General features: G+C 40.9%; 10 protein-coding genes across 17 annotated transcripts in view; 7 read left to right on the plus strand and 3 right to left on the minus strand.

Moving 5' to 3' along the window:
• Nucleotides 1-480: 480 nt before the first annotated feature.
• On the plus strand, nt 481-3,952 carry hey2 (hes-related family bHLH transcription factor with YRPW motif 2). Its single transcript, XM_026998968.2, has 5 exons — nt 481-804; nt 1,242-1,320; nt 1,423-1,506; nt 1,707-1,788; nt 2,367-3,952. Exons 1-5 carry the CDS (start codon nt 722-724, stop codon nt 3,029-3,031), a joined length of 993 nt encoding a protein of 330 aa, XP_026854769.1. The 5' UTR covers nt 481-721; the 3' UTR covers nt 3,032-3,952.
• Nucleotides 3,953-5,775: 1,823 nt separating this feature from the next.
• pex7 (peroxisomal biogenesis factor 7) lies at nt 5,776-26,982 on the plus strand. Of its 5 annotated transcripts, none has more exons than XM_035524595.1 (11): nt 5,776-6,207; nt 6,506-6,563; nt 7,830-8,037; nt 8,155-8,232; nt 8,689-8,797; nt 13,572-13,678; nt 14,034-14,147; nt 16,325-16,380; nt 21,777-21,876; nt 25,616-25,726; nt 26,467-26,982. In XM_035524595.1, exons 1-10 carry the CDS (start codon nt 6,102-6,104, stop codon nt 25,694-25,696), a joined length of 1,017 nt encoding a protein of 338 aa, XP_035380488.1. In that variant the 5' UTR covers nt 5,776-6,101; the 3' UTR covers nt 25,697-25,726; nt 26,467-26,982. The 5 variants fall into 5 exon arrangements, with proteins under 5 accessions (XP_035380488.1, XP_035380490.1, XP_035380487.1 ...); XM_035524597.1 differs by having other exon boundaries at nt 26,558-26,982; XM_035524594.1 differs by having other exon boundaries at nt 25,616-25,720.
• Nucleotides 26,983-27,572: 590 nt separating this feature from the next.
• Nucleotides 27,573-30,575, plus strand: LOC113570038 (solute carrier family 35 member D3). Its single transcript, XM_026998225.2, has 2 exons — nt 27,573-28,410; nt 28,865-30,575. The coding sequence occupies exons 1-2, from the start codon at nt 27,975-27,977 to the stop codon at nt 29,677-29,679; spliced, it is 1,251 nt and encodes a 416-aa protein (XP_026854026.2). The 5' UTR covers nt 27,573-27,974; the 3' UTR covers nt 29,680-30,575.
• Nucleotides 30,576-35,903: 5,328 nt separating this feature from the next.
• Nucleotides 35,904-38,544, plus strand: pbk (PDZ binding kinase). Its single transcript, XM_026999417.2, has 7 exons — nt 35,904-36,236; nt 36,616-36,709; nt 36,828-36,961; nt 37,083-37,252; nt 37,435-37,564; nt 37,654-37,827; nt 38,048-38,544. The coding sequence occupies exons 1-7, from the start codon at nt 36,167-36,169 to the stop codon at nt 38,281-38,283; spliced, it is 1,008 nt and encodes a 335-aa protein (XP_026855218.1). The 5' UTR covers nt 35,904-36,166; the 3' UTR covers nt 38,284-38,544.
• Nucleotides 38,545-38,660: 116 nt separating this feature from the next.
• Nucleotides 38,661-44,637, minus strand: esco2 (establishment of sister chromatid cohesion N-acetyltransferase 2). The gene is made up of 11 exons (XM_026999357.2): nt 44,526-44,637; nt 43,841-43,904; nt 42,849-43,758; nt 42,682-42,766; nt 41,025-41,061; nt 40,736-40,880; nt 40,516-40,647; nt 40,331-40,420; nt 40,078-40,221; nt 39,652-39,836; nt 38,661-39,271 (listed from the first exon to the last, which is right to left on the minus strand). The coding sequence occupies exons 2-11, from the start codon at nt 43,891-43,893 to the stop codon at nt 39,139-39,141; spliced, it is 1,914 nt and encodes a 637-aa protein (XP_026855158.2). The 5' UTR covers nt 43,894-43,904; nt 44,526-44,637; the 3' UTR covers nt 38,661-39,138.
• Nucleotides 44,638-46,832: 2,195 nt separating this feature from the next.
• Nucleotides 46,833-50,564, plus strand: ccdc25 (coiled-coil domain containing 25). Its single transcript, XM_026998094.2, has 9 exons — nt 46,833-47,044; nt 47,786-47,833; nt 47,919-47,958; nt 48,399-48,450; nt 48,537-48,612; nt 48,700-48,803; nt 48,972-49,174; nt 49,334-49,379; nt 49,515-50,564. The coding sequence occupies exons 1-9, from the start codon at nt 46,993-46,995 to the stop codon at nt 49,542-49,544; spliced, it is 651 nt and encodes a 216-aa protein (XP_026853895.2). The 5' UTR covers nt 46,833-46,992; the 3' UTR covers nt 49,545-50,564.
• Nucleotides 50,565-60,629: 10,065 nt separating this feature from the next.
• Nucleotides 60,630-70,896, minus strand: scara3 (scavenger receptor class A, member 3). Of its 2 annotated transcripts, none has more exons than XM_026999761.2 (7): nt 70,562-70,896; nt 66,258-66,293; nt 65,889-65,933; nt 65,231-65,350; nt 63,690-63,770; nt 62,349-63,392; nt 60,630-62,247 (listed from the first exon to the last, which is right to left on the minus strand). In XM_026999761.2, the coding sequence occupies exons 1-7, from the start codon at nt 70,566-70,568 to the stop codon at nt 61,817-61,819; spliced, it is 1,764 nt and encodes a 587-aa protein (XP_026855562.2). In that variant the 5' UTR covers nt 70,569-70,896; the 3' UTR covers nt 60,630-61,816. The 2 variants fall into 2 exon arrangements, with proteins under 2 accessions (XP_026855562.2, XP_026855571.2); XM_026999770.2 differs by lacking the exon at nt 70,562-70,896 and adding an exon at nt 69,075-69,175.
• An 8,202-nt stretch (nt 70,897-79,098) lies between these two features.
• On the plus strand, nt 79,099-84,481 carry clu (clusterin). Its single transcript, XM_026998321.2, has 9 exons — nt 79,099-79,222; nt 80,711-80,840; nt 81,709-81,857; nt 81,972-82,142; nt 82,415-82,787; nt 82,960-83,100; nt 83,292-83,518; nt 83,925-84,100; nt 84,209-84,481. Exons 2-9 carry the CDS (start codon nt 80,753-80,755, stop codon nt 84,210-84,212), a joined length of 1,329 nt encoding a protein of 442 aa, XP_026854122.2. The 5' UTR covers nt 79,099-79,222; nt 80,711-80,752; the 3' UTR covers nt 84,213-84,481.
• Nucleotides 84,482-84,611: 130 nt separating this feature from the next.
• reps1 (RALBP1 associated Eps domain containing 1) lies at nt 84,612-97,552 on the minus strand. 3 transcript variants are annotated; one of them, XM_035524158.1, is made up of 20 exons: nt 96,786-97,552; nt 95,409-95,532; nt 94,471-94,664; nt 93,953-94,109; nt 93,220-93,332; nt 92,638-92,800; nt 92,167-92,230; nt 91,673-91,827; nt 91,415-91,536; nt 90,431-90,511; nt 89,997-90,084; nt 89,289-89,384; nt 89,092-89,164; nt 88,695-88,825; nt 88,508-88,575; nt 88,154-88,327; nt 87,396-87,485; nt 86,994-87,142; nt 86,784-86,889; nt 84,612-86,481 (listed from the first exon to the last, which is right to left on the minus strand). In XM_035524158.1, exons 1-20 carry the CDS (start codon nt 96,936-96,938, stop codon nt 86,413-86,415), a joined length of 2,370 nt encoding a protein of 789 aa, XP_035380051.1. In that variant the 5' UTR covers nt 96,939-97,552; the 3' UTR covers nt 84,612-86,412. The 3 variants fall into 3 exon arrangements, with proteins under 3 accessions (XP_035380051.1, XP_035380050.1, XP_035380052.1); XM_035524157.1 differs by having other exon boundaries at nt 93,220-93,335; XM_035524159.1 differs by lacking the exon at nt 90,431-90,511 and having other exon boundaries at nt 93,220-93,335.
• Nucleotides 97,553-100,157: 2,605 nt separating this feature from the next.
• bcl11bb (BAF chromatin remodeling complex subunit BCL11B b) overlaps nt 100,158-109,163 on the plus strand; it is a 25,755-nt gene continuing 16,749 nt past the window's right edge. Inside the window, exons 1-2 of the mRNA XM_026998082.2 lie at nt 100,158-100,980; nt 107,202-107,564. Coding sequence (XP_026853883.2) covers nt 100,917-100,980; nt 107,202-107,564 — 427 coding nt within the window. The 5' untranslated portion in view covers nt 100,158-100,916. The remainder of the gene's footprint in view (nt 100,981-107,201; nt 107,565-109,163) is intronic.

Below are 109,163 nucleotides of genomic sequence, written 5' to 3' on the forward strand. Positions count from 1 at the left end.
AAATCACGAACAATCGTAAAATAACTGCATTTTCCGTTTTTAATGTTTTTATTTAATGTAATTCATAAGATATGTTTAAAGGGTGTTTAATAGATGAGGCAAAGTACATTTTATGCACAACTAAGTTTCCAGATGAGAATGCAGAGTAATTATTTTAAACAACGTAAAAGCATTTTGCAGATGTGCGTACTTTAAAAAAAAATGAGCATGAACGCCACATAACGCCGCATTGTACAGTCCAGACCTGCGCGCTTTTGAGTTTTTTTTTCTTCATGCTGAATCGCTTTTCTTTGTGTGTGTGTGTGTGTGTGTGTGTGTGTGTGTGTGTGTGTGTGTGTGTGTGTGTGTGTGTGTGTGTGTGTGTGTGTGTGTGTGTGCGCGTGCGTGTGTGCGTGCGTGTGCGTGTGTGTGTGTGTGTCGCACGGTTTAAGGCAGCCGTGGGTGTTACGCACAAGCGCTGAAGCCGGGCAGAGTCAATTATCTGGGGAACTTGGCCAGCCCTCTGAACGAAGCCTGAGACTTCAGTCCGGTGGCTCGGGGCGCGCTTTTTCTGCTGTGGGTGTTCCTCAGTGGGAGGTGGGCGTCAACGCTCCTCTGCATCTGCGACTGAGGCTCCGAAGGTTCGTGGGAAAGAAGTTCAGAGGGATTTGGAAAGTCACAAGCGAGGACTACCTGTGCGCACACGCTTCTCCGAGGACACGCTCCCAGCATTTCAAGCATCATGAAGCGGCCTTGTGAGGATACTACTTCTGATAGTGATATGGATGAAACCATTGACGTGGGTAGCGAGAATAATTATTCGGGGTAAGTTTGTAAAACTGCTTATCTTTAAAATGCAACATATCCATTAAGCTATATTCAAACTTGGTGCTAATTATCTTCTCAATGCTCGATGGAACGTACTGGTATGCGTTTTGTTATTTTGACATAAAAGAACAAACCTTTGTTGTGGAGTTGAAAAAAATCGCTTGTTTTAGTTTAATGGTGAATTGTTTTAGTTTAATGGTTCGTTGTTGCATGTTTATTGTTTATTTCGAATAGAGACAAATTTACGTGTAAAACGTTTGGCCTCTGACATAACTCCATTTGCTAAATATCAATTTGCAATTGGTAATGACAGCTAGGATTTGATTCTTAACAGTTACAATTGATTATAATTCATTTGACATTGAATAACAACGAAGAGGACTAATGTGGTTAAATTACTGTAATTAATTGATTTTCAATACACGTGCATCCAGGCAAAGCAGCGGGTCGTTTATAAGATGTGGATCCCCCACTACCACTTCACAGGTTATGGCCCGAAAGAAACGAAGAGGGGTAAGTTAAATACAACAAACATACTCCTTTACCCTTTACAAATTTTGAGAGATCTGTAAAAGAACTGCACGTCAGTTAATATCACTGTTTATATTATCCCAGATCATTGAGAAGAGACGAAGGGATAGAATAAATAACAGTTTATCAGAGTTACGTCGCCTGGTGCCAACGGCATTTGAAAAACAGGTTAGTTTATATGAAAACAATTATCTCGTTGCCAGTAGATCTATTAAACATAATAATCAACAAGAATAACAGCAATACTAGGTCTACATATACAAGATGATACAACACACATGAGTAAAAGAAAGGATAAAATGGAACGTAATTTTAAGGAGAGAAAGAAAACAATAAATAATGAAACACCATCCTGTACTGTTTCTTAGGGATCTGCTAAACTAGAGAAAGCTGAAATACTGCAGATGACAGTGGATCACCTAAAGATGCTCCAGGCCACAGGAGGAAAAGGTAAGGCTTTAATTGGCTTCTCCTTCTTTTCTCTTTCCCTCTCTCTCTCTCTCTCTCTCTCTCTCTCTCTCTCTCTCTCTCTCTCTCTCTCTCTCTCTCTCTCTCTTTCTGTCTCTCTCTCTCTCTCTCTGTTGTGAAATGTGAGCAAGGAGCTCCTTTTTGACTAGAGTAAAGGAGTGGAAGTCAATGCTAATGGCAGGATTGAACTCGTGGGAAAGCGTTGGCAGGACAAAAGAAACACTTGACCCTGGGATTGTGTTTGCTTCCATAAATCCGTGGGAGGGGAGTGGGCCACATTCACAGCCGCCCTGTTGGGGGTTTGTTTGGGCTTTCCAGCAAGTGTAAGAATCGGTGCACTAGGGAGAAAAAACAAACATACAAACAGCCCAGCGCAATCCTGGCTTGTTTGTGGTTAGATCCCCCGGCCCAGTGGGGATGTGCTGGGCAGAGCAGCACTCATCCCTTACTCATCAGGATGTGCATCAGCTGTTGTATTCATTAAAGTCTCTGATAGAAGAGCTGTATTTATAGGCATTTGGTATTCATGTTTTAGGTGTTCTCACACTCTCTCTCTCCAGGGTATTTTGATGTTCATTCCCTGGCAATGGACTTCATGAGCATTGGCTTTCGAGAGTGCCTGACTGAAGTGGCCCGGTACTTGAGCACGGTGGAGGGTCTGGACTCCAGCGACCCACTCCGCGCACGCCTGGTCTCACATCTCAGCAGCTGCGCCTCCCAGAGGGAGGCGGCTGCTATGACCTCATCCGTGGCCCACCACCAGCAGGCCCTCCACCCGCAGCACTGGGCGCTACACCCGCTGCCTGCTGCCTTCCTGCAGCAGAGTGGCCTGCCCTCCACAGACGGTGCCTCTGGCAGGCTGGCGGAGGTGCCACAGCGGGGCTCGGCGCTGCTCACTGCCTCCTTCACGCCTGCAGACTCTGCACTGAGGGCGCCCCCTACGGGCAACGTGGCGCCCTGCATGCCCCCGCTCTCCACCTCGCTCCTGTCACTGTCGGCCACCGTGCACGCCGCCGCCGCCGCCGCGGCTCACACCTTCCCGCTCTCCTTCCCGGGCGGATTCCAATTGTTTGGCCCAAGCGCCACGGCCTCTTCTGTGGCCTCCTCAGCTGTGAGCCCCTCCATATCCACCTCCTCCACTTCCCAGCAGAGCAGTTCCAGCTCCAGCAGCAGTAGCAGCAGCAAGCCATACCGCCCATGGGGGACTGAAGTGGGAGTGTTTTAAGGGTCGGACCCAGTGTGCCCTTTTACACTTTTACAAGTCTATTAAACTTTATGGACAGAGGACAGACTTCAAAAACTATGGACAATTTTTGGCCACTGTTATGGCATTTTGGACACTTCTACACAATCAGCTATACAAGTGCCTGCATGTATATCACAAATGGAACTTCTTAGGAAGGAGAAGTGTGGATCATGTTTGTGCTCGTCATAGCCAGTGGATGTGAGGATGATCGATTGGTCTTTTTAGTGAAATGACCACATCACTATCATTATATCAGCTTCCTTTTGTCTGGTTTGTTTTGTCTCCCTGTCTTGTACCAAGGAGAAATGCCATGATCTTTCTGTCTCAAGCTAACCTTGCTTTGCACCAAGGAATATGTCTGACAGTGTCCACAGGAAAGTGTGACTAAAACATTGCATTTGAGAATTAAATGCTTAACCTGTGGAGCCTGTGTAATTTCTAATTTTCAATTACTCACAAGTATCATGTCATTTATTTTGACTAAACCAGAAAAATCTCAGAGAAACCAAAGGTTTTGAAGATAATCAATTCCTGATCATATGAGGTGTGAATGTTATAATCTATGAACTAACGACTCAATCTGTAAATATGTATATGTGTAAGAGTGTAACTAGAGTTTATACTGAAGCTAGATAAAGCGGTTTATTGGTATAATGATGCACTTCAATCACTACTGTTTGGAGGGACGGGATTCTCTCCACGTATGAAAAACACAACGTACCTGCAAATTTGCATTACAGCACTCATTGTTTGCTCATGCTGTATTTCAGATTTGCCAGTAAATGACACTACTGTATCTTTTAAAAAACCCGTGCCTGCCCTGTAATATGTAACGATTTTCTATGCAAAAGGGAAAAAAATGCAGATTTCAAAAATTAAATTCAGTGCTTTTTATTCGAACTCTGAACCCCTGTCCCATCATTTCTCCCCTTCTCATCACAATTGGAGAGGGGAATTGTTTTTTGAAACACACCCCAAGTTGCAGAAAGAAAACAGTTAAGAAGAGTGAAGGGAAAAGAACAGTAAGCTCTAATGTGGTTTTAAATAACGCAAAAGAAACCAACAAACGGGGAAGAAACAAATGCAATTATGTGTGCCACTTTGGAATTTAGAGAGTTGTAAATCAGCCTCTTAATGCAAGGCCCTTCCCCATTCTCTTACAGTATGTTCCAGCCACACGAATCCGCCTCATTCATTACTGCTGGGAAGAGAAAAACTAATGAATAAATGAGGGAAATAAATATATAATTCTAAATACAAATCTCTGTAAAGGAACATAGTTGACTAAATGTATTTACATTTATTTACTCTAGTATTTGAAACGAAATTAAAGTGATATTAATACTTTTTATTTGGGTTCGCTTATTTTGATGATGCTTTTGCTACACCTGTCATCAGGTAACTTAATCAGTTCATAAGAATTAAGAAGCCTAGCATTCTGAAGAGAAAGAGCAACACGACTGCAACCGTTCTGACTGGTGTGAACTGACGACCTCAGCACTGCAGCTCACAAAGCATGAAAGCGAAGCAGCGCTGGTCACTCCTCCCCAAGACGTTTTTCTGTGCCACCCTAATCCACTGCTATTATACTGCGGTCTGTTGGACAGGTTTACATTAGTAAATCACTGTCACACTATTAAATCCCTTCCTTAAATTCCTAAAAGAAAAAGTATCAGCATTTCCAAGTGAATAGGGATTAGGGCAAACAGCGGCTGCTGCCCACCGCTATGCATGGGAACAGCACAGGGCCATAAATCCACTGGTTATCTGCTTTAGAGCGGCTAGTTCTCATGCCGGGCCCCAGCCTTTGAAGTGGCCATCGTATATCAAGGGCACACATGATCTCCCCATAACGTCATGCCATCATGCCAAAACCACTGCCATGAAAATGGGAGTCTTGCAGTGTTCTTTACACAACGCTACATATATTTTGTATATTCACAATAGCATCGAGTCGCAACAAAACTGTACAAATTCTATACATGTAAAGATGATTCCAGGCAGAAAATGTGGTGTAATACCACATATGTGGTATGTGTAGTAGACAGTGTAGTGCACAAGCACAAGTGTTTGTGGTGTGTGGTTGATCACATGTGATTGATGTGGTGTGTATGTATGGTTGTGCTTATATATATATATATATATATATATATATATATATATATATATATATATATATATATATATATATATATATATATATATATATATAATTGTTTTTTTTTCCTTAGAACCCTGGAAATTGAAATACGTATTTTTGAGAACCTGTGATAATTTTGTCAATTTGGTAATTTAAATAACTTTCTCGTACTCCGACCGTCACTGAAAATTTGAACAATGTCGCCATCGAGCGGTTTAAATGCTATTCATGCATTGCTGCTAAATTAAAGTCTGACACTCTGTAGGGACGCGTCACTAAGAAACACACGAAAACATATACTGTGTAATAACAGCTAGCCAAGTAAAGGCCATTAAAACACTGTACAGGGACAAACATTGGTACATATATGTGTTTTTAAAACATGAGTTATCTACATGAGTTATCCATCAACAACCGTATAATCAAAAATCTATTACAAATTAAACCGACGCTATTTGATAAAAGCAACATGCCCAAAATATAAAACTCAGATAACGAGGTTTCGCTGACAAATTCTCTCAACCAATGAGAGAGTTTAATAGTTGTACCTTAATGGTCAAATGGACCAATAGTCGCTCTTTTTCTTTTTTCTATTGATCAAAACAAGGAAGTAGGTTACACGTGAACTACTTCGTGATAAAGCGTATTATTCGCAAGTTTAGAAAGGTGCATGTGTCATACACCTTTAGTAGTATCATGACATAATTGATTTAGTACAATCTGGGCAATTTGATCCAAGAATTTTTGCAAGCTAGCGCAACTGGAAATGTATACTAGCTAGCTAGCCAAATAGCTAACAGTAAATAGATGAGTCGTGTGTCTATGAACTAATATCTAACCGCTATAACACTCGGAATTAAGGGGTAACGCGGTATTCTTAGTAGCTGTCTTAGCTGACTGGGACGGAGTATGAAGTCGTTCAAGTGTTCTGCGCGACATGGTTATGCAGTAGAAATCTCCCCCTTTTTCCCCAATAGACTTGCATGCGCAACTTCTCAGTATTATGGCATAGCAGGTAAGTTTTATATATATATATATATATATATATATATATATATATATATATATATATATATATATATATATATATATATGAGCGAGAGAGAGAGGGAGAACTGCAGTGAAGTACACAAGGTTTCCAAAGAAACGGCGGAAATAACGCGCACTTCTTATTTGCAGCTGATAAACGGCTTATATATTTGTACTTAGTATTTAAATCAGGGAGAGAATGTGCAGGGCATGAAGACTCTGGAAATGGAAATGAGAACAAACGTATTAATGTTGGTTTGTTGTGGGATTTTTCTTCATATTAGGTTGTGGAACACTGCTTGTGCTGGAACAGAGGGAACCTGATATTCTGCTCTTAAACAGGTAAAGCTTATTTACCTCAGCTGACCTAACAGTCCAAAGAAGTATGATGTATGTATATTAATACCTTTGAGAATGAAGTTAAAATACTAATATAATATACAAATATAGTATAGCCTGAACATACCAAAGCATACCAACAGCTGGCAAGACTGGAGAATTATATGGAGTTGGGAACTGGAGTTGTTTTATGACTTAATGTGATTCTGACATGCCTTGCTCTATATTAAAACATCAACACACCACTGAACCAAAAGATGGGTAATTGTTAAAGCTTATTCTGCATTTTATGACCAATTTTTTGACCAAATAATTTAGGGGACTTTGCATATTGCAACTTTTTGAAATATCATTATTGCTGTAAGGCTTATATTGCATAAACAATACACAAACAATATACACCATCCACCATAACTTTCAAATCACCTGCCTAATATTTTTGGTCCTCTCTTAAGCTGTCAAAACAGCTCTGACCTGTCAAGGCATGGACTCCACAAGATCTCTGAAGGTGTCTTGTGTTATCTGGCACCAAGACGGTAGTAGAAGATTCTTTAAGCCCTGTAAGTTGTGAGGTGGGGTCTCCATGGATCGGACTTGATTTGTCTGAGATCTGGGATACTTGACCTCTTTGTCATGTTCCTCAGACATGAATAATTTTTGCACTGTGGCAGGGTGCATTATTCTGCAAGAAGAGTCCAGTGCCATTAGGGAATACTCTTGCCATTAAGGGGTGTTCTTGGTCTGCAACAATGTTTAGGTAGGTGCTAAGTGTTATAGTAGCATCTATGTTAATGCCAGGACTCAAGGTCCCCTGCCGGACATTGTCCAGAGCATCACACTGCCTCCGCCAGCTTGTCTTCTTCCCATAGTGTACCCAGGTTCCATCGCTTCCCCAGGGTAGCAAATTTTTCAGGACTTTGTGATACAGTAGCTCTTCTGTGGGATCAAACCAAACGGGTTAGCCTTCGATTCCCATGTGCGTCAGTTTTTCATCCTTAGGCCACTTTTGGCAGGTACTAATGACTGCATAGTATGAGCTCCCCCTGAGACCTGCCATTATGGAGACAACACGAGCCGTCATCGGGCATCCAAATGCGGCCCTCGTCGGAGTTGCTCTGATTCTCGTGCTTGCCCATTTTTCCTGTTCCCCCGACGCATCACCCTCGAGAACTAGTGGGTCACTTGCAACCCGACACGTCCCACCCCTTGGCAGGGACAGCTGTGAGAAGACGATCAGTGTCATTCGCCTCACCTGTCCTTGATTCCCAGTGTTGCGCCTGGATCAGTGTGTCGTGCAGATCTGACGTGTCTCCTCCCCGTGGTCAGCCTCGACTGGAATGACGGACTCTTTGACGTGACGTGGAGCGAGAGCAATGAACACGTGGCGGTGACTGGAGGCGGGGATGGCTCACTGCAGATCTGGGACACAGCCAACCCTCGCGGTCCTTTACGAGTCCTGAAAGGGCACACGCAAGAGGTGAGCCTGAAGTCGAGTCGTAGACTCGAGGAACTGTGCCACTGCCGCACATCCTTTCTTCATCACCGCTGTCGTGGGCGTAGCGGTTCTTCATGGTTTGGTTACCTGTGCTTCCAGGTGTATGCCGTGGATTGGAGCCAGACACGGGGGGAGAACCTGCTGGTGTCAGGGTCCTGGGACCACACAGCCAGGGTGGTAAGCAGGCACTTGTTCTAAAGGTTCAGATAAAACTAAGATCTCAGTTGTTGATTAGAGTAGGTCTAACTAAAACGTAGGTAAGACTAAAAAGTTGTTTGTTGTAAAGTCTTAGCTCGTTGAATCTTTGGAATTTTGCTTGATTTTTTTGGTGGTACTAGAGGGATATTTTACATTTTCAGCCTGTTTTAATTACATGAACTTTGGGGTTTTGTTTTTTTTTTGGGGGGGGGGGGGGATGTAAGGAGCAGAAACAGCGTGCATATACACATCCACTGGGCAGCGGCCAGATTTAATTAAAAACAAACTGAAATTCCACCTCAGATTAAACTTCAAACCCCTGCTTATCCCATAATGCACAATTATGTTCAGAGGCCTCAGTCGAAAGATATACACATGCCCTGCAGCATTTGGGCTGCCCCGAATACATCTGGAGTTAAACCTGCTTTCCTGCAGTGGGATCCTGAGAGCTGTCAGTCTGTGGCCACACTCCAGGGCCATGAGGGAGTTCTCTACAGCACCGTCTGGTCCCCCCACATCCCAGCCTGTTTCGCCTCGACGTCAGGTATCAGCACTGCACCATACAGCCATATATCTTGTATACGTGTTAGGCATACTACATGCTTAATGCATGTTGTATGCTTAATGCATAGTGGTTTAGCCATCTAGAAATCAGACTGGAGAAAGATGCTAATTTTAAGATAGATGAGGTTTTGTTTGAAGTAGCTCACCTAGTAGAGAAAGTGGATTAAGGGGTTTGCAACAACAAGGTCATGGGTTTATAATCTTGACCCATATCTTGACATGCCTGGTTCAGAGTGGCTAATGTTTGTAATGTGCCCAGTATGAAGTTACAATATGAAGTCAATTTAAAACCTATTTATGTACTAAAAAACTTTTTTGGATGTCATATTTAGATGATACTACTAAAAGATGAGACCTTACATTGGGGGAGCAGATTTTTCAGAAGTGTCCAAAAACATTTTGGACATGTAAACAGCACAACTAGTTTCACAAAATTGTGTTTTTGCCTGTAGCAGTACTGTAATTTACCACAAGAGGTCAGTGTTGACTTATCACCTTGTTTCTGTCATTAATTTACAAATTCAGTCTGGTGGGGAAAAAAATCTTTTACAGTTTAGGATACTTTTTTCATATTGTGCCAGTTCTAAAGAATGCTTCCAAATGAAACAGGTCTTCCAGTACATCTCTTATTATATCCAGGCTTATGTTTTTAGTGCTTAAAGTGAAAAAAAATGTTCCCTTTAAGCAGTCCAAAGAAAGTGAGTGACTTGAGTAAATTAATGTGTGTGTTCATGTGTGACAGCAGGCAAGAGTATGTGTGCATGCGCATATATCCATGTACATGCGTGCATCTGCATGTGAAAGAGGAAAAGAGCAAGACCCTCATATGTTTGTGTGAGAGTGTGAAAGATACCACTTGTGTGTGTGCACGTGCGCTTGCACGTACTTGTACCTCCTAACCATCACTTTGCCTGCTGTCCTTTCAGCACCAGGCTCTGATAAGATCTGTACAGAGTTCATCAGCTCCCAGCTGCTCCTGTACAGATCTTATCAGCTCACCCAGAGAGCCTGGAGCTTGTGTTCTCCGTTAACTCCAGCTCGTGCTGAGCCTGCTATTACCAGTGCTGCAGCACTCCTAATTAAAGCAAGCACCCAAAACAGCCCCATTGTACTCTAGTGCTTCGGAAATGAAACCCTGAGCGACGATCACTGAAGTGTATCTGGTGGTGAAGCTGTAATTCAGCTTTGATTTATACCAACAGCAGACTATTTAGGACAAGAGATAAAAGGTTAGAAAGCAAAAGCTGTTTAATCGCTTTGCTTCGACTTTCCTTTAAACAGACCACGAAGTATGGGATTTTGCGGTTTTGTCCCAGCGTATGCCCTCTTGCTAGCATACTGTGAATCGGACAAGTAATTATGCAATTATTGGTTCGCTTGTATTTCTGAAACTGGCCAGTCAGAGCCTCGGGGGTTAGACTGTGACATTAACACATTAACGCGTTCGCGTCCATTTAAGCACAAGGGCCATCTCAGTCTTGCTTGCTGCCTCTGAATCAGCCGGGCCTTCCAGAGGGAGACTCGGTCCCAGCAGCGCTGCGGCGCGATGATGGAGAACCCGGTTCTTCGCTATTAAACGGTGACACCCAAGGCGCAAGCACGCATGTAATGAGAAGTGGCTGAAAATCGATAGTGTGCCCCGACGCTAAAGGCACGCTGAATATGATCACAAGGGGGAGGGGGGGGGGGCGGGGCGGGGGGGTGTAATCATTCGTGAAATGCAGCCTCAGCACAATGGTCGACGCCACGAACGTGCAGATCAGCCTATCACAAAAACGCCGCGCGTCCAACAGAGACGAGAGTTTCACTGGGGTTTCCTAGGCAGTACTCCCCGTGTTCAAGGGTTAGTATTCATTCCAGGAGTTTAAGTGTCTTTTCGGTATTTGCTAAAGTTATTGCATAACCATGCAGCTAAACTGGTTTATTGATGGGGTTCATATTGTAAACCGCTGGAGAAGTGCGTTCTGCTTATGCTGAGAGAAAATATCACTTATTAATATTGATCCGCACATCCGTTCTCCGCATAATTTCTTAAATGGTTTAAATACATCTTGCTACTCAGAATTATGTTACTGCCAGGGACATATTTAATCCAGTATACACAGTAAACAGAAGTACTAATGTCCTACAAACTAGTTCATAATTAGTTAAATTAACCTCAATTGATGCCTAAAAAAGGGAAAGCCTGAAAACACTACAAACGATGTGCTGGTCATGAAACAAGAACTCGCATATATTGTGTATTTATAATGTGGTTCTCCTGGTATGTATTTTATCAGAAATAACCAGTGTCTGAGGTTAAAGGAATAGCATGGCATGAAAATACATTTGCGCAATTTCTGTCTTTAGCAAATGTTGTCGATCAACCAAAAATGTTTGCCAACTAACATTTCCCTTATTGCACTTTATTGATTTGTTCCCTTTATTCAGATGGTTTACACTGCATCTGGATTTTAAGTAATTTATGTAACACAGACTTGCTGATGTGGTGTAGAACAGAGTATGCCTTACTGTATTTTTTAAAAGTTTACAGAACTTTAACCTGTAATCAGTAACCATGACTTGGGATCACTTTCACATAGAACTTAAATTGGTGTAGTTGCATCCAAGACAAAAAGAGGTGGGGTTGTTTGAATCCATAACAGAAACAATCTATTTGTCAATCTAGCCATTTTAAAGGTTACATATCCAAAGTTAAAGGACACTGGATACATTCGCAAAAATTATAAGTAGGTCCCCTGGCTTTATATTTATTTTAAATTTAATTCATAAAAAGAGAAGAAAATGACATTGGGAGAGAAGATGAATTTTCCTCAAGGGTGTGCCCTCCGTCCCATAGCCACAGTGAGGAAAGAGTATTAAGTGTTTTCCTGAGCTTATCGTTGGGGGTGCTTCCTTACCATCTCCAACCCCCAGGCACCACAGTGCAGTGCCACACTGACCACTGAGTGCTAATACCATGTACTGCCAGGCCCTTTGAAGAGCCTCTGACAGAAACAGCAACAGCACTGCATGATTCAATCTTATCTTGGGTCGTCCCCCCCTCCATCAAAACCTCGCGCTCTGTAGATACTGACCCCAGCCTCCTCTAGCAGCCAGGCTTTAAAGGAAAACACTGTGTGCCAGCAGTCTCCACAAGAGATCCATTTTACTGCAATTAAAGTCCCAGCACAGCTACAATGCCCGCAGTGAGTTGCGAATTAAAAGCGCTTATTAAACAGCACGTCGAGGTCAACACAGCCCCACCCATAAAATACCAATGCCAGTAATCTCTCCCCATAACACTAGAAATGTTCCCCTCTCCGTCTCCTAGCCTTGGTCTTGCTCACCCCAGCTCCACTCATGGTGTCTGAGTCTCTGTGGATTTGGGCTGCATTGGTCACACTTCTCAGTGATCTCTTTCGAATGATGCCACTGTGTTAGTGGATCAAGGAAAGGAGAACTCCCGACCATAAAATGTCCCAGGGGTGCTTCAGACCACACATGATCAATTTCCTAGACATCAGTGGAAACTGTAAGGGTGTCAAATAAATGGATAAATAAAAAATGATTCATGCGAATGCATCAGCGGACTGTACGATGGACCGTATGCATCAATGTCATGTTCAAATATTGTGATGAATTGGTATTTCAGCTGAGCTGTCCTGAGTTTTGGTTTTTATATGTTAAAAATATATGTTGCGTATAGGATAATGCTGTAAAAATCAGGACATTATAGTACTGTGAAAACTGGAAGAGTCACCAAGCCATATAAAGGCTTTTTATATCGATACTGTACCGTATCGTCAACAAGCCAATGCTTTACTCCCCTAAAGTGTTCCAGAGCTACGGAACTAATTGACAGGAGCATGACATGGTCGTAAAAAGCTCATGAGATGCAATTAAGGAAAGTGAGGCCATTTGTGTGAGTGATGAACTATTGAGTTGTCAATACGCAAAGCATATTTTGCTATTTTGATTTCTGGACCTAACTTTACAAACTAGAGATTTGTCTCCTGTGTAGAGGGTGTATGGTTGTCATACTCACCTATACACCAATGCCACTGCTATTGTAAGTGGGGAAACGCAAATATGAAGTCATAGAGGGGCTGTATGATTCTTTAATGCTTTAGAATTAACTTCATTGCAGAGGAAGGTATTGTGTGTCAAGTGTAGGGTGTGCTTCAGGAAGGCACTGATGCACAGTATTGTCTTGAACTGAGCATGCAGGTGATGGGACTAGTATTTTAATGGCTTTTCTTGAGTGAGCTCTTGGCCGTTTTTCACTGGGATATGAATGTTGCTGATGTTGCAGGTCTCCATGGTTGTGTGCACCGGGCAATGAATGGCTGGACCAAGTCACTTGCTGCTGACTGCAGGAGGTTAAATGTAGTGTTAAATTACACAGCCTTAGGAGTGGATGCCCTCCTTTTAGGTTTTTCTGTTTGTGAAAGAAACTGGCAGCAGGACATGAGAGAGAGAGAGAGAGAGGGAGAGAGAGAGAAAACGAGGGAAAGAGTGAGAGGTGGAGAGAGTGAGAAACGAACTCCTTATTGAAATTCTGTGTAGCTCGGGTTGCTGGCACAAGGCTAATCGCTGATTCATTCCCTTGGCAGTGCTGGGTCCCCCTATTCCAGGTCCGTTCACAGGCAAGTGGTCCTGGAAACAAGCCTCATGGCTCACAAGGTTGTGCGGATTGCGCAGAGCGCAAACGTTCCAAGAAGGACACTGTGCCTACGCAAGCACTTAGGTTCCGAATGTGTATGTGTTGCTAGGAGACGGGATGCTGCGAGTGTGGGACGTGAAGGCGGGTTCCTGTCAATTGGCAATCCCAGCCCACAAGGCAGAGATCCTCAGCTGTGATTGGTGCAAATATGACCAGGTAACTCTGTGACTGATTCTGTTTGAGACTTGCTGCTCATTAGTGGCCACTGGAGAAAATTAATAAGAAAACTGAATCATAGCTGTATAAGCAGTATAATTCAGTTGTTTGTTCTCTGCACACAAATGAAATTAAAGCACTCCCTGACCATGCATTGTAGCAAAATTTAGCAAAAAGTAGCACATGGATAAAACAAATATGAGTTTGTGGATTTGTCATGAAATTCTTTTTAACAGTAAAATATAAATTCAACACAGCTGGCATATTCAGATGAATCTGTCCTTTATTAGCTGAAACTCTGGAAACAAGCGGGCCTGTTGTCCACTGTGGCCGTGTGTCCCATTTCTCCTCGCAGAGTATTGTGGTCACGGGAGCCATCGACTGCAGCCTGTGCGTGTGGGACGTGCGCAGCGCTGGCCAGCCAGTAGCCCAGCTGCTCGGACACTCCTACGCCGTTCGGAGGGTGAAGGCAAGTTCAGACACGTGCCGCTCCCCTTCGCTATCCTCGTGGGACACAGTGGCCTCGCTGTGCCTTGCCTCTCAGGAAGCCCTTCCGGTCTCGGATACGTCCAAAAGACTCAGTGTAGTCAAATGACTTTAAACTTCAATGAGCAATAATTAAAATCACTCAGTAGGTACCATATATTGCTGTTCTTGTGCAGCACATCACCCGTTTCAGGCACAAAGCCCCCCTCCCTTTAAGGAGTATGCTCTATTGCAGGAAATGGTGCTGATCAAAGTCTTGGGTCGAGCGAAGCTGACAAACATCGTTTCGATTGGCGATGAGATCTCACGCGTATATGAAGTTGTGGCCTCCCTTTTATTTTCCCTGTATTGTGACCGTTATGGATTTCCTTTAGATCTCAGCCTAATTGAGTTGGCGGGCTGGCCTGTCCATTTGGCAAGCGGTCAGCAGGACCGCACAGCACTCGGCGTACCCTGCCTCCGCACTGCTTGTGACTTGGCAGAGGACAGAATGCACAGCCACATGCAGGTGCCTCCGCCCCAGGCGCATAAAACCGATGCAGTGGAACATGCACCTCACTTGTTGCAGAGGAAACTGTCGTCAGAGCATCTCCAACACAAGCAACACAGACGCATCTTAAGAGTCAGGCGATGTCGGCGACACACAGACTTGAAGTGGTTTTTGCAGTGCAATGGATATACGATTATATGCTGCACTGACGGTGAGAGAGAGAGAGACAAAGTGGTTTTTAACTTGCATTAAATTTAGTTGTCCCAGCACTATTTGTGGTCAGCCCAAAGACCAGTATCAAAGACCCCCCCCCCCCCCCCCCCCCCCCCAATCAGGATGACAGACGCAGGCTCATCCATTCATGATACTCATCAATATTGCATAGGTCAGTTTTAGTCTTTGCTCATGTTCAATAAATTAGCTCATCCCACAGCATGCTTTCGTAAAAACAAAACCCTGCCAGCTTTGCTGCCAGTGACATAACGTATTTCTTTTTCCATGACCCTCAGTCCAAACAATGAACTCTGGACTTGTGTAATACCAAATGCGGCCATCAGCCTTATGAAATCAAACTGTAAATTGATTTAGTTAGTTTAGTTGCCATTACCACAGAATTATCTGGACTCCTGCATGAATGGCTTTTAAATTGCCATCTGCACCCAAGTCAACATAATAGACACAGTCATATTTCTATAGTTCTTGGTATATTAAACATACAAGTTAAAAATGGTACGAAAGTGTGTGAACCTCTAGGAAAATTACTCTTAATGACTTATTTAAAAAAGGAGTGCTGTTCTCCTGTCCTAGCACCTGGATGGCTTGCAGTCATTGAGGGACCAGTGAATTTTTATTTGGACAATATATAGTGGCTGTCTGCGATGTCAATCTTAAAACTGTGATTGGGTCATGCTCCGATGAAGAGAATCCAAAATGACCCAGAATGCAAGAGTAAATCAAGAAGAAAAAAAATAGCCCAGACAAAAGAAATTCGGTGTTTTAGTGTGGCCAAGCCACAGCCCTGACCCCAATCCTGTTGAGCGCTGGCATGATCTGATGCAGGCCAGCGACACACCCAAAAGACAAAGAAGTTTGTAGAAGAATAGACCGAAATACCTCCTGTTCACTATATATGTTCTTCTCATCTACAGCAGGGCACACCAGGCATTGGAAAATGAATAATTATTCTTGAAAGGGGATAAAATGTGTTGGTGAAATAATTACTAAATTGAGCTTCCTGTTAGTGATCCTAATAAAACTCTTAATAAGAAAACAGCTTAATGAATAGACTCCTGCTGCTTTCAGTGGGGTTTGTTTTAAACGTCTTGGTGTGTTATTTTAGCCTGCAAACAGGTACAGAATTCAGCTGTCCATTCTTGCAGAAACCACTAATTAGCAGTTGTGGGAAAGCACTGGAAAGTGTCTTTAATTAAGAACAAGACGATCAACTCAAAAAAGCAAATGCTTTTTAATCATTGATTTTAAAGCATTTACTACAATGAATGAAAAATGATTTTTCTCTGGTAACAAAATGTGAGTCATAACATTCATTGCCAATCACAACACTCATTTATGTAGAGTATTCATGAAGGAATACTACTGTTGTGTGTTTGCTGCAGGTCTGCTGTAAGTCATTTCTCCTCTGTTTTGTGTTTTGTTTTAATGTTTTATAGTTCTCCCCGTTTTACAAGACAGTGCTGGCTTCATGCTCATATGACTTCACAGTCAGGTAAGACCAATATCGTAAAGCAAACGGCAAGTTCCCTTCAGGCTCCATATATACTTAGAGTTCTGATGATACTCTTTCTAAATATGTATTTTTTCTTTTACAATGTAGTTCATGTCTCATTTTTTTTCTTGATTACTTGAGTGTTTCTCTTCTTTCGTGGGTGTTCGTTCCATTCCCAAATACAATTACCAAAAAAAAAAAAAAAAAGGATCCTCTTTATCTACCCACACCGATTCTCAGAGTAAACTGAAGAAAATGCAGACAGCAGTGGAGATAAGGAGATGGGATTTTCATATGGAAATAAAACTCCCGTCTCCTTAATAAAACTCCCGTCTCCCGTCTCCTTAGGCCTTGTCCTCGACTTTCTTCTTAACTCTCCGGAAGCAGTGGACCATGATCTCTGATGATGGCTTTTCTGACATTTTCCTGCTCAGCCCATGTATAGGCGAGTTATGCTTGGTGCCCATACTACAGTGTGTGGTTAAGTAAGGCAGCCATGTCCTGGGAAGGTGGACATGTCGATGCTCTTCCCTGTCCAGTGGGGTTTGTAAAATGCATTGGTCTAATTTCAGGGTTGACTGGTTTATTTCCTTTGTATAGGGCTTCATGTTTATAATTCTTGTGAAGCTAATCTTTGCAGAGATTAAAGAAGATAATCCTAAAAACAGCTGTCAGGGATTGTACTCCAGAATTCACAACTGCAAAGCTCCAGTTAATCCTCGCTTGCATAGAGATCAGTTCTGATTACAGATCATTTTGTGGCCTGTGGTTTTTATACGTTTACTGCGTTTGGTCACTGCGGTTAGGTAAGGAATTATAATAATTTGCTTAACCTACTGCTGTTTGTACTATAATTTTAAACTAATGTGGTTTTTTTGTAATGCTCTTGGTTTGTGATGATGGCTAATTGTGGGATAGTTCTTGGTTTTGGGCTAGTCTGTCATTATTAGCTGAAAGACATTTATTTTCATGTCATGTGACAGCTGGGTGTACATCTGAGTGAGCGTACCAAGGTTTTTTGGGTTTGTGTTAGCACTTGCCATGCTTGCCAGACGTTCTTGACCCATTATGATCCCCGCCTTTCCACATCTCCCAGAACAAACCAGTGATGGTGGTGGCTTCCAAGGTTGAGAGAGGATAGACCGGATAGACAGTAATTCCTTTAGAAAGAAGCTTCTGAACTCAAGTGCATATGCACTGCTTTTTGCATGCTTTTGGATACATAATTAATCAGAAAAGCTCACACCAGTAGCAGTTTTGCAGAATTCAAGAGAATGCTTCAGATTCTGCAGCCTAGAAATGCAACTTGACAACTAGCAAAATGTATTTCTGCGTTCTTGCTTCAACTATGTATTCATACGTCCTGTACAGTTTTTGTTGTTCGTCTCATGGTCTGCAATACTACTGCATGTTGGTGGGGAATTTTAATGCTGTGCAGCCCTGCTTAGGAAGATTTGGCGCTGATTGGCTAAGTGCCCTCCACTTGCTCTAGTTAAGTTTTTAACAGTAAAATAAAGTGGACGAGTATGCAAACAATAAACTCCTCTTCATATGAAAAACTAAAACTTAAAGCAGATGTTCGCTCACTCCAACCAATAATGCCGGGGTGCCGTTTTTGCACACCGCCTCTTCTGGAGAATTTGCAGCTGGTAAACCGTGTGTGCAGGAATGAGATGACACCCTGCAATGATGCTCTCAGGTGGGCATCGTGTTGATGATGGGTATTTAGAATAACACGGCTTTCTTTTGTTTTGAAGTTTCCATTAATTTCCTAGCATTACTGAGAGATGCCGCCTGAAACCTAACTTTGAACATAAATAACTGTTTAAACATTTAATGCATATCTTTGTTTAATTATCATACAATTAATATACTATTATATTTATTACTTAATATTATGCAAGTATAACAAGCATAATGACAATTTTGGTATATTGACTATAATAATTACTAGAATCATTTGTATAATTATGATATAATAGTTAATTCATTTAGTTTCGGTTTAATGCCTTATGTTCCATCCATAAGCCTTGCAGTTATTAGTGTGTGTAGGTGTAGAAGAGTTACTCTGGGATCAGTGCGAGGCTCGTACTGCCAGGCCTCTCTGACAGAGGGCACAGTCCGTTTCTTCCTCACTACACTGCTCATGCCCAAGGGCCCATCTGACTTGCTGCCCAGCGTGAAGTTATTATGTGAAATCCAAGTTCCAGTTATTTGCTCTGGCACAAACACTTCAGCAAGGGCTTACCGGCAGAGGACCTTTCCTAGGAAAAACAAGGACGGGCTGACGCAGCCAACGGCAGCGTATAGTAATTATTCAAGGTAGGATGGTCGTTGTACGTCTAGATGTTGTTTTGCTGACTGCAGAATTGGAGGAAATAGCTATCAGAAAGGTTGTGTTTTCTAAGGCTATGGCTGAGTGCCTCTAGAATCACTGTCAGGAAGATATAAATGTTAGTCCAATTCATCAGGCTGTTTTTTTCTCCCCATAAAAGTGAAAGCGATGGTTATTTCCCTGATGCTGAGTAGTTAAATGCTAGCACAGAAGCATCTTCAATCGACTATCCCTATCGAGAGTGTAGTTCGTTCCCAAATGGAGCTTAATCTCTACCCGGAAAACTGGCCCTTGAGTCTCTGAACTGAGGCCAAAAATGCAGCTCTATACTCAATTATTGCAATGACGGTCCTTTAAAGTAGCATAATTTGGCCATGGCGCAGTAGTGATTGCCACAGGGCCCACATAACAGGTACGTTTTGTTTTGTTTGTTTGTTTTTTTTGTGATCCTAACTAGTTAGGTTTGTTGTCATTAGTGTTTCCTCATATGCACTTAAGTAAATGTGTATGGACTCCCTATCCATGCCAACGGAAGCTCACTAAAAATAAGTTGTTGTTGTTTTCTTGCATTGTGAACTTTAATATATTGGAAGTGCTTTTACACACTAAAACGTACTTAGTAAGTTACAGCAGTTTCCATAAGTTAATGCAGTAAAACTTGCTCAGTAAGAAAAGTGCCAGGTGCTTGGTGGATCCGTAATTCCCTGTCCTGCTTCTGGAGTACCACTGCACTGTATACTCAAGACATGTTTGTTAAAGTTCATTCCAGTTTAAAGGAATATTTCATTCTGCTTTTCTTTAAACATTCAGATCCATGTAAAATAGTCTTACAGATGTGTTTGTTTTTTTTGTTTTTTTTTTTGTTTTTTTCCTTTTGTCAAATGCTTGGTTTTTTGCAGACACAGACAGAACCAAAACAACCTCCCACAAACTTTCACGGGGCGTAGAATCAAGGTCAAAAAAGACATTTAGGAACTCCAATTCAGTTAATCTAGGGATGTAACAGTTGGACTATTAGTTCCATTTTATAGTGAGGCCAGACAAAGAAAACAACACTTGAATATTTTATAATTTGTCTGGAATTATTTACCTGCTCTGTGCTCAGCTGAATGTTGTAGGTAGTGATGTTTCATTTAAACACTTTCAACATATTCTCCAAAACTTGCTTGGAGCATTTAGCATCCAGTTGCCCCAACAGTTGATCAGTAGCCCCCAGTTCAAATACATAAAGATTTGCTTCATATGACATTTTTCACTTCTTGTCAGACATGTTTGTTCATGAAACGGTATAATGTCTCACTTCAAGAAGCTGATCCTGTAACCAAGGAAACTGCTGCTGTAACTAATAGGTTGAGGGACTCTCAGCATAGGAATACAGGTAACTGAAGCTACTCTGCTAGCTGTCACGGTAATAAATAAATATTAATATTTTATCATTAAATTACTATTAATATGCTTACTATGAATTCACAAATTATTCACCTTAGGATGTGATGTTAGGACCTGGATCAGTGCAGGGGTATTTTAGGACCTGGATCGGAATTCAGTTCTCCAAATTCCCATGCCCACTAGCTAGACTTGTAAAAGTGTTGTGCAGTAACCTCTTATGTTCTACAAGATTGAATCAAAGTATAGACTGTAAGTCTTAAATAACATTACACTACTGTATCTTTCCTCGGCTTTCCACATCCAACGCTTTATTTATTTATTTAGTTATTTATTTATTTAGTTATTTATTTATTTAGTTATATATATATATATATATATAAGCTGTTTATCAGAGTAGGATGTGTTTATGTTCTCTAAAAAGGAAGGTGTACTTTTGCGCGATAATGGTTACAAAGATTTTATCCAAAACTTTCCGAAGTGAAAGAAAAATCCAAGATAAAGTATATCCTTCTTTAGGAAGAAGGATATACTTGAACTTTGTAATCTTCTCGCCATGTCATATGACCACAGTTTCACTCCAACACCGTAACTGCCTCTACACTCAAACTCCACTTGCGAATCATGAATCGGCTTTCTGTTTTCCTGGAAATTTCTTCTGCTTAATACGGAAGGTGCTGGTGTTTAAGCAAGCTGGCCATTGTACTTTGCTGGGAGGTTGGGCAATTTTTACATTTTGTAACCCGTTGTCCAGTCCCGGCTGAAAGGTGATTAACGGAAGTGATTTTCACCCGGGTACGTGAACGGGTGAAAATCTTTTGTTCTTCTGCTGTGAAGTGAATTGAGTGTGTTTGGCCAGCCTCTATTATTTTACACGGATGACGTGTATGTGAGCGTGAGAGGCACCTGCTGTCATACACACCGCACTGTTTACTTACACAAGTCTGCCCTGGCCTCTTTCAAAACCATGAGCCCACCATGTTTACCAGAGATAAAGTGTCCTATTCTGATCATAATAAGCCGCCAGTACTTCCAGTTGCTATCTAGGGGGTTAATGGAAACTAGACTGTTTATATAGGATTAGTTGCAGAGCGTGAATTACATGTTCCATCACATTACTGGAGGGTTAATGAGGAAAGGATATTGGTTCTTCTGTGCTGTCCACACCACTGGGTCAAGAAGGCATTCTGTTTTTTTTCCAGTCCTTATATAATTGCACAATTGGTTCACTGTTTAGCACAAAATCTATGCATTGAATAATAGTGGTTTGACTTTTTTTTGCCTAATGAATAGTCATCTGTAAGCACAGTCTCTTGATGCATCCCCACTTTTTGTTCTCAAGCCTAAACCTGCATCCACAATATAGCCCATAATTTACACCAGCAGCTTTTCTTAACAGGCGGCCATTCTTGCGGCCACCACCGTCACAGGGCGTGCTTAACTAATACGCTTTGATCCTGCTGGACGGGCCAATGCCAGCATTAATGCTCGCCTAATGTTTTCCTGTGGCCGGGCAGCGTTTTCAGGGAGGTGATTTAACTGGGTTTGCAGAATGGATGAGGCTGAGCAGAGCAAGCCAGGGCTGCGTCAGGGCTTTGAGCTGCTGCGCCGTCAGGGAGGAGGACAAACAGCCGCTCAATTAGCATGATTGCCCCATGCCACTCTGCACCCGCAGGTTCTGGGATTACTCCAGGAGCCCGGCGCTGCTCGACACCGTGGAACACCACTCAGAGTTCGTGTGCGGCCTGGATTTCAACCTGCACATCCCCAACCAGGTAAAGTGCCCTACTGGTCCCCAGAGCAACCTGGTGGAAGCAGACTGAGTGTTCGGGAAAACAACTACACCTGTGGCAACTGTTGGTTTACAGCAATAATCTCATTCTCAGTTAATAATATATATATATATATATATTTATTTTATTTATTTATTTATTTATTTCCCCCCCCCCCCCCTTCTCAAATTTGTGCTGCATAGTTGTCATTGCTGGTCATTTGGATGTCCGCTATCATTTGCTGGTCGAGTTCACCCATGACTGAATTCGGTTTCATTTTAACTACTTGCACACCATGCTTGGCCAGAACTACTCAAGTCGACCTTTTTTTTTTCAGTTCGCTGTTGAAAGCAAAGGATCGTTTTTTCAGACCTGCGTCACTGTTTCCATCACACTGAATCTCCCCGCCTAGAAATAACAAAGCCTGACAAGTGATTATACTTAGTGTGACATTCTGATTGGCGTTCCTGGAAAAAGTTGGTCACTCTCACACATGTTCACACACAAACACACAGCCCAGTCCCTTGATAAGTCTTCAGTGTATCTGGCTGGCAGCAGGCGTGTCAAGCCCAAGCTATGGCATCCTGCAGAAAGAGCAGTCTAGGCCACAGGGGGCAGGGCCAGGGCATAGGGGGCCGGACTCTGGGGAGAAGGCCCCGCCTTACTCCAGCACTCACACTGATTGAGAGGAAGCTTTGGGGGTGTGACCGCTCAATGAGCTGCTCATGGGGGGCGGGGTACGCATTTCAAAAATAGCGCAGTCTCCATGATATCACCCGTTTTCAGACTGGCAATAAATTTCAAATTGCATGCACATTTACCGCTGTTTACCTTTATTGTGGAATTTTGAACATGTTGGAATTGCACTGAGTACTAAACATTGCTGCTGTAAGTCTGTAGAATACAAAACACTAAGATAAAAAAAACATTGGCCAAAAAGGCAGTTATGTTCATATAATATGATTAGGTTTTATATTCCCAATATGCGCTCATCATAATCTTTGTTTTGAAAGTATACACCCAGCTGGCTTTGAGCATAAAGAGCAATCTCTTCTAAGTATTTGATTGCATATATTTTCTTGAAGAGACTAACAAAAGCCTTTTGCAACACTAACTGAGCTGTTATTTTGCAAAACTGGGTCCACATCAGTGATACGCATGTGTTAACACTCAATTAGAACTGGGGCCATTTCAGTGGAATATGAATTCATTTAGTGGCAGCCTATGCAAGCTGGCTGTTGGCTCTCTGTAGCATCACAGCGTAGATGCAGAATGAACACAACCAAAGGATGAAGATGCATGATGGCTTGGAAGGTATTTGGGTGAGGGTTTCTTACTTATTGTTAGGTCCACGTTTAGGCTGTTGGCAGCCCACGCATAATGTGGGCTGTTCAGTACAGACAAGGTGTAGTGGAAATGGCTTTCCCTGTAGTGGAAATGGCTACGCGCACACAGACCTGTCCTTGGCTACTATGCTCTTCCTTTCTCCCTCTTTCAATGCCACGGAGTTATGCCTCTTAGTATGATCACACACGCAAACACGCTCCTACGTCCATATTCTTGTTCCTGCTGATATTACACTATTGCAATTTTGTACAGAATGCACATTCTAACATTCTTTGCAACCAGCAAGGGCAGCAATATTGGTTCCTCCAACTTTGTTGGCCCTTAACACTTAAACATGCACAAATGCATGCGCGCAAACACACACGCCCAACACTTCACCCTCCAGCTCACCACTGAACTGTTACACCAGGCTGTTTAGCTCTCTTATATTATTCTGTGATGGATCGCTTTTTTCTCTGATTATGCACTGCACTCAACAGCTGCGTAGCGGCACGCGTTGTAATAATATCCGAGCAGCCCCCCCTAACGAGGAGCAAACCCCACCCCTCACCCCCACCTTGCGTCAGCACCAGCTGCAGGTAGGTACATCGCACGCAGACAATGGGACTACAGAACAGGAGCTGGGCTCCCTGAAAGGGATCCCACACAACACCGTGTTCCCTGCAGTAGTCTTGCTTTCAGCCTGCTCTAACAAACCATGTGGAGTCACAAATGGAATCCGGATGTCCCACCGCCCCCCTCTCACCTGCTGGCCACCCGTCCACACCCACAGGCTCGGGTCATTACTCTCGTCATCTCGCACTCCTCCCTCTGTGCTACTGGCATCTCCATGGTGCTCTGTCTTCCTTGCGTAGTAAAGTAATTAATGGAAGCCGCTTTACCTTACAGTGGATGAGTCATGGGCTAGTGGCTTGGCAGCGGTGTTCACTGGTGGCTCTTTTTTTTTTTTTTACTCGGGCATAATGAGTACCATTCCTTTCTCAGGCAAAGGAGACAGAACAGCAGTGAAAGTGCTGTCAGCCATATCCCTTTTGTCTTCAGTGCACTGACTACCCTACTTCTCTGACTACCCAATTCTACACTGTAGCTACACTGTATCCCTGACATTTCAACATTTCATTTGCATATGTGAACAAATTTTGAGCATTTGGTTGAAACGGAGATTTGTACAAGTGGAGGGTTAATTGTGTGGGGTTTTTTTTTTCTTTTCATTTAGTATTAAAGTAATATACAGTGAGTGGTGATATTTTTTTAATTCAGTGAGCATCTCTCTCCTTTATAGCAGAAGCTACAACAGTACAATCAAGGTTAAAAAATGCATATTTCCATGAACAAAAAAAGGCATTTATTTTCCGGTCTTCTTAATGACTTGTTGCTCTTGTTGCTGTCAGCAATGGGAACATGAAACAAAGAAGTATTGAGATGGTGGTGTGATGTCCTCAGAATATATGAGTAGTGTTCATCTGCAGCTTCCCATTGAAAATTCAGATTCTTTGATGTTGCTTCAAAAGAAATGGCCTAAACAAATTTTGGGCTTTGTTCACTGATGTAATCCGACATGCGGCATATTAAGACAAACACATTATTGTGCATTTCATCCAGCAAAGGTTTTCCCTGGTTTACTGCATGACAGCCCAGAGCCCTTTAAAGCAAAGGGAAGCTGAGATTTAATTTTTGTGGTCCTTAATCCATAAAACAGCCATGCTTACTTCTGCAGCATTGCTGGTCTGAGAAAAATCTACCTCAGTCTCTCTGTGAACATTTATTTAATTTTCAAGTTACTGCATGAGCTTTACATGAACATCTATATACTTCAAAGACATCAATCTAGCCAGGGTGCATCCAAGTTTAAACTAGAATTCAAATTTAAACCCTAATTGCGCCATACGTCACCCATGGCCAGGAATCACCGAGAAGATCAGACATTTTGAGTGTTTGGTTTCCCCTTCTTCGATCATGTTGCGGCACTCGTGCACCTTTTAGAATATTTTGGTTCATAAACCGAAATACCTTATTGGGATAATTTCTTTCATTAATTCACTGGCCCTGTCGAGACTTTTTTGCTCTTTCTGTTGTTTGTTTTATTTTCTATATAATTAATTTGAGCTTGTGTTTATTTTGCCCATATCATTTTTTAATTATTTTTTTAATATAGATTAATCAGAGAAAAATTCACCAATACAACCATATAACTGAAAAATTTGTCAGATTTCCCCTCTCGGTCCCTGCGAGAGTTCATCATGCATGGCTTTAGGATGGTTAACAAGTTTTCACGGTGATGTAAGCATCTAATTGACCAGCACTGGGTTTCTTCTCACTAAGCAGCTTTTAATACAAAATGTATCATAATTAATTCAGTAGTCTAATACGAGGTCTGGTGGTGGTTTTTCCACAGGTGGTCGACTGTTCTTGGGATGAGACGGTAAAGATCTACACTCCTCCATGCTTGGCTGCTCTTCAGACAGGCACGTCATAGAGAGAAGATAATTACCTCACTGTGGTAAGGGTAGGTGGGAGGATTTGTTTCAATTACCGACCCAGAGTTCACCGAGACCCCACTGCAGTCTTCCTAATGATGTTTTTAAAGGCGGGCCCAATGAGAACTCAACCGGAATCTGCATAGCGATGTAATTTCTTTCCAGTTAGTGAATCCCAAAAATGTTCGCCACCACAGTGTCCAAAACTCTTTTTCAAGTGAGAAAGACTTAAGAAAAACTGCTGTTGGTGTTTGATCTTAAGTGTATGGGATGACAACTGAGTGCCTTCATGGTACTAAATGCATAACCATGGAGTTCAAAACAAATTATCTAAAATGTTAATTAGTTTACTACTCCATAACTTAGGATATAACGATTTGAATGTCTCGGGAGGGGGGTACTTTTCCTACCAGCAAGCGTGCATTTGGCTTCTGTCACATTCTGAATGCAAATCCTGATTCCACAATTCTTTATCCAGTATTATGATAATTTAATAAAGATATGCTACCTCCTCCACACAGACTATAAAAAGCCTAAATGAAATGTGATTAAAACCAATATATAAAGTTTAAATTCTCTCTCTCTCTTGCTCTGTGTGTGTGTGTGTGTGTGTGTGTGTGTGTGTGTGTGTGTGTGTGTGTGTGTGTGTGTGTGTGTGTGTGTGTGTGTGTGTGTGTTTTTATATATATATATATATACACACACACACACACACACACACACACACACACACATTTATATATATATATAAAAATTTCCATCTGTCCAGTGAGAAAGTATTGAGTCAGTGTCACTTGATTGGTGAAAATGAAAGTGACAACAGGTTCACTACGACCACCAAAAAGGGCCTGGTTTTGCAGGTGGCAACAGACAGTGCAAGGAAGAACAGGAAGGGCACTGCCTGAGCTTTACGAAAAGAAACAGAGCTCCTCTGGGACATTATGTATCAGTGCATCCAACACTGCCAAGCAGCTCCACAGACTGTCCAGGAGTTCACTGATGCCCTGATCCCCCAGGACGTTGTCCAGCATCTCCTCATGAGCCCAGACACTGTCAGGGGTGCATACAGGCATGTGGGGGCCAAACACACTACTGAGTCAAATTGAGTTGCTGTGATGAAATTCCCAAAAAGTGCATCAGCCTGTGTTTTCAGTGTTTACTTCGATTTTCGGTGTGATGTTGAATCCAGCCCTCAATGGGTTAATGATTTTGGTTTCCATTGTCAGTTGCTATCATTTTCTCAACAAAGTACACATTTCATATCAGTAAAGATTTTCAACTTGAATATTTTGTTAATTGTGATTTGTTGCATGATGTTCATGAATATCTGATTTTTTTACAGCAGAATGCATATAGTGTGCAAAAAGAGAGAGAGAGATGTGTGAAAAATCTTTTTTGTGTAAATGTGTATACATACACTGGCATAGAAGAGTTGCACAAAAGGACACACACTATTAGGAAGAGATCGTAAAAATATTATTAATTAATACTAATAATAATAATAATAATAATAATAATAATAAATACAGGGCTTTTGCCCTGCTTCTTGCAGTGGGGCCCCAGAATTTTGCACTTCACCACTGTGTGTGTGTGTAAATACTTTTAGACCATGCTTTATTTATTACCTTTTACTGGGCTAATACACTGCTAAATCAAAAACATCGAAAATGGAATTGATCAAAACATTTAATAAGCCCAAGCATCAGTTTCAGATAAGCTGATACAAGTCTGTTTTTTAAGATATAGACTAAAAGCTGCTTTGGGGGGGGGGGGGGGACGGACCCATCACATTAAGAGGATTGGCTGCAATGGAGTCCCATGCAATCAGCTTATAGAGTACAGTCATAGATACTATTGGAGCAGCGGCCAATGTCGCATTCATTTGAGTAACTCCAGCGCAGACTTCAGCGTCCCCATTACGCAGGGGAGGGTTTGCCGGGGAATGTTCTTCATAGTTCCGTTTGGGTTCAGAATGTGATATAAACGGAACGGCAGGAAATCCCCGTCTTCATTCATCCATCCAGTTGTTTCATTGTTATTGATACCAAGGACATTTACATTTGGATGTGTCAAGAGTGGCTTTCCGTGTACAGCATTTCGTGTTTTCTATCGGACCTTCAGTAGTGAGGTCTTAAGAAGTGATTTTTTTTTTTCGGTAACTTGGACATAAAGAGACGTTTCCCCACCGAAGGGGACAGAAAATCCAGTGGCATCCTTCACGGATATTAACAGAATTTTAGTCGGATTTGTTACGCGTGAAATAAATTTAGAGAAACCATGGAAGTTTGCAAGGGACGACTGCTGGGCATTTCAGTGGCTATCGCTCACGGGATTTTCTCGGGATCACTGAATATTCTCCTGAAATTTCTAATAACGACTTATCATTTCACATACCTCACCTTGATTCAGTGCCTGACCAGTGGCACTGCGGCGATTACACTGGAGGTTTTGAGAAGACTGGGTAAAGTAGATATACCCCCTTTTAGCTTTCACTTGGCCAAAGTTTTCGCGAGTGTATGCATTTTATCGACATTACAATCTACGCTCACCCTATGGTCATTAAGAGGACTGAGTTTGCCTATGTATGTTGTTTTTAAACGATGTCTGCCTCTGGTTACGCTGGGAATCGGGGTTTGTGTTTTGAGGAATGGAATTCCGTCTGTTGGGGTTGTGGTGGCAGTTCTCATCACAACGGGAGGCGCAGCTTTAGCAGGTAAAAATATTCTTGTCAGCTGTAAAAATCTACTAGTGTGTTTAATAGTCTTGGCATCTGCAAAACCTAGCATTTGTTTTGCACTTGGATTTTAATTTTATTTATATGTGTCAGTTTTCTTTGACACAAAATAGCTACGTCCATAGCTACCAGATTCACCGTATGGGCTACCTAAATAACAGAAGCTTTAATAAATTAAATCAGCTTGAGGTTAGAGTTAACTTTTTCCAGCTGAAGGTCTTTCAATATACCTGCACACAAAGATGTAGATTTAAATGGCTCCTGTATTCAACACATTAAGTTATATTAGTCTATATTATGTTAATATGAAATATGAAGTTTAAGCTATATTGCAGTATAGACGCAACACAATGTTGTGCAGCTATTTGTCACATTTAGTATATGTCTTTTATTTATTCATTTTGTTTTGATATTCTACATTTTATGTCCACAGGTGCAGGAGACCTCACAGGTGACCCCTTTGGCTACGTGACTGGTGTTTTAGCTGTAATTATCCATGCCTCCTACCTTGTGCTCATCCAGAAGACTGGTGCTGATAGTGAATACGGGCCCCTAACAGCTCAATACACCATCGCTGTAGTGGCCTCCCCTATCCTGCTAATTTGCTCCTTTGTGAGCATGGACGCCATTGACATGTGGACATATGAGGGCTGGAAGAATCCCTTCATCACTGGTATCTTCTGCTCTTGCATTTTCATTGGCTGTGCTATGAACTTCACCACGCTGCACTGCACCTATATCAATTCAGCAGTGACCACAAGCTTTGTGGGGGTTGTGAAAAGCATCGCTACCATTACTGTAGGCATGTTGGCCTTTAGTGATGTCGAACCCACCAAACTGTTTGTGGCAGGGGTGGTTGTCAACACTATTGGCTCCATTACCTACTGCATAGTAAAGTACTATGAGACAAAGATCAAGCTCAACTACCAGAATATGGATGAAGCAGCCAAGGATGTTGGACCACCAGGAGAGTCATATGTGGAGCCACCTTCCAAACCTGATGGAGACCTGAACAGTATTCCCAATGGCAACCTTACCGGTGTGCTTCATGCCAATGGCCTTGAGCCTGAGCATGAGACCAAAGTTGCAGAGTCTATAGAATTAGAAAGATCAGCATTTCCATCAGACAGTGAACCTAAGAAGCAGTCTTTAAGTGAGAATTATGTTGGTGTGTGGAGATCAATTCGCACCTTAAAGTTCCTCAGAAAAGACACTTTACTTGACAACATGGAGGTACAGAGTCCTTGATGAGGGGTCTCCTGTGTAAGAGGTGCATGCCAGGTTAAAGTATTGTCATAGACTGACAGTATGAACAAGAGAAATGTTTGCCTTTTGCTCGCTTTTTTAAAAGTGGTTTTAATGAAAGTATTTTTTTAAAAATGTTAGTTTGTTTGTATATTGGCTGAAAACTGGCTTTCTTTAAAGATGTGCTGATTCATCAATTTGTTTCCAGAATCTTATGTGGCAACTAACTGATCCAGACTAATGAAAAAATATATATAATTTAGAAAACAACAATTTATTAATTCTGATTTCATGTAATACATATGGTCCATATGTAAAGCAGATATAAATCAGGTGATGTATTGGACTTGCATTGGATCTGAATTCCTTTTTATTTTTACGATTCTGTTGCATGTAGTGTCTATTTCAAGATTTTTCCTGTTTAAAATGTGATATCAAAAAATTCATTGTCATTTGAATGTAAAGTTGTGCAAAGTAATAAAACATTTTCAATGGAGAAGCTGGAGTGGCTCATGTCAGCTTTAATTGTATGCTCTTGGCATAAGATACTGATAAACTATCCTGGGTTGCCCTGTCACTGATAAATACTTTTTATTTGCCAATAGATGATAGTGATACGGTTTACATAACAGGGAAACGATGCACTTTAAAAGATCCACCCTGGGGCGAAAAAGACATTAAGTTATGCTTTATTTTGAAGTCAGTATCATTACTGCATGTATTACCTCAGTTTGCACAGCTGAGGGGTTCCAGCCAACAAACACTAGAAAATTACGTCTGTCTGGGACCATGAGCACTGCAAGCCTTTCCAAAATGACAAACCTCTCTCTGTAGAAATGTAAAATGTTCTGTGCAAAGGCATGTCTTCATGATTAAATGTGTGTTTATCTGAATGTCAATGCTTTCAAGCCTCTCTTTAATCCTCGCTTTTATATGAGCGCACACAGTACATTTGCCTATCTGGTGTGCCTGTGGGCAGTGAGACACAAGCACTAAACACAGACCTAGTCCGCATTTTAGCTATACGAAAACCCATCCCAGGTCCCTGTAAATGGCTTTAATTTGGGAAACGGGGAACAACAAATCCTCAACCTTATAACAGGCTAAGGAAAAAGCCTGAAGAGGGCAAAAATGTCCATTTTAGAGGTCAAGAGAGAAAAGAATATAACTATCAATATAACTTCCATCCTGTAGAGAGGAGTATGGTGCACTATATAAATAAAAATAAAATGTGTATTTACCTCAGTAGGAGCTGATGTTACATAGGGGTACATTCATCAGTCAAATTTCATATAGCAATTATATGATTTAAATCTCACTGAAAACCAGAGTGAAATCAACCTGTCTCTATTAATGGCATCTTTGCTTTGAAGCCCTGCATTATTTCCTCCCTGAATGTGACTTTTCACCTGGATGAGTGAACACCAATACAGACAATTCACCTCCTTCAGAGCTTCCACCTTCCCCATTATCTTTGCAGTAACAGTGTGCTTATTTTCACATTACAAATGTGCAATTGCCTTATCTGACAGGGTAGCTGTCACCACATCCTTCATTTCAAGCTTCAACTTTCTTCTGTAATTCTCTCATTCTCATTCTTCTCTAATTTAATCCCAGTTTTTTGTTGAAATTATGCAGTAATACCATTATTCAACATCGCAATTAAATGCACAACTTACTCCGTATAAGTCCTGTTTCAAAATTTCAAATATGAAAGCAGAAAAAGAAAAAATAAGACAAGTGTTTTCTACCTTATAAAGATTTCTATCATGCTTTCATTCATTTAGTAATTGGTATGTAATCTAGGGATCTAATTTGTAATCCTGTAGTGGCACTTCCGCAGTCTTTGAGCTGCCTCATGCCTTGATATGTCTCTGGCCTGGTCAGGAATACATCGCTGAGTTTAGTGACAGACAACATGATACATCCTCATCCTTGGTTTGTCATCCGTTTAACGCCTGACTACACAGCACCGGTCCGGAAAAAGTTATATAAAAATCATATTTCATTTAAAGGCTGTATGATTGACTCATCTTTTAAAAGTGCAGTGTCATTTTCAGAGTTGTGAATGGGTAAGGCAAATTCTGAAATGTCTGGTCAGGTCTGAGCATAAAATAAGGAATTTAGGTCACTGATTTCTTTTCCCATTGTATATTTATCTGCATTGGTAGTCAGATTTCCTTTGCCAGAACAGTCATCAAGTTTATGGCCATGCTTTGCAAGCCTGCATTATCATGAATGCTTTTCAACCTACAGAAATTGGTCACCCTTTGTGATATGATTATACACCAGTATAACTCTTCCTACAGATTTTGGTATACATTCACAAGACTAGTCACATTCACAATACTTGGTACCTATCAACAAGACTAGTCAATGACCCTTTGCACACACATTGGTGTCTGCGGTACTTGCTAAACTCCAAAGAAGGCTGCAATTTTGAGCTTGGTCTCTTCTGAAGTAAGAGAAACTTACCTCACCTTTTAGCATCAAGGAAAACACAGGTGCACCATTTAGAGAAATTTGTAGAACGGGTCAGAATACCCATAGAAAAACAGGTGTACCAACAGGCATAAAGATAAGAAAGATTATTAGCCTACACACAATGGCTCAGGGACATACTAGTGTAGATGAGGAGACCTTCATGAAGGCCTGGGCTACCAATGTAAAGAAAATCCTATGTTGTATGCACCTCAAGAGATTAGACCTAGAAGCTAGCAATGTGTACATATTACATTGGCTCTTTTCACAGTGATATGAATGACATTGAGAGTAAACTTCAGCACCATCTCCCAAAAAAAACCCTGAGCAAAGCTAAAGACATGTACAGCAGTCCAACTTCAGATAAATCCTGTAATAATCTCGGACTTCCTGTGCCTATTCACCGACAAGATTTAGATCCTCAAAATAATACTATATCAGTACTAGAGGACGTAGATGGGGAGGATGCTAATGGCCATTGCCAACACTAGACTCCTCAGTGGGGAGGTGCAGCACCGCGCCCACCAGCTCCTCTGGCTAATGATAACAGTGCTGCACAGCATCTTATGGGTGAAATGCCACAGTCCACCAGAGTGGTTGGGTCAGCGCACGCCAGCACATCAGTGCTTGTGCTACAACTCAGAATAGTGATACAGGACCAAATAGACAGAGGGCTGATAGAAGCGGTCAAGCATTAGCAGCAGCTATTGCACAGACAACCGAATGGACGATGCAGGAGTTTCAGTCAAAGTTAGACCAGCTACAGGCTGCTCCTTTAGTATTAACTAAAAAGTGCAACCTAATATCCAACCAATATCCATCCAATAGTCAACCTGATCATGTAATGTCAGTGTCAAGCAGTGCTGAGGGTAAGAAATGTGTGCGCTCCTGTGGGAAACGCCCGATACATTAATAGTAGTATTAAGAGAGATGGACAGTGTGATGGCAGGACCACAGTTAGCACTGCACAAAAGCAAAGCAGGTCCATCCCAACAATTCATGTGGTTAGTCACCCAAGTGGTGAAGAGCCAACTGTCAGTTATGTGCAGACATAAGAGTTTCTTGTGAAAGGACCAGTTCAGCCATGATGCAATTGTGTCTTCTTTAGGATGCAAGCGTTTCAGCTTTAGATAAGAAATATCTGGCATAGTGTAATCACTTCAGTTTTGAAGGAATTGGAACTTAAACTGCCAGGAGCTTTGAGTACGGGAGCACTCCTGTAGTCCCTGTGCTAAAATGAGCCAGCCAGTACGGTCTTAGATAGACTTACACAAAGCCTCCTTGATCTGTGTGGTTGTAGCCCTGCTAGATGGTAGAATATTCCAGACTGGCAACAGAATAACATGAAAGCATTTGAATCATATGCAGAAAATAAGTTTCAGTTGTTTCATGAATTTTCTGGTATAGATGACACAACATACAATAATGCAATTTTAATTTGCTTTTGAACAGTGTTCAACATGCTCTCATGTGTGGCAGCACATCACATCTATCAGACAGCACTTTTGACAGGTTTGTAAACTTGGTGGCTGGTATGGAAAACTGGATCAAAACACATGACATTGCAGCAGTATTACAGTGTCAGTCAGATGTTTTCTCAGCTCAGAATGCGTGAAGCAAACCATGGCTTCATAATCTTGAGAAAATCTGCATTTCCTACCATAGAATAGGACACAGTGCTGAACAACTGTGGTCCTTATACAAAGACCATCCACTACCTTATTTCCTTAGATGTAGGAATTTGTGTTAATAAATTACAGATCAGAGATGTAGCTCATGAAATACTTTTAAAAGACAAATCTGATAACCTCTCACATCTAAAGACAATTTGTCATTAGAGTTTTTAGTCACAGATTATGATTTTGCAAAGACTGCGGTGCAAGACTGTAACTAGATTCCTTTTGAGAATATTTCCCATCATGCTGCTGTTGACAATTTACAAGAGAAACTGCTGAACAATGGAGCAGAAACAGAAGAAGCTATAAGCCCCGGTTGTCACCTTTTTTTCTTTCTTCAGTTTGTCATGCCACTGATTGGGCCCTAAAGCAGTTTGCAGTGGATAGTAGGCCATTTTGAGCACTGCCATAGCCTATACTTTATATACACTGCCTGGATAAAAAAAAAAAGTCACCATCTGGATTTAACTAAGCAAATAGGTAAGAGCCTCCCATTGGATAATTGCTGCATGGGTGATTATGTTTCAGATGGCAACAAGTTAATTAACCCTAACTGATGCAGTGAGTAGCTTCTCATTTGTTAAACAACCATGTTGACCATCCTGTGGTCATGGAAAAGATGTTGCTCTGTTTCAGAAGGGTCAAATTATTGGCATGCATCAAGCAGAGAAAACATCTAAGGAGATTGCTGAAACTACTAAAATCTGGTTAAGAACTGTCCAACAGTGGAAGGACAGTGGGGAAACATCATCTTCGAGGAAGGAATGTGGTCGGAAAAAAATCTTGAGTGATCGTGATCAGCGATCACTTAAATGTGTGGTGAAATCAAGTCATAGAAAAACAAAAGTAGAATGCAGGGATATGTTTAATAGTGAAAGTAAGAGCATTTCCACATGCACAATGTGAAGGGAACTCAAGGGATTGGAACTAAACAGCTGTGTAGTCTTAAGAAAACCACTTGTCAGTGAGGCTAACCGGCAAAAACGGTTTCAATTTGCTAGGGAGCATAAAGATTGGACTCTGGAGCAATGGAAGAAGGTCATGTGGTCTGATGAGTCCAAATTTACCCTGTTCGAGAGTGATGGGTGCATCAGGGTAAGAAGAGAGGCGGCTGAAGTGATGCGCTCATCATGTCTAGTGCCTACCGTACAAGCCTGTGGGGGCAGTGCTATGATCTGGGGTTGCTGCAGTTGGTCAGGTCTAGGTTCAGCAATATTATGTGCCCAAAGAATGAGGTCATCTGACTACCTGAATATACTGAACAACCATGTTATTTCATTAATGGATTTTTTTTCTTCCCTGATGGCACAGGCATAATCCAACATTTTCACACATGGATTGGCCACCAAAGTCCAGATCTGAACCCCATTGAGAGTCTTTGGGATGTGCTGGAGTAGACTTTGCGCAGTGGTCCAAATCTCCCATAATCAATACAAGATCGGCGCGGGGGGGGAAATTAATGCAACTCTGGACAGAAGTAAATGTTGTGACATTGCAGAAGCTTGTGGCAACGATGCCACAGCGAATGCGTACCGTAATCAAAGCTAAAGGTGGTCCAACGAAATATTAGTGTGACTTTTTTTTTTTTTTTTTTTTTTTTTTTTTTGGCCAGGCAGTGTATAAAAAAAACTTCCCAAGCAGGCAGAGTTCCTGTTATGATAAACCCCCACCTAGTGGACACTGGTAGACTGCTCTTAACAAAAGCGTTACCCTCGGCCAGTGGGTACTCTTCAGACAGTGGTTTGAAATTTGCCTATATTGACGAATATCAATGTATTGCAAATGCTGTTTGAAATGCAGAAAAAGTACACAAAATTAAAGTGTACAAAGAATTCTACCTCTCTTTTTTTATTGTAAAACTTGTAAATGCCAGAACCTATATCTTAAATTTCTCTTTTGTGTACGAAAAAGGACAAATCTGCAAATTTCAAGAACAAATTTTCATTGAAGGACACGAATTTGTGACACACTGCACGTCAATGTTTCGAAACTCTTTATATGAAATTTGTCGCGTTGGGGTTTCCGTAGCTCCGCAAGGCTAGTCCAACCGGCAATTTTGAAAGACGCATTTTTAAAAAGGTTGCGTGAGCGGTGGTAGAACATAGGTTTGTAGCTAGCTAACAGCTAAGATAGGTAGTTGTTTATTTACTCCGACTAAATTAGCTAAATTAAAAATCACAGTTTGTGTGATTGTAAAAAATTGAATCTGCTAAGTGAATATATTTATCAAATAGGTTTTTAACCTTTCTCAAATACGGGCCAACAACAACAACAACGCATTCGCCAGCAACAGCTTCCTTCGTCTTACCATCGTTTCATTTTTAGACGACCAGATGGAGAGCAGCAGAAAAATACCGGACGTTTTCAAAACTCCGTGCAAACCAGCTAAAACGAAGAGTCCAAGTAGGTTATCGTCACCTTGAGTTGAGAACTGTGAACAATATTAGCACTATTCTTTATTTTTAAAGATAGCGAGTCATCTGTGTGGCTTGGGACCAAATCTGGCCGATCGACAAAAACATTACAGTTGTATCGTGTTTTATTGGCGATCCAATCACTACCATGTCGCGGTGGTTCACGTTTCGATCCAAAACATTTTGATGTAATTCAATTCGGTGAGCTTTACCAAAAGTGCTTAACTAGTCCAGCTTGTGTTTGAAAACATAACGTGTTAGGTTATGCGTTAGATATTAAAATTGACAGGATGATTCCAAAGGTAATTTATCTTTATTTTATCCGTTTTGCTTTGAATGAACCCTAATGAAACGCCTTTTCTTTGCAGTTAGTGCCTGTGTTACTCCAGTCACTATCCCTGCCTCTCCGTTTATGAAGAAGCTCGGGTGTGGAACTGGAGTGAACGTGTATCTCATGAATAGGTACAGTACAATGTCAAGATCTGCCAGGTCTTTTTATATGAATCAATCCTATGCTCTTGTTTATTACTTAGCCAGGTTAACCATATGTAGCCTCTGACTATATAAAATTCACTTTCAGAAGTGGAAAACAGATTCATTCGCCTTGGGCCATAAAGAAAATCAACAATAAGTGTGCAAAGACGAACGTCTATGAGAAGCGACTGTCTGAAGAGGCGAAGGTTTTAAAAGATCTACAGCATCCCAACATTGTTGGTAATTATACTTTTGGCTTACTGTTGCCATTTAATTTAGGCAGTACCCAACTGTCCATGAAGTTTAAACTGTTAAAAAAATTTAAAAAGGTACAAAAAAGGTTGTGCCTTCTGAACAACAGGCTTCAGAGCCTTTACCACAGCCAAGGATGGCTCTAAATGCTTGGCTATGGAGTATGGTGGAGAGCAGTCCCTCAATGACCAGATTGAGAAGAGGAGAGCGGAGGGATTACAGGCATTCCCAGCTGTCATCATTGAGAAAGTGGCCCTTCACGTAGCCCGTGGCTTACAGGTACAGTAGTTTCATCTCCCCTCCCTGTCTTGCTTTTTGTTTTATTGGTTTCCTCCAAGTGCTCAATTTATGTTTGCATCATTCATTTAAAAATATTTGCATATTTGTCATATTTTAGCAATACATAAAACAGGAAGAAAAGTAACTGCAGCTAATAGTGAATACTATTGCTGTCTTCTCAGTACCTGCACAGCGAGAAAAGGCTTTTACATGGAGACATGAAGTCATGTAACATAGTCATTAAGGGAGACTTTGAAACCATCAAAATATGTGACATTGGCGTGTGTCTTCAGCTGGATGAGAATATGCAGGGTAAGCAAAGGGTTCTGGTTACTTGCAGTATTTTGAATCTCTTGATTATCTTCTAAGTACAGTCTGTAATCCCCCCCCCACCTCTTTAGTGACTGATCCAAAGGCTCACTACATTGGAACAGAGCCATGGAACCCCAAAGAGGCCCTGGAGGAAGGGATTATTACGGACAAAGCCGATATCTTTGCATATGGACTCACTCTATGGGAGATGATGACTTTGTCTGTTCCCCACCTGGAGATGCTGGACAGTGAGACTGATAATGGTAAAATAAACATTTCATTGTCTATAATACCCCATTTATTTGCAATTACTAAACACATGCAGGGTTCTTGACTTGAGTGTGGGCGTAAGAGTAAGGAAAATGCTAATATGTACTGGCATAGTAAAGGACCAGAAAATGAATTGATCAGTTATTAATTGGTTTCTGCATTCTATAAAATAATCTAAGATTATTGACTGATATCTGGTCTTTTCTTCCCAAGATGATTCTTTTGATGAGGATGACTTTGACGAAGATGCATATTTTGAAAGACTGGGCACCCGGCCTCCACTAGACACGTCCACACTTGGCGGTGCCTACCAGAGGATGGTGGAGCTTTTCTGTCTCTGCACAGAAGAGGATCCTACTAAAAGACCTTCAGCTGCACACATTGTTCAAGTTCTGGAGTTCAACAGCCAGCTCGATGACAAAAGCAGTGGAGCTATAGAGATAGATTAATGTTTAATTGCTGAAGCAGGAGCAGCAGTAATTGTGGACTCTTTCCCCCCCCCCGTGTAGTCTGTATTTTTGTATTGTGATTTCTTTATTTGCTTTTGCTTTTTTTTGTCAACTTGTGTGTATTGTTGCATTTAAATTAACTGCTACAGTAGTAACATCATTCATTGTGCCAAACTGGACAGTAACATTTCCACTAGTTATCACAACTTGCACTATCTTGATTTGTCTGACTCAATATTTGATTAAATCTTAACCCATTAAGTTCTCTTATTTTCAATTAAGATTTCCTCTGCATTAACTTAGTCCAAAACAAACTTAAGATGAAATTCAAATAGTTTCTTAGAAAGGAATTTATTTGCTTTAGTTTGCAATACCCACTGTGACTGGATAGGAACAAGGACTCAAAGCACAAAAATATTTTAAATATATACAATGCATAAACACTGCCTTTAAAGCATTTGTTCCAGTCAGGAAAGAGTTCAGATTAAACAAACAAACACAAACAGTCATTAACATGCAAGCAGATTAAACTAAATATTAAACATTCAAAAATCAGTTAATAAATGTATGGAGTAATTACAGCCAGGGTAATTTTTACAGCAGCAGGTTTTCTTCCAACTAATTTGTAAGAAAATTAACACTTATTAAATCTTTGCCCACAAACTCAGGGGAAAGACTTGCCACATCCCTAGACTTACTTTTGTTGTAGACTGACTAGACTTAATATGCACCAAGAAAACCAACCTAAAATACTGAACATAATCATTTTTGAAAAAGTAGCAAGTTGCTGCTCTGTCTAAAAAGCATCTGAAAATGCTAACATACATTAAAATCACTTGTATGAAACTCCAAAACTTAGCCAATGAAGTTGTACACCAAAAATGTTGGTGTTCCACAATACTTTGTTGCAAACAGCTTTCCATCTGGGGTGGGGTCAGAGAAAGCGATTTCTTCTTTGGTCAGGTGGCTTCCATACATGAATGAATTCCTATATAAAAACAAAACCAGTTACAGAAGGGTGCTTTCCTGCTGATTCTTTAACTAAAACAAACAAATGTAAAGGGGGGGGGGGATTTTTTCCAGGATTTTTCATTTAGGTGGAAAACAAGACAAGACCATCTTGCAAGGTCCACAACCTTGCAAAATAAACAAGCAAGCACACAGCACCTCTCTACCCATACATGGGCACTATAAACCTCTAACACTGGTTAAAGATTTTGTCCCATGTTTAAAAACACACACACACACACACACACACTTCTCATATCAAACATACATGACAAGCTGAAGAGGGATGTTCCTAAGGACAAATAGAAGTGAAAAACCTCACACACAGGCTGTCCAAACTCAACATTAGTGAGCACACACCTCACTGTGTCTAGAAGGCGTGTAGCGATGCCCTTCCTTCTCATCAGGCTGAAGACCCAGATGCGACTCACTCCACAGATGGCCTTCTTGGGCTCAGTGGAGCAGCACCAGGCACGGTGGTGCTCCATGAAGTCTTCCTTAGTCATATCCTTTGGTTTCACAGGCTGTTCCAGAACTCTGAAAGCCTGGTCAAAAATAAAAAGTAACCAGCCTTTTAGTGACTTGGTTTAGAAACAACCAAAACTAATAAAAGATAGCTACTTAAGACACAGAACAGTAGTATTCTCCACAGGAACTGATTTCAAAATCTATGAAAATTCTCACATATTGAACTCACTTTTCATACAAAGCAGGCATCAATCCATGAAAACCCAGCATCTTACATGTAATTTATTAACTTTAAAAGACTTAGAGGAACATGCCCACCTGTCTTATGGACTCAGCCACCAGGCAGCCAACCACCATCTTGTCACTGTTGATGAACAAATAGGTTTTGGCAGCGCTGGGGCTACTGAGAGAGACCTGCTGGAAGCCCAGCTCACTATCTGCAATGTGCCTCACATCTTCAGCCTGAAACAGCATATCAATGGTCACGTACCAATGCAAAATTAACCCAACCCACAGAAAAAGTGACCTTCAATACAGAAATATGAAATAATGAGGAATGACCATGACAAACCTTTTTAATTGCATACTTAGGATCCTCAGGAAGAACAAGGATGATTTTCCCATCCCAGAATTCTGCTACAACTCTCTCCTTCTTCCAGCCCTGCATAGAGTGGAGTGATGAGGGAAAAATTCAGAAATAAAACGCATACGAAGTGGGAGCAACAGTGGGAAGGTCACCCGAACACAGTTCCTCACCACAAACTTGATGGTGTCCAAGAAGCGCTGGTGAAATTGTGTGTGCTGGAAGTTGTCGTCGGGGCTGTCTGCGCTGTACAGCATACCACAGGAGCTGCACGTAGTGGCACCGAACTGCTTCTGCCCAGCATCCTGTGCAAAAAGCGATAGCCTATCAGTCTGTACAGCAACCACAGAGGACAGAGTCGGATTCATGTACTTTACAGACTGTGTTACTCACAATAATGAGCTGATCCTCATGCTGTTTCTTCAACTCCTTCCGCCTGTGGGCACTCCTCTCTTTGGCCAAGAACGCTGGGGTGTCTCTGAGGGAAGATGGCGTGCTGCAGTGCACCAGTGAAGGAAGGCTACCTTTCTTCTGTAACCTTAAACAGTAAAAATAAATAAATACATTTGTGTAGTCGTTTCATCTTTTTTAATGCTGGACTGCTCAGGATCAGTCAAGTGTAGAGAAATTCAGTTGTCTAGTATTAGGTTCAGACCATGTCCAAAAAATGTACACATTTTACCTTTTGGTCCCAAAGATGGGGTACACATCTGAATTCTCTGAAAAATACAAAAAGGAGGGGTGTGTGGAAATAAATAAAATAATTATGCATTACGTACACACAGTTATGTGCAAAATAAGTGTTTAAAACAACTGAGAAAGCTCAATCCTCATAATAACATTTATGTCCATATACAGAAAGGCACTAAGAGCACTGCACATTCAATTCCAAATGAAAACATGAATATAAATTTTTAAACTGAAAACGAAGAAAAATGAATAATGGGCTGTTCAAAATAGCAGTGTCTTCATTTTCATTTGCAAACTTAAATATTTAGAGTATAAACTGAAAGTTTATAGATTTAGCTTTTCTGTTGATCACTGAACTAATATTTAGTTGTATAACCTTTATTTCTGATAACTGCTTAACATCTGTGTGGCATAGAGTCAACTAACATCTAACATCTACGAAGATATTCCAGCCCAAGCTGACTGGACTACATTCCAGTTCTTCTGCATTCTTGGGTTTTACATCAAAAACAGCATTTTTGATGTCACTTCAAATTCTCGATTGGACTGAGGTCCGGGGATTGGGCTGGCCACTTTATAACATCAATGTTGTTGGTCCGGAACCAGGATGTTGCCTGCTTGCTGGTGTGTTTGGGGTCCTGCTTAAACACCCATTCCAAGGGCATTTCTTCTTCAGCATATGGCAACATGACCTCTTCCAGTATTTTTGGTATATTCAAACTGGTCCATGGTACCTGGTATGCGATAAATGAGTCTGACTCCAAAGTATGAGAAACCTCCCCAAACCATTACGCTTGCACCTCCATGTTTTACAGTCTTCACAGTGTACTGTGGCTTGAATTCAGTGTTTATGGGCAGCCTTTAGACACAATAGGAACAATGTTGTGCCACTTCTCTTTAGGCCAGTCAATGTGTTCTTTGGCAAAATGTAACCTTTAACATGTCTTTTTTTCAGCAATGGTACTTTACGAGGGTTTCGTGCAGATAGATTGGCTTCACGTAGGCATCTTTTGATTGTTGCAGTACTCACAGGTAACTGAGGATCTTCTTTGATTTCCCTGGAGCTGATCATTAGATGCTTCTTTGCCATTCTTGTTATTCTATGATGTATGTGGATGGTAGTATTTCTTTTCTTACCATGTGTTTCGGGTTTTGTTTGCCATTTTAAAGCATTTGAGATCATTTTAGCTGAGTAGCCGATTATTTTCTGCACTTTATGCTTTCCCATCTCCAATCAACTTCTTGTTCAGTTATTTCTCCTTCTGTACAATGTCTGGAACAACCCATTTTACTCACTGGTTAAAACCAGCAGGTACATTTGCTGCCCTCCTTCTTTAAATAAGGGCCATAATTGACATCTGTCTCTTTATAGAATGAATGACCTCACTAATTGAACTCGACACTGCTATTAATTTGAACAAGCCCCTTTCATTAAATGCGTCAAGTACACCCAATTAGCAGAGTGCATGTCATGACTCTTGATTTGGTTGGTTGCCCATTACTCGGCTACACCTAGTCATGAATTTTCCCCCCCATGTTGTATTATCTTTTCTGCCAAAATCAGTAATTAAATACATTAGTGATGTTAGACTGCTATTATTTTGCACATAACTGTGTGTGTGTGTGTATTAAATAGTTCAGCTATTTACCATTGTCTGGATAGCTGTCCTGGCTTGAGGAGCTAATTTCACTCAGGTTGCACAGTGTATTGGAAGCAGAACTTTTGGACAAGCCCTGCAGAATTATTTGAGATATTAAAACAAAACATTAATTTTGAAAAGTAACTAAAATAAATGATAAAATGTACCAAACTTACCTGGTTACCAGTACTGGAGCTACAAGATTTGACAGGAGTCACCAATTTCCTTACAATTACTCTCAATTCTTTTGCAATGCCATTGGTTTCAGAGAGAGAAGTAGGGTTTAATGGCATCTGTTCAGTGCACTCAACAGCATGATGGTCTTCAACTCGAGGTGGCAAATGAGGAATTGGTCTTGATTTGTTCTTGAAGACAGCATGTCGCACTGGAGAACGATCCTTCATCTTCACAGGTGTTTCTGTCTCTGCTTTTTGGGTGGTAGGCTTTTGCATGCTTGTAGGTTGTTTGGGTTTCGTTTTCTGTATACGTGTTTTGTACATTGAAGTGGGCTTTTTTCCAGTGCCAAAGAAGGCAGCACCCACAATGATCCTGGGCTTGCTTTTGAACTTTAAACTGCCACACATAAAAGAGGAATGCTGTTGTGTGCCAACCATCTTTAAGGAGGGATCCACTTGGGTTCTGGAAGAACTGCTCCTCTGTGTCTTGGATGAAAAGTAGCCTTTTAAGGCAGTGTTCTTGCCACTTGCATTAAGCTTACTTTTAGGCTTCTTAGATTTGATGGGCCTCTTTGCAGTAAGAGAAAGACTGGGCTGATCACTGCTGGGTTTTAATGGAAGAGATTTGGTTTCTTTCAACAGCTTTCTTTCTAGGGGTGTGAGATAAAGTTGCTTCTGTTTGTTGTAAAATGATCCTGCAACCACTGTGGCTTTGAAAGGTGAGGCTTTTTTAGGAGGAGGGGATTCCAGTGCAGAGGTCCTTGGAATCTTTTTGGGTGTACTGGGAGACAGAGATGGGGCACGGGTCTTTTCAGGTGATTTAAATGGGGACTGAAAATTCTCCTTTTGTCGAGGTGATGTTCTTCTTGTATAATTCTCCTGTCTCATCGCTTTCTTCTTAGCCGGGTTACTGGGAGGAAATGTTACACCATGATTGGAAATGTAAAATACATTAACGAATGCACAATAACGCACTACTTACTTCTACATACCTTCCACAATCAGAGGAAGAGTGCTTCCTTTTCTTTATTCTAGAATTTGACATCCTTATATGATCTGAAATGAGAGAGAAAATTAGCTACCTGGGCATGCAATATAGCTAGGTACCGCTTTACAGCCAGCTTGTTCTTGGAAAAAACTTTCTAGTTAGCTAGCCAACCAACTTCATTGATTATCTTTCGAAAAACTGGTCGAGGCGGTAACGCAAACATCTAGCTAGGTATGCTAGCTAGTTAGATAAAAGTGTGAATTACAGAGATTGGTTATTCTATGTCAAATTAACTAGCTAAAATATATAACGATTTTTAACTTCTTAGTGGTTACATCTAGCTGGACAAGTAACTAACTTAGCTAACCTAGACAGCTACGTCAGCTCAGTTAGCCATTTATTTATGTACTTTTTATTTTCCATGTACACACTGATCATTTCCTCAGTTAGGTATGGAAAAACAGATTGATTGAGATTCTATATATATATACACGAAAATAAACGGAACTGTTGAGCTATGAATAAGTTAGGTAGCGAACTACATGGCTAGGAAATTATTATTACCAGAGCGCTAACTAGCTGACTAGCACTGGTCTTGGCAGTTAGGCGCGCGAATGTTAATCAAACATTATTCAGACGTGACGACAACAAAACACAGAAATAATTCTTACTAAAAGTAAAGCACCCACCCGAATAACCCTCTGTATAATTTCGTTAGCTCTTTTTGGGCGACGAGAACTATTAAGAATCCCGGACCTGTTCCAGCTCCTCTTACTCGTGTCTTATCACTTTGTTTTGAACTGCGCGCCAAATGCAACTTTTTCAGAGGCGCCTGGGGGTCGCGGAAATGACGTTTCATTACGTCGACTGATATTTGTTCACTTCCTGCGTTACTTTGGCCAGTATGTCCGAAATTGTACCCTGAATACAACATTCGTAATACGTCTCTAACATACAAAAGTTCTCTGGAATGACAGCCATTTTGTAGTTCTCACATTCTTTGTACCCATAGTGCACCGTGAATGAACAAATGATGTTCACTGATTATGACAGAAGGTACCCTAATGCATAGTGGTGTTCTATGGCAGACGCTAGTGCTGTATTCATTAGTATTGCCAATATAGTAGAAATATTGACTGGTTCGGCACCGCAATTTTAGGTGAGCCCGAAAGTAACGGCTACAGAAAGTTAATGTAATGAGAGCCACAATAAACGAAGCAGTGCTCAAGAAATAAAGCACTGCAGTATGTATCGTTCTATATAGAACTATATAGTCTTGCATAGAATATATGCAAGACTAAAATGCCATTTCTTTTTTACACATAGTAGTAGTTGTGGTCCTCCAAAACTATCATTGTCGGTGGGTTTTAAAGCATCTTTGTCTGACCCGATTATATCTCTATTAGATATACAGATTTTGTGCAAAATAGTACCAGAAGCAATTATGTAGGCTTCACCTCCAGTGCTTTAAAGAAGAGTGCCATCTTGTTTTCAGGATGCCAAATTATCTCTTGATGACAGAACGAGCTTTGGTATGGCAGTAATTAAATCTCGTTCTAAATACAGGTTCTTTATAGGGGTAATGTTTGCAACAGGCCTAGAAGTCCATGGGTAGCCACTGTCCACAAGAATACAAAGGCCTTGCACTGGATACAGCTGCTGTATAAAGATGGCGCTTTTCTTCAGGACACTAACATCATGGACAGAGCCGGGGCAAAGAAATGTATTAATCTTCCCTGGTGATCATAGACAGCCTGAAGTTGAATTGAATGGAAAAGCTTTCTTTTAAGGTAGCATTGTGAATCTGCAGGAGGTGGTTTTATTCTAATTTGGCACCCATCAATGCTGCCCACTACTCCAGAGAAGGCCTGAAACCCTACAAACTGCAAATCCATGTCTAGTGGTCTCAAATTCAGTATGGTTGGGTAGAATTATATGGTTTATAATTCTGAGCAACTTCTTTGTACATCAGTGGACTATGTAATGGACAGGTGTGCATCTCCTTGATACAACTTAATATGACAGCACCTCAAGGACTTGACCTAATCCATAATCATGTTGTGTGTGCATCATAATAAAGAAGTTGGGCAGGGATGGTCTGTGTAGACATCAATCAGTTTTTAGCTCACTTTCTTCATCCAAATGCATTCTAAGATGTGACTATGTCATTAAGGATGCAGTATCGTGTTTTGGGTTCCATCTGAAGTGATAATGATGGTGTAAAAATGAAAATGATACTGAGTATGGCATTTTAGAATTACTGTGCTCTTACAATTCCGCAAGATATCTTAATCTCTGGTTGGCCTTCATTCAGTGAAGAGCAGCACAGAAAAGCAGTATTGTGCAGTATATAGTTAGTGCATGCACTTGAGGTATCTAAAATATAAATATAGTTTGTTCTGTTATGTCAACAGTAATTGATCAAGCTGTTAATGAGCTGGATTAGCTGCATTCATGTTGAAATTATAAATTATCTGAAATCGCGTTATGGCAGTGGGTCCCGATGAGCAGGATTAAGATCTACTGCTAACGTTAGACAAACGTTTCGATATCTAAGCATCATGTATTTACCAGCCAGTGTCAATGTGTCAACAAAACACATCTCATTCGTGTTAAAGATCGTTTCCGTTTGTATTTGAGAAGCAGCACTTGAACATTAAGCATCAAAATAACCAAGGGAAACATCGTTTTCTGAGAAGAAACCAGTTATCCTCGATAGATAGGTTAACAGGTAGGTGACTTGGCTAGGTTAAGATCGCGAAGAAAACGTTGATTGCGAACAATTCCAATGCCCACAATGGAAAGATAACACACACACAATTCAGTTTTAATCATTTCACTCGATGTTTAAACATTTATATTATAGCTTGAATCTTCCAATATCTACAATACTTGCGAACAGTAAACATGGACGTGAGTGCTTGATTTGTTTATGCGACAGAAAGAACAAACCGGCGCGGTTTTATGACGCATGTTTGACGTTGGGTCGGAAAAGTCGTTCCAGCTTGTTTCCTATCAGATCACTAGTGAATGAGTTCACGAAAGAGCCGTTTCATAACCTATGAGACCTAGCACGTTCACTAACAAAGTAATAGGATGGTCAATGCGTACCGCTAAAATTGATTTTTTGTAATCAAATCTGTTTTCTTAAAATTTATGTGTATTTTCCCAGAGTCGGAAAATATGGTTTTCTACTTCACAAGCGCCGGTAAGCAATGTTGCATTTCAAACTGAAGAACCAACGTTAACATTAGCAGCTAGCTAGGTAGAGGCGCAGTAAGAATATTTTAATGTATTCCGCGACATACTCTTTATAGCTAGCCAACTTGCTAAATGTCTTGAAAATCTATATCTAAGGTTATCTTCCTTACCCTGTCGTTTACAGTCTGGACGCTAGCTAGCTATGTTTAATGACAGGCACTGTTGTTTTAGCTAGCTAGTTAGCTAAATATGTATTCGGACTAGATGTTAAACCTAATGCTAGGTCTGCTTGGCTAACTTGCTTGCTAGTTAGCTAGCGTTAGCTACTTCAGCCTGCCAGCCAGCTAGCTAGCTAGCTACGATTCTAACACAGGTCTGCAAGGTCTGGAAAACGTAATCTACAAGCATTTTAAAATTCTCATAAGTACGCAAATAAAGTTGCGAATAGTGTTTTAAAAAGTAGTTTGTCTACTAAAGTTTTAAATTCCCGTGGGCAAAACTGCTACACCAGTGCGTGACACACTGCTCTGCTTGGGCATCGTTCGGCAGCAAAATATACCAACCTATCTAGCTATTATCATTTTTAATGTCATAAGATGACCATTGTAAATGTGTCTTTAGGTGAACATGTTAACTATTAGTGTTTGTAGTCTGTTGGCCACTGTAACTGTTATGTTGTAATTTAAGTAGCAGGCATAGTTTTTGTTGCGTTTTTTAGGTTGATGGATGTTTTCATCTTGTTTTGCAGTCATCTCTCCACCCTATACCATCTACATGGGCAAAGACAAATATGAAAGTAAGTGCTCTATCACTCACATGTAGTTTCCTGTTAACATCCTACAACAGTCATAGCTGATATTGGTTTTACCTTTTCTTAACAGATGAGGATCTCATAAAATACGGGTGGCCTGAGGACATTTGGTAAGGAAAGTCTGAAACCATGGTACCTACCTCTAGCCCTTTAATCCAAATCTAGTCTTGAATTTTGTAATCACATGTAAACTGAACATTAATGCTGATTTACTTATTCAAATAGTTAATAAAAGTTGCTGGTCATTTTGTCAGTGCCTTAACCCCAAGGGACTGGCTGGGTGGAAGATTTGTAGGACCTGGACCTCAAGAACTGTGATTTGACTAGCTCTCCAATAGCAAATAACTACTAGTAATTACAAAATCAGCAGCTAGATTTGTATTTTAAGGGCCAACACTGAGTACCATACTTCTAGATGTCTAATCCATGGGTTTGCACTCATTGAATGTACTTATCACTGTAGTTATGTGACACACTAACAACATGAATGAGCACAAGACTTAGCTCAATAGTTGCAATAATCAAGTTTCTTACAAATCTTTCTCTTTAGGTTTCATGTGGATAAACTTTCCTCTGCCCATGTATACCTCAGAATGCCCAAGGTAGGCATTCTGATATATCACATTTTTACTTCTTGTTCCAGTGACCTAAGCATTTTAACAAGGCTTTTTCTTTTGCATGCATATAGGGTAAGACGATAGATGACATACCAAAAGAGGTCTTGATCGACTGTGCCCAGCTAGTTAAGAATAATAGCATTCAAGGTAATGCTTATTGGAGAGTGTGAACACCAAGCTGTGTTTGAACATATTGTGGCTTCATTTAATGGATAATTGCACTGGCACTGACAGGGTGCAAAATGAACAACATAAATGTTGTTTACACACCATGGGGCAACCTCAAGAAAACGGGGGATATGGACGTCGGCCAGATAGGCTTTCATCGCCAGAAAGAGGTATATTTAGAACTTAAAAAATACAACTACAGTAGAAATAGTAAAGAGTATTTACATTTAATGTGGTTTATGTTTTGTGTTAATGTTTAGCATTTTTAAAGGGATCATGGCTCATTGAAGTTTTAACATTACCATAATTATTTGTTATGCCTGGTATTTCATTGACAGGTTAAAACTGTGACAGTAGAAAAGAAAATAAACGAAATTATCAATCGATTGGAAAAGACAAAAGAAGAGCGATATCCTGATCTTGCAGCTGAGAAAGAATCACGAGACAGAGAAGAGAGGAATGACAAAAAGGCTCAGATACAGGAAATGAAAAAAAAGGAAAAAGAAGAAATGAAGAGGAAAAAAGAGCTTGAGGAATTAAGGTATTGTGAAACCTAAGTTTGAATTTAACCTGTTCAAGGATGGGAATGCTAAACCCATATGAGATTTCAGTGATCTCTCTCAATATAAAATTTTACTTGTTTGTTCAGGTCATGTCATTATAATTACATGTGCAGCTAAAACAATTGTTTGTGTTATAGGAATTACTCATCACTCATGAAGAGTGACAACATGACCACAAATGAGGTAGTACCTTCTTTTTCTGCACCATTACCATTCTAATATATGGCATATTTATGTATGCCTATATTTAATGCCAAAACATAAAACAGCTCTTCACTGTAACCAATGTGCTATTGTATTTGGCTGACCTTTTCACAGGATGGTTATGATTCAGATGACTTCATGTAACTGCTGAAAGGGACCTGCCAATGATGGTCAACATTTTCCCACAGTTACCCAGTCTTGCACAGTGCATATGCTCCGAAGAATGCTATAATGTGCACTCCTATTGGTTGGAATAAAGGAACTCGCTCATTGTACTTTTAAAATCATACTTGTGCCATAATGCCCTCTGACAGGAGCATCTTGGCTTCCTAAAAAGTAAACTGACAAAGAGTAATATCATTTGAATTGCATATCAGGGTGCATCTGTTGACCATAGATGGAAGCTCTTCATAGATGGTGGCTGTTCATAAATGAAGGCGCTTTTCTTCACATGTCTGTTGATTATTGTATGCTGGTCATTCTGAACGTCCCTTCCACAAAACTTTGTGAAAGGTTTCTGAGCATTGCAGGAATGTAATCTGTATGCGTCAGTAGTAATTCTATTCCTTGAAATGATCCTGGAATGACACCATTTTCAGGTTTTTAGATTGGACTGTCTTCGTATGGCTTGAAAGGGTTTGTGCCCTTGGCCTAGCCTGTATTATTGGATTTCTTGTTGGGTATGAAAGCAAGATGCGAATGCAAGAACTTTTTGGTTTCAATATGTGAAATAACATATGTTCACCCCTGTTGATTTGCTAAAGATTTTTTTATTTCAAAAATTGATGCGAAATAAATCTTGAACCATACATCCATGTTTGTTTGGGAGTGGAGGTCCAGTTTCATTAGCTGCAGCAATAGGAGAATTCTCTCAGTGAGGATGGAAGGGTAGTTTAGCTGAAGTGTTTTTAACTGAAAATTACTAACTGCAGCATTAAAGACACACTGTAATTTGGGGAATTTGGCCCTCTGTGATGGAAACGTAAATTCACACGTGGAAGAACATTTTGCATGTATGTTTTTTTGATGTATAAATCAAAATTATTGTATTTATAGTTTTAAATCGGCTTTATGCCTGGCTCGTGTAATACATTGTGTTATTTGCTTTAGGGTGATATATACAAATGTACCTGGCAATTAAAATAGATAAGAATGGCTACTTTATTTTGTGCACATGCTATTTCGCTACATAAGGTACCATGCGCCATACTTTTGGTAGGACATTTCAACTAGGTAGGACAAATCCTCAACACTGGTCGATTTGACAGCTCAGTCGGAGGTAGACTGGAACTTTAGCAAGCTACCCAAAAGAAATACCATAACCTGCATTATGTGTTTTGAAACTAGAAACCGGCCTAGATAAGTATGTCTATGTTGGGGTTAATCAAAGTAAGACTAAACTTGCTTGTTCAGCAAGAGGCCAACTACACATTATGTTTAATTCTGTCCAATATCAATACTGTTGGCACGTCTAAAAAGCCAAGTCACTGCTGATTCTTGTCTTAGCTCAGGCTCTGACTCTGTCTTTTACTTCGTCGCCAGACGACGTCAAGCGTTCTCGTTTTTAAGACGGGGATTCTAAAATTGATATGTCAGCCAGTAAAGTCAGGTGAAATCTGGAAAACGAACAGCAAATTTGACCTGACAGGCATTATTTTTGAATTGACATTCACAGCAGTGCAAAGACTCTGTGCCAGATTCATAAAATGTGGTGCTCGATTTAAAGTGACCTTGACGCTTCCTAGGTAAGGGAAGGCGGTAAACCATGGACTTTCAGGACGAATGTTTAAGATGAACATACAAAATCCTAACGGAACACGCTCTCAACTGCGAAACTTTAAGACAAAAGTGGAGTGCAAAAATGTCAAAGTGGGTGATCAAATCTGAACTTTTATGTAACTTCAAATGAATTAGAATCATATTCAGGCTTTTTATAATGTTTGCACATAAAAGGAAATTGCCTCTTGTATTGTATCTGACTTTGGTTTTGAAAACATTTACAGTACTGCTATCCTTGTGAAGTATTTTATTTCCAGCCACTCAGTGAGGGGCAGAGAAGGAATCGTTGAAACTTCTAGTTCTAGGTTCTCTTGACTAATGCTCAGAATTCTCTGCAAACCACCAGGTGTCACCGTTGTTCTGAACAGATCTGAAATCTTTGCGCACTACAGCTTTCTTTGACCCTTATTGTATTTCATGAAGCCTGTGATAGATAGTTACTGTCTAGTCATATTTGACTTGTAGGTAGGGTAAAATGTTACTTCAAGGTTAAATGGAAAGACTGGTCCGCAACGATAGCCAATTCAAAATAAGCAAGGACCCTGTCTGGATTTGGCCTTATCTCCAATTCTGTCATTCATTTGACCTATAATATGCTGACCACTCTGCTGTCTCCTGTGTGTGGATACTGTGTCTTTATGCTCAGTTCACAGAGATCATGTTACACACTTGAAAGGTTTTTGTTTGTCCTTTCATAACAACAACAATTGTGCATTAACAATTATTAAATATGAGTACTGTTTTGAAGTTTCTAAGGTTTAGTCTAATTTAGAGTGTAATTAGAGTTGAAAGAGCTGGAATTCTGAGGCATTTGTTGTGGTGCTTGACACAAAGGACAGGAGTTGTTCTGAAGGAGGAGGTGTCTGGCAGTGCTCAAGGCCAATCTGGAAACTATGATCATCATTCTGCCACCTCAGATGTCCTGTCCTGGGTGGATTGCTCGTGTTTATGGGAAAGATACAGTCACTGCCAAACCCATGATATGACCCAGGCATCTTGGTCCTAAGACCTAAGAGCTCACTCCAAACCTACTGCTCTCTCCTAACCAGTAGTTCAGGCAGCAGGATTTGTAGTTCACATCGGTTCACTGGAAGGTTGATGTTGATTGTTATAATATTCCAGAATTATACACTGGATCATTTTAAAAAGGAGCAACATTAGCTTTTCTGGCTAATTTTGTTTTTTCCTATTAAATCAATTTTTTCCAAGGTAACTGATAACTGAATAACTGCCTCTTTGTCTAAGGGATATCAATTGAAGTATCTGGTTTCTGAATTATCTCCAAGCTCCCCCTAAGCCAATCTGTATAGCACATGCTATTAGGAGCAGTCATGTCTGCTGCTTCACAATGGGGCAGGGATTCCACACTGTGGCCCAACCACACCTTACTGGTCCATTAACTTCTTGTTTAGAAAAAAGACAAGCAAGGTCTCTTTAGTTGTGGCAGCACACCCCAACACACGCCACAAGCTTTGTCCACTGTGCCTCACCTTAGAGCTGACTGTAACATATGTTTCAGCCTGCATTCTCTGTGTGGACCACACACATATTCAGGAACTAAATGAAAAGGAACACCAACACTGGCAGGGTGGCAGGGAATGCAGAGTGCCACATAAGCAAGAAGGACAGGTCTCTGGACTGTGGTCTGTCTCTCTCTCTCTCTCTCTCTCTCTCTCTCTCTCTCTCTCTCTCTGTCTCTCTCTCTCTCTCTCTCTCTCTCTCTCTCTCTCTCTCTCTCTCTCTCTCTCTCTCTCTCTCTCTCTCTTTCTCACTCTGGTTGGAGGCTCTAACAAAACAAATAAAGTCATGAAACCGAAGCAGGGGAGAGCAGCGTTCGAGAGGACCTCCTGCAACATAAGGAAATATGGCGCACACATGGAGCCAATGGTAGGTTCCTGCTTTAAAGGGGTGAAATTGGGAGATAGCTCCCCAAACAAAGAAATGAGCAGTTGGACTATCCACAAACATCTTAAAAATCTATGTTTGAGGTTCTCTGGGACAGCATGTCAACTCCAGTCTCTCCAGTATGCACTGCACAGTTTCAGGATTTCTCTGCCCCAATGCATCTGATCCAGCTTGTGAAGGGGCTTGCTAGTCAGCTGAAGAGCTGGATCAGTTGTGTAGAAAGTAGGGCAAACCTAAAATTGCATATGGCAGGAGATCCCCAAGAGTAGAGTTGAAAAGCACTGGTATTGAGTGATGGATTTCACAATGCCTAATTGCACTGTTACAGGAAGACTTCACACTGCATTTACTGTCAGCATTCGTAACACTGCTGAATCACTCCAAAGGCCCACGATACAGCGATTATAGTGGATCAACAGCGAAGCTCTCCACTCTGCCAGCTGACAGCACAAATTCCTTCAGCACTGATGTACAAAGAGCTTTCTGCAGGGCCATGGGATATTCACTGAAGGACTGTTTATCATTCTGCTTCTGAAGTCGTGTTTTCCACCTTCACAGTGAATCCCATTGTTTGTGTGAAATACTCTTTGCATAAAACACCAAGGAAGCTAATGCTTTATGTGGATAATTTATGCTTTTCATGTTATGAAAGAATAGAAAATAACATCATTCAGTCAGTTGTTCAGTCGTTTGAAGCAGGGCGAAAAAAATCTTTTTTAGCTGAGCCTTTGTCTCGCAAATATGCGTGAAATAGGTCAGCCATGGGTTGAGAACTGGGGAAAAAAACGTGGATCGCACCATGCGGTTCACGCAGGGGAAAACATGTGGATCCCACCATGTGGTTCACACAGAGCAAAACGTGGATCGCACCAGAGACAGCATATTAATTCCTGTGATATGCTGCATTCCTACCATCCAAAAACACACACTAATCTCACTGTACATTTGAGTCATGATACTTTTAGGCCATGTGACTCTGGATCTCTGTGGGGCTGGAGTAAACATCATACCTCTTTTTTTTTAAATTCATTGGATTCTATTGACTTATCCAGGTGAGATAAGTATAGCTCCTTACATGTTTGTCAGATGGAGAGAGCTTCTTTATTTGGTGAGAGCACACTGGAATACTTGAGCCCTGTATTGTACATACTGAGGCCCTGAGACCTCTAAATACTAAATGTGAGTCAAACATTCAAGTCTCTCAGGGTGATGTAAATTAAATGAGATGTTCCACTAAATTAAACTACAGGCACTATTTGGGTTGGCCAATAAGAGACCTAGCCCCAGAAATGACTCTGTGGTTGTGGGATTGTCATAAAGAGGTCAGTGAATTCTCCATAGTGTGGAGGGAATTCCCAACATACAAAATAAGATTTATTTTTATTTTTTATAGGTTTATTTTTTTCCATTGTCAAATAAGGCCATTTAATCATGGTTCTACGTGTTTAGCCATTGTTGAGTAACAACAGCACATGTGAATATGGACTGTGGGATCTTTATTAAGGTGTCATAATGCTTTATGTCTGGGTGAAAGGTCTATGCAAACAAAATTCAAGTGGAATAACTGTATGAAGCGTGTAATAGCATGCCATATGTCTTTGATGATATTTGTTTATTCTTGTAAGGTGTTCATATTGGAGAGGAACACTATATTTGCGGAGAGTGATCTAAAGACTCATATATACAGATTGTGCTAATTCACAATATTTCAAACATCTGTTTTTCAACTCAATGTGTAACTTTCCAACATCTCTTGAAAACCTGGAGCCTTTTTGAAATGATGAAAACTGAACAGATGTTAGGAAGGATTCCTAAGAGAACTTGCCCTTATTTCTTATAGAAAATATGCAGATATGTAATGCAGTACATTCCTACCAGTTTCCTTTTACTGACCTAATATATTGGGGAGTGTAAAGTATAAATCTGCATCATTCATTCATCCTGCACATATCATATGGTTGTGAATCAAAACAAACTTGCAGTATCATGCATTTAATAGTGGGCTTGATCACAAATGTTCAGTTCTGAGTGCGGGCCAGTCTCCTTTTCATTCGCATTTTTGTTCCCTTATTTCACTTTAGGACTTTATGTCTTTACTGGAATATTGTTTTCAGGCAGTTTGAAGAACATTTGGCTGCATCAATGCATTCGGGTATATTTAAAAATAAATAAATAAATAAATAATTTAAGTGTTTAAAACACATTAGATTGAGTTCATCCATAGTTTGGCATTCACATCAAAATGTGCCATCAGCAACATTTAAGACTCCTATGCTACTCTTTTAATACTGACTGTAAAAATATGGCTTTGGTTTTTTAGTGTTCCTTTCACATATTCAGTTGGATTTTGTTATATTTGGTGCCTTTTAGGCCAGAACAAGCAAGGGTCAGGTGCAAAGTAAAAGCAATACCTCAATCCTCTCCAATCTGAGCTCATGAAACCCACACCCAGTAAGGCGACTTTTCCACCTGCTATATGTACTACATGGAAATCATAATGTCCAATTATCAAAAGTTATTTTTGGAGGTAATTTTAGCAAAACCAAATTGATTCATCTGTCTTTGCTACAGCTTGCGTTCCTGCCTTGCTCTTTACATTTCCCACAGGGTCTTGCTCCCCACAGGGTCTTGCCAGTCCTTTGCTATCTCATCCTGCTCTCATGGGCTTCGTGGTGTTTTCAAAACCATCAGCTTTAAAACAATAGTTATAATATAACATTTTCACCACCTGCAGCTGTAGTAACGCCACCTCACCCCTCTTCTACAGTGCTGCCGCAACATCTGGACCCTGTTAGCTAGGGTTGCCAGTCATGTCCTGCAACTGCTCCAATTCTGCAAAGGCAACCGCAGATAATGAACTCAGCAGAAAGGCTTAACCAGCCAGGCCCCTGTGTTTGGTCCCATACTTCCATTCTTCTCTAATTGCACTGGGAGGGTTTGGCTAAGGGGCTCCTGCCCATTAAAACGCCTCTGCTGTCTCCACTCAGTCTCTTGTGTTGCAGCGGGTGGGTTTATAAGAAATGAACTCAACAGCAGCAATATTTTCTGGTGGCTCACGTCTCAGCGTATGTTTACAGTGCATGCTGTCCATGCACTGACACTGGATCTTCTGTTGCTTTGACAGAAGTTCACTGTGGACTTTATCTATCTATCTATCTATCTATCTATCTATCTATCTATCTATCTATCTATCTATCTATCTATCTATCTATCTATCTATCTATCTATCTATCTATCTATCTATCTATCTATCTATCTATCTATGTTCTTATTTTGCATATATTTGCATACAGATAATTGATAGCCATATAATTATTGGGCAAAAGGAAATCTTAGACTTATCTGACAAAACATGATTAAGGCGGCCTTTGTTCAGTTAACCAAGGTCTTTAAGATGTGAAATCTTGGGATGGAAACAATACTGAGAAACTTTCTAGTCTCATCCTGTGTTCCTGAATGAGATCTAGAGTATATCTGCAGCCACTTCAGTGCGGTTAGCAAATTGCCAAATGGCTGTGGGTCATGTGACCAAAACTGAAGCATAAAATTATAGATGATGCTTACACCACTTGTGTGATACAAAACATACTATGATGGGTCTCACCCCAAACAATGAGAATAGCCACATGCCGTATATCACTGAAGGGCTACTTCTGACTGCATCTAAAACTACAGAGTGAAACCCAGTAAACAGGGAAATAGAATTTATCTACTTATACTCAGAACATGATTCATACATGGTTTTGGGAAAACTCTGCATACACGACATGTGATACAGTAATACAACTAAATGGAATTTTCAGCTTTGTAGACCATTCAATGCTCTAGAATATGTCAATTATTGGCTATTTTTGATAAGCCATTTGTTGTTAGTGATCATTTTGTTTTTAAAGATCATGCAGATATGTAGACAACCACATAAATAGTACTTATGGAACTTGTCTAGAGCGCTGACGTTTGTGTGGGTGAGAAATGCCATCACAAGTATGGTTCTGTCACCAATTTATGCTGTGTATTAGTTTATTTAATCGTCTGGTTAGAGTCATAGAGTCATATAATCACATGCATGACATAAGAATGGTATAGTCATCAAACAGAACAAGCCAAACTTTCTTACCATGATAAATATTTCCATCTTGCAAATGCTACACAACACTAAAGGTTCAAGTTCAGCAATTTACTATTAGCTTGCCTTCTTAGCTTGCGAGGGCCTGGTCTCACACATTATTACAGGTCCCTGAGCACTACCTCAGAATTGAGTGCTGTGCTGAACATGTTTTACAATGTCTGAAGGTGTTGTCAGAGTCTGGATTCTGACCTTGCAGTCAGCTGGGCACTCTAGCAAGCACAGGGTGCCCGAGGTGTCACCACCCTTAAACCGGACCCAACAGGAAAAGGGGGAGTGACTGCTAGTGCAGCAGAATATAGCCATGCTAATAATTGCGTGGGCACCTGAAGACATTTTTAGGAGTTGCCTGTTTGGACAGCTGTACTGTGCTGTTGGATTCTTAGGCACCGTCATAGTTCAGAATGGAAAAAGGTGTCATAATTTCTACCTGAATTCAAAATGCCTAAAAACTGAGTTTAATCAAGAACCCTTCTTCGAAGAGCTAATCATTTAGAGTTAGAATCAAAAGAAGCTAATGTAATAACTGTGAGAGGATGTTACTAGCAGAACTTTTACCTGCCACTGGCACATAAATGGAGGCTGTACATATGAAAATGAATGTTCTGTAAAAGGTAGCTTTGAGATGCTGATGGTGAAGAGAAATTGGTCTGTTGGGAGACATAGATGTCCCACTTTCCTTCAAGGTGAGAACTTATCAATTCTGTGGAGATATGACCATCAAAATACCACAAGATCCCAACTGCATGGCCAGCGCTCTTCTGGTTGTGATTAATAAACATGCTCTGGTTTATGTGTATGTGTGTGTGTGTGTGTGTGTGTGTGTGGTACATCTGTGAAGTAGAGAAAGAAAATGTATAACTCTTGAAGTCCAAGGTGAGACATCCAAGTTATGGTGAAAGAAAGAAACATGTGCCAACCACAGCATGTAAAGTGAAATTAAAAAAATATTAAACCATAATTTAGAGATGGAGAAACTGCCCCAGGAAGGAAAATTAGGTGCAGAGTGTTTAAGAACAGTGACAGGGGATTGGCAGATAAAACACAAACACACACACACACACACACACACACACACACTAACCCTGAATACCTTCCTAGTTATCCTTCCTCTCATTTTTTTTCAGTGTCTACATCTTGACCCTGTTTAAACCCTGTTTTACTGCTATCATCTGTTCTTGAGTCCAATTTCTCGACTCATTATCGTCAATAACTATACATGTGTTTTCATTTTTTCTCCCTATATATATATATAAATAAGATGCAACAATACTCAACTGTCAGCACACACAGGCGAAGTGACTACTGCAGCAGTTAGTAAGCCTTAATAAGTTGATGACCATCACATTGCCTGCTTAGCAGATTTTGGTAAACCTGCTTGTCCTTTTACTCAGCATACTCTAAATAAGTATATGTTCACTTAGTACACTTGTCTTCTTCATTCTTTTGGCTGGAATATAATGTATACATTATGACAGATGGATTTTAAAATTGTACATTGTGGCAGGAGGAAATAGAAGGGTAAATACTTTTATTTTCAAATATATGTACAAAATGTGTTCCACCTGGAGAGGGGAAACAAGAATAAACACTGGATCTAGTGCCTAGCTTAACATCTGGTGCAGTTTGTTCTGGCAGGTTCTATGTTTTCAAGAGAGTGAAAATGTGGTGATTTCTTTTTTGTTTTCTTGTTTCGGATCTAAGCAAACCTTACCTACAACACATTTCCCAAATGACAAGGAACCATGTGTCAGAAAATGGCATCCATTACTGTATACACACTGCTTGGTCTCCCATACAGGTTGCAGGTTTGTGAGCGAAGTTTATGGTCGACAGCTAGGCTTTGTTTCTCCTGACTTCCACACTCCTCCTGTTATATGCAGTAAGAGACTCAATACTTACCACTGAACAAGATTTAAACTCACAAGATATAAAAACAAGCTAAAGTAATCCATAATTAACAGTATGTTAGCTACTGTGGCTTCATTTGGCTTGTAGCTTCCTATTATGAAAATTGATATTAAGCTACCAGTGGTCAATTTTGTCTTGGTGTTATTTCCACTGATCCAAAGCTATGGTTCCATTTGTCACCTTTGATTGACAGAACAGGTCATGGGACATAAGCAATGGGTTCATTATGTAACTGTTCTTGAGTAAATCTGAATCATGTGATTGACATGCTGGTCTATCCCTGAAGCTGCTGTGAAGCTCTCCTGAAGCACTCCATGGAGTGTCCTGAGGGGGTCGCTGTTGTAGGGCCAAACATCATGACATGGTCCTCTGTGGCCTGATGGCCAGACTGCCAGTTGCAGAGCTACTGCACAGTTTTGTTTTCTTTTGTTTGTTTTTTTCCTGTGTGCAGAGACAGAGGGTGAGAGAAAGCACTGGCCATGAGCTCATAAATGGCTGAAACAATCCGCATGCTGTTTTCACAGCCAGCACATAATTACGACCAAGTTCCTTTACAAGTCACTAAATCTGAGGGTTGACCAAAAAATATATATATCATCACACATTGTAGTGAAGCTATTCCCACATTTGTTCTGGCTGGTTGAAAAAACCGTGATGGCAACTTTCCTGAAGGTATTAAAGCTTGTGTCCTTGAAAGAGCAATTGTGGGAATTGGTTTTAAGGTTTTCTTAACATCCTCAGTTTACACGCCAAACTCCATGACAGATGAAGCGTTTTCTGTGAATGGTAGAAAATCCATACAGACCCAATTTCTGACAGTTACTCAGGCAGAGCTCTCATTGCTGAAATTTGTCTTGGATCACAACTACAGTAAATGCACATGTGAGAATTAGAAAAAGACTCACTGACTAGTACCTTAATAAAATAGGCCAAACTGCAGTAAAAAAGTTAAATCTATTGAGTTGGCTTTTCAAGACTGCAACTATAGCTGCAGATTGGTAAAAAGGATCATTTTTGAGTTATAGTGCACATTATGGACAGATGCTTTAGACTATAGACCTTTTGGACTGCTGTTGTAATGCTGATATATGTTTACACATAGTATTAGTTCCAGAAGATATGAGGATCTGGAGGCAGGGGATTTGCTCTACACCTGAGCTACCAACACATGAAAGAAAAGTCCACTAACTTTCACAGGCCATTGGGCAGTCATGGAAAGAACAGATCTGTTCAATATGAAAATGAATTGTTAATCTGCTGTACAGGGGGCCTCACGCCACATCGTTTGATTTACATTAAAAGCAGAAAGAATGTCTCCTTTTCTTACTGTTGCGGCTTAACTTGGGGTCGGCTTCTCAGCATGTGTCTGCAAGTTTGGTGCCATCATATGGCTCTGAGTATGGACGTGCTGAATTTGTATAAAGTAAAGTACATGCTCTTGTTGAAGGGGGAGGCAGAACATTTTTGGCTTCAGTTGTAAGAGAGTAAACATTATCCTAATTTAATCATTTTGGTTGTTTGCTTTTAATAGTATTTGATTTGATGAGTTTTGGAAGAGAGCTATGAGCTATGAGTACGGCTTTAAAATTATTTCAGTGAGATTTAACAGATGCAACTGAGCTCAACAAACTATCAGGTCCTTAGCTTTTTGCTAAGTCAAAAGCAGACTTTGATCAGTATCACATTACACTTGAAATAGCACAGAGGACCACTGTGTGTCAATTGTGGTGCTAAATACTCTTGCTGTTTTTTCAAATATAGTATGAAAATATATTTTTTCCTCAATTAAAATTCTTATAACAAAACATTTGGCCAATGTTGCACAAAAGAATATAATATTCGATAACACTGGACGTTTTTCCTCATGAATTCTATAAAAATGATTAACAGGTATGTACATGGGAAAACCAGATGTATAAACATAATAACATTTATATTCTACAATGTACGGTATACTAAGGATGCACTATTCAATGACTAAGAGCCAACAATAGTTATGTTCAGTAGATGCTGCAACTATGACATGCAAAGCCAACTACATATTTCCATTCCCTTGTGCTTTTCTTAATGTGTGTGCTGTAATGCATATTTTTTTTTCTAGAATACTTGTCACTGAAAATATCCAGGATTCATACAATTTCACAAAATGATGTTCTTATATCTTGTTCAGAGTTCCTGCTCTGGATAGACTATGGAAAATATACAACAATGGATAGAAGGACAAGAAAGAAAGACAAACATTAAAGTGCCTTCAAATTTGTCATCATGAGATGGGTTCATTCATTATAAAAAACAAATAATTGGCAGTTCCTCTTAATTCTGAAACACAATGATCTGACCATGTGTCACAGCATGGCCTGCATGGTGTTGGGTGAATGTATGCAGATTAAAGTCTGAAGAATATAGGTTCAGCATAAAGTGAGTTGCTATTATTATCTGTCAGTTGGATTCATGAGGGCTATTTTGAGATTAAGTTCCTTGACTGGTGATGGTTCAGGTACTGTTCAGTTTTCAGTCACCTAAGCTCTAGTGTGTCCCCCAAATCAAACTTTCTTGACGAGTTCAAAGTTAACTCCCACTGTCCATGCTTAGTGGATATTATTGAAAATTTCCAGCAAGGTTGTTAATGAGGCAACAGCCATGAGTTTAAGGATTTGAATGATTTCAATAACAAAGGGGTATAAATGGTGTTTCATCACCAAGTGTAATTCCCTGGAGGTCCAGGAGGTCCATGCGGGCCAGGTGGACCCACAGGACCAGGCTTTCCTCTAGGTCCAGCAATCCCATGCAGACCAGGGAGTCCTGATTGTCCTTGGATTCCTGGAGGTCCTTTAGGGCCAGGTAACCCATCCTTGCCTGCAACTCCCATGTCACCCTTCTGTCCCTTTTCACCACGAGGCCCTGGTTGTCCTAAAGACCCTTTGGCTCCTTTTAGTCCTTGGCTTCCTCTGCCTCCGGAAGGTCCAGGTTCTCCTTGAGCTCCTTTAGGTCCCATAATGCCCTTAGGCCCTACAGGTCCAGGAATACCTGGACGTCCCCTGTCTCCTTTGATTCCTGTAAGCCCTGCAGGTCCTGTGGCTCCTGCTTCACCTCTGTTCCCCTTTGCACCTGGTGGACCGGGCGCACCTGCAAGGCAACAAAAAAAAATCACAGAACTCAGTCAAATACAGGTTTAGTTTACCCCACTGTACGATGTGGACCACTAATTTAAGGATAGAACCCACTACCTTTTAATATTGTGAAGTTTTGGATCAGCTGGGAATGCCTGGTGTCCACCAGCTTCAGTTCCTCCATCACCATGGAGAGGTTGCGCACATCAATGTCAAGCCGTACACTCAGCAGCATGTGCTGCACTCTTAGGGAATCGGCGAGGTTTAGCAGAAACAATACAGTGTTGTTCAGATTTTGCAAGTTTTCAGTATGGCTGCCTAGCTTGGACTGGCAAGACGAACTCTCCATGTTGATGTATTTGTACATGCTCTGAACATGACTGACTGTCGCATTGATGCTGGAGGCGATGGTGTCTATCTCCAGCTCGATGGAACTCATTCTCGCATCCAATGACACAAACCTTTCCTTGGTTCTGTTTTCATAGTATTTGGAATGGTATTGGTGGTCGTGCATGTTCTCCTCATGCTCATCAATGAAAGAGGAAACATTGTCTAGCTGCATCTGAAGGTTGATGACTTGCAGGGTAAGATCATGCACCATGTCCGAGCTCATGCTGATCCTCTGATGTGTGGTGACGATGCCATTCTGGATGGTTCGCATGGTCTGGGTGGCGGCACTGGAGTTGGACTTAAGTGTGCTTAGTGTTCTGCTGTAGTTTTGCCAATCTGATGACATTTTCTGCAGCACTAATGTGTCTTCTTCTGCCTTCCTCCGAAGTGCATCTATCCACATAGCGCTAAGAGCCACGGTCGTGTTCACTTGCTGCATTGAACCTTTCAGATCGTACTGATCCTGGATTAGGGACTTCATGCCCTGATCAGTCTCATTGATGACAGCCTGCCAGCCATTTACCTGATCTAGATACTGCTCAAGAGACTGGTTTATTTGTTTAATGGAAATCCCATAAGCCTGGACGTCTCTCATCATCCTGCTATTAGACTGTGATAGAGTCTTCTGAGATTGTGAGGTCTGGTCCAGTAACTGCTCTTGGCTCAGGACCATCTTCTGGATGTCCTCAAATTCCCTTTTGAGTCTGGTGATCTCATCACGGAAGTGTGCCAAATGATAGCATTCTGTGCAGTTGCTTGCAATGCTGAGATCTGCACAAAAAAAAAAGCAAAATCCTAAAGGCATTGAACAGATGAAGCATCAGTAAGCTTGGAACAGCTGAGTCTCCACACACTGTGTAGTCTATGCTTTGGCAGCTGTTCCACAAGATATCGCTAACAGACAATTATTCTCAAGTTATTAGTCTCTGAGGAGAAGACCCATTCTGGGAGGTAAATCATGGGATTAGAAAAACAATCTTGTTCCGCCCCAAAAGACCTGATACGTCAGGGGGAGATGTTTCCCCTGAGAACTAACATTTTCATTCTTGTAAAGTATTGCAGGCTTACCTTGTACACTCTCCTGGACTTTGGTAATATTTTTATGAAATAACAATTCCTCTTCGGATAAGCTGTCAACTTTCCTAAAAACTATAGTCAAAAATGTAATTTGATTATTCAAATATTTCAGTGATTAAGAAATCATGTTCAAAAAGTATTGCAGACAAAGCTTTAATACAAACTGAGTTTTATTATTAGCAGGATTGTTCATTCTCTTAAACATTCTCTTTTTTTATCAGTAGAATAGTAGAATGGTAAATAAAGATGTGATCTCTTTTTCCAAGAGAACAGGGTTGGTCTGGCTTATGTTTCATGACTTCTCTTTCATGGAAACCCAAACCAAGCCAAGTATTTTGGGAGTAATAAAGCCCATTACAGATCTCTGCTTAAGTTTATTTGCAATATAATCGCATTTATACCTGCAACCTTTTACCTCTATAAAGTGCTGAAGGGAACCTTATCAGATTTACAATGATTCATAATGACTGTCTACAGTAAGTATGTCTCTGGTGCCCATTAAAATGTTACTATAGTTACAATAATGCAAGGTTTATTAATTATGCATCTTGCTTTTGGATATTCTTAATGAAAATGTTCTTTATTTGAATGTAATTGGAAACCTGATGTTTTACCGTAGTCTAGGGCAGCATGAATTATGCAACAGATGTATGTGCCATGGGATAGATGCTTCTGTCCCGTGACCTTGGATTTTATCTATCGTTGACAGTAAATCATATTTTTGGAATTTCTCAATCTGGCCTTCTGTTCTCTGCTTGCTTGATCACAGTGGAGCTGTTTTGCAAGCTGATATAATATGAGGCAGTTTCCCATCCTGCTAGTAAAAATCTGTGCCACCACAAAGCTGGCACTACAGTCAGATGAGCAGTCTAGGAGTTTATTTTGATTCTGGCTGCAGCCCCAGCATTATTATCTGTTCATCGGTAAGCATGCATTTATTGTTCAATAATCCTGTGATTATATTGAAATCCAAGTAACAACAGAGAACTATCCATAAGCTTTCCAGTGACAGACAGGTAAGCCGGTGCGACAGCTTCCCAGGGTGATCAGAGGTGATTGTTTAGCACCCTGGACTCGTCAGCACAGGGACTCGCTCAGCTTTGGCTCTCAACGCTTTATAATCATCACAGTGATTGGTGTTGCATGCAATGAAGTCAAGCATGTTAAAAGTGGAAGGCGCTAACCACGTGGACTGCTAGGGCTTATGAGACTTATCACTGTAGCTGTGTATCTCTTCTCAAAGCTGGTCTACTTCTGAGTCTGAATCTGGAAAGAATTAAATTTATATACATACTGTTTCATGGATGCCGTATATGGTAGACAGCATAAGCCCTTGCTCAGAGGCCCCAAAGGGCATGAGTTACTATCAGATGCAGGAAGGGCTGCTTTCTTTAACTCTTATTCATATCTGCTAAGCTCTTTTCACCTTCATCATAAATGCAGTGACCATATGGAAAACACACTGCTAAATCCATAGTGAAACCCATTATGTCACGACCTGGCTGAACTGTTTTAGGGTGGTGTAAGCTCACCTAGGGAGCCCAGGACTGCCACAGTGATGATGATGAAGGCAAAGAAGCCATAGAGAACTCTGACAGCCAGCTGGAGGGAGCAGGCCTGCTGACACTTCACACAGCCGCCTCGGCTCCTTCCTGTGGACACAGACCCAAACCCACGCTCACTAAAAACTCTCCAGGGCCCTCTTCCCAAGGAAATCTCTATGCTCATGTTAAGATATTGGCCATACCAATATACGAGAAACCACTAAATCTGTTCTATATTATTAATATTACTCTGAGAATAAAGTAAGTACATAGTGTGTACTTATAAATCCAAAACAAATGAATTTCTACCAATACCCAAGCCTCTTTGGAAAAGACATGCTTTAAGTTCCAGTTCTGCTTGCAGTTAACAAGCCCAATAACTTTTCTAAGTCAAATGTACCTTTTTAAAGTTCACACAACATTGAGTTCAAACAGCATTTCACAGGCTCAGAGATATATAGAGCAGAAGAAACAGGCCTGGCACAATTGCAAATATATGTTGACTCATGCACACAGCATGTACACTCACTGGGTGCATGCAGTAATATTATTTGTATGCTGTTATCAGTGGAAGTCTTTCCAGGGCCAACCATTTATAATGCTGTGGACTCAGAAACAGGCTTAAAAGGAAGCGCGTGTCTCAAACCTCTGAAGGGAGGCATCTCCTCTTCCTCCCCAGGCAGTTCCTCCTCTGTGAACAGAGTGTGCACACAGGATGAATGAGTCACATCTGTAAGCACGTACAGTGTTGTAGGTGATCATATGAAATGAATGCTCATTATTGGTGCTGAAGACTCATTTTCCCTTTGTGACTTATTAAATGTTTCCCCATTCCTGTTCCCCAGTGGACCTGTAGCACGGAATTATTAACAGGTCAAAACCCCGCCTTTAATGAGATGTTTCGAAGCAGGACAGATGGATCTATTTCAGCATTAAGTCTAACTAATAGCCCAGTGGAGTCCAAACAAGCAAGGAAAAAGCAAAAAGTAAAAGAACTGGATGTGGAAGATCATACCTTTGAAGAGCTGGTTCTCGTAGCCACAATAGCTCTCTGCAAGAGAGGGGGAGATGGATGATGTATTCACTCATTACAATCAATAGTATGACACATAAACCAATCCAGGGGAGCGACACCCACACTCAGTCACGGAAGCCATAAATCACAAAGTGCACGTTGAAAAGCAGGACCTTCCCTTCCCTGCCATTTCTGCCCTCAATGACACAAGCCATTAGAAACGAGGTCATTTGAAAACGTGAGGTCATAGTTGGCATATCACTTGCACTAATACAATTACAAGAAATCAAAGAGGGGAGTATGTTTCTTGGAGTTTAACTCACTACTGGGGGTGGGGATGGGGATGGGGGTGGGGGTGGGGATGGGGGTGGGGGTGGGGGGGGGGATGGATAAACAAGCATTAGAACAGCCTGAGTGAGTTGTCAGATGAAAAAATCTCATATGAGGAGAAATAGCACATTTAGGTTTATTATATGAACACATTACAAGCTAGAACAGCAAAGAATCTGGACTGCGCTGCACTGAGTGAGTTGGCTCAAGGCATTGATTGAAATACTTCACAGTAATCCCATTATATTATAAAATATATTGCTATCACAAACACTAATTAATTCCTATGGCATTTCAATATTACTGTTTTAAATGCCTGTTCATTCATGTGATATAAATACATCACATTTCACAGTGCATAGACAAACTAGAAATTTTTTTTGCTAATGTCCATAGTAAAGACCCCAAATGAGTTCAGTAATCTCCAACAACATAGCTACGGAGAACATCCATTTAGTCTAGCAGACTAAGTCACCTTCTGCTTATATTAAATTCAGCTGATGGAACTATTTTCCAGACTTGATGTTTGTGTACTGGGGACCAGAGAGGCATGGTTGGCAGAACAGCTGCGGCTGTGCTATAGTAAGGCCTACTGGTGCCAGAGTGCTTGAAGTGCAGGAAATGACTGCAGTTTTTCTCCACACTGGTGCGGCTACACAGGTGCCTGGGTGCGGACCTGCCCAGACCTGAGACGGCCCGGCAGTGCTGTTGGCACGAGTAGCCACGGGGAGGAACAGGCAGGGGAGCCTCTGGTCTGGGCAGCCGCCATCTGTCCGCAAGAACAAACCTCTCATGTCAGCCAGGACGCTTACCGCCAAGGTCAGGCATAGAAACAGACTTTAAAAGCTCTACACTTACCAAAGGGAGAAGGATGTTTAGTTTGATGGAAAGGGTCCCTAGTGAAGTGCAAAACATGGAAAATTTTCCAAGGTTTTGCTAAAGTCAGAAAAGCATTAGGTGAATTTACCAAAGTAACGAAAACGAAATTGAAAACATTAAACTCTCTGCACTCTGGGCAGAAACATGTCTGAGGCACTGAAACATAAGTTTATGCATTAGGGAACAGCCTGTCATACTGAAGGATAGTCTATGGTAGAAAGCTGTAATCTGATGAAGGTAAACTGTTTATTCCTGAAGTAAGCTGCCTCTGAGGATCATTACAGAGTTCACTTGAAGTTTGGGTTTGGCATTGATGCGTTTCCTCACTGTTATAATGCTTTCTTTATGAATTCAATTATGGAGGCCATGAAGACTTGAACACTTCACTGAAGATGCATTTAATATTCTCTCAGAGCACCGCTCACTCATCTTACAAGAGCAGCGTTACTTCTCTTATACCCAAGTTCTGGTGTCTTATGTAAAACATGGCCCAGATCAGAGAGACTAATTCGGTGACTACAGAAACATGGAATGTAGCTACATTCACAATATTACAGATGTCGTGATTGAAAAAGCAACATTTGTCTAGCTCTAGTCAATAAAACATAACCCTTGACCTCTAATGAATGATGAAATTGGCCCTTGTGACCAAACAAAGGACAACTGTAAAGGATGCAAAAGGATCTGTACACTACCAGTAGAGTACACAGTACACCACCAGTAGAGTTCATAGACAAAGGCACAATACACAAGCTGGTATGTAGAACCAAAACCTCATAAACTTGATGGTTGAATTCTCAGGTGAGGGTAGAGGGAAGCAGGGAAGGTCATTTGTCTACTCAGCCAGATATTTTATGGAGCACGGCCCACTTTCGGAAAAAAAAACATAAGGGACTGTGCTCTGCCCAGTAAGCACATAAGAGGTGTTAATTTTCATCCATGCTTTCTTCAGCTTACCTTAGAACAGTGCTGAGTGCACAACTGAGATGGCACACTACACCCACATTAATCTCATTACAGTAACTACAGGTATATGAGTTTCTTTCAAAAGAAAAAAAGACCTCAAAACCTGGTGGTGATCAAAGGGTTTTGTTCTGACTAGGCTCTGGTAACTGTGTGCCTACATATATTCTTAATTGACTTCATTCTGCCAGGTCTCAGCTGGAAACTCAATAGAAATAAATTTAAAAAGGTGTAAAAACAAAACAGACAAATGTATAAAAAAAAGTGAAAAAACAAAACAAAAAACAAAAATGTTCCAAAGTTCCAATGTTGTTTGCCTTATTTGTTTCAGTTCACATTTTCTGGATTAGTTCAATGTCGAAGGACCATAATGAACAATGGTAATCTGTCAGTGCGTGTAATCAAAGCAAGTCCTCACTATTAAATCTGGAGCTCTTTAAAAGCTGTGATCATGAGGTCCATGTCCCAATTCACATCTGTGAAATGTTCTTGATTTCAATAAATAAAAGTATATATGTATAATATTTTGACAGAAAGCTAATATTTGAATACAGTACAACCTAAAAGTACACACAATGTTATTTTGAACTTTGGGTAACACAGAACAGGAACATAAAACCAGCAAGGACGTGGGGATCCACAAACCTTGAGGGTGTCAGAGGTTTGTGGTTGACCCTTTTCTCATGCTCTGGATCTGGCTCTCAGAGTTTCCCCTCAAATGTGTCCAAATCTAACAAAGATCAGATAATCTGCTAGGCCTGTCATCCATACATATATGTGATAAAGTGTAAATATGTGTCTTGTGAATTACAAGGCTTTTGTTTGTTTGTCTCCTGCATCTTTAAATGGGTATAACATCGCCAAACCAGCAAATGTTACTCACCGAATTGGATAGTTCTTTGTCCATCTTATGGTGGCAGACGTAAACATTTTACACAAATTCCAGAACCGCACAATGATGCCTGACCACAACCAACAAAAGACGAGTGCAGTCCTACATTGACAAACAACTCTTCCAGACTTAAAGAGGAATGCGAGGTCGCATTCAAAATAATGAAATGGCAAAACAAGTTAATGCATCAAGCTCATCTAGAAGGCCTCATTTAAAGTAATGAAGCGTTAGTGTGTTGTGGTCTGGGGATGAATTATAAGTCTTAAAACACAAGCGGATAGCATTTGCCTTTCTTTTCTCAAAGAAATACATGCTGTATGTTAGTACTCGCATATGAAGTAATCATAAAATGGACTGCTTATGGTTCCATCAAACTATGCAAACTTTCAGAGGTCATTCTTCCCAATTAAACACGCACATATGCACACACGCATGCAAGCATACGTGCATGCACCCAGGCGCGTCTACATGCACACACACTCACTGTGGAAAACACACTGCACATGGCCCAGACACAGTTCTCAGGTCAGTCCTGTCAAGCTCAAACAAATCACCTCTTTTAATGAAGCATTCTCCCTAGGGTAACCCCACTTTGCAGCCAGACTCCAGCCGTGCACGGACCGGCCGCGCAGACTGCGCACCAGACGTCTGGAGAAGAACTGCCACACCTGTTTCCCAGTCTGAGCTGAGTGCATGACAAACATGCGCACACCTCTGCTGGCACCCTGTGGATTATGGCCTTGGGAAAAAAATAGAAAAGAAAGGAAAACAGACCTCCTGCCCGCAAAATTTCAAATAAATGCCTAAACATCTTAGCAAAGCTTTTGCCCATATGCTGCCTATTACTGCAAAAGGAATCACTTGGTTAGTTTAGTTTCTTATGAAAAATCCATAGGCCATTTTACCATTTAAATAATGTTAAGGGAATCTCGAATATTACCCTATGAGTTGCATTAATGTGAGAACCTTTTTTGAATGCAAAAGCAAATGTGTGAATGTGTGGAAAATGGTGAAGTTCAATGGTAAAACCTCTCTTAAAGGCAAGGAAAGAACATCTCACATCCAAGATCAACAAAACCTGGTTTTCCCTGGACGCTGATAGGTGTGGTCTTTAAAGCAAGCTGTCTGCAGGTTCTGTGAGTATGAGCAGACTTTTAAGAGTTTGAAGTAATGGATGTGGCTGTGACACAACATCACATATAATAAAAGTACATTTCAACCAAATTGAACCTTTCTTTACCTTTCATCCTGTCCGTCTAAAGATGCTTTGGCAGGGATGGTAAAGAACGGGCTGTGTTGAGGTCTCACTTCACACGTCCTTTGTCATCTGTCTAATAATACTGCAGCAGTCTGTTGGATTAAAATCCGGCTTTATACTTCAGCATTCTTGTAACCTGAAGGTTTGTTTATATGAAGAGGATGTGCTCGGAGCACTTCAGCATAATCGAAAAATAGCTCACGGAGTCAGCCAAAGTTAAAGATCACTGGAAAATAAACAGCCACACTACAGGTTACAGGCAGTTTATATGGAGAAGACCCTCTGGAACACACTACTTCTTCCCTTGAAGACCAGAAGTAGCCAGTAACCATGTGTGGTGTGGAGAAACATAAAGGGCAGAGGGAGTGTGTGTTTCTCTGTGGGAGGAGAACAGAAGAAAAGGGAGGGAGAGTTGGAGAGGAGGGAGAGGAGAGAGAGAGAGCGCATATGTTTCTTCCCGCCAGTCCTACTTCCTGGCTTCATTGCTAACAAATGTCTAGATAGGCAGGGACGGACACCTTGATCTTCTGCAGATTTGCCAATGGCACATTTGTGGAAATTCCTGTCACTCCGATCCATGACACAGGCCATCTGGCGTCTCCTCAGCATTCCACAGGTCACTATCCACGTTTGTGCAGTAGAAATATGAATGATCAGTCACATAATACACATCAGTATGTGAAAACGTTTATCACATTCCATGATGGAAATTAGACACAGACTCTAGTTGAAGTTGGCAGACAACCAAGATCACGTTTGGCTCATAACACTGTGGATTATATAATTTGTGGTTATATGATGTGCATGTGATGTTCACATTTCACAGAAGTAAAAGCCAAACAAGCCTTGTTGAGCCTATGATCCTTTGTATATGAAGTCTTTAAAAAACAAGAATTTCTGAAATGGTGCAACAACTATGGATTCACTAATAGAGAGCAACTTTAACACACACACACACACACACACACACACACACACACACACACACACACACACACACTTATAAGAAGAGATAATGTAGGGGCGCAACAGCTACAGTAAAGCAAAAACAGCAGTGACAGAGCTCTCAGTAATAGAACTGGAGTATGTCACCACTAATGTAATACAAAATAGTGATCTATGAAATCAACTCATTTCAACGCTGAAGGAAGCTGCATTCATATAGACTGTCGCCATAATCCAGGATAATCCAAAATGTTACTTGGAAAAAATTCCCTTTTCCTTTTTAATATCAAGAAAAACATAATCTCTTTCTAAATGAAAATCCCTTTTTGTTCTCAATGTTTTAACAGTTTGTCATCCATCCAAATACACACATTTTTATTATTTTGAAATAAGGTCACGTGTTTCGAATTAAACTCTCCCCATTTGCAAGATGTGAAAAACAACATGATTTTGTCTTCAGTGTGCACTATCTTCAGATGATGCAAGGATTTCAGATTATGCAGGGATTACTATTCTGTTTTGCATAATTTGATTCACAGAGGAAGCCAAACAATAATGCAGTATCATCTGCATTAAATTTTATTTTGCAATTTGCTTTGCAACCTCATTAACATTAGTGGTATATTCTCTTGGTCCTTTCAAAAAGTCAGAATATTACCTCCAATACCACTTCAATGGCAAACAATGTTGTAAATGCCAGCAGTAATACCAAAGAAGGTATGCCTGATACCTGAGTTTATGGGTTGTGTTATATCACTTCAACAGCTAGTGGACAAATGGCAAACAATGTATCAGGTTCATGTTAAATATATGAATAAAACCGTGTTATTATGCATGTAAATGATTATTATCTTATATCTAGTGATTACCTATGCCTTATCAGCAAGCATGATCTGCTGTACCAAATGCCTTTAGTAATAGCCTGCATCTCACAGCCAAATTTCCTGCCATTTACCGTGTAATTTCCCATAATTTATGGTGTAACAGCTATCGGTTCTTACTGACACCTAAACGTAGGTACGATTGAAGAAAACAAAACAACGAGGAACAAGACTATTCCAGTTGGGAGTTTACAGCCTGCTGCTTGTGCCAATTTTTACAATACTTTTTTATGCATGTGTTCGGCAGGCATCACCCACACTCCAGGGATTCCTGATGCTTATGTCTTCTACTTCATTGTATCGTTTTATGTAAGAACGCATGAAGAAATGAGTGTATATTTGTGAACAATAGATCCTAGCAAACGTGTTGTTCCTGCACTGCAGCAGGCCATAGAGGGCAGGATGAACTTCCCTCTCTCAAACGCACAGCCATGGAAGGCTCGTATTGTCATACAAGGATGAAAAGCTTTCATACAGAAATGTAGCAGGGTAGACCGTGTATGGTTGTAACATGGGAAGAGTTACAAGACCAGCAATCCCACCAATTAGGGATAAGATAGGGGACATATGATCATTTTATTGTTTATCAACTTCTTCCCTAAGCCCACATGTTGGTTACTAAGGCTGGAAATAGGCATATGCATATTGTTTAGAGGAGAAAAAAATACCACCAAGACAATATTTTGTTTAGTACTTATACTAGTGCAGATAAAATAATATGATTTAAATTAAATTAACTTGTAGTTTCTCATGCAAAATGTGTTGCATTTTCCCCTTGCTAATTTCAAACCACTATGCTTGTATAGCTGGCTAAACAATATCTGACAGGGGTGGGGTGGGTTGTAACACATCTTTAAAAAAATGTTACAACCATCCCCATGCATACAACTAGGAACAGTTTCTTGATTTGAACTATTTTACAGAATGCAATGGATAAGAAAGACTGACAAAGGTCTGCCTGCCAGTGTTTTTTTAAAGCATCTGTTTAAATGCCCTTCGAAAAAAACCTGGCAAATGCCTCCACTCCTCCAACCTACCTGGTTAATACTGAGTGGGTAAAATGTGCCCTCTGCAGTCTCTGGCCCAACAAAGCCTGCACTCCTGGATTACCACTATTCATTTGTAACCATTGTGACTCTGATTAAGAGTATATACACATATACACAAACATACAGTACATTGACTTTGTTTATTAGACCAACATGTTCTTTATATGGATACATTGTAGAGAGTTTATTAAGCATTTGTGCCATTAAAGAAGTTCTAGTAGACAACTTTACACACACATTCACACAAATTCCTGAGTCAAACATAGACAGTGGTTTGAGTTATGGAGTTATGGCCTGTCTCTCTCCCCCCCCCCCCCACACACACACACACAATTCTGTGAGTTAGAGGTGCTGAAGCAAAAAGTGTTACAATCACACCTGAACTCCCGTATACATAATTTTTTATTTAATTACACAATATGTCTTTAATTACACAATATGTTTTTACATAATGTTTTAATTACACAGAACCACAAGTTGACGTTCTCCCATTCTTACTCTGTAAATACAGAGAAACAAAAGGGAATGGACTGGATTATGAAGTTTCCGTTTGTACTCTGTAAATACACAGAACAAACAAGGTATGTGCCCTTCTCCCGTTCTTACTGTTTAATTACCCTCTGAAAACAAGTGATCGTAAATACTGTCAAGCATTACAGGAGCTATCTTATTGGATAGCTAACTAGCTAGATCATAAGTGGACTAAGAACAAAGGTATCCTAGCAAACATTGCTGTACATACATATATATATATATATATATATATATATATATATATATATATATATACGGAATATGACTCATCCTTTGGTTTCTTCGCAGTTAATGACACTAGGCCTATATTTACACAATAAAAAGGCACAGACATTTATAAATGTTTTAATTCATTAATTGCTGAGAACAGACAAGGTAACTGTTGTTCCCCAACACTTATTCTGTAATAGATAGATAGAGTTTGCTGAACTAAGCAAAGCAAGGCGTACGTTGAATGTACTGAGCATGTGCAAGTCACCAAATGAATTAATTAATAGCCAACATTTTATCAGTCACTCATGAGTAATGGATAATGAAAAAAGTCACCAATTCATAACAACGCCTAAGCAATGTGAATTAATCTGATTTTTTTTCTGTAAAACACATTTGTTTTAGAAATAAGCATTGGCTAAATAGATAGTTTGTAGTGTTATCTAACGTTATCTGACTCAGCAAGAAAAGTCAGGTTACCTTTGTTCTCAGTCCACTTTTGATTTAAGTTCACTGCTAAAAAGTTCACTGCTAAAAAACTGAAATATTTCACACACAATTGCTCACTACCACCAGCAATATTTTAGCTGTCTAGTCAACTAGGGATCTGCAGACCTGTGGAGCATATGTTTGTCAACAATTTAATTAGATGCAAAATATTACAGAGCCCATTTGGGATCAGGAATAGGGGAAACGGGTGAAATCCCAGAAAAGTCTGCTCTTCTGTATCTGGCTGTGATTATTCCCTGCACATTGTGTACAGATCTATGCCGAATCACTGATAAAGTAATTCCAAACTAAAACTTTGAAAGCATATAACGTGTAACTCCATTGAGAAAGTTTGCCTGTGACACAGGTAGTTCAATGTGGTTATAAACTATTTCTAAGAAAGGGCCAATTTAGGAGAGCAGGTGAAGTTCTGTTGAACGATCTTCCATGGTCATGGCAGGCTCTGTTACAGAGGAGCTTTTTTCCCCTCTGGCAAAAACATTTCCACCCGCTCCTTTTCTCACAGAGCCAAGCAAAGCCATAAACAAAAACAGGAAGGCATGCCTGAAATGATGTGACAGGAAAGAACTCTGCATGTTATAGATTTACATAAATAGCTATGCTTTTAACCAATCATTAGAGCCAGTGAGGAATAATAGTATATATATATATATATATATATATATATATATATATATATATATATATATATATAAAACACACACATTTGATATCCATTACAAGATGTTCTTCAGCTAGTTTCGAAAGAGTTCTGAGAACAAACTGTACTTGATTCACTCCAGAATTCGATTCAGTTTAAAAAAGCACGGAGGTATCCTACACTTACATTAAAAAATTTAATTATAGTGTAAAAATTAGTTAAACATGAATATAACATGATTATAATATTGAGTTAACCAAATCTGGATCCGGACCACACCTGCTAAAAAGGGTTCTTTAATATGTAAATAATTACATTGTGTAGAAGGCTGCTGTACCAACACCATTCCCAGAGGTTTTTTGGTGGTACATTAAAAAATCAACCAAGAAAGTGATTATAAAAGTGTTATGAGGAATATTACAATGGCAGGCTCCCATCTGGCCTTCATTCCGGGGTCACTATTTTTAACCTGTTGTTTGTGGCAATGTAGACATGGACATCACACATGTTCATAATCAAATTTCCTAAGTAAAAAGGAACCTTTGGAGTCAACAACACATTTACATATTTATTCATATGGAAGTTCTGAAGACTGTTTGAATTATTTACTAACACCTTCCAGAGCCTATACAAGGTATATAGCAGATTTCAGAAAGAGTGACATGTGTTCTTACATATCCTGAAAATGCATTACACTTAGGCCCAAGTAATGCTTGCATTACATTTCAAACTTTCACAAAAAAACCCATTTACATAAATAGGCAAGAAACCCCCAAAAATAAAAACAGACAATCATATACCAAGCATACTTAACAAGTGAGAGGCATGTACATATGCTGGTAGATTGGGAGGTTATGTTCCTCCCTGCCTCAATAGGAGGTGAGAAAAGATGAGTTCAAATCAACAAACTTCTGTTACTTTCACTAGCAGGCTGTCTTGCATATGGTATAGGAAAGCTGTGAGCAGTTGGAGCAGTCCAGTGATTTGCATAAGAATCTAATGACTTCAATACCACCAGCTCAGATGTGGCTGCCAAAACCACACATGTTGCAAATAGAGTGGTTGGGTTAATGTGCTTTTATAAAGCAATTGAACACATAATTTACTTACTACTTGATTCAGATGGTACTTAGGTAGTGAGTTATTGGGTGTTGTGTTAGAGATGATGATGTTTTCCCCCCTGTTATGTGTTCACAGAAAATTACTGTCATGTAATGTAAATTGCATAGAAGTGTATGGTCCTTAAAAGGTATTTCAATCTGAAATCAGCTTCGATGCTAAGACATTGAATTACTTTACAGTGACAACATTAAATCAAGCTATGGGCTGTTTGTCCCCCAAACATGTGCAGTAACATTATTATAGATGATTTGTCACCAAGAGCATCCGCTCTGTTATTTTCTCATGTCTGAAGGAGGCACAGCGGTCAGAGCTACTAAACAGCCACTTATGGGCATCTGGGGAAGGTACCGTGCTCAGCAAGCACTGCCATTACCCTTTGACCCCAAGCTATTCCAGGTATGCAACTGTAAGGGCATGACTTTGCTGTAGATGAGAATATAAAAATCTATCTATCTATCTATCTATCTATCTATCTATCTATCTATCTATCTATCTATCTATCTATCTATCTATCTATCTATCTATCTATCATCTATCTATCTATCTATCTATCTATCTATCTATCTATCTATCTATCTATCTATCTATCTATCTATCTATCTATCTAATCTCCTTCTTTACCATTTGTGCAGTACTTAAACCATTCCAAGACAGTATAAACTCGTTCTCTCTCAGTTGCTTAACATACAGCAACTATCTGCAGCCACATTTCATTCTGATTAAAGCAAGTCACTGCCACCCAGAGGACAGCAGCAGTACACATCCAAGGCTACTGGCTGCATAGTGTTTTACAGTAGACATGCTTCTTCTGACTCTTAACATGCCCTGAAACTGTTTTTCTTGAGGTTTCCAAATGAAGCCCTTTCAGCTAATTCACTTGCTTTTTGAGCACAGACAGTGATTTACATCCAATATACTTGGGTTTTCAAATTGGCCAAAAAGATTTCCATATGCCCTGACACAGAATCGTGCACCTAGTTTAATGTTGATTCATTAACTTGGAATCAATGCCTTTTATTTGCCATAAAGGTTTATTAATTTATTAATGCCACAACTGAGTGGCAAGAGTGTGACTTAAGATTTTCAGCACAAGACCCAAATTTAATGAAGACATCATATCCCTTGTCATCATGGGGTGTTTAACCAAATGCAGCAGGTCTTCATATATCATTCTTATTACTATGCTTCATTTTCTCATCTGAACTAAGTTGGGTGTTTAACATTGCTTGGGACCTTTCACAAGTAAGAGTGATAAATAACATTAGGGTGCAGAGGTTAGAATACAGAGCCTGCTACTAAGGTTTACAAGGTCTTTTGCAAGGGAGTAGCACAAATGAAACAAACACACAATGGTACATTGGTACTTATGAAACTAGTTAATAAAAATACATGATGTCATTGAATCTAAACAATATATTAACAAAATACTAAAAATCCCTTGGGGAGCACACTTATATGTGCAATATTGGCATGTTGTCTATGTTGTTTAAACCATGAAGTCACTAATGTGCAGGGCACATTTAAAGATGGCTCGAGGCAGAAATTTACAGAGTTCCAGTCAGTTTTTTACTCTTCCATGAGAGCAAATGAAAAAAATGGGAGAAATATCTTGTTAAGACATGTCTGCTTACATCCATTTGAGTCACAGTGCTCAACAACAGCTTTTAATCAGATCTGACTCATTCTGCAGCTGTGCTCTCCTAACCTTTTGGTTCCTCTGGGCCAGAGAGACTTGACAAACACCTCTACTAAGGATTTAGACATGGCAAGTAATTACACGAACTATGCAACCTCATAAACTACTACTTGCCTTCTTGCAAAAACAGCACTCATATTGTCTAGATCAACATGCAACAGTGACGTCTACAGCATGTCATATTTTGTCATTATTTGACATAACAGAAAAATACTGTTTACACTGCTGCCTTTGTGGACTGAGACTCATCACAGGTTTATGTTTGGCAAAAAAAGTCAAGGATGCATTTTTTTTTGCTTATCAGGTAAAGAGGCATCCGCCCCTGTACTGTCAGCAGGACAAACCCTTGAAATAGTCCCACTTTAGCAGGATGTGTGACATCTCTTCAGGTCTTAGCCCAGTTCTTCAGGAGTTTTGGCCACTTTAAAGTAAAAAAAAAAAAAAAACTTACATAATGAGTGTGCGTCACAAATCCCACTTGGGCATTGATACATCTGGATGCATGGCTGTAAAGTCTGCCTTTCATAACCTGCAGAATTACATTTGCATTTACATTTTAGCAATTGTTTGCAGAAACATAAATACCCACGACTGTTCTGGGCGTTTTAAATTGATTATATGACTCTATTAGACAATCAGTAATCCAGATTAAATTTGTGTAGGTTCTTTAGGCTTGTGTATTCAGTTCCCGTGACTCTGATGATTCACCACTTTGTAATGTGGACAATAATTTAGGATGCATTAATAAAGGATACACATTTTGTCCCTGCCTGTAAATGCCTTACTGTTTTTCCGTAAACCTTGAGTTCAGACATGCTGCAGGCAGCGCTTAGATGACATGGCTAGTACAACATTGCCCACTACTGGTCATGTGTGCCAAAGCTCTGCCTGTAATAATAACTTCTGGAAAAGTCCAAAACAACAGCGTTCTAGTCATGTGAATCACGCCATCAACATCCCCGCGCCGAACGGTATAAATAGACTACCGTGCATAGCGGAGGACGCTAGTTCCAGCTGCGCATCGGCTGTGGAGAAGGGACGCGTTTCCCCGACTGGGTAAGTGCGTGCTATTTTCACAGGCAGGGGAATAGAACGATGAATGTTGTGCGCTCCGCTTGTCTGATAGGCTTATAGTGATGCGTTTGCGCAGCATGCGCAACTATTTGTTTTACCGTTTTTAACATTGCAACGTATGATGTATATAGATGAAATATATGTGTTCGTTTACGCATTTAAAAAAGCACTGTTTTGTCATGTCATGCCTAATGAAATCATGCATTAAAACACAGGCTACAAATATTCATGACCGAAAACCAAAATAAACCGTTTTCCCGATTCTGCACAGCATGACCCAGCATAAAATGATATTTGGATATTATGAAAAACGGGAGTTCACTAACTAACCCTCCTTGAGGCTTTTTCACGAATAGTTTGCCAGAGTCGTTAAATTGCCGAACTGAATCGTTTTTCGCCTGAGATAAACGCTATTGATTTTTGGATAGAGAAGCGAATTTGATGCCCTGGCCCAAACGACGGTGGCTGAGGTAACGGGGGAATAAACCGGGTCAGCTGCTGTCATAGCGCGCTCTCACTGCAGCAGAACGTCATCTTCATAATAACGCGCAAAACCCTCCGGTATTAAAGCGGGCTACCTGCAGGACAGATTTATTAAAAAAATAAATAAAAATCCCGCATCGAACATATACTTTTTCTGTTTGTCCTTAGGCCCATCAAACCAAAAACTTTGAATCACTGGTGCGATAAAAGGAAATAACAGAATATAATCCCCACAGGGTGTCAGTAGAGGCTAAATTATTGCATGGATACATTTCTCACAATAACGACAGCAGTTTGCCTTTGCTGAACCCAAATAGCCTGTTGTCCGGCCCACAAATTAATCCCGTGTTAGGTGTGCAATATATATATTTTTCTAATCACATTGAGAAAACAATAATATCTGTAGAGGGCTTGGGGGGAGCAGCTCCCCGAGCTGCTGGGGGCCTGCACCATCGTGCTGTCCCCAGCCACCAGCCTGTACTGTTCACATTTCTGTAAGGAATACAGAGGGCTGCATGCCTCTTATATAATCAGACTGCATGCTTCAAAGTTTTACATTTTTCCTGAATTAACTTAGCGCGCAGGCATTTTCCAAGCATTACAGTCAGACGTTGCTGCATGCGTAAGGGTTGGCACCAGGCCGAGGCCTGGTACAGATGAAAGCAGTACCCCACTGTCTTATCAGAATTACCAAAAAGCAAAGATATTGCATTTTGTCCTCTATTAATAGCCATATGAACACAAAGGAGCTAGGGTTCCAGTGTCTGTGCAATGATGACTTGCCCAAATGGCAAAGTAAGAAGAACCACATGCTGTTACATAATGATAATAGCTGCCCAGGTTAGCTCATGCATTCATAAAATAAAAGTCACTGTTTAGTCACTTTCACCATGACCCAATGCAATACATGAAGAAAATCATTAACTCTGATGACCCCCACCACAGATTTACTCCATAGTTTACGCCATCTCTTTTCTCTGGATTCAGAGTTTACTGAATCGGACAGCTGAACTGCTAGAGTGACGGACGATGAGGGCGTGCTGGTCAGTTCTGGGCCTCTCTCTGCTCTACGTCTCTGTTGAGTGTCTCCTCCCGCCCTCCAAGGAGGAACTCCAACGTAAGTACAATGCACCAGCTGACCATGGTGGTTCTTCACATACAAGGCAGGGCAAAATTATTTATACAGCACTTTTCATGGACAGAAGCAATTCGAAGTGTTTCAAATAAGAGAATTGCTACATACATAAGTAAAATTGTTGATTTCATTTGAAATGATAAAATGAATAAAATTGATTTTAAACAATAATTTTCAAATAGATCTAAATAAACTAGCAACTAAAAGAAATAGAAAATCAGAGATCCCTAATTGTCCTTGGGATTGTTAATACGTATATTAAAATCATAAGCAATTATATAATGGGTCCAACTCAGTAGAATTAAAAAATAAAACTTAGCTGTACATGCATCATAACATTTGCATTATACTTAGGATGCCTGTAGACAATTACTGTAGACAATTACTAGTAATATTTTTGGCACCACTTTCAGAACTGCACAGAGATAGTGAAAGGATGTAAAATCATCCACTGACAACTGTTTGCATTGGGAAAAACAATTACATGTTTTGTGCTGCACTCTCTGATCAGCAGTGTAAGCTTTAGCTTCAACATTAGATGGATGAGTGATGCTAACAGTGGTGGAAGACAAGGCTACAGAGCTGGATGTAGTTTGGCTCCAACAAAGACCCATTGCTCATTTCTGTCAGTTATATTCATGACGGCGGCTGAATTCACATATTCTCCTGACCTACCTCTGTGCGTCTCCGTTAAGCCCTCTGTCAGTAGTCTGGTGCCATACCCCACCCACAATACTCCATGTGAAGAATAGGAATGCCAGCTCTTAAACTCCAATAAAACATTTTTAGCACTGTCATTTTCTGTAGAAGTCAGCTAGAGTTGATGGCAGCTGTTCTCGCATGTCTGCAGAGATCTCCCAGTACGGTGAGAAGTACGTGGATCAGGAGATTGAGACTGCCATTAATGGGGTGAAGGAGATGAAGACGATGATGGAGAAGTCTGAGGAAGATCACAAGAAGTTTATCTCTTCCTTGGAGAAAACAAAGAAGCAGAAAGAGGTTAGAGAGGAGATACACACCATGGCCAGAAATCATTTTCGTTCTGTAATATGTTATTATATCCAGAGTTATGCAAGATGGTGTACTAGATCTGTAGCTTGTCATGCACTATAGGATGCTCTTAAGACCGCGCAGGACATGGAGGAGAAGCTGAATGAGGAGCAGAGCGTGTGTAACGACACCATGCAGGCTCTGTGGGAGGAGTGTAAGCCGTGTTTGAAGAACACCTGCGTTAAATACTATTCCCGCACCTGCACCAGTGGCTCAGGTTTGGTGGGCAGACAGGTGAGATGACATGGGCTGACCACAGTGATGCAGTCAGCATGCGAGTCTAACAGTCCTCCATGACATCTATCTTGTCCTCTATTAGGATTTTTAAAAAGATTTAAGCTATAATTCACTTAATTATTTGTCTTGAGGGAAAATGATAGTACGTCTAAATGTCTTGAGGGAAAGCAATTGTATGTCTAAACATGTGGTGCCCTCACAAAGGAAATCCAGTGAAGCGTCAACTCAGAAGCAACCATATATTTCATCTTTCTCTGTCCTTCTTTCAGCTAGAGGAATTTTTGAACCGGGTGTCCCCTTTTTCCATCTGGATCAATGGTCAGAACATTGAGACTCTGGAGAAGGAGGACCAACAGCAGAGCCAGCGCTTCCAAGACCTGGAGAGACGCTATGGTGAAGTGGCAGACGGAGTGGACAACATCTTCCTGGACAGCATGAGGGTGTTTGACCACATGCACTCACTCCACCCCTACCACTCACCCAGCATCTTCAGTAGGCCCACCCAATTCTACAGGTCCCCACTCCATGACTCAGAGTTCCATGGCTTCAGAAGCATGTTCCATCCCATGATGGAGATGGCTCGCAACATATTTGGATCATTTGGAACCTATATGGGAAGTGACATAGAATTTCCTGCTAAAGGTAATCCAGTCAAGCTTTTCTAATGTTCCAGTGCATGTGACATGATAGCAGGGATGTGATGTGTGGTCTGAGTTTGTGTGGTGTGCAAAATGGCCGTTTCTACCGATAGATGTAATTGCATTTGCCCGCGTTATGAGAGCACAGATCTTGCCCGTTTGTCCTTATTTGACAGAGGGCAGCGAGAACGAAGATGTTGTCATAACTAAGCCATTTGGGGATGATAAAATGACCTGCAGGGAGATCCGCCGCAACTCTGCAGGCTGCATAAAACTTCGAGAGGAATGTGAGAAATGCAAGGAGATCCAGCACATTGGTGAGCTTGGGGTCAAAGTCATTACAAAAAATGAACATACTGAGACGTTTGAGTTATTCTTGTACTGATGAGACACTTTCAAAAAATGTAAATCACAGTAGTTTATATTTAGTAATGCTTGTCTTTTAATTCCATGTATTAGATATTGATAGTCAAGCTTCAGATTGGCCAATACTGGTTCTTTTCTATAGATTGTTCTGGAAAGAAGCCACTGGAAGGCCCTCTGAAGGAGGAACTGGAAAAGGCTCTAGCCCTGGCGGAAAGATTTACCCAGGAGTACAATAAGCTCCTGAAGAGCTTTGAGGAGGAGATGTTGAAAACATCTGAGCTGCTGGACTCATTCAACAAGCAGTTTGGCTGGGTGTCCTCATTGGCCAATCACACCAAGAGTGAGGATGGTATCTTTAAGATCAAAGTGGTAAGCCTTATTTGAACGTAAGCTTATTTAAATCCAACAATTCCTGTTTAAGGAAAACCTAGAGTCAATTTTTCTTGAAAGTTAAAACACCAAATTGAAATGAGGTTCCATTTAATCTGTCATTTTCTTAGCACACAGCAAAGGCTTCTCTAGCAAAAGTGTGAACATTTTCTCATTACATTCACTCATTTTTTTCCACACTTTTTAAAACAGTTGACACAGATGTCACTGAAAAACATAAAACATCATTGGATAACTGAGTAAAACAAGAAAAACAGTGAGAGCTAAATGCCTTTGACATGCTGACTGTCTTGGAATGTTTTAATTAGTGACTTAACTGAACAAGCGTAAGAGAGAAAGTCAAGCTAATGAAGTAATCTAAACACTTTTTGGTTTAATAAAAAAGGTCAAATCTAGAACTTCGGAGGACCCAGAGAAGCAAGGTGACACCAACGTATCAGTCAAACTGTTTGATGAGCCAGAAATGAGTTTCATTGTGCCAGGGGACATCCCATGGAATGACCCCAAGTTCTCAGAGATGGTGGCAAAGGAGGCTCTGGACCACTACAAACAGATGATTGTGTGGGTATTCTAGAAATTTCTGCAGAGAGATGCACAAAAACACTGCATTCATTCTTTTTTTGGGGTTATGTCAAATCATTTAACAGCTTTCTTTTCCCCTCCTTTTAGTTAAGTGAAGAGCAAGAGTCCAGGCTGGACATTCTGTCAAGGAACTGACAGAAACGGCTTCACAAGTCACTGAAAAATGTACTAAGCATTAATCACTCGAAATACCGAAAGCCGTTCTACATATTTAGCTGGATATCCTCTAGCATTATTTCTGCTGTATGATCCTCTTCTAACCATCAAAAAAAGACCCTCAGGAGATTGTATGAAAATAAATGTGCTTCTAGAAATAGCCAGCTGTACACTTACAAAAATGTTAATAAAACATGTAAAGGAGTCCAGTTACTCTTCTTTTCCATATAAATTGTTTCATTGGATAAGCAGATCATAACCTTGGTCTTCAGACGAACATGATTGTCAAGTCAAACACGCTGTAGTGGAATTTGGAAAACAGCCTGCCATTGTACCCAGTCATTTTCCTCTGGCAAATCAGAGAATCAGAGATGAGAAGGGCTCTACTGCCCCCGTCTTTGCCTGTAGAGTGCAGACTCTTGCCACTTCACAGCGAAATTACACTGGGCCGCGGCAGCAGGCACAACTCTTAACGAGACATGTCGATGTTATAATACACACCTCAAACTGCAATCTCGCATTCAGCTGGTAACAAAGGTAAACTGCAGGAGTACTTCACAAAAGGCTCTGTGAAAAGATGCTCCCTTTAAATATTTAATGTTGTATTTACCTACAGCAACTCTGGACCTCCTATCAACAAAAATCTTCCAATGCAAATGGACAATAAAGGATAAGTTATTAAAATATTGTGCCATCTTTATTTTGTGTAAAAATCACACAGCTGCTAGTTCATTCTGCAGAGATACATCCATGCAGTTAAACATCTATGATCCCACAGCCATAATATAAGCAATTAAATAGAATAGTTGCTGTTAGTCAGCAATTAATGCAAATTTACATACGAGATCAAAAGATGTATATCATACAATATACAACAACCCCTTATACAGTACATCGACCTGAACAGCAGGAAAGGAAGGCTCACCTTGATTCCACAGTTTGGGGGAGCACTGGTGTGAAAACCTGAATGACTAGAATAAGGCTTCAAAGACAGGTGGGTAGAAATGGAATTATGAGAAAACGGAAAAGACACCAAATGACCGACCAACCGACCAAGTAAAAACCAAACAAGAATTTAAATCAGCATAACAACGTAAAAGTCATACTAGTTGAGATAATGGACACAAATTAAGTGGTTCAATTGTAAGAGCAGTTTTATATAAACTATGAACACAAACAACATGCAAAAATTGTGTTACGGAGTAAAAGGACAGACAAAAGAATGGCAAGGAGACAATAGCAGTCATTCCATCTCAGGTCTCACATTTATAGGTGACATCACAGGGAAGCAGGATCCTGAAGCATGAAGCATTCAGACTGTTCAGACATGTGAGGTACACTATAGGCAGCGTCCTTATGAGGGAGTCGGGTGGAGGCCCACTAATAAAATATCTGTTGTTACACTAGGTCAATGACTGTACAAGGTTTTAAAAAAAATCATTTTGTTATACCACAGATGTTAAAAGAAGAAAATAGAGCAGTCTTTGTTGCATTATGCCTTATATTTGTAACCGTTGCTCACACGCGCACGTGCGTGCGCACACACACACAAACACACACGCGCGCGCACACACACGCATAGACGTGACCTCCACTAGCAGATTAGGGAGGTTACAAGAACTATGATTGCGTGCCTAGCACAATCATTCATGAACGTACTTCTGAAACGGAGCATAATCTTCCCAAAGTCAGTCCCCTCCTCTGATCATCTGGCCCATTGGCTAACACGATTATCAGAGCATGCTGGGGTACCACTGTGCCCCCAGAAACATCACTGTGAGCAGGGGGTCTTAAACAGCACCCCCTACTTCCCACATTCAGCAGTGGGCACCAGCCAACTCCATTCTGCACAAGACAAGAGGACTGACATTAATAACGGCAAACACTCGGTTTCTTCAAAAGTGCCAAAACGTACTACATCCCTATCCCCCGTCTCTCAGCACATCCCACTCTAAGACCAGGATGGGATGTGTGAGAGCAGCGAGGAGGAGTTCGAAGAGGAGGAGACGGTGGCAGCAGACTCCTCCTTCACGCAAAATGGGGATTGCAGCTGGAGGAGCAGGGGAGAAGGGGCTGAAATGTGTGTCCTCCCACAGGATCTACTGGACCATTCCCATCACAGCTTTCTTTACACCTTAAAGATGGGAAAACGGTCTCAGCTGTTCCAGCTGAACTTCCAAGGATATTCTCTCTTCTAGCAAGTCCTGAAAAAGAAAGGGGGAAAAAAAAGGGAGTTAATTATTATTTGCAAGATTCTGTTCTACAAGTCACTGATTCTTGAGATTACTTCAAAAAGAGGGAGCTAAAAAGTGTCTACACTCAAGGATGTCTTTAAACGTTCAATTCAGTCCTAGTGGAACTCCAGAGGCTCCACATTTCTGTCACGTTCTAGGGCGAAGCACACCAGGGTCAGGTAACCGAGGCCTGCTGAGGCTTATGTAGCTGATGTAGGTGTGCTGGGAGCTCAGGGTGTGGAGAACTGGTTTAAAAACCTGTCTTTACACACCTTCAACTGCTGCTGTAATTCACTATTGAGTCTGGCCAGAACGGTGTTTGTCTCTTTGTTCCTTCTGATGGAAGCCTGAATAGCCTTTTTATCTTTCCCAATAGACCTGTTTTGAATGAAACCGAGAACATGTCAGTGCATGGGACACCGCCACGGTCATAAAATCCAGAGGTGTGAAGCAGTGAGAGCATACTCTGTGGGCACACGTACCGCGGAATAGAGGCCTGGGTTGCTAGGACACCGGGGACAACGCTAGATTTCTGCGGGTGGTCCTCCACGTCGGGTCGGAGTTCATCCTCCGACTTGAGCCTCCGCCGGACAGGTTTGGGAGGCGGGGCGAGAGGAGTGGAGCCTTTGGCCTGCATGGAAACACAGTGGTCGCCTGGTCATTGCAAAGCGTTAGCACTGCTTAATCAAGACGCTGGCTTGGCCATGCATGTGGGTGTGGACTCGTACAAGAGCGTCCAGAATTACTGGTCTCATTGCTGAAACATATGGTGAGAAATACATTTTATTTGTAAGGTTCATCTTACACAGAGAAGAAACGTGAGTTAGAGTTAGCTGCAGCCCTACACTGAGTGTGTAGCAGGTGTGGAGGGAGAGAGAGCGTACAGAGTTCACAGTGGCTGGAGTGCGCTCCTCAGCCTGTGTGTCATTCTTCGTCGCTCTGACAGCCCCGGCAGCGTCCACACCTTTCTCCACCTGCACAGAACACAAGGGGCCGCTTGAGGCACTGCAAATAGCAAGGCGGCTCTCTCCCATCCTCTGGCTGGTACCCCCCAACCAACACACACACACACACACACACACACACACACACACACACACACACACACACACACACACACACACACACACACACACACACACACACACACACACACACACACACACACACACACACACACACACACACACACACACACACACACACACACACACACACACACACACACACCAGGCTTTCTCTTGTGAGCCAAAATGTGGAGTTTCATTATATTTTACAATGACATCACATGGACATATGGCTCTAATGAAATCTAGTTTGTACCTAGTTAGTACCAAACCAAAACCACATTTGGTCTGTGTCAACAGAGTGTAACCTGTTCATTCCTAAAATTTGTTATAATTCATGTGATGTACTGGAATTCAGATTTAGGTTTACAACCCCACAGGTATAAAAATGTAAAGCTTGTTTCCTCAATCTGGATTAAATCCAAGCCTAGATAGATTCCAAACGTGATTCACCATTGACAACGTAATTAATTCCAAGGAAGGCTTGATACTTGTCCAGGAAACCTTCCCTTAAGTTTTCATTTATTTATTTATTTTTTAAATGGTTTTCTCCGGTAGAAGAATGTTGGGCCCACCTGCCCGCCATCCTGCTGTGTGTCTCCATCGTCTACCGGCTGCTCCACAGCGAAGACCTGGAACTGACTGAAGTCAGCAAAGTTGGGCTGCTCTGGCATCTGCTGGGGCGAGGTGCTGGAATGTGCTGGAAGACCGTCTCCATCTACAGGACGATGCCCATGTGGCACTGATGTCTGAGCATGGAGACAAGAAAACATGAGATACACGCAGGAACGTGTGTGGGCGCACACACACAAACCCAAACATTAAATGTGTGTGCACACACCCCCACCCACACCTCGTTAGCCAACTGAAAAACAATCTCTCCTGTATGGTTGCAGAAACATTATAGTAGCTCGCCCTGGGAGGAGTACCTGTGTCGGTAGGGGTCGAGGAGGCACAGCAGGTGGAAAGGCTACGACTCCTGCCTGCTGCTGGGTTCCTGGCAAACACAACACACAACATGCACTCAGTCTCCCAGCAACCAAACACCCTTTCAGAACACAGGGAGAACGACAACTCCAGCGGCCTCGGGAGAGTGGCCATGAGGGCTCTTTGCACCTGCAGCGACGGCGGTAAAGTTCCTGTTCATGTCCAGAGAGGAGGAGCGCGAGTGTGAGGCGTGGGGGCGGGGAGGGGGCGGCGGTGGAGCCACAGCTTTCAGGCCCTCAGGGGACGTCCCAGAGTGAGACCTGCAGGGAACATACATGTGCTCAAAACGACCGCCAGCACCACACTCGACACAAACCACTAGGGGCATAAAATGACTTCAACCACTTTCTTTGTAATTCAAGGCATTCTAGGTAAAAGTGCACATCTTCAGATTTAGTTACATATTTCCTACAAATTTGATAAGTTTCTTGTAGGTAAAGTGCATCTACCGTTTAAAAAAAAAAATAAAAAATAAAAATAGAATCAAGAGCCACTGATGCAAAATCTACAAAACATAAACCACTACCTCTGTCTAGTTACAGCACTTGAGATAGGCTCCTGATCAGATGTAAAAGAGTCAGAGCTGCTATAGCCGTCACCTGTAAGACAGAAATACAGAAACCTTAGACTCCACTGTACACTTGAGAAACTCCTCTTTGCTGCCAAGGCTCAGTCCAATCCTGTGAAGCTGAAAGCAGCTCACTGCTGCTTTATTAAACTTACCCACAGTGCTGCCAGGAAATTTGATTGCTGCTAGCTTTTTCTCCTCCGAAAGTTCAGGTGGTTTAGCCATTAATGGACTTGTTGGATGTGTGTGGTCTGTAAAACGAAGAAGCAAAACACAGAGTAATCAAATTCTTTAAAATACCTTTAAATTAATCAGTTTGTTCCTTCTATATACATGATTTGAACAATGTTCAAGTAAAATCAGGATGGAATTAAGACATGCTTTAGAAGATGCAAAAAAACACAAAACAAAAAAAAAAACACGTTTTAGATCATATGAGACACAAACTCTAAAGGAGACAGCTCACTAAATTACAACAAATGACAAACTACATCCTCATCCATTCATTCAAAACCACAATGTAAGTAGAAGCACTGCGTGACTAGATTACAATAGGACAAATCACTAGTAATTGGCTGTTAGCCGTCTGAACCTTTTTTTTCGCTCCAGTGATGGACAGTTCCTCAGTTTGGACAGAGCACTCACAAAACCATTTCACTGCGAGTTACACCATGTATGACTATGTACGTGACAAATAAACCAAACTTAGACACTTGCAGTGCTAAGAGGCTCAGATCTCATATGACAAACACAGAAATCTAAAAAGAGGGCATTAGAACAAATCTCCTTTCCATAAATAAAAAATGCCCCACTTGAAGTGTTGTACAGAATAAAAACTTAAGTTTAAAAAAAAATTCCCCTACCACTTGCAGTTCTTTTCAGCTCCATCTCCTGCATGTGTATCTTGCTGGGAGTCATACGGATGGGCACAGGATGCACTATTGCTGTATCCTGTAAAATAGATTCATGTCTCAGTCATCACAGCAGGAGTCACTCCTCCTCACATATGATTCAGTAGGCTATGTGATCAGTCTTTCCCCTTAAAAAATAAAATTAAAAAATGCTATAAAGATAGCTATACAAAACTGTCATTACCTAGACCAAGTTATGTGAAGAGCGAGCGTGACAGAATATTTCATAAGCTGAGCAAGCAAAACAAAACAAAAAAAATTGTCTCGTGGCCAGTAATGCAGATGAATTTGCAATGAAAACATGCATTTTCAAGACAGAATCCCGAGGGCACAGGGGGTTAATGAAAAATCATTAATCATGAAAGAGCACTAAGTGATTGACTTACAGGGTCAGCTGGTGCAATGTTAGAATCAAATTGGGTCAGAGTTTGTGAGCTTGAGGAACGTTCGCTAAAAGTCTCCCACTGCTGGAGAGACAGAGCAGAGACATGTCAGCATGGGGCGTACACTGGACTCACAACAGCACCACGGAGCCTACAGTATACAGCAGCAGTGTACCTAAAGCTTCCAGTTTCCGGTCCACTCAACAATATACACAGAGGAAGAGAGATATATGCTAATAACACATACATATGCTAATAATGCTAATGAGGCACCTCCTTTTTTAAATATCCAAAACACATGCATATACTTCCTCCCAAGACACAATCAGCCATCTTTTCACACTGCTACTAGCAACAGACTAGTTTGGCTATCATCACACTAAACGGCAGAATGATGTGGGGGAAACCAGGGCTTTTTTTCTACCCAGAGAGCAGGGCCAGGTCTGGTTAGGGTATGATGAGGACATGGGACCATCCTGATGATGGGGTTAAAACATCACGCAGCTGGACCACTCAGGCCCTACTATATGCCTTCTTAGTTGTAGGGCGACTGACCATTGTGCAGTAATGAACCATCACCAGTGTGAATACAAATGATGGCGACTTCGAGTCACAACTGCATATGGGCAGGATACGCCCAATAACCATGACCAAATCCAACAAATATTGTATGACATATCCAATCTAGTCACCAAAAATGAACTCAATAGTCATATAGACTAAAAGGTAAAAACTGAATTCAACTGAAAAACGTTTACAGTATACCTCAAACCAGGTATATTTGAAAAATATGAGTATAGTTGTTCTCACTTCCACTTGATTTCCAAACAGGGGGGAGGAAAAAGAAAAGAAAAGAAAAGAAAAGAAAAAAAAAAAAAAAAAAAAAAAAAAAAAAGCCGGGGGGGAACTAACTGCTGTAATCTCATTAATGGATCCAGCCAGTCTATTACAGACACTTCAGTTGAGGTGAAGTACAGTAGGGCAAACCTCATTGCTCTGGTTGAGCTCTGGCCAGTTCTGGTTCAGGGAGGGCATGGAGGGAGATTTATTGGGGGTCACCTCCACAGGAGAACTGGAGAAACCCACCTCAGGGGCAGACTCCGGGACTCCTGAAACACACAGGCGTCGTTCGTACAGTCACGGGCACAGACACACATCCACATGCTGTATGCCTGATGTCCTCCTCTTCATCCCACGACGCTGATATGATTAGGAAAGGGTACTTTGCCATACTTTCTCTCCTACCTGCTGAGTCATCCAGATCAATCAGCTTTGGCATCAGGCTCTCGGGAAGCTTCTCTGGAAGGTCATAACCATTCTTCCTCGCGACTACAAGATGAAACGCTGCACAGAACTCATCCAGAGTGAGAGCACCATCTTTATCAAAATCTGAGAGCTCCCTGCAGGGAAGAGAAAAAACAGTTTATGCTGACACTGTGAATTTTATATGTTGGGGGGATTTAAGATCTAGTCTGTGGTTTGCACAGGAAGACAACTTCCTCTTAAAAGCATGACTCAGGCAAAGTCATTCAGACAGCTCAGTGCTGAACATCATAACATACACCATTACTGCAATTATCACTGCCAAAAGTATCTACATGTGAGCAACATACAATACTTTATGGTTGTGGTTTTTTTTTTTTTTTTTAGATATTTATTTTTTTGAACAGGCTTAAGCAATGTTTTCCAAGCCAAGCACAAACAATGAGGGACAAAGTAAACTCAATAAAGCTACTCACCAAATGTGAGACAATTCTAGAATAGGCAGCTTTGATTTAGTAAAAAACTCCTTTGCAGCAGAGCCTGAAAAACAACAGTATCCCAATAGTTTATTAGATAATACAAAAGATCACAATAAACAAAAAATGTAATCTTAATAAGTCTATAATAAAGCTCCGCAGTAAAGGCTGGAAAAAAAAAAAAACTATACTGAGAATATACTGCTATATGTTGTATTTAAAACTAATTTCATACACATTGGCATATGTTTGATAAAACAGATTAAGATTGGTTAGCAAAATCATCATATGAACGCAAAATATGAGACTGATCAAGGTGTTCACAGCACACTAAACCTCTGCTCTGTGTTAAAGGGCATGTTTACATATTGCACCTTTGTGCATCAAAGCTACAATAATAATAACCAAAACACACACTGTGCAGCTCTACTGTATGGATATACATGGAAACAAAGGCAGGTGTTTACTTGCCAGGAATAAAACCAGTCAGGTCAGGTTGAATAGTTTTGAACTGGTTAATGTAATACTGTCTCTGCTCATCTGTGATTTTCCAGGGGTCCTCGTAGCCACTGGCCTGTCTTTGGATCTCATTTGTTGTTGCTGCAGACGCCACTGTTCGTACTGTTGTGCTCTCCTGCGGGCAAGTCACAGTGGAGGCGGCAGGATACAGAGATGGGAATGAGATTACTTCACAAAAGAGGACAACGAGAGCAAAGATGAAAACAATATGAGCTCAGAGGCCATAAAGTAATGTTTAGAACTTGTTTACGAGGAAGAGACAGCCAAAGCAAGCATTAAAGATATTTACCCATGTAGGAAGGCACAGCATCTAAACTGTTTTACATGTAAATATTTGCTTAGCTCCCACAGATACCTGCATTGTTTGTTTCAGGCAAGGTGCGGGAGAAAAAAAATCCTACGTCTGGACTACAAATATTGAAACGACTTTGTGCTGACCCATTCATGAAAGCGATCACCTTTAACAAAGGAGCTTTTAAAAGCGTCAGAGTGGTGAGAAAGGCAACAGATGGAGGGAGGCGTGCGCCGCCCTACCTGAGCGGAAGAGGGGTGCACTGCCGGAAGTGTGCTGGAGGGAGGCGTGTCAGTAAAACTGACCCAGCTTTCCTGAACGGGAGGAGGTGAATGGGAAGCCCACATCCCATCACCTGCTGCAGAACGGAGGAGGGAGGGGGTGGATAAGAAGAGGGAGGAGGGGAATGAAGAAACACTGGTTACATCGAGATGGTGCTTAATGGTTGTTCTAAAGGACATCATAAACATGCGTTTTTCTATACACGGGACTCTTGAACGTCATGAACAGACAAGCTCCCCAAATTATAGGAACGCACTCAAAGACATAAAAATAACTTTCAGAAAGAATCCAGATCAATGCCATCCTTCGCTTTATTTCACAAGTTAAAACAGGACAGTGATGCCAGGGGCCAGCGCGTGAAGAGCAGCAGCGAGTTCACAAAGGAAAGATTGTTGCTCTAGCAAGGCACTTCATCTCCTCTTTATCAAATTTGCGCTGACAGCCTTTCAAGAAGCAACTCCTTCGATTAGGCGTGTTAATTTTCTATTTATAAAGATCTATTAAGCATGATTTGACTATATTTGCTTAATGTATGTTGATGTCTAATCATGTCTGACATTTCAACAATATATCAGTTATGGACAAATGACAAAAATCTTTAATGTCTTTGTGGGCTGGTTAGTTTAAACAACCAGTCAGCCTGTCCAACGATGGCAGAGGAAGCCCTCCATGTGTGTGTTTGGCAGTGGGTACCTGGTTGTGCTTCTCTAAAGGGTGGCCAGGCGGCTCCTGCCACGGCAGGTGGTCTGTCCACAGCCCCTCCACTGGCCTGCCGCTTGTGCTTTCTCCAGGCATGGGGCGAGGTGGGCGGGGACTGGTGAGGTGAGACTACAGGAGACGTAGTGTCTGGCTGGGGTCAGAGAGATGGAACATCCATTATCACACAACTACCACAGCCTTCTGATAGTTAACTGGATTGGGCCTATGTCCAATCAGGTGTGGTCTGGAACATTTGCTTCAGGGAGTAGACATGTTTGAGACTGGCACTTGAGGCAAACAGAAAGGACACAGACATTATCAGTACTAGTAAGTTGCTTTTGAAGGGCCAAATTTGCCTGTCTAAAATAAATTTAGATTTTTATAATGAAATTTAAAAAGCAACCCCGATTATCCAACTGGGGAATACGGGAACTTTCAGTTACAATAAGAAGAGATGCAAGATGACTCCACAGAGATACGAGTGGATCAGCAGATAAGAGCAGTACACTGACCTGAGGCTCCACGGCAGACACACATGGCTGGATCACCTCATGGGTGGACAATTTTTTGGCTGGTACTCTGCCTGGGGGCCTGGGAATCACACTGGAGTAAGGCCCCTGATTCTCCGTGTCTGGGTACATGGCTGTGTGCCTGGACTCCTGTTCATTCTTGCCCACCACAAAGCGAGGGAGGGGCAGGTCTTTGACTGCAAAACCCAACATATCAGATAAACATATACATAGTACTGTGTAATGATACATTTGCAAATATAACTAGCTAAGACACAGTGACATACCCAACTGTCTAATGTAATCACCAGATGCAGAACAAGCTGGGGAGGCTAAAGTCCTTCAGGTCTTTTACATCATGGTTAATTTTAAATAAAGGAAAAAGCCTTTCCAAATTGTATCTGTGCTTAAGGGCCCCTTTTGCAATTTCCTGTTGATTCAGTTTCCATTCTTCTACAGTATCTTCAGGCATACAGGGATGTCCTTATTTCCTGCTTATTTACATCGGCACCCGCTTTTCACTCCTTCATCTCTGAAACCAGTCATTTCCTCATGTCTAAATGCAGGGTTTAGAGCTTTTCGGCTAGATAACTAAAAATTGCAGGGGAGGACAACAGAACACACACTTTGCCTTTTGTTTGCATTTTGACAAAAGAGTACTCTTTGGCTAAGAGACAACTGCACAGACCAGTTAATGGGGTGAAGTATTACTGCAGACCACAGGACCTACAATCAAGTTTTTCAGTACTTATGGGGTAGATTCAAATGATAGATTTGAGACACCATTTTATATAACCCACTTGATTTTTATTTAGTACAAAACACACGGGAAAGTGCAACATAAAACTGAGCAGACAATTAACCAGACATATGCATTATAACTTTATTCATAAAGAGACATATTTAATTTGTTTTTAAAGCAAAAAAGTGTCTTTGCTTACCACTGTTTAAGCTCTCTACACGAAGTGGCAGGCCAGACTGGGCCAGAGCAATGAGTTTCAATGCAATGTAAAACTGACTCCTGCCGAAATGGCCAAGACGAGTGGCACCACAGAGTTCAGTAATCTGAAGAACAAATAAGAACAGTGCAAAATATTGACCTTTAACAAATTGCCAAGAATGACTAAGCACATCTGTAGCAATACTCAGATTTGGATGAAACTGCTCCCCCCCGCCCCCCGGCCGCTCAGGTGGAATGAATGAATAGTCTGAATCTAGTGACAAATTATTTCAGTTCACCAAAATCAATAGCATGAAATTTGCTGAAAAGTTTGCATGAGAGACACGCCCCTTGTCATACAGTTCTGTATGCCAAGCCACTGCATTTACACTACTGGATCCTAGATGTGAGTGTGGCAAAGTCCTCATTTGCTGAGACAGCATAAGATTACTTTTGGAATTCAGATTCTCCCAACTGCTCCAAAACAATCAGTAAGAAATGTGGCTTCTTCTGATATCTACTATAAATATTGTAACAAGAAATCAAGATATCAACCAAGGTAACAAAAACATTAGCCCTAATGCTGTAAGTGCAAAAAGGAGGGAGAGCTAATTATTTGTGGATACACAAGTTGTGTGCCATTTAAAATTAAATAACCAGGTTAAATCACACATGGTGCAAAATCGTACTTCTGCCATGCACGATATACTAACGTCCTTTTATGGCTGTTTAATCTAGATACTTAACCTAACTAAAAGATAGCCTATATTAAATAGTCTTTAACATCGAAATCATATCTTACCAGTCAGAGTATAAAAGAAACAAACAAGACGTTAAATGACTAATAAAGGCTTCCATGTACACAAGATAACGAACCTACGATATCCATTTATAAGCGGTGAAAAGGAAAATAACTGTACTGACCCAACGGATTTAGCCACACACACTACTCATAAAATGTATTGTTTAGCCATCCAGGGATGTGTGTACTAGCTAGCCAAGTACATCATAGTGTGAAAGCTCATTAGTTGGTTTAATCATCTACAACTGACCAGTTATTAGATGCGGGCTGTTTTTAAAAAATAGTTATGCAGCAAGCTAGCGTTAGCTAACTAGCCAGCCAGCCAGCTAACTTCGCAAAAGACTGCAATATTATGAATGATCTAATCTGTTATCACCCTGCTATCGTTAGTTAAATCTACAGATAAAGAAACTACACAAGATGACTTAGTAAAACTCAGTTTAATTATATGCAGATAAACTACAGGTCTGTTAGGTGGCTAGAGTAGTCGCACACCTTAAGCTTATTTGGCAATCAGTTTCGTAGCTGATAACGCTAGACAGCTAGCGTTATGTTCGCTATTTAACGTTCATTTACCTGGAGTACCACGTCGTTGGACAGTTGGGCCGCTCGGAAAAGGTCAAGAACTTTGCCGTTGGATGCCACTTTTTTAGTGTTGTCCACGTCGCAATAGACAAACAAATCTGAATAATATTTCTGCTCGACATCGCTTAACGTTAAACTCTCCATTGTGGCATATACTACAATGACGACCGAGCTAGCTAGCGTTAGCCAGCAAGAAACGAAGGCTGTGGTGTCCCTAGCTCGACTAGCTCGCCACACAGCTACCGACTGTCCAGATAAGGGCGAATGAGCGCGGCGTGGACTCGCTTAGCAAAGGCCAAATATCCTTCTTCAGTCTTTTTTTTCAGCTATTCTAAAATTACACGTGAAATGTACGGGACAACAAAGACGAAGTGTGAACAGAATAGTAGCGTGCCAAACCTTTAACGTTAGGTTACACACTAGTTAAGTTACGGGCAGTAGCTAGCAGGCTAGCGTCCCTGTAGCTCCGTTCAAGCCAAACTGCGACGCCAGTTTACAACATCGTTAGCCACGCTAACCGCTAGCTCGCCTCACCAAGTCAGAGGCGCAGTGGACAGCTAGCTAATCAACTCCCGAACCGCTGACGCTGTGCTTTTTTTTTCAGAGGAAGTAATAACACTGTGCCCTTTACTCGTTTTCAACGACGGAGCGAGGCGTCTGTAGAAAGATCGAGTTTTAATTTAAAACTTTTCCTAGAAATAAAGTTTCGGGCTCTTTGGGCTCCTTCCATCAACAGACAGCGCCGCCATTCCCGTCCCCCTGACGTCATCATACAGTCCTAGTGTGTCTGTTCGATGGAGGACCCGGATAGACAATTGCCGGATGAATAATCCCGAGATGAGCGTAATCCCTGCTATTTATTAGGTATAAAGAGACAAATTATGTTTGTCTCTCAGACGAGAAAATGCAGTTCTTGTTTGATGTCGCTCGAATATATAAATGTTTATGGGGTGGTCCGAGCTTTGCCTGGGGCAAACTAAAGTTTCAGATGCGATTTGAATACTCATATATTGTAGAAATCGATTAACTATAATATCTTATGACAACATATGATGTATTCCACCTGCATTGCATACAGGAGCATGATCAAATTGTCTGATCAGAAGTTCACTTTGAAACTTTCAAGGCCACTAAGTATAAACCTTCTATATTAATGTATGCATTATGTTCGTTGCATTATGCGTTCCTTGTTTGTTTAGATATAAAAAATATATATACATATTATAAGTATAACTACCTACTTCTTAAAATTGTGCCTGACATGAAAACAGAAAACTCAAATGTGCAGCAATTACAAAATAGGCAACCCTGCCGCATATGATTGGGTAGATGTCCACTAGAGGGCCCCTTAACAAGCAAACAATCACAGGCACGAACCGTATGTACAATTCATATTAGTCAATGGCATAGTCAATGGCACGAACAGACATCTAAACTATATAAGGCTAGAATTCAGTGTAGTGGAGCACAAATGTATCATTCCATATGTATGTATACACACACACACACACACAAATAAACCTATCCAAGGGGTAGTTTATATGAATATTTTCTCCATTGCAAGTATGTTCATAGTCAACTTACTCCACCTGCCAAATAATGTCTATTTTCTTTGGTCATAGATTTCTTCTTGAAATGTTAATTTCTGAACTCATTACAGAGACTGATCCCACAGTGGAAAGGTATTCTCAAGATGAAGTCCCTAGCTAGAAAAGAAGCAGCCTACTATGTTACTGAGTTGAAGAGTTTATATGCAAATTTGTCTTTATTGCCCAACAAATTCTCAAAACATGTTTCACTGAGGCAGTTATTTTATATCCTGAAAGAGCAATCACAGGGACAGGTTATCATTTTCAGAAAAAAAAAGATAGAAATGTATCTTGTATATTTCATAGTTTGAAGTGGTTCAGTATAGCTGTGGTTCTGAAATCTTTCCAATATATCAATCTGCCAGTCTGCCCTCTTTTGCTTTTTAAGGGATCTAATCATATCTGTGTATGGAGCAAGATGGACCTTGCTTCTGTAGGTAATACAAATTCAATAAGGGAACATTTTTGGGTCAATGCTTTTTTAAAAAGCTGGAATTTAAAGTCATACCAACATGGTCAGTATGATACAGGATAGTTTACCTTGTTATCAATATATACTCTTTTTGTTGTCTGTTGTCATTGTAGTTATTTTACTAAATAAAGTCTGACCTTAGTTTTTTTTGTTGTTGTTTGTGTTTATAGCTAAAGCTACCTTACTGCTGATTAATCTACTTCTCAATGTCATTTTCATTTCAGCATGTTTGTCTTTTGTATCCTAAGTAAGTGATTCTTTAAAAATACACTAGAGGGTGCAGCTGTCCATGAATTCATGTCACGAGATAAACCAAAAATGGAAATTTAGATAGCTCAAATCATTGAGTAAACTGAATGAAATTCAGAAATATTCAAGTAGTGTTATGATATAGTAAGTTGACCATATGGGTAGAGTAACTATTGTATTGTAAATACTATGTCCTTACATTAAATTTTGTTACTAGGTAGGCTATTAAAGAAAAAAGACATTTCGCAATGTTGACTTTTTACACTGGGTTTTAGGCATACTGTACTGAGATAAGTACTGCAGCTACGTACAACAAATGCAACAATTCACAGTAAGTAGATTTTATTTACAGCACAATCAAATAGGCCTATCTGAAATGAAAATGTCCCACAGGAAAGATAAGTGAGGAAAAAGTGATGAAACTGGATGATATGATCGATTATTATTTTAGGAATATTAGAAATGATACTTTTGAGAATGAGATATATCCCGTTTTACATTTTTATCAGCGCCAGAATTAATCATTTCTAAGAATTTCATGAAAAAACATCCAAAGTTAGCTACTGATTTTTTTTACAGATTGTTTTTCTGATAAATGTGTATGTGTACCACAATTAGAAAAGCTCTGTATCTTAACACAAGAGAGCACTGAAGTAGCCTAGAGGGAAAATGTTAATAATGCCGGTAAAGAGGCTTGCGTTGTATGCAAATTAAATTCATATTTGAAATCATAAAAATGAGGACAACGCTGAGCTAACGGTCAGTCGCCGTGTTAATTTGCCTGGAAGTTTGAAATACCGTTTTATTTTAATTGCAGCACGGCAAGAGCGCTGCGGGCTGAGGGGTTCCCGTTCCCCTTCGCGCGCCGACTATCTCCTTGGCAGGCTAGTTACCCCGATCGCGGTGCAAACCGCCACTAGTCGCCCCCAGCGTCCTGGCAGTCTTTTAGCGCCGTGATGATGCCTCTCACATCGTGAACCCAACGTCACGTCCGTACTTGAACTTGAATTCCATTCCATTCCTCAGAGGCAACCCCTGCCACACACGCGCAGGGTCCTCCCAAAGAACCTGGACTCGTCCGACGTACATGCAAGACGTAATTACATGGCCTTGATTGATTTGGAGAGGAGGTGGTGTCTTTATCGTCGCCGGCCTCTTCCGAGGGACTGCGACTGAGTTGCCATTCTGTGCACCGATGCCAGTGCGCACGCAGAATGGTGACCAAGGTTCCCATCACCTGTCAAACCCACTTTCGAAGGAATTTGGATTTTCAAGAAAGTTGCTTTTGACTACCACATCGAATAGGCTTCATCTATAAAGAAATGTTTGGAGGACAGTTTTGTTTAATTTGAAGACTATATTTAGCCAACTTATTTGGAGAGTAACCAGCGTCGTTCGTTGCGCTACTTTACTGCCGAATCGAACAGAGGAACCTTTTTTTTAATCGGCGCGCATGAATTAAGAAATTACTAATCTTTGTTTTATATTAGTTGGCTCAGAACTGATCGAATAATCTTTTCACTAATTCTTTGGTCAGGGTGCAGGGTTCTTCTTTTTTCTTTTTCTTCTTCTTCTTGTAGAACTACTATCCTTCACTACTACTAGTAGTACTACTACTACTACAACCACTAGTTATTATCTACAAAGGCCAAACCGTCCAGAAAGGTCGTTTTAAAGCAAGCGGAGCAGCATCCGGACGGAAGAGGACTTTGGAAAAAGTTTGTAGAAGAAAAGGAAGAGAACTTCACGGACTCATCAGATTTCAGACACAAGTCCAAGTCTCCGTGCGATGCGATTGTAAATGCTGGGGCAATGTCCCGTCGCAAGCAGGGGAATCCACAGCACTTGTCCCTGTCGCAGAGGGACACCATACAACGTGAGTACATGAACTTACCAAATAACACACACACACACACACACACACACACACACACGCACACACACGCACACACACACACGCACACACTCACACACACACACCAACGCGCTAACCAGCACACAGTCACGTAAAAAATACTTGCACCTTAAAAGTCTTGATATAAGGAACCCATGACATAATTAAGGGAAGCGCTTTCATTTCTTTAAAAGATGGACTTTGCTAATTATTTTCGATGTCTCATTAGCAGGAGGGCCTTTAGGTTCAAAGGGGAAATAAGTGTTAGGAGCATACACCATCAATTTTATTTTGCCTGTGCGTTTTATGTAGACACGCAATTTTAACATCTTTAAATGCACTAACTTTATGCCGCATTGTATCTAAATATAATACGACTCACAAATGTTATGTAAATAATGTGAGAAATTCTAATCCCAATAAAATCGTGAATTGAAATGGGCTAAATCGGGGAAATAAGCATGCATTGACTGTACATACAGCGCTGTAATTTATCGATTTCTAAAAAGTGACTTCGAGTCACAAACTTTTGCTAACAATAAGGAACTTGATGGTATCACCAAATTATCATAAATTACGCAAATCTTGAATCGGTGTTCAATTGTGTTTGAATCTGCTGGTATGTATAAGCAATTTTAAACTCGTCAGTTAGGGTTGGGGTTAACAATTTAAGAAAAGAGGCGTACTCAACAAGCAATGATAACACTGCAGGACCCCCAAGGCCCAATCGAACCTCAAATATAAACTACAACTCTCTCAGTCTCTCTCTCTCTTTCGCTTTCACACACACACACACACACACACACACACACACACACACACACACACACACACACACACACACACACACACAGACAGACAGAGAGAGAGACAGACAGACACAGGCCTGAAGGTGCAGAGTCGGTTTAGTATAAGTGTATAAGTGTGTATTATAGACATTTATTATATATCCTTAACGTCATAAATCTATCTCTGAATAGCAGGTTATATCGTTTGTTAATTCAATTTATGCACATTAGTCTGCTATGACCCCTGCGTATTTAAATACATTAATAGAGTGAACGATAGGCTAGAATAGTTCGTACATTTGGTTACATTTATCTTAATTAGAAAAGTAGCAAATTGTTGCACCGAAGCGACGCCTTCACGTGTGGGGCCTCACGTTTTATTTTACGCCCCAGTTATCGTCATCATCAACTTCAAAGAGCCCCGTACACTAGTAATACATTTATGCGCGAAATGGATTATCTCAAATAGTTCTTATAAAACATTTTTGGTCATATAGGTCTAATATTGTGTGCTCATATAACATCCCAGTGTGATTTGAAATGTAACTTCTCAAATGTAGATCACGTCAATGAACCCCAGCCCAAGCGTTAAATTCTTAACAGCGAGGTCATCAATCTAATTCACAACAGCTCCAGGATAAAATCTTTACCGATTCCTTTTCCTAATGAATCTTTTTTATCAAACGATTATTTATGAAGATCTCTAAATAGTAATGCTTACAACGAATAATTTGCCATAATAAAAGGATATCATTTATTCAGATGCTGATATCCTCTTTTGGAGGATGTGAATATGTTACCCTTGACTGATTAGACCTATAGTGTTAGTGAAGGCACCATAACGCTTGCCAGCTCTTTCCATTGCCAGTGTTTATTCTGCTAGGTGGTAACTTTAAATAAAGCTTTTTTTTTTTTAAACTCCAAATCAATATATGCCAATTTCATCAGGTGCTGAAAGTTTCTATAATGTCTTTCCATTTCACAACTATTTGATTTTTATTTCACCTTGCAAGTTCTAATTTTTGTATGTTCAGTGAGTTTTTGTAATGGGCTGTAATGGGCTATTTCTGAAAAATCATCAGGCCCTAACTTAATTTCTGGCATGGTGAGCAATAACTGAGACATTCAGTGAGCCCTATATCATGTTTGCTTTGTGTTTGAGGTAGCCAGAGAGCAGTTCATGAGGGCAACTTTTGAATTAGTTTTTCCAAGAATTTAAGCTAGCATCACCCTTCAGCTTTGTGGTTACAACTGAATGGTTAACATTTATTCAGAGGGTATAGACTTTTGAAGGTAACGTGTAGTTACATTAAAGTTTGCAGTGGACTTAATCATTAGTGAAAGCATGCCGTTAAAATGTCATGTGTATGTGTGCGTTTCTGTGTGTGAGCATGTTTGTGTGTGTTTCTTTGGACATGCATGAATAAATATGTTTGAGCAAAATAATGAGAATGTGATATATAAAAAACATTGCCTATATATGTGTGTGTGTGAGTGTGTGTGTGTGTGTGTGTGTCTGCACGCGTGCGCGTGTGTGTGTGGCTGTGTGTGGCTGTCTGTGTGTCTATTGTGTATATAAGTTCATGTGTATCACGTGTAAACCGATCATAAAAAGTGAAGCGTTCAGATGAAAGGCCAGGTTCACCTGGCAGGTTCTTGAGACATCTTTCAGGGCTCAAACAAACCCGGGGGAAAACCTGAATGGCCTCATTTGGCTAAGTCAACGGTCCTGGAACAGGACATGTCAGTTGAGAAGGTTGCTCAATACAGACAATGTTAGCCTAGAGTGAGGAACCCCACGGGTCACATTCATTAAAAAAAGAAAGGAATAGAAAAAACAATGTGGGAACTGGAATATCTACATATTTCGTGCCTCAGAATAAATGTAGGGCATACTTGATGTTGTGAGTCTGCATGTATGTACACATCGCATTCACACACACACACACACACACACACACACACACACACACACACACACACACACACACACACACACACAGGTTTCATCTTGAAATATCCACTGTGTTTTAGTGTGGCTGCAAATGCAAATAGATGTGTGACAGGCACGTGTTAATACACATTAAGCTTTATATAATCGTCACGCCGAAAGCTGTTTTCAGCAATTAGTGTGCGTCTGTTTGTCCTTTTCATTTGTGTGCGCACATATGTTGTGAGTCAATGCATGAACACTTGAGTGTATTCATGTGTAGGAGGGGGGTGTCCACCATAGTCTCGCGTCTCACTGCATATGGTGCAAATTCACTAGTGTTTCATAATGGTTTTTGGTCATGGCACGGGGACACACACTCAGAACCTCTTTCCTGTTCACACTGGAAAACAATGATCGTTTAGTTACAGTGAGAGGGCATCTAGCTTCTCCTCACGGGTCTTGCTATTGGGAACACATACCACCCGCTTCCTTGTGGCTGTTCCAAATCCACTCCAAAAGAATATTTGAGGATGTGAAAATTTTTATTTGTAGGTCTTCCCCATATTGACATGGTGACACGCAAAAAGGCGTCATTAGTGGAGAAAAATCAAAACTGCATGAGGTTCATGCCAATGTTATGCAACACACTGTTCCATCGGTAGCTATTTGATGCATGTGCAGTATGGTTTTCTACATCCTCACTAGAGCATGCTGAAACATTTATCTGTGTTGATTATTTATGTAATGAATATTTGGGGGGATGTTTGCAGATCCTTATGAGTGCTAGAATATGCTGGATTTTCTGAATTTACTTGTGCAGTTAAGAGCCTGACTGTGTGCAGCAGGAGCTGATAGGGGGTGCTCTAAGTCTTTTGGAGCATCTTCCATTTGTACAGGATGAAATTCTTACCTTTTCATTTCTGTGTGTGTGTCTGAGTATCTGTGTGTCTGTGTGTGTACTCTTTCAGAATTTCTACTGCCCTCTGATTATAGCCTTCAGAAATCATGTGTAAAAAGTGTATTCATGATGTGCACAACCCCATATGCCTGTCATCCCCCCTGTATCATCCCTGATCCACACTCGCTACTTATCTTATGCTGTATATAATTAATTCAATTTTTTGGTGTATAAATTTTCCCTGGAGAGGACATTGCAATGGATGTCTACTAAAATTACCGCCTCTTGACTGTCATTGATGATATTACTTCCAGAGATTTTGGTGAACTATCACCAGTGCTTTATTTGGCTTGATTTTTCTGTTATGGTTTAGAGAGGCACAGGTACACTTTACATCTCCAGAGCATGAAGTTGTTCAGGAACATGTACAGAGCTACACTGCTAGTTTCAAATAGGGAGCGCATGTAATGTGTTATTTGCTGGGCCTACACGGCTCCAGAGAATGAAGGTGTATCGGCAACCTGTAAGTCTCTGTAAACGTAGCTGGTGAGGTTTGGGCTCAATTGGTTTTTGAATAATTTGCACTTATTGTGTTTCCCTTGCTGGTGTTAAATAAGGTCTGAACTGCTTGTCACACAAACTGTAGGTTTCGGCTGAACAGAAACACTAGGTTTTGACCAGAATTCTTTATTACATACATCTTTTTTAATATGCATTCAGACATTTATGACAAAAATAGTATATGTTTGATGGTGGTTCATTTAAAGAATTTGAAAGGATTTCTTAATGTTTGTGACTGGACTTCATTTTGTTTTCATTTCTTTATGATTGTTTTTTTTTTGTGTAGCACACTGACATATTATATTTTGGTTTTGGTTATTTTTATATTTTATATTTTTAAACCATTGTTTACTTCATGTTTTAGGAAGTACCAAATTAAAATTATTATGATATTATTATGACCAACATTGTCAGCAATAGCAGCAATAACAATAATATGTTACAGGATGGTATATTTTGATAGTGACTTTGCCTTCCAAAGTGCACTGATCACACCACATTTCTCTCACGTAGTATCTACCTGTAGTTCAGAGCTCCGCCTACATTTTTGCCCCTCTGCCCTATGGCAGTGTGGAGCGTTTTTTTGGGGGGGCACGGGTGTCTCAGAATGCCGACATTCCTGTGGCCTTGGTCGCACGCCAGCTCCATGACATTTATGTTCTTCCTAAGGCGATGTTACTCAACCCCATATGAACAAACACGCTGATGCCTCTCTCATCTCATAGCAAGAGCCAAGTAGGGATGGCCAGGTGCCGATCTGCAGGACCGCCCCGTGTTTGCATCAGCTCACTGGAGCTGCAGCCACTCGCGTTCGGGCCGCCATCTTATAGGGAACATTCGGCTGTTGCCGAGCTACTGAACCAGAGGGGAACTCGACGATGGACGTGCAGGGTGAATTTAACCGTTGGCATCATCTGCAACCTACCCTAGCGTGTTCATATGTATCAGACAGTTTTAGGTAAAGTATATCTTATGGTGAGGAGGGGATGCGGTGGAGTGGGGGGATTGGGGAGGGGGTCGAGCAGTAAATGAGATAAATACATGAGATGGAGAATGTCCACAATCTGCATGTTGTATTGCTTACATGTGATTACAAGTATCTGACTGCTGTGTACTCTCTGTAATGTATACATCTACGATTTTCTCATCTTTCCATGTCAGTTTTATAGGGAATAATAAGAGGTTATTCATTTGAACCACATCATGTGTTACATGCTAATAAACCAGAGCGGGACAGTGTTTTATGTTGTAAAAACGGATGGGATTTTGATAAAAGTCCAATCCTAGTCAGATAGAACACTAATTTCCACGCTAGGCAGTTGGTCTTCGAGCATCCTTAATCAACCTCCCTGAGGTGCACCTGTGCCGCGCCGCGTGACAGCTGAGGCAGCCTTTGGCTCTGGGACAGTGCTTGCACCCGCACTGTGGCTTCAGCAACCCTTCTTTTTCATCTACCTGCACGTGCACCTCTCCTGCATCCGGTCCAGCATGCAGAAAAGTAGACCGGAAAGAGACACACCACTGCAGGATCGCGCTTTTGCACAACTCTCTCTCTCTCTCTCTCTCTCTCTCACAGACACACACACACACACACATATGCACACCTTGTCAGATCTTAGTTTGTAGTTTACAGGTGTTTATTGCTGCATGAAGAAAGTAAAATGCCTACTGAAAAAAAAGGCACTACTCGTGCGATATAACATACATTATATCACATACACATATCAGCTTCAGTGTGCTGTGAGCACAGGTGTGCTGCGATCACTTTTTAAATGGGGCTTTGGGTCTGAAAAGGACAGTATAAGGTTCATTGGTATCAAGGGTGTTTTAGGATATGAGATGCCAGGATTTGAGATCTCCAAATTAAAGGAAAGTCAGCAAAGAAAACAAAATCTGCAAATTTGAAATCAAATCTAAGTGAGCAAAGAGAAGGCTCGAATTCAAAACATTCAGCACAGCAGAGCCTTAACATTGCCCTGTGACTGACAGCTTTTCTACCCTGTCCGCTCTCTTCCCTCGACAGCCAGTTCCAACCATGACATGGGGGCGGAGCTGCGCCCTCCAGAACCGTCCCTGGTCGGCTCAGTGGGCGGGGCTGGGGAGCGAGACCTGCTGACCTGTGGCCAGTGCCAGACAAACTTCCCTCTGGGAGATATCCTGGCCTTCATAGAGCACAAGCGGAGGCTGTGCCGCGGCGCGGGCGCCTGCTACAGCAAGCCCGGGGAGAAGGGTGGCCCCGCCTCCCCTGGATCACCACCCGCTGAGCTCGGCCGCAGACTCCGCCCCGTGGAGGTCGGGATCCAGGTCACGCCAGGGGAGGAAGAGGAGGAGAAGCGACTGACGCCCGCCAGAGGAATCTGCCCTAAGCAAGAGAGCATCCCAACAGGTAGGTGCTGCAGTGCCAGGGCGTGGATTGGAGAGCAGAGGCGGGATGGGTGACAGGGGTGTGAATTGGCACAGGAGAGGTGTCTAGGAAATATGAAGGGCTGACATATGTGGCGTGTGAAGTGCACGGGACTGCACGAAAATGGCTAACAACAGCGCGTGCATGTGCTGCACTCGCACTTGAAAACCCAATCTTGATAACACTCACGCTCACACACACAAACACACACACAGAAATTCCTAACGTGCTTTTTGCGAAGAGCTTCCTTCAAATTGTGGCATACTTTTGACATGGGCCTTTAAGAGGGATTAATACCTGTCACATGATTTCGTTAGAGTGCTCTTCTTCTCTCATGCTCCCTTTATCTATCTATCTATCTATCTATCTATCTATCTATCTATCTATCTATCTATCTATCTATCTATCTATCTATCTATCTATCTATCTATCTATCTATCTATCTATCTATCTATCTATCTATCTATCTATCTATGACCTCTCATGTTCATTCTTTTTCTCTCTTGCTGGTTTTCTTGCACACACTTGCATGCTCTCTCTCTCTCCCACTCTCTCTTTCTCTCTCTTACGCTCTTTCCCTCTGTTTCTCTCTTTCTGTAAGTGAAACATCACATAGCAGCCCTGAGCCCTTTGGCAGCCGAAACCAATTTTGTTACAGAAAAATGCATGAACCTCACCCTGCTTGTTTGGGAGGGAAATGTAGCGTATTATGAAAAAGGGGGTTAAGAAAGTTCATTAAGGCTCGATGGCTCTGAGAAATAGAGGGGTGTTAATAAAGGAGTTTCCCCACTTAGCGGTGTTTAAAAAGCAGCATACCTGCAAGAACACATGCCTAACATTATCAGCCAAAGCAGTGCGGCATCGGCTTGTAACGCAACCTAGGACTACACACACACACACACACACACACACACACACACAACACATCCATGTGCATGCACACAACCACAGGGATACACACACACACACACGCACACACACACACACACACACACACACACACACACACACACACACACACACACACACACACACACACACACACACACGTACGTACGTATATAAACATAAGCACACACATGCGTACATAGACTAGTGACAGAGAGGACCTGAACACTCTTGCAGAAGCTCACACATTTCCACAGTCTTACTCACACTCTCACACACACATACACAAGCCTCCAGGCCTCTACACGGCTACCTGTAAATAAACATGCGCACACATGCACATGGACTAGTGTGACAGAGAGGATACGCCTCAAATGCACATCCACCCTCACATGCACATCCACAGTCTTACACACCCACAAACACTTACAAACACACACCTCAACGTTGTGTAGCATGGTTTCTATTGCTGCTTCTTGGTCTCTCCATGTGTACACACACCAACCATACAGCAGTGCTCAAATGTTTTGCAGTAAGACTCAACCTGTTATTAATGTTTGGGTGATAAACTATGAACTCATACCACATCTATATTGTTCAGAAATAATTTCCAGCAGTTTCATATTCTGTTGTTTTTTTATGGTATATTAACGGGTTACCGTTAAAGTGCTCCTGCTGAAGTGTTTCCTTTCC

This window comes from Electrophorus electricus, chromosome 3, assembly GCF_013358815.1.
Source record: "Electrophorus electricus isolate fEleEle1 chromosome 3, fEleEle1.pri, whole genome shotgun sequence".
Taxonomy (NCBI): domain Eukaryota; kingdom Metazoa; phylum Chordata; class Actinopteri; order Gymnotiformes; family Gymnotidae; genus Electrophorus; species Electrophorus electricus.

Coding starts and splice junctions, on each gene's coding strand:
- ccdc25 (XM_026998094.2), top strand. CDS start 46,993: ATGTGTATTTTCCCAGAGTCGGAAAATATGGTTTTCTACTTCACAAGC. Junction 47,834..47,918: donor GGGCAAAGACAAATATGAAA/GTAAGTGCTCTA, acceptor TTTTCTTAACAG/ATGAGGATCTCATAAAATAC. Junction 48,804..48,971: donor GCTTTCATCGCCAGAAAGAG/GTATATTTAGAA, acceptor TTTCATTGACAG/GTTAAAACTGTGACAGTAGA.
- clu (XM_026998321.2), top strand. CDS start 80,753: ATGAGGGCGTGCTGGTCAGTTCTGGGCCTCTCTCTGCTCTACGTCTCT. Junction 82,143..82,414: donor CAGGTTTGGTGGGCAGACAG/GTGAGATGACAT, acceptor TCCTTCTTTCAG/CTAGAGGAATTTTTGAACCG. Junction 83,519..83,924: donor GTATCTTTAAGATCAAAGTG/GTAAGCCTTATT, acceptor TTAATAAAAAAG/GTCAAATCTAGAACTTCGGA.
- pex7 (XM_035524595.1), top strand. CDS start 6,102: ATGAAGTCGTTCAAGTGTTCTGCGCGACATGGTTATGCAGTAGAAATC. Junction 14,148..16,324: donor ACGCCGTTCGGAGGGTGAAG/GCAAGTTCAGAC, acceptor AATGTTTTATAG/TTCTCCCCGTTTTACAAGAC. Junction 16,381..21,776: donor TCATATGACTTCACAGTCAG/GTAAGACCAATA, acceptor CTGCACCCGCAG/GTTCTGGGATTACTCCAGGA.
- scara3 (XM_026999761.2), bottom strand. Junction 65,934..66,257: donor CGAGAACCAGCTCTTCAAAG/GTATGATCTTCC, acceptor CTCTGTTCACAG/AGGAGGAACTGCCTGGGGAG. Junction 62,248..62,348: donor AAACTTCACAATATTAAAAG/GTAGTGGGTTCT, acceptor GTTGCCTTGCAG/GTGCGCCCGGTCCACCAGGT.
- LOC113570038 (XM_026998225.2), top strand. CDS start 27,975: ATGGAAGTTTGCAAGGGACGACTGCTGGGCATTTCAGTGGCTATCGCT. Junction 28,411..28,864: donor GGGAGGCGCAGCTTTAGCAG/GTAAAAATATTC, acceptor TTATGTCCACAG/GTGCAGGAGACCTCACAGGT.
- pbk (XM_026999417.2), top strand. CDS start 36,167: ATGGAGAGCAGCAGAAAAATACCGGACGTTTTCAAAACTCCGTGCAAA. Junction 36,710..36,827: donor AACGTGTATCTCATGAATAG/GTACAGTACAAT, acceptor ATTCACTTTCAG/AAGTGGAAAACAGATTCATT. Junction 37,565..37,653: donor GCTGGATGAGAATATGCAGG/GTAAGCAAAGGG, acceptor CCACCTCTTTAG/TGACTGATCCAAAGGCTCAC.
- reps1 (XM_035524157.1), bottom strand. CDS start 96,938: ATGGAGAGTTTAACGTTAAGCGATGTCGAGCAGAAATATTATTCAGAT. Junction 92,231..92,637: donor CCTGACTGGTTTTATTCCTG/GCAAGTAAACAC, acceptor GTTGTTTTTCAG/GCTCTGCTGCAAAGGAGTTT. Junction 87,143..87,395: donor CTCCAGCCACTGTGAACTCT/GTACGCTCTCTC, acceptor GTTTCCATGCAG/GCCAAAGGCTCCACTCCTCT.
- esco2 (XM_026999357.2), bottom strand. CDS start 43,893: ATGTCAAATTCTAGAATAAAGAAAAGGAAGCACTCTTCCTCTGATTGT. Junction 40,881..41,024: donor CCCATCTTTGGGACCAAAAG/GTAAAATGTGTA, acceptor TTACTGTTTAAG/GTTACAGAAGAAAGGTAGCC. Junction 39,272..39,651: donor CGCCTTCTAGACACAGTGAG/GTGTGTGCTCAC, acceptor GTTTTTATATAG/GAATTCATTCATGTATGGAA.
- hey2 (XM_026998968.2), top strand. CDS start 722: ATGAAGCGGCCTTGTGAGGATACTACTTCTGATAGTGATATGGATGAA. Junction 805..1,241: donor AGCGAGAATAATTATTCGGG/GTAAGTTTGTAA, acceptor ACGTGCATCCAG/GCAAAGCAGCGGGTCGTTTA. Junction 1,789..2,366: donor CCAGGCCACAGGAGGAAAAG/GTAAGGCTTTAA, acceptor CTCTCTCTCCAG/GGTATTTTGATGTTCATTCC.